This window comes from Rhipicephalus microplus, unplaced genomic scaffold, assembly GCF_043290135.1.
Source record: "Rhipicephalus microplus isolate Deutch F79 unplaced genomic scaffold, USDA_Rmic scaffold_28, whole genome shotgun sequence".
NCBI lineage: Eukaryota > Metazoa > Arthropoda > Arachnida > Ixodida > Ixodidae > Rhipicephalus > Rhipicephalus microplus.
The window spans coordinates 4,545,124-4,689,302 of NW_027464601.1; the positions used below are offsets into that span (position 1 = coordinate 4,545,124).

At 44.8% G+C, this 144,179-nt stretch overlaps 1 protein-coding gene across 4 annotated transcripts; it reads left to right on the forward strand.

Annotated features, from left to right (window-relative positions):
- The first annotated feature begins 49,495 nt into the window (after positions 1-49,495).
- Positions 49,496-110,308, forward strand: LOC142786711 (uncharacterized). Of its 4 annotated transcripts, none has more exons than XM_075884346.1 (5): positions 49,519-49,606; positions 50,825-50,886; positions 76,367-76,450; positions 77,167-77,268; positions 109,288-110,308. In XM_075884346.1, the coding sequence occupies exons 1-5, from the start codon at positions 49,561-49,563 to the stop codon at positions 110,086-110,088; spliced, it is 1,095 nt and encodes a 364-aa protein (XP_075740461.1). In that variant the 5' UTR covers positions 49,519-49,560; the 3' UTR covers positions 110,089-110,308. The 4 variants fall into 4 exon arrangements, with proteins under 4 accessions (XP_075740464.1, XP_075740461.1, XP_075740463.1 ...); XM_075884348.1 differs by lacking the exon at positions 109,288-110,308 and adding an exon at positions 77,801-78,045; XM_075884349.1 differs by lacking the exons at positions 76,367-76,450; positions 109,288-110,308 and adding an exon at positions 77,801-78,045 and having other exon boundaries at positions 49,496-49,606.
- Positions 110,309-144,179: the final 33,871 nt, after the last annotated feature.

A 144,179-nucleotide genomic window follows, 5' to 3' on the forward strand; every position in this document is an offset into this window, starting at 1 on the left:
ATGTTTTACTAGGCAATTAAACGTAATTATAATAAATGCTTTTTCACACGCACACGATATTACGATAAATGAAGCATACATTCCAGCTGCGTGTTAATACTGATCACGCCAAATTACGAAATATTACCAGTTCCACTAATTCCAATACATTCGAGGCTCCACAACAGGGAGTCTGTAAATTCAATGCTATGACGGTCAATCAACAGTTACAACTAATTATCCAGAATTAAGCAATTGGATACAAAATGACAATGACGTGTAACTTTTTTGTTGTCAAAGTTATTTTGAGAATCGCTATGAGGGGCTATATAGCTTTTTTTTGGCGATGGCACGTCTGTTTCTTCAGATACGCCTGCATGATACGTTACCATAGATTTATCATGCGTGAATGTGTGTAGCGCGGCAAAAGGTGCACTATTTGACGTATTCGTGAGCAGTTTACGCACCTGATTTATAAAAAGTTGTGAAGATATTGAAACCATCGAACTGTCGCAAAATTCACCCCTTTGCCTGTTGAGGCAGCATGCCGAAGAGAGTGCCAATCCACGAGCGGAGAAGGGTAGTTGAGAAGGTGTTTTTCAACGCGAGATATGCCGCCTCACATGGAGGTCTAGGAGTGCCGTGAACAGAATTATTCAGGCCTACAGGTCTGAAAATGGCCGACCGAACGATGCTGGTCGACCACAACGCAGCCGATGCACATTGGAAGAGTCCGACCACCTCATTGTTGCTTCAGCAGTTGCGGCCCCCTTTCAGAGCGCCTAGCAAATTAAGACTGCTCTCAAGCTTCAAATTGGTGTAGAAACAACAAAAAGGTGCCAGCGAGAAGCCGGACTTCACGGGTTTATCACCACCCAAACCCACACCTGACGGAGCAGCAAAAACTTCAGCGCCTTGAATTTGCTAGAGCACATGAGCATTGGACGTTGGAAGATTGGGAGGAGGTGATCTTCTGAGATGAGAGCGCATTTTGTTCAAGGTGGGACCAGGAGCTCCACGTTTGGCGGCCATACAATTGCAGGTGTGTGTCTTTTGATTGTGTGACCATATTTCTTCCAGACGTTTCCTACGTAACGGTACGCATTTTTTTCCTTTTATTTGTGCATATACGACCCTGGATATATTTCCGAGGTCCACAGCGGCGGTCGGTGTGTTGCAAACGTCTGGAGAGTAGTAAGCAAAGATGGCCTCGGCTCGCTAGTGCGGCTGTCCCGATATTTCACAGCTGGGGCTTACTGCGAAATCCTTGACAGTTATCTGCTTCCGTATGCCATACATGGGCCATTTAAAGACGGATGCTTCTGGTTTCAGCAAGGCCTCAGCCCAGTGCACACCGCCAGAGCTGTTCGGAATCTCCTTGAGGAACGTGCTGTTCTAACTTTTCCGTGGTCTCCAAAAGGCGTTGACTTAAACACCATCCAGAACGTGTGGGGACAACTGAAGCGAACCATGTCTCGCATGAATCTAGGAGACGCCACTGCTGACGAACTGTGCTTTGCCATAGCTGGCGAGTGGAGGCGCCTCGGCGAGAAAAAAGACTTTATAGAGTCACTCTACGAGTCAATTTCACGCCGTATGCAAGCTGTGATTCACGTGGATGGTGCATGCACGTGATATTAGTGTTGTTACCTGATGTGCCTATATTTGTCCATGGTGCACGCATGGTATTAAACTGCATAGGTAGGCCACCATATTGCCACCCGGAGTGCTTTTTGGTTTGTTCATTATGTATTTACTTGCCAACGTCCGACAGTGCCCATTTGCTTAATCAACGTTCAAAGCAAAGTCCGTGTTTTCAACTCTCCTAATAGCGGCGCCAGCAATCTTATTTAATAGAGAGAGTGCTTCGAACTTTCTTCACTAGAAAATGTTATTCGCACAATTATATGGCGTCAAAAAGAGTGGCGCTGAGGCATAAAAGCCCACCAGAAAAGCTCCGTGGCTGTCTTCTTCCCGCCGACGCTCACCTACGCACGCTGCTCTGTCACCTTCTTCACCGCCTATTTTTGTCATTTTAGCCAATTTCTGAGCACAAGTTTGTTTAAAGGGCACCTCACCAGCCCACGTTCAATGAAGAGACAGTCTCCTTCTCACCTCCGCTACACCTTTAATACGTGAAATATCCCCTCGCCACACTTTCGTTCAGTAGCACGAGAAACTTTTCAGCCCTAAGCGGTCGATCTGCGTTCTTTTGCTGGGATAAATATGTAAAAGGGGATGACGCGAGAACACAGAAGTGCGCACTTTTGTGATCTCGTGTCGTCCCGTGTAACATTTTCAGCAGAGCAAAAGAACGATGCCATACCAACCAGCCCCCATTGAATCATTATTCAGTCGATATTATCAGGATTCTGCGCTGCTCGCAACATGCTGTTATCGCAGATTGCGTAATCAAAAGCCCAAAATTTGAAGTAAAATAAGTTGATCGCACACCATAGTCATACGAGACAAGAAAGAACGAATGAACGGCTGCATGGAATGTGTTGCGGCAGCGCTAAAAGGGAAACACGATATGTTTTTAACGCAAGGCAACGCCAATAGACATAAACTAGGGAACGAATCTTGCTTGCTAGGGACGCCACGCATGCGCAGACCATGGCTGTATATTTCCGCGCTTGTGCTCCGCCGACGAGCGGCCACCGCTCCAGCGCTCCAAAATATTTTGGGAGCACCTGTACATACATACCGCAGACAGAGTGCACATATGCCGCCAGAAAAAAAGTGATGCCGCAGCCACTACTTATTCGTTGTTTTTTTTACTACAGAAGTGCGCAGTATAGTATCGCCGCCACACGGGCAAATAAGCCGGTACTACCATTGCACAAAATCCCAACCAGAAAATGATCACGAGGGAGTTGCCATCACCGGACAACACTTTCTCTTCATGCCTTATGTATAGATGCAGTCTGCCTTGCAGAGTTTCTCTCCGTTTTAGAGTGCCATTTGTTTGAGAGTAGCCTTCAGGCAGTTTTTTTTAAAACACAGTGCAGTATTACTGACGCAATGGCTTTTAGAGCTGTTCGTTCCAAATTGAAGCACGGCAGCACTACAAGTGCGTGCTTTCCTGCAGTCGGTCGTCTGGGCGCGAATGGCTGAGTTGTGTCGCGACTCTCTGCCAAGTGCTGTTTTTCGGTGAGCCACGTATCCAGTTCTTGTCTCCTATGAAACCAAGACTTCGAATCAATGCAAATTTCAAAAAAGCACGTGAAATTTCGGGGGTTTTTAATGTGAAAATAACAACACGGGAAACCACATCAGCACATCTTTCATAGCATTTGGAGATACCACTTTCAAATTAATACAGGAGCCTTGCAATAATGCACAAGTGTCAGTGCTGAAATTGGGTTTGCATAGATTCTTTCATCTTGTCTTGTCCATCTGGTGGTCAGTCAGCCTCTTGTGCAGTATTAGCTTATGTGTGCACAAGAATAATCCAGAGTTGAAAGTTCATGCCGTCGTGTGTCTTGTTGTCCTGTTATAAATTTATACAGCCATAGGTTATAGCTCCAGACTAGTTCAACTGGCTTGCGACCTTGTAAATTATGTTTAGAAGTCATGAAAGACCTTGTGTTTACTCGTAAATTAGACAAACAAGCTCGTTTTAATGAACTTTAATTGAAACCTATTCCTAAATATTTTGGTCTGTGGCAGATTTTTTTGCACAATGACCGTTGAAGTATTTGTTCTTTTCTTTTTATAATGGCCACATGGCATTTGATCTGAATAGTTCATTATAACATCTGCTGTCATTGTTTTTTGTTGTTTTTCATTGTTTTAGCTTGTATATATGTTATACTGCAGTGCTTAACTTATTTTGAGGTGTTTATTTCAATTCACGTATGCAGGTGTTTGAAAAAGCTCAGCGTTTCATCAAGACGTGGCTGTTGAAGTTTGTTAGCCTTGATGCAGGTTAGGAAAGGCACTTCACACATGTGTTCATAGCTTTGCAGCCCGATCGCTGCTGCCCCTTAGAGTAGGGATCTGCGACAGCCTGTGATGGTTGTTTTCTTGCCAAATCGCAGCTTGCAGGGCCCTGGGCAGCTCACTGTCCTTGCCTCATCTCCTGCTGCAGCCTCTAAATCATCGCACTACCTCTGTTGCCCTGGCCAGCCCTATGCCCATAGAGCCTTGCTTAACTCGTCTTTTAGTTTGGACTGCATTTCTGAACAGCAGCAACTTGAAAAGCTGAACTGAAGAATAAACGGTTTGACTCGGTACATTTAAATATAAAGTTACAAAAATTGTGTTCTGGCATTCTTATTTATCTATTGCTTGTGTGCGGAATATTTGCGCCAAGCAGTTATTTTAGTTAATGTTTTTTGCTAATACTTGATGAAAATTGTAACAGCCTATGTTACAAATCTCACAAAACTGAGGAGGAATGTGTGGAGAAAACTAGACAGTAACTAGACTCGTGCAGTTTTATGCTCTACATGTCGGGAGGGTAATAGGCAATGAAAGAAAACAGGCAAAAATGAACGATTGAGTGGAGTCGTGTAGTGTTTGTACATAGTCATCCAGTGGTCAGTCGCCTTGAAGTATGCTACACCGTGAAGCTCGTATGGGGCTGCTATAAGCTGCTAGGGGAAGTTCTGGGGGCATGATGTAAAGTTTACCTGTAAGGAATGCCAGTATAAAAAGCTTATATTATAACGGTGAAATATTGGCAAGCCAATGGTAGCCGATATTCGTCGTAAAGCAAATACTGGCGTAATAACGACATTTGAATGGCAACAAAGTGGCCCGAGAATGGTCCTATGCCGGATGTATGTTGGCAACTACGTCGGTGAAAGGACGGGCCTTCATTGGCATGTGTACGGTGGGCCGGCGTCGGCTGGATTTTGGCAAATGCAATGGCAGAACGTCGGCCTCAGGTTAGCTTGAACATCGGTCCTATATCGGAAGAAGTTGCACTTGGCCGAGATGCCGTACTTGGGCCAATACTGCGGCCGACGTTAGCTGATACGAGTCCAAGATTGGTCCAACGCCGGTGTGGTGCATGGGTATAATTAAGAGTGAAAAAGAGGAGGCTTACTAACACTGTAGTTGGTTGCTACCTATCGCCATCAACTCGGTCCGATCACAAAAGACAGCTAGACATTATATATTTAACTTTGACTCGTGTTTTACCATTGGCAATTTTACCGCTCATTTTAAATTATAAGAGAGCCCGAAGACTAACATGTGGGGCCGAAATTCGGTTTCTCTTGCCTCAGAAAATAAACATTGGTTCCTGAAGGATGGCCGTCCTACATTTATATGTGGCTCTACAAAGAGCACTATCTCGACTTGAATTTTGTTTCGCGAAACCTGTTGAAGCATGTTGAGTGGTTCACAGGTATAAAATCGCATTGAGTCATCACATTCCCGCACAGATCAAAATCAGATCATTGCCTCTCCGGATCATCGCGACATAGTTAAAGCAGTATGAGCTTTGGGACAGGAGAACGCGAAGCACGAGAGACGGGGGCAGGAAAGAAGAGAAGGATGAAGTGAGGAATAAAGTAGATTAAGATGGACGCCAATTCCTTACTGAAGCTATAATGCTGTTCCGTTCTTTTAAGTAGGACCACTACGTTATTTTGGCGCAGCCGGCCATCGAATCCAGCATGTGGGTGACGTTCTTCGATGACGAGACCTCCGCGGACAAGATAATCTTGTCGAAGTACCAAGTTCAAGATGAAGCAGTGGTAGACCTACCCCGTGAGCTCTGCTCGGAAGAACTCGTGAATCTGGTTGTGGGAAAGGCAGCCATGGGCACTACTGAACTAAGACGAAAAGGTGCTGTTAAGGTGAACGTGCGCGTGGTGACCTTCTACAACGTAGTTCTTGAACCAGCGCATCGAAGAGACTCCGGATCAAGGTCTTTAAAGGAAGAGGTGAGCCTAATTTTGAAAACTGTTCAGCTGCAACATGAACAGATTGTGCAACAGAACCAAATAATGACAAGCCTTATAAGCTCTCTAAATGCTGAAAAATCGGTGCCTAAATTTGTAGAGCCTGATGCTTTCGACAATATGTCTTCAAGTCCAGAAACTTGGCTTGAGTTCTACGACTATGGCGCTGAAAAAAACAGGTGGCTCTCTAATGAGGATAAAATCGCTAAAACGTGTTTACTTGAGAGGTGTTGCGCTCAAATGGTATGGAATATGCATTCGGGAAGACAGTGGTGACTCTTGGAGTCAGTAGAAGAAGTAACGGTAGACCGCATTTGGAAGCAATCTAGTACAGAGATGGAGTAAAGCACTTAATTTCAAGTCCAAGCAAAGCTCCCTTGTCGAGTATTTCTTCAAGAAACGCCGCCTTTTAGAGCTAGCTCAGCCTTTGCTTCCATCTACGGCCATAGTAGCCTTAGTATTGCATGGTTTACACACTTAAGTCTGAAGCAAGCGCGAATACGTTCACCAAAAACTCTAGATGACCTGCTGGAGTGTCTTCAGAACATACCATCAACATCGGAAACAAACATAACCGATAATTTAAGCAGCTTTTTCAGTCGGAGTAAAGCGGACTGGTCATGTTGCGATCAGCGAGAACTGAGCCACTTCACAAGTAGCACGAATAACTTGACCTGACTCGCTCAAAGAGGTCGAGTTAATAATATCGACACTGAAGCTCAGGATGATTCGAAGGAAAAAAACTAATAAATGAGGGTGATCAATCCCACCTGGTGACTCCAAATGAGACTGTATATTTAAGTTGCTCTAGCCTACTTCACATTCCTTTTAAAGTAGGAAACAAGCCGATGATGTTTGTCATAGACAGCAGTGCACTTGTGTCTATTATAAATGACAAGATGGTGAATGCACGTCAAATGCATAGTGGGAGAGTCCTACGGGTACAAGGCTATAGTGGAAAAGTAACGCTACATGGTCAGTGGGGCTTTATAAACATCGAGCTTTAGGATCAGAAAATAGAGAGCGAAGTGTTCGTGGTAGAGGGCATGAAGTACGACTTTTGCTATTAAGACCAGATATAAAGAAATTAAAGATAAACGTATACTGGGATAATGTGGTCCTAGTCGAGGCCGTAGCAAGGAACGAGACATATGCAGATGCTCTATCAAGGTTGATGACACGAAGCAACCCGTAACAATCTGAAGAAATGAATGAAGTGAGGCTGTGGGAATGCTCCGAACAACTGGTTTTACTGACGGTTGGTATCAACTCCCACCAACACTTGTTTCCAGAGTCCTTTATTTGTACCATGATAGACCAGAGTCTGGAGGACACGACAGGTTTTGGTGCAACTACCACAAATTGGCCAAGAGATTTCCGTGGCCAGCATGAAGAAACACGTCAGTCAGAACGTTCGTTCCTGCAAGGTATGTCAAGTACACAAAGTATAAACTGCCGGTGGATGCTATTCCTTTCGAAGTAGTTTACCTGGATTTCACTGAACTAAATAAGAAACGGGAAAAAGTCAAGAAAACGCAAGCTTTTCTTCGGGCCATAGATTAATGCACGAGGATGGTCGCGGCCCGAGAAGGAAAAGAAGATGCAATTAGCGTCATTACCCTCCCGGAAAGAGACATGTTTAAAAATAAGCACTCAGTCGTATGCGATAACAGCCTTGCGTTCAAGAGCGAGAAGCTAGTAACATGGGCTCGGGATCACAATATATCGATCAAGTTCTGTGCCTCATACCATCTCGCAGTGAACGGGCTGACAGAACGTGCAATACGGGAAAATTATCGTACGTCAAGATGTCGTACATCAAGATGTACGATATTTTTCCTTGTGGATGGAAATCTTCTTTGGAAACTGCCGTGAAACATCATAATCGATCGTATACAAGTGACTTGGGGTGCAGTCCACAGTATGCTTCTTCAGGAGAAACCCCTGTTCTGCAGGCAGACCGTGAGTTGGGACTCTTGGAAAACATCGAGGTCGTCGAGGAGAGGCAAGAAAAATCACATGAGGAGAGAAACCGAAAACGAAAGAAAAAGAATTTCGACAAGAGGCACCGAGCAGACATGCCGGATATTCAAGTCACCGACCTTGTACTAGTAATGAAATAAAAAGAGATGACAGTGCCCAATTTTACGGTTCTTACTCAGTGACTAAGACAGACACCCAAAAACGAAATTTTGAAGACTGTCTGGTACACTGGTGAACGTGGATCAGTTGAATGTGCTTCAATTGGAAATGTTTTTAAATATTACCTCAGGAGGGGTAATTAAAAGAAGCCGGGAAGGGTGAAGCTGTATGAACTTTGGGACAGGAGAACAAGAAGTACGAGAGCTGGGGGCAGGATAGAATAGAAGGATTAAGTGAGGAATAAAGCAGATTAAGGTGGACGCCAGTTCCATACTAAAGCTATAATGCTGTTCCGTTATATTAAGTAGGACCACTACAATGATTAAAAGAGTGATCTTGATAAGTTTTCAGTCACGTATGAGATAATAATGTAAAGAACACTTATAAGACATACAAGAGATCATCCATACCACTGCAAAAAAACTGTGTATTATACCATGCTCAGCAAAAGTAAAAACACCGACACTGAGCTGGAGTGGCTTCAAACCGTACGACGACGTGCTGAAGAAAGGACATAGATGGTTTACGGAAGGCTAGAGCTATGCAGAAAAACATCATGCGTTGGCTGTACAAGCTGAAATATAACGCTGGATCACTTTCTGAGAGTCCCTTGGCCCTCGCAAGCCTTTATCACAGTTATGTTGGGTGGTACGGGGGTGGCGGTCATCCTTCATTCAGAGGTCGCCATTCAAAATGATGACTCTTTACGACAATAGACCAGATGTTGAAGTTGCTGAAGAACTCTGCGCCGGAACAATAGGGCAAAATACTGCACCTAACAATTTAGCACTTTTGGGCAGTTGCCCGCCACCACGTCATGCCCGTATGGACGTTCCATTCACCATGAAGGAAAATAAAGCAGCAGTCATTTGTGCAATTGTACATCAGCATCAGGACCTGACGGAAGAGCCATTTGTCATATGCGTAAGCATGCGAGATTGGCTCTGCTTCAGCTGTATAACCATTATCACCTAGAGGGCACTCTCCCTTTCGGTTGGAAAACTAGTTGTATAGTACAACAGCTAAAAGCTAGAAAGTCACCATTGGAAGTCTCCTGAGATCGCCTGATTGCAATGGCTAGTTGCGTGAGTAAAGTGACGCAGAAAATTATCCCGATTGCTTGGAGTGATACTTGGAATATAATGGTATATATCCAGATTCCATAGCGGGCTCACCTGAGCGTCGCTGACCTAATCACTTGCATGAGCGAAATAAAGGCCGTCAGCATTAGCGCCAACTTGTTCCTCTATGCTAGAGGAGACTATGATAACGTTACTCATGAAGCCGTCCCTGCCGCACTAGAAAAGGTTGAAGTGGGCGACTGAATGTTTAAATGGACACGCAACTATATCCCCTTGCACTCCTTTTCTGTGAGCACCGAGACCAGGTGCACCCCTCCACTTTTAAGTTTTCGTGACGTTTAGCAGTGTCACATAATTAGCTCTGTGCTCTTCAGTCTAACGCTGAGTGCTCTCCATACGCACCTACAGAACAATAATTGTCTATCAACATGCGTAGATGACATCTGCATCTGAATCTCTGTGGTAACTCTTCTGCGGTTACGAGCGAGGATCCAGAGATCTGCTTGTGGAACGGCTTTATACCTCCGCAATCGAGCCCTTGAATTTTTCCCAAGAAAGCGCGCGTTTTCGCTGAAATTTACACACAAACCCATGACAAAATATAATGTGTCAATTATTGATCAAAATATAACACACTGTCGATCATAAACTTCTAGGGGCCATAATTGACAGATACATATTGTGGAGCTCTCACTTGTACCTGAAAAAAGCAGTCGAATGCCGTATGTCACCTCTACACGTTTTTTGCCGGAAAGACTTGGGGTATGCACTGTGCACCCCTGTACTTTGCATATTGCTATGTTAGTTTATAGGGTGCTGTTTCTTGGCTTTTCATGAAACAGCCTGCCCGCATAATCTAACGCAAGCAAAACAAGTCGACGCTTGAAACAAAAATTCAAACTCAGGTGCAAATTTCTCTAGGCCTGCCTCAGAGGGTCTCAACAGTTGCGATTCTATCCTTTGCCAAAGTTCTTCTCATGAAGAGCCATATTGAAATCTAAGCACTCAAGACACACGCAAGACACGTTGCCATGACTCTCCACCACCACTCAGGCCTTCTACCGGCGGGCAAGCCTCTCACTTCCTTGTGTCGAACAATAGCTGCATGTGGTGAGCCTCTACCGACAGGCTTCATGCCTGCGGTGACACCTTCGGTTCCTCCATAGTGCTTAAGACAGCCAGTCATCAACCTTCACATACTAGGCATCCAGAAAAAAAAGCAAGATTTGTCAACGCACGTGCCTAAAAAGTTTGCCTGACTTCTGATGTACGAGAAGCACCAACACTGCACCCACCTCTGCAGGTCAACAGCAGCGGTCGTGATTCCAACGCTTGCCATAGTCATCAAAATCAGGGCCGCTCATGCAACAACATCAATGGTAGCAGAGGTTGAAGTGCTGCACGCTGCGCTTCACTTCATTTGCTACCGAGTGATGCAATAGTGGACGTTCTTCTGCGACTGTAAGATGGCATTCAGTCAATTCTGGAAAGTATACGCCACCATCTGCAGGAACAGCTGCTTTTGAGACGGCAGGGATAATTTACCACGTAACAGAGAAAAGGCACGACAATATATTTCTGTCGCTGCCATATCACTCTGGAATAATCGGTAACGAACGAATTAAACAAGCTCCTGTTCTGCGCGTACACAAGACTACGACCTGTAGTTATCTCTCTCTAGAGCCTACGCTGCTACGAAGCTCCGCATGCTTGCTCGCCAATGCCTCATGTTAGATAGGAATGAGTCTCATTTTACCCACCCAATATTACGCTGTCTTGATCCTACGTGGAGCTTACGGCTTCGAACAAGACTACAAGGAGGTTAAGCGACTGTTCTGTGCAGACTAAAGCCCCTAAAACTTCGCAAAGTAGTGACGTATGTGGTTATTCACGTGCCTCCTTTATTTTCCCTCTCCTCCGACCTTTCCAAGGCTGGTGCCACGTAGTTATTGGCCAGATGCAGTCACGTGAGACCGCTCGCAGTGCTTCGTTGCTTACAGTCGCTCGCGACTACCATCTTTGCTCTCGAGGTGCCGACTCCTTGGAAGACAGCGCTGCTGTTATGACTGACACAAATTCGTCCTTCCGTGCGCCCTGTGCTGTTAAATACTTTCACGGAAGAATGATGTCGTTCGTTGCCGTGAGTCGCTGTTGCGACTTCTGATGCTAGAACAAGTTTAATGACGGCCGAAAGCTCTTTGTGACAGCAAGTTCTGACAAATGCATGGTTACATGGAATCGGAAAGGAGAACTACAGGCCGACATTTCCGAATCGAAGTAATTTGCGCACGTCTTTGATTATGAGTGTGGTTAGATTTTCACTCCATTCAACGCCTGCTCTGACGCCGTAGACAATTCGCATTTAGTTATGCGGACGTCACCATCTCTCACTCACGTTTTACTGACGCTTCTGCAGAGGGATTTTTTTGTCAAAAATAGATGCTTACGTGTACTGCTTGTTAGGCGCTGACTGGTTTGAGTTCGCGGTACTGGTTTGCGCGCTTATCACGTGCGTGGCAAGAGCTCGAAGTTGTGACTGAAAACTTCAGACATATTGCGCTGCTGTTTTGAATAAACGAAACTGGAGTGCGGCAACTCATATTGAGAATGGTACGCACCCTTCGTTTGTGCTGCGTTCTCATATATTTCAGAATTTTAAGTCCACGGATAGGCCGGGAGACTCGCGATACGACGGCAGCTAAGCAAAGCATGCATGTCTTCTATCTATCTATCTATCTATCTATCTATCTATCTATCTATCTATCTATCTATCTATCTATCTATCTATCTATCTATCTATCTATCTATCTATCTATCTATCTATTTATTTATCTATCTATCTATCTATCTATCTATCTATCTATCTATCTATCTATCTATCTATCTATCTGCCAATGACTTCTAGCTCTCCTGGCCGTTTCGACAATGGTATCGATACTAAATTTGGTATGTCATAACATGATTGTATGAGGAACACATTTTACTGGTCATAACATAAAAATCATGACATGTTTCTCAGAATGCCATGATTTACAATTCGTGGTCCGGCAGCTCTGGCGGTGGTTTCGTTCACATGGCATGTTGTGAAACTGGTGTGGTATGTTACGATTGCAAGGCGAACAAAAGCGACCGACTTTAAGAAGACAATCATGACATGTGTGTCATGTAACAACATGAATACATACCACGCTCATGATGCACTCGCGGTCGTTTCCCTAGCGCCACATATACAGGATTTGGCATTACAGTACGTGAATAGATATTGAAGGTATGTGACTTGTGCAAACATGATGATCATGTGGTCCGCGTCATGTAACAACATGCATACATGCCATGCTCATGATGCGCTGGTGGCCGTTTCGCTAGCTTCACTTATACCAAATTTGGTGTTACGGGATGAGAATGGATTACGAAGTTATGATACTGGTGAAAGCATGATAAACAAGCGATGCGTGTCATGTAATAACAAGACTACGTGCTACGCTCATGATGCGCTCGCGGCCGTTTCGCTAGCTTCACGCGTACCAAACTCGGTATTATGTGACATGAACGCATGACATAGGTAAATGACACATCCAAACATAATAATCGCGCCATGCGTGTCACATAACTTGATTACGTGCCACACTGATGATGCGCTAATGACCGTTTCGCTAGCTTCACATATGTTAAATTTGGTATTAAGTGACTCGAATGGAAGGAAGGTATCGGACTGGTGCAAAGATAATAATTATGAGATGCACGTCATGTTGAAAACATGACTACATGCCACAGTCAACGCGCCAATACATTTCGACGTGACGCGGTGCAGTGCTCGCCGGCGTTCATTTCATTGCGTCACGCCGGCGTTGCCCCGCCTGGAGGCGGTCCTGCCATATACTCGCAGGTACACTCCACACTGCGTTACTTTTACGCATGCGCGTTTCAGCGCCTCTAGCGTCCTTCCGTTACGAAAAGAGGGAGACGCAGTGTTGTCCGGGTGACGCATTGGCGTGAAATGCAGCATGTCGAATTTCACGCTGGTTGTCGTCGGGCCACGCCGATGGACCCTGGTCGTGCCTGGCGTCAGACAACAGAGTGCTCGCGTGAGACAATAGAGTGCTTTTTCCAACGTAGCGTCGCGGTGCCAAAAGTTCGCGCACGTCAACACTACATGGGAGTATATTGCGCCCTTTATGATGCGCTCGCGGCCATTTCGCTTGCTCCACATATACCAAATTTGGTGTTACGTGACGTCAACAGTTGATGCAGTGTATGGCTGGAGGAAACATGATTAACCTTAGATGCGTGTTATGAAAAACATGACAACATACCACGCTCATAGTGTGCTCGCACTCGTTTCACTAGCTCCAGATATACTAAATTTGGTATCACCTGACGTTAATAGATGACGAAGGTAAACGACAAATCCAAACATGATAATCATGGCACGGAAGTCTTGTACGGTATCATTTATCTCCACCTCGTAACACTGAGCTGATTTTAAAGTGGCATATCAAATTTCTCATTCGCGCTTCGCATGTCATCGATTCCCACTGTACGTGGGACCTGCCATTTTTTTTCGTGGCAAGGTTTATATCCACGAGTGGACGTCTCACGAAGTTTTCGCGTATGCAGGTGCGCTAGTTCCTTCATACTCTAGCTCAATTTTTCAGCAATATGGTTGATATGTGATATCAATTCACAAGACGCACGTCCGAAGTGTGACTGTGTCTAGCCACCTCACTGTTCTTATGTATCAACTATGAATGATGTGTGCCTTCTGAAACATTATTGAGACCTTGTTGCCTCACCAACCTTTGAAATTGGCCATCGGTGACATCGCCATCCCGCGTCGACAGCGTCTACGCAAGTTGTTGGTTCCACTGCATCACAGTCACTGTGACTGCTGTCTGCAAATATTGTGCACCCCACATACTGCGAATAGATGCCTCTCTGCATCGATTCTTTGATACTGTTTGTAGTGGTATGTGTCGCGAAGCTGTTGTAAGTGTATACTCTGGTTCCATCATCATTTCCAAATAAATGATGTAACAAACACCATAGAAGAACGGATTTGGAAATTTCAACCACCCGGGGCTGGCTCTTCAATGTTGACAAATATATAGGCTCAAAGGTCGGTAGCATTTCGCCTTTGTCGAATGCAGCCGCCTCGCCTGAGAGGCAACCGTTGTACCGTAGTTATGAATTGCTGTGTTTACTTTAAGCTTCGAGAAGCACGTAGTTTTCATTCGCGCCTTTTTCTTGTATGTGTATACGATGAAACGCATAACTAGCATGCGCGAGGTTTGTCATTCCTGGGCGCCAACGCCATATGATGGATGCGAGTTACAAACAAGGCAATGCTAAGCGCACGTCTACGAAGTCCTTAGCTAGGCCCATAGTATAATGGGCTGTTCCTACTTAAGGACGTAACCCAATCTCAATGTGTATTAGCTGCACCCTATTCGGAGTTGTATCTGGTGAGGAGAGCGTGCGGCTTATCATTGCATATCATTTCCTGAACTGATGGTGGGAGCCTCCATCTTCGGAACATAAAGTGCGAGTAAAAAGATTCACCCACTCAAGCTGTAATTCCCTCTGAAGTACGCAAGTATGTGGTGTCATCTTGGAAAAGGACGATTGTAGCGGGCGAAAGGCTCAGTTGAGCGTGCTTTGTGCGCACGCGCCTACAGTCGCCTTATTTAGGAACTGGCCATCTCGTATGGCACATACGCTCAGAAATGTTCCCGCTCGCGCAAGTTAACTAATAAAATTTTTGAGCAGCTCAACGTGGTTGCGCCCTTTTATCACCGCCTCTTCTCACAGCCTTTTTTAGGCTAGCAGTAATTGGCGGGAAAATATGCCCTTGAGCATCAGTGGCTACGTTTGTTTACGCTATTTTATTATGCAATAGTTGGGTCAACTTGCGGTTTCAGGAGAACAAAATAAATGCGTCATATGAATTTAGGCTTCTGCATGCTTAATAAGTTCTCACTTAAACTCAGTGTGGCGTTAGGACTATGAACGGGCGTGAAATAGCGTACAAGAACCGGTCACGTTTGACCGGTTATTGTACTTGTCGCGCCTTCTAAAACAACGTGTAAAGTAACGAATGGATGGAGGGATGCTTCGCCCCACTCTTCACTATTCACCCCGTGAATATGCTGCCATTTTTAAGCTATTGGCAATTATAGAAACGCAAACAGAATAGATTTTTTTGCAATGTGACACAGAGTTTATTGTCATACTTAATTGAAATGTCATACTGAGCACCGAACGCGTCATTCTAAGTTTCCAGGCTCGGTGCGTGCCCACTCACGGCAACTTCTTTTTTCGACAACTTTTCTTTCTTCAAATTTACATTACAAACACTTCAATTACATCCTATACACTCTTTTTGTGTTCAATATACTCTGTTTGTTGTCAGTATTATTCTGCATTACAAAGAAAATGGTAAATAAGAAACTCCTTTTCTTTATTAGTACCGAGGGTCTCGTTCTGACTGGCTGGATGCCTTCAGGGCTGTGCGAGGGATAATTGTTCAGCTACCATTTTGTAATATGGTCACGTACTACATGTGCGCCAAACAGGCAAGAAGAACATATCACACTTGCCACCATGGCAACAGGTAACGCTAACTGACGCTCGCATGCATAGTTACTAAATAAGCTACTTTTTCGTTGCAGAGTTGCGTCAAAGTACGTCATCTTGGGTTCAGATATCTTGCGCCAAAGCCACTCACCACCCGCGTAGGAGCAGTGCTCACGCTACAAAGTACTAGCGTCGTTTTATTTCTTTATTTTTTGCTTTTTTATTAAGGTATGAGAGAAACTTGGTTGCTCCAGTCACGCCAAGAAGCCTTGAATTGCTGCGTACGGTTTTGGTATGTAACAATGAAACAAAGTACGTCAGCTAGCTGAACCCGTGACTTATATCATTATAGAGGGTCACACATAGGTTTCGTCTTCATTTTCGCCGTGTTTCTGATTTACGCATATGAAGTTATTTTTGCACTTTTGATCGCAATCGAACCAGTTAGGGATGATTTTTTTTCTCGTGTTCTACTCATTGATTACCTGTGTGAGGAAGCCAGCTATAGTTTTATCGTCTTCAACTGAATCGAGATAGCGCATCGCCGGACACAACGCTGAATAGCCTATCATAATTCTTGCTTGAAGCTGACATGAACGTGTAAATTTAATATTTTAAGCGGTAGGTATCAAATGTTGTGTTGCTTCATAGAATAATCATTTTGCGTTGTATACTGCTATGCTGGAACATTGCCTTCTACAAGTATTGACACCGGCAATATCTACCACTCATTTCTTTTGCTGATGCGAACCTGAATATTTTTAGCGCTCAAGTTTATTGTTGAGTTGACCGCAGCACGATGAAACTTTAGGAAGCAGTAAAGGCACCTCTAAGAACTCAACGCGCGGCAGCTGACTGACAGCAGGACGAAAAATATAGCCCCGCTAACGTACACAGCCAGCTTCAAGAAAGGGATCACTGAGCATCCAGCTCGTGACGTCAGTTAGGCGTTGTTCGCATTTATATGAGCAGTGTTGCGTGCATCCGCCTTTCAGGTAAACGTACCGCTGCCTTTGATGTTTTATGTGGCTGTACTATGATGTGATCACATCGCCTAAGTCACTGTGGAGTTTATTTCATGGATGTGATTTGAGGCTATTTGAAACAGATAGGTCACATCCTCAAGCGCAATGTGTGCGAGAATAATTATTAAATGTGAAATATTTCTTAGCGAATTTCGGCGACTTCAAGCATATCTATCTATCTATCTATCTATCTATCTATCTATCTATCTATCTATCTATCTATCTATCTATAGATAGATATCTGTCTAGCCGCTTCTGTTTTTGGTGCTATCGTGGTCACCCTCTTTACTTGGCGGGAACCAAAATTAGCATGCGAGGGTAAGATGGTTTGACAAATATGCCGCGCTGCTCAAGAAATGAATCATTTCACAATCCCGTAGCCTACGTCATGAAACACTTTCCGCCAGAAGGTAGCACATACTGAAAGGGGGGTATGTGCCATGGGTATGCGGGAGTGTACCAAACCTGATTGACACTTAGTATCTACTCATGAACGACGAGAACACACATGGGCAATTTTAATGAGCGAGCGTTAAAAAATTCTCGACATCGGTAGCATCGTTTCCGAATGCAAAGAATAAATATCAGGGTATCAGCTGGAATTGAACCCGAGCATTCTGCGTGGCAAAGAAGCATTTTACCGCAGAGCTACCGCAGGTCTCGGAACTACTTTTCTACTATACGCTAATATTCGTGAAAAGTTAGTAGTAGTTGCAGTGATGGCTACACGATTTTATAAACATTACATATAGACTCCTTTGATACAGCCATCATGTCAGGTTAACGTCAATCGTGGTTAGTCGCCGTACGGTGGGGTTGATTTATGTAGCAGTGTCCAGCGCCAGTATTCTCGCAAGCATCAGCGCTTGATATAAGCTTCTCGTGTTGCTAATACGCATGTTCCTGTTGGCATCATTGCGCAAGTGCCAACAGCTCGTTATATAAATATCTTTAACTCTTCAATATATGCATGTGCGCGCAACACTTGTAGATATATTTAGCGTGAGTTAATGACGTGTTGCCTACATATAACTGCAATATGGTAACCTTCCCTCCGCATGCTTCGCATAACGGCGATTCCTGGGTACGTAGGGTCTGCCGTATTTTTTCACGGTGCCTTTCGTCAGCCTGATATGGCGCTTGCCGAGATGATATGGCGCTCCCTGCAAGATTCGCTATGGAGGAGATGGTGGTGGAGCTGCCTACCGGCATGAGTAGACCTGCCACTGCAAGGAAGTGGCTCAGCTCTTCAGAGACATCAGAAGCTGCCGATTCCGTGTCTGATGCTATGTCGGATGACTCGGATGCATTTTTACCTGATAAGCATCGACGGCCAAGACAGAAGTCCGCGGCATCGTCCTCAAGTGAATAGACCATTATATACAACAGCATCGTGACTACGACAGTTGCTCATGTGCCCGTCGACGTCACGGTAAGCCTGAATGCTATCTCGAAACAGAAGCTTCGGGACTTTTTCTTCAAACTTGCCCCTGGTCTGATTCGAGCAGTTCGAGTGAATCCCAGGAAAAATATCATTGGCGCAGACACAACAGATGAGAAGATGGTGCAAACCCTGCTAGGTCTATCTCAGCAACGCAACGTCAACGTGTGGGCTTTCGTTCCACAGGGCGCTAATGTAACAGCAGGGGCTATATCGCATGTAGACCTAGAACTTTCAGACGACGTTTTGAAAGCTATGATAGTTTGCATGCCACCATGCAGAGTCACCAGCGATCGAAGGCTTGGCTCCTCGAAAGGTGTAAAGATTCTTTTTGGGTGAGAAAAGCTACCTGGTGACATAAAGGCCGGACTAGTGCGGCACCCGGACCGACCTTTCTTACCAAAGCCTCTACAATGCGGCGAATGTCTCAAGCTTGAACATGTACAGGGTTTCTGCACAAGTGTTGTGGTCAGTGCTAAAAGTGGCGCAAGTCACAACGTAAAACTTTGCAACAGTGCTAATCTTGCTGCCCTAACTGTAATGACAAACACTTGGCAACGGGCAAAGAATGTCCCATGCTAAAGAAAAAAATGAATGGTTCTAATAGAGAAAGCTAGAAAGATAGCATCAAGAGAAAATATGCCTGGCAATAGCACCCGTCAAGTAGCTGGCAACGGCACAACTGAAGATGCACCTGTACGTCCAAAAAATAGTACAGTCAGAAAGAATCGAAGCGACGAAGGGAGGCGCAATTTCAGCATTTCGGCAAGTTCATGGCCGGTGCTACCATCAAAGCCGTCGGAGTCAACCTCCTCAAAGGTCACGCCTAATAAATTTTTGGAACCGCCAAGACTATGTCTGCAGTCGAAAATACTGTAAATCGGGCGCCAGAAACGGCTCCCGCCAACAATAATGCTCAACTTGTAACCATGCTTGAGATGCTTGTTAACGTCGTCAGAACTCTCATAGCGGGTAGTCAAACGCCAGCAGCATTAGCCGCACAACAGCTCTTGGAGGCTCTCGTTCCAGTTCTCGACAGTCTTCACTAGAAACAACATGAACACCTGTCACAAGCCCCGTCCCTATGTGCTGCAATGAAACGTCAGGTCTCCGCGACCGCGTCATTCTGATCTCGTTCTTAAGCTCCTTGCAATGAAGAATCCGCCGGATGTTATAGCTCATTAAGAAACCAATGTGAGAAATTATGAGCTCAGACTTTCAGGTTACGTGGGCGTTCACAGCAATACCCGATGCACGGTAATGGCGTGTGCATTTTTCCAGTGTACAGACACCACGATCCACTAAATGCTTCGAAAGCGCCGTTTTACATACGATCTGATGTTCCTTTTGCAGTGATCGGCGCAAGTGACCTCTGCGACGCCGACTTTGAATGTGTAGCAGCTGCTATTAATCTAAGGAACACAACTACGACTCTGGCAAGCATATATTTTCGGCCAACGCGATCTTCGGATATCACATTGCTGGAGTGCCTGCTGTCTCAATGTGGCTCATCATTTCTGCTGTTAGGAGATATCAATGCCCATCATCTTCGTTGGTGTTGTCGCCCACAAGACAACCGTGGAGTGGAAATCAATGAGCTTATTGTTAAACATGATCTGCAGACCCTTAGTGATGGCTCATCCACATTTGACGGCCGAGGAAAGGAACAATCCACCATTGATCTTGTCATATCAACGAGAGATGTGCGTCTTGCTTGGTCAAGTGAGGCTGACCCATGGCGTTCAAATCATCTGCCCATTTGGCTGGTTCCAGAGAATTCTCCTAGCAGCAAGAGTGCTGCCTAGACAGTGACAAATTGGGACAAGTTCCGTCAGCTGATTACGAGGGCGCCATCACACTATAACTTGTTCGAACTAGTGGGTGAATGTCTGCAGCAAGCAACAGTACGACGGCTTCGAAGCATAGACAAGCCAAACCCTGACCTAAAGCTCTTGAGACTACGTTCTTCTCGACGACGTTCTTACAGGAGGGCACATCATTCCAAAAGAAGCTCTGACTGGACACTTTATAACTGCCTTGATGCAGCCATTAGGCGGCACACAAAACAACTTCTTCGAAGAAGCTGGGCCGCTTTGTGAAGCTCATTGCATATCGCGAGTAGTTTTGGGAGTGTATGGCGCATATTGAAAACTCTCCGAACACTTGAGGTCTGCAAGAACCCAGCTACAGCATTGTACATCACGACTGGACGGTCTCCGAAAATTCGTGCGGAAGATTTTGCTAATATTTTCACCTCTCGTATGTCGAAGTACAACGCAACTCATCGTTCGGTACCAATTTTTTACGGACGTCCATGTGAGATGGATGAGGCAGAATTTACCCTGGTGGCAGAGCTACGTCATTCACTTAGCTTCTGTTACCGTCGCACCACCCCAGGCGAAGATGATGGTAGGTACCAAGCCTTGCGAAACATTGATGAAGTCTTTCATCAAAGTGTCCTGGTCGAATAAACAAAGTGTGGCAAACGAGTCTGACCCCTGCTGATTGAAAATCGTCTGTGGTGAAGCCTGTTTTAAAGACTGGTCGCCCAGCACAACTCCTGAAGTCATACCGGCCAATATCACTAACTTCTAAAGTTGTGAAGCTGATGGAACGTATGGTGCTGTTTCGTCTGAACGCCAGATTACAGGAGCTCACTTTCTTGCCTGATGTCATGAGCGGATTTTATCACCACCGTTCAGCCCTAGACAGCATAGCAGATCTTGTATTATCGTTCGAATCTGCTTGAGCAAACAGACGTTCAGCGTATGTTCTATTTCTTGACATACAACAAGCGTTTGACTCGGTGCCACATAAGGCGATTATTTGTGCACTGATGAATGGAGCAATTTCATGTCTTCTGTTACACTTTCTTCGTGATTTTTCATCTGAGCTCAGAATGAAAGTGCGCCTTGGAGAAGTACAGAGTCAACCTCGCGCCGTTAAATGTGGCGGCCCGCAAGGCAGCGTCTTGTCACCGCTTCTCTTTAGCAGCGTACTTGCTGGACTTCCAGGCCGATTACTGCAAAAATGTGACCTTCTTATAGGCATAGCGATTTATGCTGATGACATCGCACTCTTTGTCAGTGGTCCGTCACACCATGGTCCAAGTCTTCGTGGTATATTGCAGCGAGCTCTGAATGCAACTTCAGAATACTTTGTGGAAGTGGGCCTGCAGATTTCACCAGCGAAGTCAGCTGCCATCGCGTATCATCCTAAGCAACGCACTTGTCGAAGCCTTAGCAGGTTTTACCTCGGAGACACACTGATACAGTGGGTACACTAACATCGCTAACTGCGTGTAATAATCGATGATCGCCTATCTTGGCGCCCTGCTGTTAAAACTGTGAGGCGAAAAGCGCTGTCTCTGTTCAAGTCTGTAGCCGCCTTGACTGCTAGGGGTGAGGGCATTGAGCAGAAGACGGCACTACAGGTTTACCAGTACCTGTACTCTCTTGCATGATGTGTGCTTTGCCACTCTTGAATGCGCCGCCTGCTTTAATGTCCCAGCTGGAACGGGATCATCGTGTTGCTCTCCGAGCACTCTTTGGCTTACCTCCTGAAGCACAATCAATCTCACTACTGATTGCAGCACACCAGTTGCCGCTAAAACTGCAAGCTGACCAGAAAGTGCTACATCATATTGAGCGTCTGAACCGAGTCCCACATGGCAAGACACTCCTTCACAGGCTGTTACAGCGCCCGATTTCTCTAATGGGTAAAATGGCGGCTTTGTTCAGTAACATTACTGGATATTCTTTCGAAACAATTCAGTTGCCCATATCGACAGGGCAAGACCATGTACCTTCCCTACCCATCTGTAAATTCGAGGAATACGCCAAAAGTGTGACCAACCTGTTTCGAAACTGTACCACTTAGCCCATTCACACTTATTTGACAAGTTTGAAGACTATGTAAAAGTATTTACGGATGCTCTGTACGCAGCGATGGCCTAAGCGCATCTGCAGCTTTCTTGTGACCTTCAACCGATATCAGGCGGCTGTTTAAAATACCACACCCCTCATCGTTGGTGACAGCCGAGCTAGCAGCAATTGATGTCTCCCTTAAGTACGTAAAAGAAGGGTTATTAGATTCGAAGGTTGTCAACCTCACCAACTCTCGTGGTACCCTTAGCAGACTCACCAGCAAGCAGACCGACAGCCCTATTCTGAGCAGCATCATGGAATCCATTAACAATATTCTGTCACGTGGGGTATGCCTAGCTGCACACTGGGTACCTTCGCACGCGGGTATCGCGGGCAATGCAGAAGCGGATCGCCTTGCTTCGTCATGCAACCATGATGACAGTGACTGTCCGGGAATTCCATGTAGATGAACAACCCTCGTCTGCTTATACGCCGACTCCTCCTAAAGCAGCACCCCGACCAGTGTGTGGCGAATGGATCGTTACCTCCCCGTGTTCGTGGCCATGGCTTGCCTCATAGTTTCCGAGCGCTGTTGTACAAACTAAGAAAGGGATCTGTGCTGGTGCGTGAACGATTACACCGTCAAGGGCGTGTGGACAGCCCAATGCGCGCAGCTTGTGGCTCCTGCGAAACACTTGAGCATCTTGTAGTGCACTGTTCCACATTTTCTACGCAGCGGTCTTTGCTGATTAAGGAATATGAATTCCTAGGACTCAACTGCGTGACCCTAGACGACATCCTCTTTCCGAGTGGTAGTGCTTTCCGACGCGACCAGGCCCACCGAGCTCTCCTTACATTTATGAACCAAACAGACCTGGCCACTAGTTTAGAGACGGTCTTTTTTTCTTATTTTTTCCTTTTTATTAGCTTTCTTCTTTTTATTTTTTTATTGATTTTTTACTGATACTTGTTGAAGTCTACGTCATTTTTTTTCTCTTTTTATCAGCATCTTTCCGCTTTCTCCCATGTAATCTTTGTTTCCTTCATTTCTCTCGGCCCCCAAAAGAGTGAGCAGGCGTTGTGCCCCTCCAGGTGGCAGTTGCCAGCTTGCTCTCTCCCTCTTTCCTCTGTGTTCTTGTCTATGCAAATCAAATGAATAATGAATTTTTTACAAAACCATCCCGTCGTTCATTTGACCTTTGTGCGTAAAGCCTTGTTCCATTTTATGGTTTATTTCTTGTTATCTGCTCTGATATAAACTTCTAATTGGGCCATTATAGAAGATAAAGTGCCCTGTGGTACGTGACATGGTCTGGAGGAGAGAACAACACAAGCGCTTGTGTTGTCGTTCTTTCCTCTACTCCAGGTAACGTACCTTGCCCTACTCTTTCTTCTATAGTGAACTGCTGATCGTCGTAATGAACCGAGATCGTCTATGCTATAAAAGCAGCCAATACAATGGAAAATCCGCGGAAAATGATAGTGAATATTGGTAGGGAAGCTATGAACATTTTTTAGAGGAATTGTTTACTCTCATGTAAAAAACAAAAAAAAACAATTTTACGCACCCCTATCAAAACCAGATAACCATGCTCTGTTATAATATCATGCTAAGGTTATGAGGCTTTTCAGGTTACAGCGGCGCTGCAACGCATTTTTAACATGTTCATAAAACGCTCCCCTATTGTGGTCGAGGCTCTTGAGAACACGCGAGCTGAACGCCGTGGCGCAGCTGTGGCCTAGAAATAACAAATGTATCTCAAACTTCACAAAATATTGTTCCTTTTTTTCTTTTACAGATAATGCGACACAACCAAATTGCACTGTCATTGGCAGTTGAGCATCCAGGGTGGTGTAACAACTGCAGTCGTCACGTCCGTACCCACGCCCTCTCGCCATCAAAAAGAAAGTAGGCCGCGCATTCAAAGAAAAGAGGGTGCTTAAGGTCATGATGTGATCGTGGCGCAAATTCATTACCCGGTGCCACTCTGCCTGTTTAGCGACCAGTACGCTCGTCGGGACGAAAGGAAAGAGAAAGCAGTTACACCGCGATGTAATTATCTGTACTTCCCATTGTATGGCTGATTCAGGAGGAAATGAATTGTTTTCATGAAGCCAATCAGGGTTTATCAGACAAAGTGTGTCAGTGCCCTTTCCCAATCCCTTTATTTATGGAGGATGTGGGTACTTGATTTGATAAAATAGGACGTCAAAGCCCAAGAATACAGTAAAAGCGCACATTCGCAGAGCACATATATGTAGCTCTGTGCCCATGAAAACAGCGGTCATTCCTAGCCAAAGTAGGGCACGCCAACGCATATACACGCATCGTATTGTTCTTCTATTTCACTGACAAAACACGCAGAGAATAGGTGGGTACAAGAATACATGCACTGCATGCAAGCGCACTGGTAGTTCCTGAGCGCTATTGTTCATATTAAGCCATTGGTTTGAACACAGGATCGGTATTTCAGTGCGCCTTTCCGTGAGTAGAGTTGGGGCATGAGAGCTCAATCCTTCAAAAGCACAGCTGCTTTGTCACAGTCTAAGGTATTTGTGCCTACACGTGTGTTTTGGCAATCAGCTGAGCTGCTTGCAGCTCCTTCGAAGTCTTTCTCACTTGAAAAATAAACCAATACGTCCCGCTTTTCATTCGATTAGGTGTTATTTGTTGTGCGGCTACGCTTCAGATTTGACTGACAAACTTGCTCTAAAGAACTCTAATTAAATGAATTCGTGTTCTGCAGCAAACGAGAGAAATAGATAAGATGGCAAGTGTAGGTCTTGGAGCTTGTTTTCTGGAGACTACACGCAAATAAAGAGCTCCGCTTACATATTGTTTGAATGACGCCATTTCCTTTGGTTTAGTTTTGGTGAGACTGCACCGGACAATAATTGATGTTTGTTTATCCATACTTTAATACAATAGGATTAGGCAGAAGACGAAGATGTTCTGAAGCAGTGCCTGCGTTAGACCAATCCATTATTTCTTGCTATTTTCCCAAGCTTGACACATATTTTTTTTTCATTTGTGCTTCGTACTGACTCCGTGACCACATGGAGGTTTCCACCACTCCGGAAAAGCATGTTAAAAAAACTTTAGATGGCCCCTGTCCATAGTACGGAAGATCGCCGCTAGATGCACTCGATGCCGCACCTAGTACAGCGGTGGCAAAAACTACTCCTAGAGCCTTTGTCGAAGCAACAACAGACCATGACCCTGCAAAAAGAGAGAACAAGACGAACAAAACAGCTTCAATCCTTCAGAATGTATTACAGAGTGCGTAGGCTAGACAACCTTCACGGTTGTGTCTTACAAGAAGAAAAAGAGAACGAAGAAGACCTTGAACGCCCACACTGGTTCTTGCTTCTTGTTCGTGCTCGTCTTGGTTCTGGTCTTGGAATCGAGATCTAGCAGTGCTTCTTTTTACACTCTTTGCGGTTTTTCTGCAAATATTTGAACCCTTCCGCTAACGCAAATGTCTAAGAACTTCCCTTTCACAGAATTTTCCCCTTGGTCAGCATCTATCACATCCAATGACCTACCTTTGGATTTTTTTCTTACGCAGCGGAGTCACAAGTATCCCGGTAGTCTTGGTTCCTTCTAGCGGAGGCTCCATTCGTCTGAACAACCCTCAGGCCTCCCAGGATTCCCTTCATCCTGCCACTCCGTTATGCAAGACGATAACGGACGTTGTACAGTTCGGTCGAGGAAGTCGCTAGACCAGGCCTGTGTTGCTGATTTACTCAGATGCACTACGTTCACCGAAAATCTGGTGAGTGCATTCATTTCTGCTCACCTCACCTGCACCAAGAGAGTCGTAAGAAGTGCCGATGCAAGTCTAACTCCGCAACAGACACTAGAGAACTTTTTGACAGCTGGCGTCATTGCAGTTTACCGCTGTAGTGGAGTAATGGACAAGACACGGATGCTTACTGAGTCAATCATTGCCACTCTTGCGGGTACAACATGTCCTTCAGAGATTAAGGTATGGCCACTGTTATCTAGAGTGGATAAATTAGCACCGCGTCCACTTCAGTGTCAAAGTTGCTGGTGGTTTGGTAACAGTGTAGGCGGATGTAAATCAGCCCCACCCTTCTGGAAATGTGGGAAAGACCATGCCCAAAATGATTGCACATCTCAAGATGAGCGTTGTTGTCTGTTTGGTGGGGATCACGCCACTGATTATTTATTCCAACTGTTTAGCTCGGGCCCAAGAAATACAAATTCTGGGAATAATAGATAAACAGCGATGTTCCAGGAGAGGAGCGACAATTGCTGTAAAAGAATGGGCCTTTGGATATGCAGGACTTGCTGCTAAATATCATGTCATCTCAGATTTATTCCTCATAGCAATCACTGAAGCAGCTGTGCAAAAGCAGTAGCGAAGGTAATGAGCCAGCTCTTAGCAAACCTAGGAGAAAGTATTTTATTTATTTATATATTTATTTAACCATTCTGTAGGTCTTCTGCAGACCCATATAGGAAGTGGGCATACATCATCACAGGTAACCAATTAAATACAAATTTCAGGAAATACAATATTTCCAGGGATGATACGAACAACAGCGAAATACTTACAATAGCGGGTACAACAATACTACGTTGGTGCTCTTCCCATACACGAGAAGAGAAAAAAAATAATAAAACCCACGTACTATGCATGAAAAACAATATATATGTACAAAAGAATACAATGCACCACTGCCAAACACGTTTTTCGTTATCGCAACAACAAGAACAGCAAAATGTAACTATACTGGCTCTGTTAACTGCTCCACAAAAGAACTAAATTCATGGATATTTGTAATATTAACAGCTTCATCTGGTAGCGCTATTTCACAGGCTATTTTGAAAAAAAATGAATTCCGTTATTCGGTCTGTTGGTCAGGGTGTTGTATCCTTGAATTCGATACCAACACGGTGTATTAATGAGGAAACACGTCAGATGCCGATCCTCGAGGGTGAAATTGCGGCAATGAGCGCATCTTCTGCTCCTAGTTTTGAAAAGAAGCCCATTCACGATATGGAAGTGACAGGCGCCGAACATACTGCTAGGGCTCAAAAGAGAGCAATGACATCCGCTAGCAAGGACCTACCCTCTCTTTGTCAATGTAAATCAAATAAAAGTCAGTCAAATACAATTTTAAAAGTAAGTATACTAGAGAAGCCAATTTCGACGGCTGCAATCTCCTCACCATAGAAAGTACTTCAGTGGAACTGCCGTTCCATTTTTGTAGCTTCCATAGACCTATTTTGTATTCTAAATCAATTCAATTCAGATACATTATTACTACAAGAAACTTTGTTAACGAAGAAACCCTATTTCATTTAAAATCTTACAGGTGCTTTTAATTGGACCAGCCTACTCACGTGAAGGTCTACTCACGTTTATTTCGCAGAAAATTTGCCCATAAGGCGAAATAATGTTTCGATTTATGGATCCAGACTGTGTAATTTCAACCGTAGAGCTAGTCCTTACCGAATATTTTCTTCTCTCTCTGTCTTTCTATATATATATATATATATATATATATATATATATATATATATATATATATATATATATATATATATATATATATATATATATATATATGTATATATATATATATATATATATATATATATATATATATAACTTAAAACTTACTTTCCTAATGGTGTTCAGTGTACAAGTGATCTTGACAGGGCTCTAAATATTTTTAGGCGTGATATACTGATTTCTCGGGACTTCGACTCGCATCAAAATTCTTGGTGTTCTAAGACAGATTCCCTATGCAACCGCCAATGAAGCGGGGGCCGAATTCGCGGAGCTTTCTCTTGGCTACGCATTTTCTTATTTAAGAATTCTCTTATCGGGAAGGATTACTATAGCATGGGTACGAATTTATTTTTTAGGCGCTTAAGAGGGCGAGGGAGTCACTAGGTAGTCGATGAAGCGACAAGGAAAGAAACTAGTGTGTGTTGATAATATCAAGGTAGCACGCACAGTGTCCAGCATCGACATTATAGGATGACAGCCAATGATTTGCTGAATCTAAGTTTCAGTTCCGCTAGCGTCGGCTACAGCGCTTACGGCATGCCGCGCACGTTGTAATAGATATCTTGCTGTGTTGTGTAAAGCCAAGCACTCGCCTTTCATCAATGGCTGTTGCTAAAAAAGAAATCGCTCGATTGCCTTAAGGAATAATTCATGCACTATCTCGACAAGTACAAGTAAACAACACTCCAGGAGCACCACATTCATGAAACCACGCATAAATTGGTGCATGCAATGTTTGAAAATGTGCCTCAAATGTCTTCCCCTACTTAACGCGAGCAGTTACATTACAGTTTAATGAAGCTGCGCTGCTACTCAACTAATCCTGTGTAATCTAGCACAGTATAGTGGTGAACGTAAGGGTGTTTTGTACCTAGACGTAAATGTTTGCCTTTTTTACAATATTCCTATTACAAAACACAGGAGCAACTTTTGCGCCTACGGACGAATTGTGCAGAAATAGAGAACAGCAGTAAGCAAATGAAATTGTGAGCAGTATTTCGCTGGTTTCATGCACCGCAGCATTTTTATAAAGAAAGCAGGAATGCGAGAACGTGCATTCGCTTAAACTTATATATGTGTCTACGTAAAACGAGGGAGACTCGTCGGAAGGTGTTTCAGTGCTAAGGCTTTTCACAAAACACGGCGCAAATATTTCGTCCAGCATCGTGTGAGTGAGCAAATGAAGCGAGAGACGTGTATACGAGTCTTGAAGTCAAGACACGTTATCACACGTGCGAAAAGAAACTCTTGTTTAGTCTCCGCAAAAGCTTGAAATCGATAGATATTGAAGACAATTTTCTTGACTAGCAGAATTCAGGAAACGTTTCCGCAAAGCAGCGTCGGATGCTTGGAGAGAATAAAAAAGTGGAGTACGCGTTTTATTGGAGCGACAGCCACACAGAAAGCGACATGAAGCGTGACTGCCTTTAGAAGTGAGAATCCATGCTAATTAGGAATGTTCTGAGTTATTAAGCCGCATTTTCTTAAATAAATATAGTAGAAACAAACTGAGTATTCATTTAGTGAAAGTGCCACTAGTGACAGTGAATTGATACTAGTGCATTAGCGTTGTCACAGGCCGATATACATATATATATATATATATATATATATATATATATATATATATATATATATATATATATATATATATATTTGGCAAACTATCAGAAGGTAGCGTACGTTAGAGCTGTCTATTCCAACATCATGACAGTAACGTACAAGATAAATAGCGCGCGGTTATACAGCCACACGTTGTGGTTTTTATATTCTAGTAACGTTGGGAAAACGCATTACCGTTATTTTTCTATTTTTGACCCAGTTTCACCAGACTTTTTTGCATTTTGCGTCTGTCGAAGCAGTGACAATATATCAGCAAAGAGTGAATGCAAGCACTGCTGCAGTGGACGAGTAGTTGCAGCGCTCAGCTACAATCTAGGAGGTATTGGGTTCGGTTCGCAGTGTCACCCAGCACTTTTTTCAAGTGGTTGACCAGCATGAGACTATGTGTTGCGGTGGGTACTAATTTCTTGAGAAGGTGGCTGTCACGCTCCCTTCTTTCACTCCCCTTTTGACGCAAAAGCGCTTTGTCGTGCGCCCTTCATAAATTACATAAATGAGGATTCTTAATTTCCTCATTCTTTCTTATCACAAAAGTGCCCAGTACTGAAATACCAGTATCATACCTGGTATATTACTTTTCCCGTGTTCGGATATTTGCCCAGCGGTCAGGCAGCACAGTGTTTTGAAGAAAATATAGACATGCAGCGAGTTATTTACTTGCGTCCAAGTTGACTGCCTTTGTCGGGACACGTTTTCGTGGTAATTTCGGGGGCATCACTACATGCAGCAAGGCGAAAGATCACGGACAGATACAGAAGAAACAAACAGAGTGATTAGTTTGTGTCTTCTTTCCCGCTATCTGTCATGCTTTGCGCTTCAGTGTAATGACGCTGTCAACGATTAAAATGAGCTATATGAGCTAATCAAGTTCTGCTGAGAGGGTCCCCGAATGTCCAGAGCGGAACAGAACAATGGCAACTTGATTTGTGTCATAAAGCGATACTCTGCTTTCAGTTACTGTAATGAATTTTTAAACCGAAGTTTATTTTTTATTAACAACAGTTCCAGTACAGATGGAAGGTTCATGGACAAAACTCGTGTATTCAGCTTGTTTAGGTTTGTGACCTTAATAGTAATTGCCAACCGGTATTAAAATATGCATAAATATCACACATATGCAATCACGGCTGAGAACTTGTTTATTCTGAATAAAATTGATATGTCGAAATCATATTCGACCAACGCGATGTGTACAAGATGTTCCATGTACAGTAGCTATGCTGTAAACTAATTTTCGGTGGATAGTTTTATTTTACGCAATTAATTGATCATGACTGTACCTTGGAAAATGAAGCAACTTATTTGAATGCACATATTTTTTGTAAGAAATAATTAATTTTTATGCAGTAAAACAAATTGAAATGTATAGTGGCTTAGAAAAAAAAGGACTAGACATGAATTCAGCCAAGATATTACCAAACTTACTCATCTTTAATAAACGGATTCTCGTTCAAAAGATACATACATACATGCGTACATACTGAGGTGTAAATATCAAGATGAATGGCTATAAAACAACAATTCTAATACACTCATACTGAATGTACAGAAAGTAATTTACGGGAGAAATCGACCAGCACTGTTATGTCTGAACTAGGTGTTTCTCGAACCATCTCGGAAAAGCTTGATGCATAACTTCTCCTGCTGCCGAGTGACAAGCAGTTTTCATAACACAAAAATAAAGCCTCTGACAATGTCATGCTAAAGAAAAGAGCTGTGTATCAACATTTTGTACATGTCTGCAGATTACTCTGTTTACTTGAATAGCTTGCCTCATCCCCAACACACTAACAAAGCATGTTAGGATACTTCAGCTGAAAATTATGCACAGCACAAAGACTATATAGACAATACATAAATAATACAATTCTAAGCTACTAAGCTCCTCGGTGCAAACAGTGCTTATAGTGACAGCTACAGATCCCATTTCGTTTCCCGAAAAGACTCCTCAAAAAGGCTTCAAAGTTTGCACATAAACACAGTTCCCATACAGCTGTCTGTTAGTCCGCTCGAAAAAAAAATTCAGTTCACTAGTGGGCAAAGACTGTGCACTAGTTATTGGAGGTGATGCTCCTGTGAACTGCACGTATGTGTTGCTCCTGGCCTAAACCGCGATGTTGCTCAGCACATATTTGAGAAATCACAACTAATACTAAGCCACTACAAAGTAAGTCTGTGTCATTAGCATAAAACAGGCACCACAATAAAAGATCATACGGGTGATTCCACGAGAGATCGACACGGGTCCAAAAGTTGATATTTTAGATTTCATTGAGTATTTTAAATTTCGTGCACCTCTCACCAGGTAGCCCGAAAATCAACTTTGTTTTATGATTAACGCCATAACTTACGAGAAAAAAAAATATTAAACTTCACCAACACGGAGGCACCGATTTCGTCACCTGTCATTTTTGAAAATTGTAGATGCTATAAAAAGACAAATAATTTTGTTTCACACAAGATATTTTTTACCTCAATTGCATGTATAATGAAGAATGAATTCGTATGGTTTCAAGTTTGTTGACCTTAAGAAAATAGTTTTTAAAAATGTTTATTTTGCGACAGTTTAAAATAGGTTACGTATTCCCCATTTTTTTTCTCCGAAAGTAATGCAAGCAGCGTTTTCAAACTTGACACGTTTTCTCAATTTCTCATATTGACAAAAATTAATTTCAGTGTCCACTGAAATTTGAATAATAAAAAAACGCGTCTTCGATTTTTCTTAAAATCTCGTAAATAAACATCTGAAGGCCATCACACTGTAATATAGAAAAACATGATCTATTATTTTGTTTTTAGGGACAATATTCGTGGTACAAATCAGAGCTTTTCGAGAATGCGCTGATAAGTTGAGAAATATAGAAATCAGAACGGAAAATCGGCAATGAGCTTCAAACGCGAGTAAACGTGACCGCATTTGGTGTAGAAAGGCTGTTTTAGCAGATAGGAGTAACTATTTTGAACACGGTATTCTACAGTATCTGAAGTCACTCTTATACGTAGAGCACTGAGACTTCTAATATGTGGTGCCTCTCCATTACTGACACACAGATGGAGCTGCTGTGACGGCCATGTGTTTGCAACACGTTGGGTAAAAGAACTGAATGTTGAATGAGTTCTTAAACGATTCCTAACAAATTTTTATCATTTGGGGCGCGAAGACTGCCGAATTAGACTGAAGAACAGGCTTTAGTGCAAGTTGTCATCCGTCGTCTGCTCTACAGATGAATGGCTGTGCGCCGCATCTCGGAGGCAATGCTTTAGATCATATGGTTGAAAATAGAGAGAAAGATTACGCCTCCCGTAAATTTATCGACAAAAACATTGCGAAATTCATTTTAACGTTCTATACATCACTTTTGCCTTCGCACTGTAGATACTTGTGCGCAAGTATCGCATACGAATCGTTTCAGTAGGGATGGCAAGCAGTCAGGAAAATTGTCCCTAGTAACTTTTAATGACACCTCAATTGTGCAAACTCTCATAATTCTGGAGCCAACCGTGGCTGAATTCGTACCTGCGACAATTACCAGCTGTTTAACTTGGCGCATGAATATCATTCAAAGGTAGAGCGAGCCACTGACATGTATTTTGTGCGACGCAGTGACCACTTGACCTGGGAATAATTGCGTTGCGAAGGCGAATCCCTCGTCGCATGCTCTGATTGAATCGTCGCATGCTCTGATCGAGCAGATGGCGGCTTGGCTGACAGGCACAGCTTGTGATTGCTTGTGAAGCAATACCCTCCACATCAGCTGAAACCATGACGTTGCCAAAACACTTCTTTCATATGGCACGCCTGTCCTGTTTGTCATATCATCTCCCTCGCACATAAGAGAAAATTTAGTCACGCCGGGAAAACTGCCAAGTACTTTATGAGACCTATTATACAGGTTTTCCTCACTCCATGTACTCTTACGTGCTGTACAGGTGTCGAAAACAACATGGCGTCGTGAACGGTGTATTGGTCGGTGCGAATTTGCCAAGGCTCTGTTTGGCGTTGCATAAGTTGTGGCCAGACTTGAATAGTTAGTGTTGACTGACTGTCGCCAAATTTGGCGGAAACATTTGCTTCTGTAGTTGTGGCTTCTCCGTGAGAGTTTGGTGTGATCCGCGGTGCATTTCGTGAGTGCAAGAGCGACGCTGGCCGTTTTAAGTAACGGAATGAACCGCGCCTTGCAGACGTTGGGACGCGTTATCTTGCTGTGTGTGAGGCTGTGCAATTAAGAGGCCGTTTTGATTAACGAAATGAACCACGCCTTGCAAAAGCCGGGGCGCGTTCTCGTGCTGTGTGCGCAGCTTTGCAATTAAGAGATCGCGTCTCAGTATTAGGGACGACGGAGAAAACTGAATAGAGTCGCCGCAGCTGGTGCACTGCCCCTCCCCCCTTCATTTTCTTTTTCATAGCGGATCGTGCCGCGTTGACCGCGTGCCATGACGGGCACGCTACGTTTTCTCTAGCTAGGGAAATCGCTCCCATGTTTTTAAGCCCGATGACTATGTAAGCTTTTACAACGCTGTATCATGGCAATATTTCATGCTGTATTGTGAAGCATTTATACGCGACGCGTGTGTTTGCAAAGTACACGTGGCTTTCACTGCATTTAAAAATAGTGTAAGTTACTTTCACTGTATTTACAAGCAGAGGAGTGGATGTCTGATAGAATGCCCGCTTGCCAGGCATTGATTGATTGATTGATTTGTGGGGTTTAACGTCCCAAAACCACTACATGACTATGAGAGACGCCGTAGTGGAGGGCTCCGGAAATTTCGACCACCTGGGGTTCTTTAACGTGCACCCAAATCTGAGTACACGGGCCTACAACATTTCCGCCTCCATCGGAACTGCAGCCGCCACAGCCGGGATTTGATCCCGCGACCTGCGGGTTAGCAGCCGAGTACCTTAGCCACTAGACCACCGTGGCGGGGCTCGCTTGCCAGGCAAACAGCCCGGGTTCAATCCTCACTCACACTGTAAATTTTCATTATTTGATTTATTTAATTCTTTCTTGATTTTTAGGTGATGCAAAAATGATAATTTTTGGCTCATAACCAACGATGCTGACGCTCATGCCAACGCCGAAATTTCCGCGAAATGCGCTTTTTAAGGCGATCGCCTTAAAATCACTGATTGCTGTTCAGGATAGACAACCTCTATTCATGCTGAATCGACATTTTTCTGTGATCGCAAGGGTGCTATGGAAGGGCGCATGAAAACACATAGGGAGGATATTCAAGTTAAACCATTCACAAGCACATCTTGGGAATGAGTTGTAAAGACGCTTCTTCAATACTTTTAATAAAAACAAGCGCTAGAAGATAGGAATCTAGCTCAGAATTTTGATTTCATTGTCCCAAAAAGCCTGGGTGACGAATTTAAAAGCCATGAGTCACCTGAGCAGTATCAACCTCCAAACAAGAGATGGTCGTACAGTACCCAGGGTAGACACCATCAAGGTCCTCGGCATAATCATCGAGTCCCGCGGAACAACACCCAAAGAGTACACAAGCTCAGAACAAAGACTGAGAATGCAATACGACTAGTACGAGAAGTAGCTAACAGGCACCATGGCCTCAAAGAAGACAACCTGCTACGTCTTGTACACGCATTTGTTTTGTGTCATTTCACCTACGTTGCCGCTATACACAAATGGCTACGTGCTGAGCATGATCAACTCAATGCGCTTATTCACAAGGTGGTCAAACGAGCCCTTCGGCTCCCTATCACCCCTACAACGCATAAACTCCTCGAGCTTGACGTAAATATCACGCTAGAAGAGATCGACGAAGCTCAGGAACGCACACGATTGGCCCGACTCACCACCACCAAGGCGGGCTGCCATAATGTGCGCGAGCTCGGCTTCTTTCCTTGATGGCAAGGACCTGCCACAGTTGATTCTACTTACCCGTGCGATCGGCGACCTTATGAAAATCGCTCCAATGCCGCGAAATGTACACCTCAAATACAACAGAGGCCGGTGCCTTGCGCGCGCGACGGCCATTCTCAAGCGCGTAGACATGAAAGCAGACAACGTCTCGTTCGTGGACGCCGCTGCCTATCACAACAACCGAGCCTTCGGCGTGGTCGCGGTATCATCTGCGCAGCAGATTCTTAACTCTGCCACAATCATCACCCGAAACCACGAAGTTCGGAGCAAGTAGCAACAGCTACTTCAAAAGCATTAGAACGCCATGAAAGCCTTCGAACGCGGAGTCATCTCCGACCAGGCGTTGCGCATCCTGCGCAGAGCGGACCCGAGTGCCCTGAAGCACCACACTGTCATCTGGTTCCCCACCCATCTCGGCTAGGTGCCAAGCGCCCTATCCAACCTCAACTATATCGTCCATGATGCAGTGCGCGCACTTGCTGAGCGCACCGCCACAGGGCGACCCCGTCTTGCTGAGTTCGAGACCAATCGGGATGCACCCATTACGTACAATGACATAACCAACCACTTTTACCTTAAGCGGTGCATTTTCCACCCCCCCCCCCCCCATCCTAAACCTAACAGACCGCAGGCATTAGCTCTACGCCTTTTACAGACACAAACGTATCGAATCCTTGACACGCGTCACGTTTATTATTCTGGTGCATACCCCAGCGACACATACCCATCATGTGGACACATGGCGACACTCGCACACATGCTATGGGAGTGTAGAACAACTCCTCCCAACTCTACCGCAAACAAGTTCGAGAGGTCCCTCAGGAGCTCTCTCCTCCCCGACCAGCAATGGGCCGTCCAGCAGGCCCACAAAGCGTCCGCCAGGTACTCCCTGTAGGTCCCTACGTGGGAGAAGCCCGCTACAAGCTAAGCGCGTTCTGCAGGACTGGAAAAATGTTTTCTCATTCCATTCCATTCGCCTGAGCAGTTCTGCATTAAAACGGCAAAAATAGGCGAAGAAGATACATCAGGACATACCTAGCATTAAATTGTTCAAATATACAATGAGGTGCAACTATTCAACAAGAGACAACCACAGCGCAAAAAAAGACTGGTCGTGTTAGATTTGTAAGAAGTTCCAGAGCAATAACGTACCATGCTACAATGTAAGTCGCAAAGGAGCAAAAAGAGAGCGAAATGAGAGTAAGTGCTGCATTTCGCCCCTGAAACCAACAGTTAGCCCGTGGAGTGACGAACCGCAAGACGAGAGTGCCTTGTGCAAACAGAGGGAGGAACTGTGATACCATGTGGAGTAACGCCTCCTCCCATTGAACCTGCCGGCGCAGAAGTGGCCTCGAAGGAATGGTCAGTATGCGCGTAAGTAAATAGTTCCCTGAAGAAATGAGCTGCACCTTGATGCATTTACGCAACATTCCAATGAACGGTGTTGCAAACAGAAGCAAAGTCCGTTTGGAGGTACCTCGGCACGTTGTTGCATTTTCGAAACACTGGTTTCCATAATGACCTGCCTTGTGCTGCAATCTGTGGACATCACTCGCACTTACTACCAAAAGAAAACATGGCGAAAGCGGCGCGCGCTCACGAGCAGGGATACCGGTAAGTTTTGCCTATTGTACATTTACTTCTCCATAAAACGAAGCGTAAAAAGATTTCTTGCGGTAAGCTACACATCCTTCTGGCTGTGTGGATTAAAAAAACACTGTTATCTCGGGATAGTTTGTTACTGGCGAGGGACCATTGCTATGTGGCGCAAACGCAACATCGTGTACGTGGCTTTCTCTTTTTCTGTTCAGAAGTGAAACGAAGCCCAAACACTTCAATATCAGAAATTCCTTCTGATAGTGGAGACAGTGACCTTTCCGGTGGTGACAACGACCCTTAGTGTGAGTCCGTTTTGATTAAATATATGTGTAACATATCTTTTGGATGAATTCTTTTTTTTTCAGAAAAATTTTGTGCCTCCGCACGCTACCGTGTCTCGCCATTACAGGCGTACCCTTGTGTCTGTGGTTTTACGTTCTAAATTATCACCATAACGTAAAACTCAGTATGTGGTTACATGTTTTCTCGTTGAATTTTATTTCAAAAGATGTGGTGCATCTGTACGCTGCTGTGTCCCGCCGTCACGGACGTACCGTTACAACTGTGCTCCTATAATCTAAATTTTGACCATAACGTGAGAACAAATCATTGTAGTTATGCCTGCCATCAAATTATAGAGGCTTCTTGTTTAGTAAGTGGCTGCGTTTAGCTGTTTTACCACTAATTTTATTCATGGTGTGACTCTTCCTTTCCTTATTCAGATGTTCAACTTGATGTGAGAAAGCTAAGTGACAGCACAAGCGGGTCGAGCGTATGCTCCAACGATGACGAGTGTACAACAAATGGCACAAAACCTGATCACATTTCAGCACAAACCAAGCGAAGAGAAATTTTGAAGAAGGGAAATCTAACAAGACATCCACAGACAGTTCAGGTCACTGGACTAAAGAACTCACAAAGGATATCTAAGTGCTATCGACACCATTACAGTACTTCACGTTTCTCTTCCCCAGATCACTGATTTCGCTAAATGCAGATCAAAGTAACTTGTTCGCACTGCTGAAAGATGCAAGTCAGCCCCTTTGTACAACCACAGAAGAGATCAAAACCTTTATTGGTACTTGCATGTGGATGTCGATAATTCAACTGCGGAACACGAGGTGGTACTGGAGTGCAGCGACCAGGGCAAGCCAAGTGGCTGACAACTTTCCGGTGGCTCACTTCAAAAAACTGAACCATAACATCCACTTCATTGACAATAGCGCTCTCGGCCCAAAGGACGATCCAGTAAGGGATCGGCTTCCAAAGGTACAACCTCTGATAGAAATCATCAATGAGAGGTTGTCGTTGGTACATCTTGAAGAGCACTTGTATATTGATGAGCAGATCATCCTTTTCAAGGGTAAAATCTCCCTGAAACAACACTGTCCCAAGAAGCCTAAGAAATGGAGTTACAATATTTTTGTACCCTCAGGCATAAGTGGTTTCTCCAACAAGTTAGAGGTGTATACAGGAAAAAAAAACTACGAACCAAGACTTCCAGGACAGCCTGATTGTGGAGCAAGCGGAAATGTTGTTGTTTGGTTGTGTACAATGATTTTGAGAGGAGCACACCACAAGGTATGCTTCGACAACTACTTGAACTGCCCAAGTTGCAGGTGCACTTGAAAAAAAAAACACTGTACACTGCATTGGTACGGTGCAGATTAGTCGGGTCCCTGGAGTATACATGCCTTCTGAGCAATAAATGAAAAAAAAGGAAAAGGGCATTTTGAAGAGAAGGTTGTGACTGTATTTGGCATCGAACTGTCATGCACAAGATGGCAAGGTAACAAAGCTGTGAGCTTGCTTTTATCCTTCGTTGGAACACAGCCTGTTGGAAATGCGTCAAGATATCAACGACAGAAAAAGGAGCGAAGCGAACTACCATGCCCGTCGGTCATCACAGTCTACAATAAACACAAGGGGCGCGTCGATTTGTTGGACTCTCCTATCTCCCTGTATAGTTCCTACCTGAGGTTAAAGGGATATTACTTTCGTGTTTTTCTCCTTATGCTTGACTTGACAGCCGTCAATGCTTGGTTTCATACAAGAGGAATGCGATGACCTAACCTGATGAACACATAGAACGGCTGCTTCTCTAGGCTATATCACTGCCTCGCTATATCACTGCACAAAGCTGGTAAGATGCAGCTGAAAAAGCAAGGAAGACATAGCAGTGGGTCAGTCATACAGGTCATCAAAATGCAGAAAAAAGGGGACCATTAGCATCTACTCCTACTCAGGACGTCAGGGTAAATGAGGTTATGCTATTGAGCTATCGAGATCTGCCCGAGTGCATATTTTCAATTCGTTTTTCAGGTTGGTCACTCGGAACTTTGGAGCCAGAAGTGGCAGCGCTGCATATTTTCTGGCTGCTCTAGAATCTGCATGACGTACTGCTCAGAGTGTGAGATCCACCTTTGCTTCACAATAAAGAACAACTTCTTTTTTGTTCCACACTAAAAGATGAGCACCATTGATCGTCACGTGCAAATAAACAAGTTCTCAGTATGAATCGCAGGAAGTTAATCTTTCACTTTCAACTTGTATTATATATGCATGCTGTTGCAAATATGCAACGTACCAGTTTTGTGCGAAATAAAACCACAGACATCCACTCAAGTTAGTTTCCATTAGAGTACAGCTACTGTTATGCTTCCCTGCGACTCCACGAATAATATTATGAGGAAACAAAAAATGTTGTAGTAACGGGTAAACAGTTTGAGTTATTGTAAATGGTCTTGATAACTACGGCAACTACGTCAGAAGGAAAGAATTATTGTTTGTATAGCATAAATATAAGCAATTATGTAAACTCCTGTCCTCAAAAAAAAACAACAGCTCGCGCCGAACATGTAACAATGTGTGGCGTGGTGTTCTAGTCAGGATAACCCTGGTTGGTGTAGCGGTATGTTGTGGACATGTTATCGTTAAGTGGTTGTGATTGGTGTATCTTGTCGTGCACTGAACCATGTCTGCGCTGAAGGAAACGTGATCCGATGCTGGAATAAAGTGCTACGCTATTGAAATGCTACGCGCCAACTGAAATATCACCTGAAAAGTGAGTGTAAACATGACTGTCATCAATCCGCAAAGTTTACCTTTGTGCTGTTGATATGTAACGAGTACCATTTGTTTGACACTCGCGTTCTTCGCAAAGAATACCCGCATGCTTAGTGAGCTCGCGCTACACACCGTTGCGAGTGCTGCATGGTCTGCTATAGAATTACAAATGTGCATAATCCTTTGAAACTTCGTCATGAGCTGGAGCAAATACAGCTGTTCATAAATTGTTTTGCTTTCAGTGCAGCACAAATAAGCATTTTTCTTCAGAAATTTACACACTTTTTTTAAATTCACTTAAACTCCACCTAATGTCATTTTTTTTCAAAGTAAACAACTAATTTACGAAGTTCAGCTATTAACATTTCATGTCTAGCTTGGCTTGACACCACTAACACAGGGAGTAGGTGACCACGTCGGCGAGTTCGCTCGGTTGTATTGATGCTTGACATGTTTCAGTTTTATGACTTTCAAATGAAGTGCAAGCTTCATTGATAAATAGGTGGACCCACGTGCGTATCTCAGTGAAAGCTTGAAGCGTTAAACTAGGGCATAAGCTTCTTAATATTCATAACACGTTTTCAAGTGTTCGAATGCATCATGGCGGGTTCTGCGAAAAAAGACTTTCCGTCTATATTTCACGCAATTAGACGTAACTTTTGTGCGAGCACTTCTGTCAGAAATAATGAATGCTTCCCTATCGGAAAAATTGCCATGGTGGATACTGGAAAACATGGTGGGCGTAGTGGAAATAATAGTGGGCATGGTGGAAATTGTGATGGCTATGGTGGGACGTAGTGGAAAATATGGTGGTTATGCCGGGACATACTAGGTGGTATGGTGTACAGATGATGGGTAAAGTGAAAATGATGGTGGAAAGCAGAGGCTAGATAGTGGGCAATAATGGGACACTCTGCCCACCATTGCGATTTATCTGGGAAGCCCTAAGCATATGGTGGGTGGTGCTTATTATAGTGGGCTACATGGTGTACCAAGCTGAGAAACTCTTCCCACCATTGCGATAATGCTGGGAAGCTCTAAGCAGATTATCGGTGCTGCTTGTTATGGTGGGCCACATGGTGTACCAAGCTGAGAAGCTCTGCCCACTATTGCATTAATGCTGGGAAGCAGTAAGCAGATGATGGGTGGGTTTATAATGGCGGGCAATTTATATAGTGTACCAACCTGGGATCTGTACACTACATGTTCTACCACCATGATTTCCACCAAAGGTTAGGCCTACTGACCGAGCCTGTACAATTGTGTTATCCGTGCTTCCGGGTTTCAGAATACATGATTACGACGATTAAGTATGACAATACAGCGCAGCCATATGGCATCAATTAACCTAAATGAAGCATTTTTCATTGTGTATGGTGTCCGCTCAAGAAGCAACAAACATCGATGCGACGTGATTAAAGCACTCCCAGAGAACGTAATTAAGTTTCTTCTCACCGACAGCTGCCGGTCGCACTCGCCGGTACTTCTCTAGCTCTTGTACGAGAACTCAGACGTGGCAATTCGTGTGCTTGGTGAACCAATATGATAGCGTAATGTTTCCGGCACACTGCATTCGTTTTGGCCAAGCCGCTATGTAGTTGTTGCTTTAGCGAAAGAGCTACAGCATTGCGCTGGCGCGACCGCCCTCTACATTGCGCGAAAAGTATCCCAATACTCAATCAAATAAATTAGGTGGGCGTATCTATGGAATGAGCCTAGGAGCGTCATAAAGCGTGAGCAGATGTCGCCCTTCAGAACGAGCGCGAAACGGATATTAAACTTGGCAGACCCCGCCGGTAAACTGTTGCTGCTCCCCAGTCCACTTGGTTTTTTTTTCTTGAAGTTGTGAATTGTAAAAAAATAGCACTAGTGCCATTAACATAGTGGCAATCGTTACAGGCCGCAGTTGTTTGTGTTTAATAAATATGCAATTTTTAGTAGCAGGTGTAGATCTTGTCTATGTTGTGTACACGACAAACATAACTTAAGTTGAGCCTTAAGTTTGTATGCCAACTAACTGTTTAACACGCAATCAACGTCATGTTGGTGTGGCGCAGTGGTTAGCGTCTTCGAATGGGAATCCGCAGGCTGCACGTTCGATCCTCCGTGGCGCCTTGTTTTTTTTTTACAGGACGGGTGTTTTTTTATACCGTTTTGATAGAATTCTTTTTTATTTTTTGTGGCAGCTCGTCACGGTGATTCTGACGTCATTTCGCGCTCAAGTGTTGCCGGCACTGCAGCACCCACCATACCCACCATGCGCCATGGTGGGCATTTCCCACCATTCACCCACCTACATTAATCCACTATAATGGTGGGTGGTGGTTTCCACTATGCCCACCATTCGTTTTTTTCCGATAGGGTTCTGCAATCGTTTTTCTGAGAATAAATTAATGAAAGCGTTGCGCTTTACTACAAAAGTCAATATCTTGCCGCTATGAACACGCTCTCAAGCTGTCCACGGGGTGGTGGCACTTCGTGAAGTCGGCTGGACAGCCTTCATTCCAATGAATCATTGTCTATTTTATTGTCTCTCTTCGATTGTATATTTTGTACTAATAAAAGGTGCTGAATTGATGTGTGTGCACGATGGTGCAGAATTTACACAAGTCACTGGCCCCGTCGCGGTGATCTAGTGGCTAAGGTACTCGGCTGCTTACCCGCAGGTCACGGGATTGAATCTCAGCTGCGGCGCTTGCATTTCCGATGGAGGCGGAAATGCTGCAGGCCCGTGTGCTCAGATTTTGGTACAAGTTAAAGAACCCCAGGTCGTCGAAATTTCAGGATTTCTCCACTACGGCGTCTCTCATAATTATATGGTTGTTTTGGGACGTTAAACCTCACATATCAATAACTCAACGAGTCGCTGAATAAACTTGGCTGTTTATTTAAATGATCTTGTTTCTTTTTTTTATTAAACAGACATTTTCGCTGAACGACATTACCAACCACACTCTGTACCCTATGAAGTTAGCAAGCTTAGCACAGTGGCGGCAATATATGCAGGAACATTTATATATACGTATACGCTCATCAAGTACACAAATGCGCCCGAACCACGTGCGCGAAATAGCTTTTCAACGCATTTGACACTTTCACGAACGTGATCACCGAATGGTTGCTTGCAAAATACTGAAGGCTTAAGACCAATAGGAAATCTTTTATAGTTGGAGCAACAGTGCAGAACGTGCAGCGTCCAGACGGTGTCAACATATCCCCAGGGAATTTTCACTTATGTGACTGGAGTGTGGTATATTGGTTAGCGTACGCGACGGCTGATCTAATGGGCACGAAATCGAATCTTGTGTATTTGTCGTTAATTTTCTGTTGTTTATTTCTGAATATACATCTTGTGTATTGATATTATATGTCGTCTAATGCATTATTCAACCTCCAAGTTCTCGGTAATTAGGCCAGAAGGTGTAATAAATCAATTTCTTTCTAAAAGGAGAAACTGACGGGACTAACAGTCCCTCTATACGCAGTCAGTTCCTTCCATTCAGGAACACTTTTACTCCTTGATATTTCGTCCCTCAAAACTACTGAGGACTAAACAGTCACTCCCGAAATGACGAATCATTCATCCTTTATAGAGTAATGGCTGTGGCGATGCAGTTACCCCTCGAAAGGACGAACCACAGATTCCTTTTCATCCTTTGCGGCTTAGAAAGCATGTCTTAATTCAATGCGTCGAGTGCAAAGCCTGGGCTCTTGAGAGTGCATAAGGGCTCAGGGTATAAATTTTAAGGCTTTCTACTGTAAAAAAAACGGAAGGTATGCATTCTTTACACATTGTCGTTTTGTCCCACACTGCAGAATGTTTTGCCCCACAGACTCGAGTAAAATGAGACATCTGGAGCGTTTTTACAGTGAAAGCTGTTAAAAGATCAGAAGGTCACGCGCGGCGCCGTAGTTATCTGCCGCTGCCGTGTGTTGACGGCCAGTACCGCGAAATAAGAAAAAAAATCACTAGTCATTAGAAAACATTAAGGGCACAATGGAATTCAAACCCGGGTTACCTGCGTGCCAGTGCAGCATCCGACCACTGAGCCACGACAGTGCTTGGAACTCGTTCCTAAACAGGCCTTAGGCAGGTTTATGTCGGGAAAGCAATCACGTTAATAAGAGTTACAAATCGTATTAAAGCATCCAAGGAACAGCTGAGGCGCATTCCCACTTCAGGCATAATTCTCCATCGTCGTAAGTCAATGCATAAAAAAGCGCACAAAATTCTTAGCAAGTGTGTAACCAATATTACGAATCTCCGAAGAATTATGAAGGATATCATAATGAATACTGGCCTGCTACAGAAAAAATATTATTTTTTATGACGTTGTGGGTACCCAGAAAGTGTGCTTCTAACAGTTACCCAGAGTGTTTAGAAAAAGCTCTAAAAGTTGGTTGTTCTCGCTTTCCTGTGATTTTGCTGCGCGTTTTGCGCAGGCCTAGCGTTTTTTTTTCTATCTTTAAAATCATCTTTTGAATGGTGGCAACAAGGTAATGTTCATGTAGCAGATACCTTGTACTGAACTGAAAGTTTCTGCATTTACGTTTGATGGTATGGTGAAAAATCAAAAATAAATATTCACTATTTTAACACTTCTCTCTTTGCGCTACCACTCTTTATAAAAACGTCATTTTTATTCACTGAAAAAAACTTTGACAAATATGCAGTAACTGCAGCACTTATCTGTCTGGAATAATACAGCATACGCCTTCTAGCCGGTTATTTCGAAGCTGGGTAGTTGTAGCTTCCAGCTTGAATGCCTACACACATCTTAACTACGTTCCACTGTAGCTTAACAAAGTTAAATTGTTTTGGCAGTGGTCTGGCTACTCATCTTAATGATTTGCTTCAAGTAGCGGTCCTATTAAAGCTCATGAATTTTGTAACATGAACAAGTTAGTGAGAACCAAGTGAAGGTGCCATTGCAGCAATAACTTTGCTGCACCAAAATTTTGCAGCACACGTTTGCCTATTCTAAACGAATCTGCATGCCTGTAACTTTTTCAAGAAACCAAGTGAGAGCAGGCTGTATTGGGCCTTTTCAAAGGGAAATTGAGCCCAAGTTCATAAGTAGAGACATTGACTGGACTCTTAAGAAAGCTACAGCTTACCCGCAGAGTAAATTATGTCGAATGGGGCAAACTGTACACCCATCCGTCCTTCCGTCTATCCGTCCCTCAGCTAGCACAAAATTGACGCAAAACTGTTTCGAAGCAGATATGGCGGTTCGAATCGAATGTCTTCTAAGGTTCGTTTTCGAATGTTTTAATTATATTCCTTCGACTGAAGTGATTGTATATTTTTAATAATATACAGCCTAGATATAATAGGAAGATGTTCTACAATCCATCCTTTAAAAGTTCACAAAAATATGTTCTTCTAAGGAGCTATTTGACGATCATCATACTCCTTAAATATATGTGGGGATAAAAGGCTTCAACAACCGGAATTAAAGGTTTGTTGTGCTCATAGTCACCCGTTGTTTCTGTGTTTCTGGGTATTATTGCGTAAACCTTGATGTCGCTATTTTCTTTTACTTTTCGCTCGTTCCAATGTCGCGGGTTAGACCAAGAGTATGGTTTGCGGTGGTATCCTACTAGAGTGTCACACCCCCTCTGCTGTGCGAGCGTCAGCTTCCTCCCCACGATGGGGCTTTTTCTCATTTAGGGGGACGCCGGCGGCTCTTCACGGCAACAGACGTTTTCGGGTTGTGCTGTACGGTGGAGGCCTAACGGACAACGATGTAATTTCCTGTGTGGGTTTAGTTTAGATCATTATTTTTTGGTTGAAAGCAGTCCTAGAGGTGAAACTCTGTGGAAACGACTCGCGCTTGGATGCACAAGTTTGAATTCGTGGCACCCAATTGGGCGTCGACATCGAAGAATTCTGAGTGCCCCTTTTCTGTTTGGTCACTGGACGGGCTCTCGGGTTGTTTCCAGGGAAGCCGAGAATAAGTCGTTCAGTGGAGGCCGCGAGAGCAGGTTGCAGCGAGTGCCACGCAGAGTTGTCCAGTCATGTCGTGTATAAGTGTGTACAGCGTGAATTGGGAGTACTTTAGCCCAATAAATCAGTTTAGGATAAAGTCTATGGATCTGCCGTGTGTATGCGTTCTCTCTGCGGCGGCGACCAAATAGCGACCAGAGCACTATGCTCTAAGGCAAAATTACCCGGAAAAGAAGTAACGGAGCCCAATAGGCGCGCGCGATGAACGAATAGACCATTGAGGAGCCACCACAGAAGGAAGCGTGCCGTGCGAAACCACTTAGTTTCCAAACACGCTCCACTAGGGATGAACCGCCCGGGGATTGCAGGCAGCGCGAACAGCGTTGCCAAGGTGACCAACCCTCCTTCTCCACAGAACACATGTCCTTCTCCTCTTCTGCTGGCTCAGTCTTTCACGGTATTTTGCCGGCGATGGTTCGCGTTTTGTTGCACTCGGAGTGCTCGGCCACGGCCACTTGGATTCAACGATCTAAAAATTACGACGTTGTGTTTGTGTGTACGCTTGGATGAGCGTGGGCTGCTGCTTTTGCGCTTCGCTGCACCCATGAATTCTGGAGCAAGCCTCGACACGTCACCATGCCATGCTGTATATCTCTGGCTTCAGGATAGTCACGACCAACACATGACAGACGGTTGGGAAGGCCAATATGACGGCCGAGAAGACAACAAGCCTATCGGATATATACTTCAGTCAGACTCACGGCAGAAAACAGCGTTGGATTCTAAGGCAAGTAGGTTATCATTTTTTGTTGTACTCTACTTGTCGCTTGTGCAATACGGAACGCACTTGCCGGCAACGCGCTTGGTCGTGTTGTATATCGCACGCACGAAATGCATCGCGAAGGTCAGTTTCGGCGTCTGCAGTTCACCTCTGCTTTGCGACCACCTGGAAATTGGCCGCCATTGCCGTCGGCCTCCCGTACGCTCGCTCATCGAGTGCTCGCCTGTCTTCGCCATGGCGACGAGCTCCGGGCTGACGATATTGGGCTGAGACCTCGTCGCTGTGTTGTGAGTTGTCGAAAACACGTTGCGGGTTCTCGTAAAGGGCTTGGTTGTAGTATGTCGCGCGCTGTCAGTGTACCAGCACGGGCTGGCGGCGCTTTCGCTAGCGTCGGAACTCACTTAAAAATGGCAGCCATTACAGTTGGCTTTCCCGTAAGTTGGTCGCAAGACGCTCGGCGCCATCCGTTGGCCGCGGTGGCGGACTCGCGTTTGCTCGCTGCACTCGCTCGTGTTTGTGGAAAAGGGCCGCATTACCGTCGATTTCTTCGGCGCAAGCTTCAAACCAGCTCGGCACTGTTCGTGGCGGCGGCCAAGCGTACACTCACTCTCCTGTTGGAAGTTCGCTGGCGGCAGACACTCAACGTGCCGCGCCATGTTTGGTCTCGCGTTCGTTTGCTCGAGCTGAACGACGTCGCTTAGGACTCGCTGACTTGTTAGCGGCACGGTGGTTCGCAGAGCTGTGGCTGGACCGCCGCTCTTTAACTGTTGCGCTACGGTGATCGAAATGAATCTTTGACGATGTGTGACAACACGCTGAAATTATTAGCATGTCACATGTCACGTATGTTTTCATTTCACCTTGCACGTATTTCTCATATGCATTTGTATTAATCCTCTGTCACGTGTGACTCACTACTCTACATTCTTATTGTGCAGCCATGCGCACACACCGTGCTGAAGACTGTGTGCACTGGCGTCTGCGATGCCTGTCATCCATCTCTTTCGTCAGAGCAGCATCAGAAGGACAGTGCGAGATGTGAAGGCAAAGTTATTTGAGTGTCATATTTTAACGCTTGTTTTTATATTAACGTGCATGTACTTGTCATATGCGTGAATCTTCATCTTCTGCCAGGTGTGTCTAACTATTTTTATTATATTTTTGTACGTGAATCCGTGGGAACACAACAGGCAGAAGGCTGCGTGCGCTGGCGTCTGCAATGCCTGTCATTCATCGCTTACGTCGGAGGAGCTCTCCAAGGAGTGAACAAGATTTGACAACGAGATTGTATTGGTACACTTCACCATGAATTTACCTACAGGAATGAAGAAACTTCATGTGTATGTAGAAAAATAAACGATTTTTATGTCTCACTTTTGTCGTTCATTGTAGCCGTTATAGCGAAAGCATTTACACATAGGTGGCCTACTACTTTTTAGCGTGTTCTTTTCTGCGTAATTTGTTGCTCACTGCGCAGAAAAACAGGCGAAAAAAGTATTAGGCCTGACGGAAAATAAACAAAAAAGAATGTATGAACTGGGGACAAAAGTTCATCCGATTGGAGTACTTGAGTGGATCAACGGGTCGTCATGCCAGATGCAACTGTGAGGACTAACAGCTGCCCGGTAAGGTATAAATGTTGAGATTAACCGTTGCTCTAAAAGATGCAAATGTGAGGACTAAGTGGTAGTCCTTCGAGGTAAATTGTAGGACTAACGGTTACTCACTAAAGTGTAAATGTGAGGACTAAATGTTAGTCCGTGGAGCTCATCTGTGGGGACTAACTGTTTGGCCCGGTGCTATTAGTTCTTGAAGATAATAATGGTTGTGGCAGCATCATTGGTCCCCAAAAGGATGAACCACACACCCTTCTAACTCCATTTTGCCTTAGAGTGTACGCTACAGTATACATCGGTAGCTCATAACAAACGCACGTATTCTTAGCGCAGGTGTTTATTGTGTACTTAAAAATTTATGAAGACCCATCTTCACGTCTAACACTGAGTTTTGTGTTTCAGTAAAGCAGTACTTAAATTAATATTGAAGGTCCTGTTAGACAAAGTGCAAGCCTCCATGCATCGTTAAGAAGAGTGGTAAATTCAATAATTAAAATTCTGGGGGCATAAAACTGCCGCAATCTTGAAAACAACAGTCTTTCTTTGGATACTTCAATGCAAAAAACTGGGTCTCTGTCTTTCTTCGTCTGTCTGTCTGTCAAACAAAACAGCTCAAGTACCACCCCCGCAACAGCACCCACCAATATTGCTCAGGTTGTGGCTTTCATACTTGTGCAATTGCCCAATGAAAAACAAATATCTCGCACATCTGAGGCACAATAATAATAAATCAATACATCAATATATCAGCTAGAAAAGGCTTGCATAAGGAATTCCAAGAACTGTAGCGTTTATTATGCAGCACAGATATTGCAACGCAATGCACAAAAAGACGTTTTTTTAATGTTTTGCTAGGATGATACGGCGCTGCCACCTACCTTGAATTCTACAAAATTTGTTCTCCGAGAATATGCGCGCACAGTGCGCGATCGCTTTAACAGAGGCCATCCTTCCGTTTTCTCTGATCACCCCCAGATGTCGCTTATGGTTCACACAGCACCTCCTAAATTTGATTCACCAGTTTTCTCACGCAAAAAACAAAACAAAAAGTGTTTTTTTTTTATTCACCATCTCCGGACGGAAGGCTGTCGTCTTTCGACAACGTTTGGAGTCAAACATGAAGATACAGGGCAGTATTTTTTCTCTTAAATATGTTTATGTACAACTGCAAAGCTATTGTGACATTATTTTGGCACAGACGCGCAGCATGCCAGTGAATACTTCTTTTCTTTAAGATAATACGAAGTATCCTGTGTTCTGTGGGTGCCTTTGTGAGTTATTTGAAACGGAAGCATCTGCGTGTGCTCAGCGTTCTTTTGAATTGATGCATAGCGAAATAACAACGGAATGTGTCCCCGTTAGTAATGAACAGTGGCCTATCAATCATTTTCTGGCCCAGTGCCGAATTATCCGAGCATGTTTTAGTCTCGTCTCTTTCATACCAAGGACTATCTTAAGCGTAGGCATGGACGTTTTTTTACGACTTAGCGGGGTTTTGCTTATTGCTGGGGGTGAGTGCTAATTCATAGTCATATTTCCCCGCCGCGCAGGAATAGTTGCAAAGGTACTCGGCTGCAGATGCGCAGGTCGAGTGGTGGAAATTCGGCTGCGGTGGCTGCATTTTTGATGAAGGCAAAAATGCTGTATGCCCGCGTTTTTATATTTGGGTGCACGTTAAAAAACTCCAGGTGGTCGTAGTTTGCGGAGCCCACCAATACGGCATCTTTCATAATCATTTGATGGTCTTTAGACGTTCAACCCCACATATAAGTCCAATAATTCATAGTTGATCATATTAGGCTTTCGGGAAGTTGGGAACGCGCTCGAAGTTTGCAGCAGTGTATTTGTGAAAACATGTTTACTAAGCAAGTCCTATTGCTTATATTTAATTAGCCGGGAACTAGAATCATTCTATGCTTCAGTAGTTTCATTTTTATGTAGTATTGAGACTTTGATCTGCTCGATTTGCTTCAGATCAATAGACAGGCGCAGTGTGTTATATACAAGGAACGTGCAGCACATGGCACCTCATACACACACTGCAAAGCACTCGTCAGTGGTGTTTTTCTTCTTTTCTCATATTAACGCAGTGCTTTCTTATTGATATTCTTGTTTTTGCTAAGATATGTACATTGTCGCACACAGGCAGAATATATGCCATGCAGCCAACACAATACCAGCAACAATATTGGCTCTTGCGTGAGGCGTTACGAAAAGTTGCACACCGATTAGCTTGAATAACACTGCACTTTCTTTTATTCTCGTATCGGCGCAGCATAGCACCGCCGCGGTTTTGGCGTTCAGGTCCAGATAACTGAAGATATATGACAACTTTTGTTTGTAATTTTAGACAGTAGCAAAAAACTTCAGAAGAGTATTCGCATATACCACAGTAGGTGAGCTTCGGAGACAATATGCGCGTAAAATTGTGAAGACTACCGATGGCAAGTAACACACACAGATGAAAAAGAAGATACTTTTTCATTTGAACGTAATAATATTTTGTGCGAAAATGTACGAGCCAAGGCAACGATATCATAAAAGGCACGCCATACTTGAGAGCGTCGGAAATTTAAACCATATGATGTTCCTTGACGTGCAATCACATCCCTGTGTACACAGGCTTGTATCGTTTTCTGTCACCCCAGCCGGCACACGTGAGGTGAGGTGGCAAACGAAGGGGTTATAACCTCGCAAAGTTGTCGTCACTGCTTCCTTTCTATTTGCAGGAGGCCTTTCACAGTTTTATCAAAGCCAGTTGTATTGTCATCGGCTGATGCCACCAGCGTTGGTGAATATAATTATTACATTCTGTTTATTACACGCGATAAAGTCAGCAATTTGCTAACACTTCATTGGTCCTCTGAAGGTCCCCTATGTAGTTTACAAGGCGACACCGAAGGCGGAACTCTTCGATGGAGTTATTTAGCCGTGCACTTTGTCTGACGTGAACGCCACTTGATTTTATTTTTGTCTCGGAAATTCCGTGAGGCTTATTTAAATGAACAAATGGTCGGCCACGTAAACTTTGCTCGGGGATTGCCAAAAAGGTTAAGAAGGCTTCGAGGTTCTTACGCGAAGACTCAGTTGGCAGAAAAAACTTCGTGGTTCCATGCGAGCTGCCGGGCGTGGTTACTCTGTCTTGACACGAATCAGCAACGGCTGGTATTTGTGCTAATGCAATCATTCACCTCTCAATTAGTGTTGACACAATCAATAGCAGGAAGAATGCTAAAAAAGCTGCAACAGCCACGTTTATCTACGCAACAGCGTCGCTGCGCTACGACACGTTAAATGCAAAAGATGTTAGTTGCAGGCACTGTTTGGTATAACCCGTGAACTCGATACATATCCACAAATTGCATCAACCTTGCAGAAAACTTGTGTAGTTATGATCACGCGACACATGACTTGAGTACGGAATAACTCCTGTCTCAGTGTAGGTCATTGAAGTTCTAACCTCTCTGCTTGTGCCCCGAGCTTTACTTCTTGCAGAAGTAATTAAGCAGCAGCGATCCGACCAACCAAGAAAATTAGACTCCCAAATCAGGCGACCTACTTGGGTTTAAAAGTGTACCCCATCCGACACACGTGGGGAGAGCCCCTTCTAAGCAAAGAAACACAAATCACCTAATGCACATTTTTCTTCGGAATGCCGTAAATAGTTCATGCCTTTGCCGACAAACGACACCTTCAATTCGCAAATGCTAAATTTGTAGAGGCCGATTGCTCGGCACACTTCATTTTATCTGGGTAGAAGGCATGGAGGAAAAGGGCGAGATGGGCCAACAGTGCCGAGTTGAATACCATGCCTATAAAAACAAGATAGAAGAAAATAACCTTTCATAGCAAATGCTACTCGCATGATAAAGCCAACGACTGCGCCTACGAAATGCGTAGAGAAGAGAGCACACGTGAAGATTCACGCGGAAATATTTGACTCTTCGCAAGTTACTGCCAAATTAGGTTCACGCAATCGTAAGTGCCATAAACGACGTCAAGAATTTAGTCTTTTTTACTAACAGTCGTTGCTATTTTCCCAAAAATACGAAATATTGTACAGGTAATAATATGTGTACCTTTAGCAACACTACGCGAACACAAGCATGGATCAATAGCAAAATAATAAATTCTGAGTTTCATGCACACTAAAAGTACTATGTTGTTGACCGAACTGCTCGAATGAATATGTTGGTGGCGTCCTGCTTGCTAGTAAAGAATCAGTTTGTTGTTCTGTCATAATATGGCGTAAGGGTTTAGAGCTCAATCTTTGTTACCTATACCAATTATTCTTCAAAACATTTGAGGTGCTTGCTACGGATCCGCTTCAAGTGACTCAATTTTTTGCAATGACTTCCAGAATAGTGATAGTATGATAACTATGCACTTCTGCAACTAGGGAGATCAGTCAGATCACTGTAATTTGTTTCAAATTCACGGTATCACAAATGGTCGAACTTTAAACACGTGTAACACAAAGGTCATCGTCACTACCGGATCCACTTTAACGCCATCGACATATCACATATCTGCAATGTAACAGAACCCTAGCTGAGTGATCTCGATACTTTACTTTTACGCTTACGCAGCAACAAAAATGAAGCATTAGCGGTAACTTTTCGAGTTGTGAGAAAGTAAACAGCAATGAACTTTGTATGTCTGTGACTTTGGTACCAATTGACTTGAAATGCTTTCTCGAAAAGAACTGTTTCCTTATTAAAAAGAATAGGCGACCTAATCTCCAAACTTACCCCACTTCGAAGTGTCTACAACAAACAACTATTCCTGATATAGCATATATTTGGGTATGTTTTTGAAGAAAAATTCTATTTCTTTCCGTACGGGACAACTCTCTTCAAAACCGACGGATATGCTGACATGCATATATTGTAAAAATTAGGCTGGGCGCAGACGACTGCGTACTATGCTTCGTTAATAACTCTAATAATGATCAACTGCAACTGAACAAGAAACTTCATCAGCTTTTTCAATGATGCAAAGCATGACAAATGTCAGTAAACCGTAAGGAAGTGTTGTCATGTCTACTACAAATCGACCACATATGTGGTCGTTTGAATACGCACGTCATGGTAATATTAGTATCTCGCAATATCTCACGTCGAGTGCTATGAATACTTTGGTCTTCACATACGCATTGACCTGTGCTGGAATGATCCTATAACAGAGATCACTAGCAAAATATGTCGTAACTTCAATACCCAATAGGCTTTTAGCGTTTAAAACTTTTAGCATTTAAAGCACTTTTCTTACGTACTCGTCTTAGTACGCTAATACTGTTTGGAATTCTCTTACTCACCGTAGTATTAAGCTATAAAGGATGCAAAGTCCAAAACAAACCCGTGAAATATATTTTACAGCGAAATCTGTTATGAGATCACTTTTTCGGTCATGCGCAGTTAATTTCCACCGCCGCCGCTGGCGCTACCGTTCTCCATAACCACATGACGCGAAATGTTATGATAAAAACCTCACACTAATAACACACTGGGGATTGAGGCCGTTACTCTGTGTGCCGACCCATTATTCCACCACTGACCCTAATGCAAAAACAGCGTGTACGTTTTTTGACACTGGTACACGCTGTAGACCCAGGTACACGCTTGTAATCACTGGCACTTCGCTGGGCGCACTGCAGTAAAAATTATTACACCCAGAAGGATGTAAATGAGCTTGTCCCATGGACGACATCCTAAGGGGTGTTAATTCATCACCTTCCAAAAAGGGTGCTTTTCCAGGCACCCTTAGAAGAGGGTGTAAATGTAAAAAAAGTGTAGGGTGTTACAAAAACACCCTTAAAGAAGGGTGCCTTCAATGTCTTTCACTTTTTTAGCACTCACTGAGGAGGGTGCGAGAAGGGTGCACAAGGGTGTTGAGTGCCCATGGCAGGGGTGCCAGTATTCTTTTAAACTGCACTAATAAATATCAGCATGCACTGATTACACACTACCTAAAGAAAGTGGTCCTGATTATCAATGGTGCGCCACCTGTCGAGCTTTACTCATTGCGTGCAGGCAAAAATATAAACACGTACAATCGTGTATGAACTTCTGCTGGATCTATATGAACTTCACAGTATGTGCATACTGCGCGTTACAGAAAACTAAGCCTCGCTGCCCGTGCCTATTGCATTTATTTATTAGGCAAATAAAACTTATAAACTTTTCTTCAGCCACACAACTTTGTCGCCAGATGTGTAACATGTTCACGTATACGTACACTACACACACAACACCTTAAATGTTTACTATATTTTTTCACTTTCACTTTATTGACAATTCTTCGAAACACGATTACACTGGTTTCAGTTTAGTATACTGCTTCAAGTACATAAAGACTACAAATGAAATACATGCTAATATATCCCTATGCAAGGGGGTTTAATAGCGACGCCAGGTAATAGGCAGACAGCCGGTACGGAAACAGATGCTCGGGCAGTCCAGCGTCTACAGCTCGTGCACCCGCTCGCGCTTCGCACTCAGTGATAGTCCCACTAGTCATTGCCTTGCGAATTCCCCACTACAATGCCCCGACGATGAAGACGAGCCATCCTGGCGACTCAATGTGATGAGAGAACAGGAGGGTCGTAACAGGGCTTGAGGCGACTGACGTGGACCGTCTCACGACCAAGGCGGCGCTTGTCCGTGGACGGCTTGAGCAGTTCAATCACATAGGTGACATAATAAGGGTGCTGTATGACGCAGTAAGGGCCCGTATACTTCGGTGCAAACTTGGGAGTCAGTCTAAGAGAGTGGAAAGGCAGTCGGAGCCACACGAGAGAACCGACGGGGAAGGTATTGTGAACAAGATCATGATCGTGGTGATCTTTTTGGAGGGCTTGGTTATCGGCTGTGAAGGACCGTGCAAGCTGACGACACTCTTCGGCATGTTTGGCCATTTCAGAAACTGGGCTGAACTCGGAGGCATCAGGATTGTATGGCAGAATTGTGTCGAGTGTGTTGCATGCGTAACGACCATATAAAAAAATGGAGAAAAGCCTGTTGTTGATTGAATGGCCGTATTGTAGGCGTGCGTCACGAAAGGAAGTACAACGTCCCAGTTGTACGGCATGGATGTAGGAGCTGCTGCAGAACTTCGGACAAAAATACGCGACCTCTGTCACTCAGGAGCTCCCATGGTGCACCATGACGAAGAACAAACCGGTGCAAGTTGAAGGTTGCAACGTCACGAGGGCCAGCCAAAGGTAGCGCTACAGTTTCGGCGTACCTTGTCAGATGGTCGGTAGCCACAATCACCCATCGATTACCACCAACAGAGCACGGTAGCTGGCCGTATAGGTCAATCCCAACACGGTCAAATGGGCGTGCAGGACATGGCAAAGGCTGCAGTTGACCGGGTGAATGAGAAAATGTCTTGCGCTGCTGACACTGGGAACATGAACGAATTGGTTTGCGTACAAACGTGTACATAACCCGCCAGTAGTAACGTTGGCAGATCCGCTCATACGTCTTTAGCGCACCGGCGTGTGCGTGTTGCGGTTCAGCACGAAAGTATTTGCATATATCAGACCGCATATTGCTGCGTATGACTAGCAGCCATTTACGACCCGCCTCTTGATGTTGCGACGGCATGACAGGCCATCCCGTATGGCGAAATGCGTTGCTTGGCGGTGAAGAGCACCCGGGTAACCGGAACTTGATGCGTCAGAAAGCATATTCAAGAGCGAGGCAATCCAAGGGTCCTTCCGCTGTTCGGATGGCATGTCTGTGACGCTGAGGGCAGAGAGGGGAAGGTCAAGGGCTGATATATCCGTATCGTCAGATTTCACGGGTGATCGTGAAAGCGCATCTGCGTCAGAGTGCTTTCGCCCCGATCGGTAGACGACGCGTATGTCGAATTTCTGGAGGCGTAGTGCCCAACGTTCGAGGTGGCCAGAAGGATCTTTCAGTGAAGCGATCGAACAGAGTGCGTGATGGTCAGTTACCACATCAAAAGTTTGGCCGTACAAATAGGGGCGAAACTTGTTTAACGCCCACACAATCGCGATGCACTCGTTTTCCGTAACAGAATAGTTGGCTTCTGCCTTAGTGAGGGCGTGGCTGGCATAGGCGACCACATACTCCGTAAAACATGGTTTGCGTTGCGCGAGTACTGCACCAAGGCCGACGCCACTTACATCCATGTGTACTTCGGTTGGCGCAGTAGGGTCGTAATGGCGCAGTACGGGTGGTGAGGTAAGGAGTTGGCGCATTGTTGCGAAGGATTCGTCACAGGCTGCTGTCCAATTCGAAAGATCTGCAGGGCCAGCAAGGAGTTTGGTGAGTGGAGCGATGATGGAGGCAAAGTTCCGAACAGACCGACGAAAATAGGAGCACAGGCCCACAAAGCTCCGTAGTTCTTTGACTGTAGTCGTCTTAGGATATTCGGCAACAGCACGAAGCTTGCCAGGGTCGGGAAGGATGCCGGCTTTCGAGACGACATGACCAAGTATGGTGAGTTATTTAGCCCCGAAGTGACATTTCTTCAGCTTAAGCTGAAGCCTGGCGTTTGTAAGGCACTGTAGAATCTTACGCAGACAAGTGAGATGCGAAGTGAAATTGGATGAAAAACCACAACGTCATCAAGATAGCACAAGCATATGTTCCGTTTGAGGCCGTGTAAAATGCTGTCCATCATTCGCTCGAATGTGGCAGGCGCATTGCAGAGTCCGAATGGCATTACGGTAAATTCATAGAGGCCATCCGGTGAGACAAAGGCCCTTTTTGGACGATCAGACTCAGCCATTGGGACCTACCAAAATACCTTAGCGAATGTCAAGCGAGGAAAAGAATTCTGCACCTTGGAAACAATCGAGAGCGTCGTCTATGCGGTAAAGAGCGTAAACATCTTTCCTCGTAATGTTGTTTGGGTGCCTATAGTCTACGCAGAATTGTATCGAACCGTCCTTTTTTTGACGAGTAGAACTGGTGAAGACCAAGGACTGCAAGAAGGATTGATGACTCCACGCTGTAGCATGTCATCTACTTGTTCTGCAATTACGCGACGCTCCGCCGGTGACACACGATAAGGGCGCTGGCGCAAAGGAGTACTCTTTCCTGTGTCAATTGTGTGCACAATGGTGTTCGTTCTTCCTAGAACCGCTTGGGGAAAGTCAAACGAACGCTTTAACTCGTGCAACAGGGTAACAAGCTGCTCTTGTTGAGCCGGGGCGAGATGACTGTCAATAAGCGGTGAAATGCATCGGTATACACGCTGTTCGAGGCAAAGTGAGGAACCAACGCGTTCAGCTCCATATTCGGCTTCGTGTCAAAGAAATCAGCAGGCACGATAGTACCTTCATCGATAAGCTGAATGTGGCCGAGCGTCTCGTTGCGGCGCAAACTGAGGGGGCACGAGTTGGGATTGGAAATAAATATCCCGGTAGTGTCGTGACAAAGCTCAAGAATGGCGAATGGCAGCGATGTGTGGTGGCGGCTACCAAAGATGTCAGATGGCGTGAATAGGACGATAGCGTCAGAAAGTAAAGCACAATAGGCAGGGACAAACTGGGCGCTGAAAGGAGGAAGATCTATGTCTGTCGCGACGACAAGGTTAGCCACACTAGATACGGCCGCATCAACAGAAGGCGCATCACGAAACGGTAACAGCTCCACTTCGGACCGAGCGCAGTCCACGACGGCTATATGACGTGTTAAGAAATCCCATCCTAGGATGACATCGTGGGAACACGAAGCCAACACGTGAAATTCAATGGTGTACAACACGTCTCGAATAACCACGTTTGCTGTACATGCCACGACGAGCTCAATTTGTTGGGCGCTCGCAGTACTAAGAGAAACCACGGGAGAAGGCATCGTCACTTTACGAAGAGAGCGGCAGAGTCTTTGACTAATCACATTGCGGCACCGACATCAATGAGTGCGAGTGTTCGTACACCTTCGACGATTACATCGATAAGATTGGCGGGAGACAATCGAGGACTTAAACGATTAGACGATGACGCAGCTCGCGCCTCCGGAGCTTAGGCAGTTAGTTTTCCGTCTCAATGGAGGTGGGTCGTCGACGCGTAGGCGATAGAGAACGACGACTTGTTGAAGGTGAAGGCGAGCGGCAAGTAGAACGTCGAGAAGCGAATGTTCGGGCGCTGGAAACAGTTTGCGCATCGCGTTCGTGAACTTCAGGTGGTACGTGAGGCGCGTGGTATGGAAGCCGAAACGAATAGTCAGGATATCTTGGTGCGTTAACTGTGAAGCGCCGACGACATAGACGTGCAACGTGACCTGGAATTCCGCAAAAGTAACATATGGGCCGGTTGTCAGCAGTGCGCCAAGGATTTCCGGCGTGCTGCTGTGTAGCTGGAAACGGCGCGGTGGACGGTCGCACAGGGTGTGGCGTATACATTGGCAGACGAGGTGGAGGCATTGCCGCGACGGCCGCATAGGTCAGTGGCGCGGGAACGGGTGTTGGTGGAGAGACAGGCGTAGGTAATGGCAACGCCTCGGAGACCTGCTCCTGAATAGCCTGTCTGATTGTCGGCGTTAGGCAGTTCGTTGGTGCTTCGGTGGTCGGCAGATACGAAAGACACGAAAGCTGTCGGGCGACCTCTTCACGTACATAGTCTTTTATCTGCACCAGCAGGGAGCTGTCACCACCAACGGCCAGGGCAGCGAGAGAGTCGTCTGCTGTCGTCGACCTCCGAACTGCTGCACGTTGTTTCCGAATCTCTGCCAAGCTCTGGCACAAGGTCACAAGTTCCGATACAGTACTTGGGCCCTTTGCCAGCAACATTTGAAAGGCATCATCGTCTATGCCTTTCAAGATATGCCTGATCTTGTCATGTTCAGTCATCTCAGAGTTAAAGCGCTGGCATAAATCGATTACATCTTCAATATAGCTAGGGAAGTTTTCGCCCTTTATGCACGTCCGCGTAGGCGCTGCTCAGCACGCAGCTTGCGCACTGCGGGGCGATCGAACACAGCTGCGAGGGTGGCCTTGAAAGCGGCCCAAGTGGTAAATTCAGTACGGTGGTTTGTGAAGCACAGGCTGGCGACGTCTTTGAGATAAAATGGGACATACTCCAATTTCGAGGGGTCGTCCCACTTGTTGGCGGCGCTCACCTTTTCAAACAGCTGCAACCAGTCCTCCACATCTTGGTCCTCGGTGCCACTGAAGAAGGGGGGATCTCGTTGGCGCAGGATGGTAGGCACGATGACCAGTTGAGATTGGGCCGTCTTTTGCTGGGTGGTGCTTTGCTTGGTCGTCTGATCAGGCATTGCTGATGCAGTGGGCAGCTTCTGGCTTCGAAGTTCCAGGTTTGCGTACCCAGCACACTTCCACCACTTTGCAAGTGGGTTTAATAGCGACGCCAGGTAATAGGCAGACAGCCGGTACGGAAACAAATGCTCGGGCAGTCCAGCGTCTACAGCTCGTGCACCCGCTCGCGCTTCGCACTCAGCGATGGCGGCACTAGTCATTTCTTTGCGAATTCCCCACTACACCTATAATTCTTTCAAGTATCAACAATCCCAGTGATTTCCAGTTTAATACTACTTCATGTACACATTCGGTTAACAGGAGTGAAATACAGGCAAATATATACTTATAATTTTTTCAAATATATACAATGACCATGATTTCAGTAGATACGCTTTCATGTACACAATCGTTCCCAAGAAGTGATGCGCACAAAAATACATACCGATAGTGTTTTCAAATGTATACAATCACAGTGGTTTAAGCTTTGTATTCCTGGATTTATAACAATTGGTTATGAGAAATGATGTACATGCAAACATATATGGGTTTGGCACATATAACTTTAGCGAATACTTAAAAAACCAATACAATGATCAGAAACAGATTAAGCTAAAATGAACGCAAAACTGAGTCAGCAAACACAAAAAGCAAAAGAGGTAATGCATAATTATGGCTAATGACACAGCTGGGTCAATTTATGCCAAATGTCCCAGCCGTTTTGGCAACCATCTAAAATATATTCGAAAAACTCTTGCTGCATTGAAAATAGTGAATTTCTGAAATATTTAGAAGAGGAAAAATATTTGGTCACGTGGCTGCCTTCTGAACTCCCTGGAATGCCGTCTAGGTGTTGTATGTGAAAAATTTTATTTTAAAACCACCGCTCCTTCTTTCTATACTAAACTCGGTCTACGTGTTAAGTAACAAGAGATTAATTTGGTCAAGTTGGTTCATCGTGGTTGTGTGCTAGTCACAGCACGACAACTTCAGGAAGAGACAGAATGGACAGGAAAGAGCACCGACTGTCAACTGAATTTAATGAATGTGCTACGAGCGCTTTTATACCGTGTACAAGAACAGTGCCCATGCGCGGCGACACGTGTGACCACTACAAAAAAATCTTAACTGAGAAAAGAATACTCCCTCTCGGAAAGAATAAGTGAACGTGTAGTGATGCACTGATCATTGGTGTTCCTGATAAAAAATACTTCTACAAACTTTAAACTGGCAATAAGTAAACCTATTCTCGTGACGAATGGTGCAAGATTTACTATTTCTGTTGCCGTTTAGTACACACACATTTGAAAGCTTGCAAGGGGTGGAAAACAACAAGTTAATATCATATCTGCTGGCTAATTTAATTGTGAGACACGTTATGTGGTATAACATGCAAAGGTTTTGGTCAGTGTTTTTTTGTTGATCCTGTCTTCTTTAATTTTACTTTCTGCAGGAGGGTTTCACGAACGGGTGTGATGATTCTGTTAGAATATCCGGCATGTTTTAGTCCTTTTCTCTGGTTTTCAAGCCTGACCTCACCCTCGTTGTAACATGACTTCTGAAGGGTGGCCTGAATACATGTGGTGTCAATTCCACTTTTTTACTAATTTTGAATGCCAACTATCAAAAGGCAGAACATTCTTAGCACTCCTGGGTTTATAGCACCAGCGAATACCCCAACAGCATCATCACACTTGTCTGCGAAACCCTCCTGCAGAAAGTAAAGTTAAAGGAAACAGGACCAAAAGAAAAGCATAATGACGAATGACCTTTGCATGTTACACGGTAACACAGGTGTCTCACAATTTTAAGGGAAGAGCCAGCAGATATGACATTGTTGATTTCCACCCCTTGCAAGCTTTCAGAAGTGCATGTACTTACAGCAACAGGAATAGTCAATCTTGCGCCAGTCATCACTAGGTTTACTGAATGCCAATCTAATGTGTATGATATACCGCTAACACGTGGAAAAGTAAACATAGGACAAACTGGGCAATGCTTCTATGATCGAGCTAGACAGCATTAGACAGCATGCTTAAAATGTTAAGAAGGGCTATAGTAGTCTCATGGCCGGACACCGTAAAGAATGTAGGTGCAGTCCTAGGTTTCATAAAACACTGTTTATGAAAAAAAGCAAGCAAAAAAAAGGATTTTAGAACTTTTTAATAGAAAGGCCAAGGATCAATGCATCAGTACACCTTCACTTAACTTTTCCTCAAAAGAGTATTCTTTTCTTGGTTAACATTATATTGTCATGGTCACACATGTGTTGTTGCAGATGAGCCCTGTTCTTGTGCTCAGTATAAAAACCCTCGTAGCACCTTCAATTAAATTCAGTTAACAGCGTTCTTTCCTGTACTTTTTGTGATAAGATTTTGGTATAGATAGAATTTTATTTTCCTAAAATTTAGGTATAATGATGAGTTTTCATTGTATCACAACAAGGAGCAAATTGCATCTCAATACGGACAAAAGTCACAATTTTGAGAAATTCGTGATATTTTCTCGAATATTTCAGCAGCTTGAGAGGTCTAAAATATTTTTCCTCAAAATATACTTTTTGTGGAGAAAGTATTCACTGCTCAGATATTCATACAAAGTGCAATATTGCAATACAAATGCAAACATAGCACATTTTGGCTTGAGTCTTGGAAGCGAATGTGGCGAAAAAACTGCACTAATATCATTGAGCTTCAAATACCTTACACAAGCGCATTTACTTAACATGTAGACCGAATTTGCTTTAGAAAAAATAAGCTGTAGTTTTAAAACGAAATTTTCCACAAACAGCACACAGACGGCATTATGCCAGGAAGTTCAGAAGCCAGCCACATGAACAAAACTTTTTTCTCGCTTAAATATTCTAGCAGTTCACTGTTTTCAACGCTGTAAGTCAGCACTTTTTTCTAAAAAAATTTCAGATCTCCGCCAAAGTGGCTGGGACGTTTGACATGGAATGGTCCAGCTATATTGAAGCAAAATAACTTACACAATTAACAATAATTGTTTATCTACATGACAACACTAGAAAAAGTTGTTCAGGCATTATGACACAAACATTTTTAGCGTTGTACTGCCTGAACAACTTTTTTGATAAACTCCAAACTCACGCCGAGAAAAAGCCGCTCTATCAAGGTGGTTGTCAAAGGCTTTACGGCCGTGGACAATGTTGAAAATAAAAAAAAATTAACTCGTCAGTGCTGTCACTTCTTCTTCGTCATTACTGACACGGAAGATGTTTCGATCATCCACGTGGAGGTTCAGGAACTAGGCTTGCTCTAGGCTGGGGCTGGGGTAGACTACGCAGGGCGTCAGCGGCACCCTTTCTTCCTGTAGTAAGAGTAAATATGACTTCTCATAAAATGATGTTCGTGCTGTTTCGGCAGCACCATATATGAAGAATGTGTACTGTGTATCTTTTGAAATGGCGTGTAATTGACATTACACTGAACTCGAAGCATACAATTCATACATTCCAATAATTGCGCATGATAAAGATAAGATAGTTTCCAGCATAGAGCATATTCCCGAATTGAGGTGAAGTGTCAGACTACAGCTCAAAAATGGCACTTACGAAAGCCTGAACTCACCTAAGAATCGAATTCCTTATAGGGTAGTGAGCCAGTGTGAAAAGCAATTCCTAAAGTACAACGTTCAGAACATGTAGCATTAATCAAAACACACAAGAAAGTTACCTCGTCATGTACAAACAGTGAAGGCAGCTCTGCTTTCTCTTTTACATGAGAACAAATGTTATTGGGCGTGGCACTAGCGAAGAGGTCTGCAAAAAAAGTAAAAGATTTTCTGACTTTAATCACGCCTCTAACAATTTGAGAAATTTTGACAATTCAGCAATCAGCGCAATTCTGACTGCCTCTGTAAGTTCATCAAAAATGAACAATTTTCTCGTTCTTTCTACCGTCACAAGAAGCTCTGTCCTTGGCACCCAATCCAAATTTGACGCTATGCTTCCTATTTGCCTACTTTCTAGACGTAGGGCTTGCAACATGTATTTTGTGCACCTATTCTGGCACAGAAATTCGTCATCTATAATTCAATCATCTTAATTCATATTAATTTGATAAAAAATGTGATAGCTCGTCCAGTTTTTAAAGAGTTGCGGGCCTGCAATAGGCACCGCCTGGCACGTATGAAAGTATTTCTTTTTTAAAAATTTCTTCGAAGCTTGCTTTCAGAAAAAGCGTATGGCATATTTCGACAACCAAGTCCATCCTATGATGGCAATCACTGGCACGCTATTAGCGATAATTGACCACGGGATTTACAAACGTAACCCGTGCCTAAGTACTCAGTTAAACACAATCAAGCAAGTAGGAGCACTCGAACGACACCAACGCACGCGGACGCCGTCTACGTTGCAGCAGCCATGGCTTATGCTAGAGCTACCGCACATAGCTCCCACAGTCACGTATACTCTCTCGATTGTGTTATAACGCCGAACGTTATCGCAGATTAAAGCAAAGCACGAAAGCAGCAAACAGAAACGAGGAAAAACAACGCACGGCGATGGCCACCACAACGCGCATTTGGAAGTCTACTAGATCTTTCCCTGTTGCTGGTGACACGTGTCCTAAATATTTTAATATTTGATATTTTACCGCACGTGCTTGGATCATCGCGGCATATTAGCACCTCAAGCTATACCGTCTTTAAGCAAAAAAAAGCCATTTCGTACAGTGCGCCTCTGTACATAATTTTTTCTTTTTTTTACGGTTACACCTACAGAAGCACGTTGCACATTTGAGCATTAATAGAAATGTTATTACGACGTAGCCTGAAGAGCATCTTGAAACAATATCAACCACTTTGAGCAGTGTAGAGACAATGTGCGATCAGCAACTAGTCGCGCCCTTGGTAAGTGATCACATCACTCACTATATGAGTGATGCAGGCACTTACAGAACATCGCGCATAGCAGTGTGAACTCGTTAAGTCACACGTTTAATCGGGCATTTGTAACAGGCCCGCGAAAGCATGCTGTTGTAAATGGCTGGCAGCCTACTTCGGCAGAGCTGCTGCAGGCACGCAGATAGCACTGTATGATTACTACCAACGAAAACAGTACACTCACCGTTAACAGGCCCACGTTGTCCGTGTCCGCCGCTCTATGAATATTCCTTGACACGAGTGTCACTTCGAACACGGTGTCATGCGTGACCACCATTGAAGATGTGCCTGTTCGCTAGAACTCACACAGCGACCAAGACCCCAGACAAATGCAACGCATTTGAAAGACGGATGAGACAGAGAGAGCAACGTTGAGAGAGAGAAGGAGGAGGCACTGGCGGCGGCGCCGCAGCTGTCGACGCAGGTGTTCTGTGACGCAACTATTCGCTTATCTACACCGCCGTTGCGCGGGCAAGGCTGGCGCGGGTGAGCGGGGTGAGCGGGAAACCCGCCAAGAGGGCGCCGAAAGGCAAACGCTATGGCGCATACGGCGGGTGGTGGTTAGACGCGGAAGGCAATCGAATTGCACTTCAAGAATGACTCCTTGTAAATGGCAACTCTCCTTCCACCCAGCCACACAGCGGCTCAGGTTATTTACGAGCCTCGGGTTCTTTGAGTATTTTCACAGAATGCGACTGCAGTGGGCAAAAATTAGTGAAGCAAAACTTGCGGAAAACGACTGCACCCTGGAATGGCCAGAAGCAATAATTATTTCGTCCTCGGTGGCATTAGTGGGAGAGCATCGCTACACCTTTTTTCAGAAGAATTTCTTTTCGCACTGTCCGAGTCTGGCAATTCCGCGTATGGTGCCGCAAACACTGAAGGCGTAGTCGAAGCTGGAACAAAATAATCCACAGTCGCGGATGTTTAGAACGCTTGTCACGCACCACGAAACGTGCCGAGGTTGTTATAACAAACTTTTTGCTGACTACATGATCAGCACATAATTTCATATGGTTGCCCAATGAGCTAGCTAAGCACCTGTAGCAAAGGCAGGGCCCGTTTTTGTTAAATGTTGTTAATATAAACGATGGTTGTGCATAAGTGCAGTGACAGCTTTCCGTGTGAATTGGTCAAAACCCGCATTTTAGAGCGTAGAAGAGCCTCAGCGTACCTAATCAGCTACCACAGCAAGTTCTTAGGCAACGATGAGGTACGAGAATGTGCAGCTGTTTTCCATGTAATGAATAGTCCGTGTACATTGCGTTGACCACCGCCAATCCTTAAGCCACCTCCCATATAGACCCCCAGTCTGAACAGGTGTGGGACCTTAAACACTAAGAAGCAAAGCCCTCCCCCCTCCCCCACACACACACACGAAATTCGAGGGCGCACGGGCTGATATACACGCATGCTCATTCACAGGCGCACACACATACACGTATACACACATACGGCCACACACACACGCGACCGTAAACGCACGCATGCATGGGCGTACACATGTGCCCAGTCACGCTTAACACAAGCACAGACTCGCACACACACGCACACGCACGGAGGCACGGGTGTACACCCAATAGCGCTTACACACGAACACATGCGCAGGCTCACGCACACACACCCATACTTGGGCGAACATTATGTTCCGGTATATAATCCTTAGCAAACATGTAGCTTATAACCAACGCTAAAGAAAGCTTTCGTAACATGAATTGCAGTTAATTGCCATTACAGATGAAACGCGATTTGCTTCAGCGGGCATTCTGCTGTATTCGGAGAGCACCTTCACACATTCGTAGTCAATTAGGCTATCATTTAACGCAAGGTCCACATATTTATTCAGTAGCTACACTGCTCGACTGCCAACCAGAAGGTCGCGGGTTCGATGCCGGCGGTGGCCGTAGAATTAAGACGGAGGCAAAAAGGTAGAAGCCTGTGCACTGTGCGATATCAGCACTCATTAAAGAACACCAAATGGTCAAAATCTCTGGAGCTTTCCACTACGACGACCTTCATAATCATATGGAGGTTCTTGAGACGTAAAATCCCAAATATTATAATTTTGTGTTCTTCTTTTGCTGCATATTTCATCTGATAAATCGTCACCTACACCCTTCTCAGGCACAAAAGCACCCTTAGAGCCTATTTTAAGGTGCTATCAAGGCAAGCGCCCAAACAAAGGGTTGCTTCTTTTTTAATCGAACATTTAAGGGTGTTGAAGGGTGTTGCAAAGGGTGCTTTCTCGTAAAAGCACCATTTTTACACTCTTTGGGTTGTAAAATTTTTTACTGTGTAAGAAAAAGCTGTGTCGCACTGGTAAGGGCACTGGCTCAACCGCTGTGATGCTGGTGCGCACTGCGAAGCGCTGGAAGCACTGGAATTTTCACTGGCAAGCGCTGGTAAATATTGGAGCACGCACTGTTTCTACCAGCGCAGCGTGCACGTTATTGTAGCGTGTGCCGCGGTATGTTTCGGTGTTGTTGAATACAAAACGCTTGATTCGACGGCACGGCTAGACGATATGCTACCCTAACAAATACCGAGCATACGTAATTTTTGCGGCGGAGGTACGTATCGCAGCAATTATAATGCACCTTTTTCTCATATACACCCGCGTATACAGGTCATACTCGCATCATACGTGTATCGCTGTAATGATTCCCAATTGCAGTGTTTGTAGGCCTGAATCTGCACGCCACTCCTAGCAGACAGGAACTTGTTTTTGCTGCAAAGTTGACGAAACGCAAATGAGCTCTCTCGATCGCTTCGCATGGTTCCCTGCGAAGGCGAGAAAAAAAGCTGTCGTTCGATTCTGCCACACCGCATAAATGTATTTCTGGCCATGCTTATTATTCTGCTTACTTCAGGTAAAAGTTAGAAATGTTCCGAAGCTCAAATGCAGAATATTCAACCATCCGAACTCACCGCGTCGAGAGCAGTCTTACCCAGTGCCCGGCCAAGCGAGCATTATACCTGTCGTGCCGGCCGCGTTGATGTATATGTTACCAGCACATTTTGCTTCATTTACACACAACTGTAAAGTGTGAGAATAACTGTAAAGTATAGTTTAGACATCCATGAACCTAAATCAAGTATTTTGTCTTGTTTGGATGTTTGCACAAGGAGTGCTGACTATCGAACGTGGCGCTTTCAGCTACGCAGGCAGTCACCAAAGCTGCCGGCCGCACTTAGCCGGTACTTCTCTGAGTGATATGCAACAACACGCAATTTTCAGCTGGTAATTTGCTACGCCTTCGTGAACTGACTCCCTGGCATACGTTTTAGGTGGATCGCATTGGTATTTCTATGGGTGTTTTTTTTTTATTTTTGGTTTTCATATTACTGCATATATCTGTGCATTGGCATGCCCCGCTGTATACTGCCAGCGGAGGCCAGAAAAATGGCTGTTGATCGGCATCGCCACTCCGAAAGGGCATTTATGGCACTGATTGACCTTCCACTTACTTCAGGTACAGTTTAAGTATCAGAAATGTTGCAAAACACAAATGTAGAGACTTCAAGCATCGCAACTCTTCTGCTTCGAGAGCAGCCTTACCCAGTGCCCCATCCCAGCGAAGCCTATTCTGCTAGCCACGTCGTCCGGCGCTTTTTACTTTAAGTAGACGCATCTCTAAAGTGTTAAAATGACTGCAAAGTACAGTTTAGACATCCCTGAGTTTAAATCGACTAGTTATCCGCGTGTTTGGTGCCCGCACAAGGAGCGGCAACGATCGATGTGTCGTGCTTTCAACAACCTATAGGCTGACACCGAAAGCTTCCTTCTGAGCGCAGGTCCCGGTAGTTCTCTGACTCGTATGTAAGAACACGCAATTTTGAGTTGATAACTTGGTACGCGTTAGTGAACTAACATACTGGCATACTTTTTCAGCGGACTACATAAGTAATTTTTTTGGTGGTTTCTTAGTTGCAAGTATGTTTATAACAGCAAATATGTAACCTGGAACGTCGGATGTGTACATCTACATCGTCGCGCTTCTGCGAAAAAAAAAACAACTCAGTATTCACTCGTGTGCACGGATATCTCCCAAACAAAGCATTCAAATCATCTGTAGAAGTTGACCAGTAGCAAGTGCGAGAACCGACTATCAAAGGAAAAAAACTGTCGGCAGCAACAGCTGACAATCTGTCGCTGCTCCTCCAGCCAATTTGTGATTTTTCAGAGTTAACATATCTAGATGCTTCAAAAAACTTTGCGCTCTTGCTGGTGTCCGCACATCATTCGGTGCCCCGAAGCCGTTCGTCACTGTCGAATCAAGACACAATTGTTATTTGGAAAAGAATATCGTGTCAGTCTTGACTGTGCGACTTGTAAACATTAAGTTAAACGGCGCGTTCTTCGGATAAATAGTCATTTTACACCTCATGTGCGTGTTCTAGGGTGGCGTAGTCATTCCACTTCTGGTGCTCGACTAGACCAGACGCGGGATGGCTCGCTCCTTGCGAGGTGAACAAACGGCCGACGCTGGCCGGGATGAAGGTGTTTCGTGCCATCCACTGGGCTACCGCTTTTAAATGCGTAGCTTTTCTAAGCGAATTTCGGCGACTTTGAGGGTATCTATCTATATAGCTATCTAGCCAGCTACGACATTTAGCTCTCCTGGCCGTTTCGATAACGGTATTAATACCACACTAAATGTGGTATAATATGACTGTATGAAGAAATTATTACACTAATCACAACATAAATTCGTGACATATATGTCATGAATGTCATGATTTACTTGTCATAGTCCTGCAGCTCTTGCGGTGGTTTAATTCACATCGCATCTTGCAAAACTTGTATGATATGACAGGATTGCATGGCGAACACAACCGACAGACCCTAACATAAAAATCATGACATGCGTGTCATGTAACAACATGACTACATGTCACGCTCATGATGCGCTCGCGGCCGTTTCGCTAGCTTCACAAATACCAAATTTGGTATTACGGTACCTGAATGGATAACAAAGGTATGATACTGGTGCAAACATGATGAACACGAGATGCGTGTCATGTAACAACATGACTACAATTCACACTCATCATGCGCTCGCGGCCATTTCGCGGGCTTCTCATGTACCGTTCTCAGCATTACACGACGTGAACGCACGGCATAGTTAAATAAAATATCCAAACATGATAATTACGACATGCGTGTCATGTAACAACATGACTACATGCCACTTTTATGATGCTTTGGCGGCCGTTTCGCTGGCCTCACATATGCCAAATTTGGTATAACGTGACTCCAATGAATGACAAAGTTATGTGACTGGTGCAAACATGATAATCATGAGATGCGTGTCATGTGAGAACATGACTACATGCCACAGTCAAGTTGCCAATACATTTCGACGTCACGCGGTGCGCGTGCTTGCCGGCGTTCACTTCGCGTCATACCAGCGCTGACATGCCAGGCGCCCGTCCTGCCACATACTCGCAGGCGCATGCCGTGCTGCGGTGCTTTGACGCATGCGCATTTCAGCGCGTCCGGCGTCCCTCCATCACGAAAAGAGAGAGACGCAGTGGTGTCTGGGTAACGCATCGGTGCGAAATACAGCATGCCGCATTTCGCGCTTGTTGTCAACGGGCCGCACCGACGGATGCTGGTCGCGTCTCGCGTCAGACTATAGAGTGCTCGCGTTTTGCTGACGTAGCGCTGCTGTGCCCAACGTGCGCGCGTGTCAACGCTACGTTGGAGTATATTGGCCCCTTCATGAGGCACTCGACGCCATTTTGCTAGTTCCGCATATACCAATTTTTGTGTTACGTGACGTCAATGGATGACGAAATATATGACTGGCGCAAACATGATAATCCTGACACGCGTGTCATGGAAGAACGTGACAACATACCACGTTCATAGCATGCTCGCGGCCGTTTCGCTAGCTTCACATACACTAATTTTGGTACCACGTGACGTGAATACATGACGAAGGTAAACGACACATCCAAATGTGATAATCATGATCATAAGTTAAGTAAGGCATCATTTAACTCCCCCTCGTAACGTTGTTCTGATCTTAAAGTGACATATCAACATTTCTCATTCATGCTTCGCATATCATCGATTCCCACTGTTCATGGCATCTGCCAATTTTTACTGGTGACTTTGCCAACTGGTGAAGTTGGAACTTTGTGTTTCAGGGGCGAAGCTCTTTATACCGGCACCCGTTCATCCCTCGTAGTCATAGTCGTAGTGTGTAACGAGTGTTACATTTTGACCTCCAAGGTGGTGCCGGTGGGAGATTTCTCCTGTTCGTTGTTGAACTATGAAAAAAATTCACAGCATGCGGGTTAACTAAAAACCGAATGTTCCTGACTCTCATTCCCCATTAGCAGCAATTGGCATGTACATTGAGCACTATCTGACAAGAAACGGTTGCTACGTTATACTCGCTGGGTGTGACCTCCTGAGTTTTATAAAGGTTTAGTGAGCGTTGAGCCGCAGTGCCATGAATACAATAAACTAGTATATACCATGAATTCGAGGTGGTTAAACGTGGGAAGTAGACCCGAGGCGCAAGACGTAAGGAAGTGTGCGTGTGCCATCTCTCGTTTAGTCCTTGGAATGTCAGCTGGATGGTGGTGCCTCTATATGGGGAATATATGATGAAAAGATGCGAGATGATGGTACTAGGAGTGTTGAATAGATGGACGAACGGACACACAGACAGATGCATGGATGGACGCATCAACGGGTGCAGGGGCGGATGCATGGATGAACGCAGGGACGGACGCATGAAGAGACGCACGCACGGACGGGCAGACGGATGCATGGACGGCCACACAGATGGACGCATGGACGGACGGAAGCAAGAACGAATGGATGGACGAACGTTTCGCCCTACTCTCCATCATTCACTCCGTGGATATGCTTTCATTTTTTTCTTACGGAGACCCTTCGAAGAGGCCCTATCCAATCGAAGATTTCCGGGAACCCCTTGAATAAACCGGCATGCTCAAGGCTGTCAGTGGTATAAGTGCGTTCCAGATGAGCCATGTCTGGCTTGTAAAGTTTCGCACGCGACAGGCAAAGCACACTGGTTGGCCAAGGTGGCTAACATGTGGAAGGTGGATATTGTGAAATTATTGATCCTTGTAAGCAGGAGATTACGCTGAAGATTCACTGGGTGCCTTTCCACATCCCAGGAGAGGCTCTTCAAAAAGCTCCGAGTGAGTTTGGTGAAGTGAAGAACGTGCGTCTTGACGAGTGGCGTGTTCCTGTATTTCAGTTCGCAGAATCGACAACGCGAGTGTTACGGATGGTCCTCAATGAAGGCGTGTCAGTCGGGGAACTACCACATCTGCTCATGTTCTACAACGGTTCTGTACTTGTCGTTGTGCCTGGACGAGTGCCAGTTTACCTTGGGTGCCGAAGGCATGGGCATATTAGACGTGATTGTTAGACGCCATGCTGCACGGGGTGTCGTGCCTTTGGGCTTGTCAGGAAGGACTGTCCTAGAACGTATGGCAGCGTTATCGGCGTGTCTCCTGCTGTAGACGACAGCCATGAGAATATTATGGATTCCGACGAGGCAGAGACTGCGGCGCCAATAACGGAAGACGGTTCTGCGCAACGCGGACCAAGCGGACAACATGAGTGCTCTGGTAGTTCGCTGACAAAGCCTGAGGTCTCCGACGAGGAGATGACTAAAGACCAGAACACAGTGTAGCAACAAGAATGCGGTGACTACCATGGCTGTGACCTGTCCAAGGATAGCGCAGCGCCGACAAAGCGTCCGAGGACGGACACTACCTTGCCAAGCGAGAGGGCATCCGACTGCAAAGAGCAACGCCGCGAGCTTCCGTCGCCCAAGGCCGGTGGTCAAAATGGCAATACATCAGCAATGTCTCGATCAGCGTCTTCGTCGCAATTCCTCACTACGAAAAAGAAGTATGCGCGTGCTAAAGACATCACAGAAATCGATTATAATGATGAGTTAACGACTAAACCCGCATTGACTGAATATTATCTCGAATTATTTTCCAATTGTATACGTAAAGAAGCCACTTGTGAAAAAGCATTTCTAAGCATTTGCCGATGCTAGATCACCAAGATACAGAATGTTTAACGGTTGATATAACTGCGGGAGAGATAGTAGTAGTTATAGACCAATTGCATAACGGGAAATCTCCTAGCCCAGACGGGATAACGGCAGTATTCTAAAAGACTTTCAAGGCAGACCTAGCTACGGCTTTACAATAGGTTTTAACAGAGTCTTTTAACAAGGGTAGCCTACCACCTCCATTCAAGAAAGCACACGCTGTTCTTATCCCGAAAGTAAAGAGCCTGTAAAACAGAAATGTGTGTCTGGCTATAGGCTGATAACACTGACGAATGTTGACTACAAAGCACTAATGAAGGTTCTGGCGAAGCGGTTGCAAAGAGTAATATGTACACTGTTTGGCCCACATCAAACCTGTTGAATAAGAAGAAGATGAATTTTTATGAACATACATGTAACACGAAGCATATTGGATTTCTGTGACGCTGACTTCAGAAGAGTTGCAATGTTTCAAATTGATCTAGCGAAGGGTTTTTATCTAGTTTGTCATAGCATTTGTTTAAATTGTTAGAACATGTCGGCGTTGGCTCTGTGATACTGAAGGGTGTTGAGATGGCTTACGACTATTGTTCAACCAAGTAGATTGTGAAGCGCGAGCTAACTAGAAAAAACATAGTATGTTGATCTGTAAGGCAAAGATGCCCATTTTCGCCTTTATTATTTGCTTTGTACTTGGAACCTCTGTGTGTGGCCATTACAAAAATTCAAATATACAGGGTTTTTATTTAGCTGCGTGTAAGGTGAAGAATCGGCATATGCCGATGATGTTGCAATATTTCGTACCAATAAGGATAGCATACTCTCCTCCATGAGCAATGTACAAAGGTTCTGCGAGGCTACTAGTAGCATTGTAAACATAGACAAGTGTGTTGGGGCTGTGGCATGGAAATCGGGAAACGTACTAAACGGTGTATGAACAGATGCAATGGTTATGCAAGCCTAACAAATACCTCGGTGTTCCGCTTGGCCAGTATAAGGACAACGATAATATGTGGGCCAAAAAAACCAAAGGGCTATCTGTTCTGACACAGAGACGAGGAGGCCGTGATCTGTCCGTCTCGCTCGCGCGACAATATGCAACGTCCTCTTAGTATCGCGGCTGGCTTACTTGCTGCAAGTATTGTAGGGCTCCAGGATCAATACTAAGAGGATTCATAGGCTTCTTGCTGTTTGCGTGTGGCAATCCCAGTACGAACAGACAAGCCGCAACAACCTTTTCTTAAGACTAAAAAGAGGTAATTTAGCCTTGCCACACTTACTTTTGAGGCAGATTGTATCAAGGTTTCTGTTTCTACGAGATCAATACGATCCGTTTTTACGTACATTCCTTCAAATCAGGCTAGCATCGACATTGCTGAACTTTATAGTTACCTCGAATAATGAATTCCGTTATGGTCTGAGTAGCTTTCTTCGAGAAGTTGTTGCGGCTTTTTGATTTCTTAGTGCTAGATTTATTTTGGAGTACTTATTGAATGTCACTCGAAAGTGTTTGTCGAGAGATTACAATGAAACTGTTTTTCCTGTTTCTTCGTATCGTACCATGTATAATGAAAGCCAAGGAGAAGATGTTTTGAAAAAAGTTACAAAGATAATCGTACCGGCTGGAGTTAAAGCGCTCTTTTATAAGCTGCACACGAGTATGCTGCTGGTTAAAACGTGGCTTGAACAAAGAGGCAATTTTTTATCGTAGGCATCCGACTGCTTATTGTGCCGAAAGCCTGAGTCGGTAGAGCATGTTTTATTGATTGCTGGGACGCACTTTTGTTTCGGGGTGTTCTACAGAGAACACTTAAAAAATATTTACCTCTCACCTCACAAGAGATTTGATTTTAAGCAATGAAACCTGGCCTAATAAAATACGATATGTTCTTTCCCCTTGGCGCACACAGCATATGCCTAAGTCGCATAGCAGTCAGACATTGTGATTCAGACGCGCGGCCAGTACGTATTTATTTTGTTGAACTTATTTGCAAGTTGCGAGAAGTTTTTCCAAAATTTTGCTACAATGATGAACTGCTAAATGTTATAGATGAATATAGGAGGCGTTTTATTTTTATTTTTTATTTTTAGTGTGATTGCGCACTATTTTACTTACATATTTATTTATATATGGCGAATAGGCGCCGCCGTTTTAACCCTGTGAGGCCATTTTGCGCCGAGTATTGGGACGCTGCCGCTACAGCGTCTCAGTACTTGCGCTGGGAGGCGCTGGTACCAGTGCCATACTGGGCACATATTCAGGAATGGCGCTGGGCGCTCGTACAATGTGGCGCTGGTTTTTGCAATAGGCGAGTGGCGCCGGCGCTTGTAACTTGACCTACTTACCTTAGGCAGGCATAACCTAGCACCGATGGCACAGCGGGGCTTGAAGCCGGGACCGCTGGGCGCCAGCCCAGTATTCAACCACTGAGCTACAACGGCGCTTGTTACTGGTTTTCAAACTTGCCTTGGGCCGGCTTGATGTCCAGAAAGCAGTCGCGTTAATGCGACTTATAAAGCGTTTTACAACAGCGAAAGAACTACCATGCAGTCGTCGTACAATGCAAATAGTGTAACGAGTGCGCCGTCCAATGCTACAAACCATCACAAAAGCTTCTTTTTGTTCTCTCATTAACTGTGGCGCATGCCCACTCCAGTCCCAATTCCTCATCCTCATCAGCCACTGCATGGACAATTGGCACAAAATTCCTTTCAAGTATTTAGCAGATACCACGCTACTCAAAAATGATGAAAATAGCATAGCGAATACCAGCCTACTACCTATAGGTTCATTATGAATGCCCTATTGTGTACCAAGCAAGTGTCCTTGCAGTAGTTACCCAGTGAGTGTTTTCAAAAAGCTCTGAAACGCCGCTCTTCAATAGCTTTCGCTGTGACGGTGCTGTGCCTACCGTGCATGGCTGGCGTTTTCAATCTCTACGATAGGCTGTTGGTCCCATGCTTAGTGGCGAAGATTAACCTAAAGCATACCTTTGAGCAGAATATAATTGCACGATTAAGTTTTATGTTTAAAATAGTTAAATTGTTGAAATGGCACAAATAAATGATGTCATGTATGTGCTTTCGTCAAAAATCAATAAAATTGTTAAAATATCCCAAGTACCGTGCTAACGTGACCTCGCTTAGTTAGACACAACGCCATTCAAGTATAATGTGTAATATCATACACGTTCTCGAAAGTTCATATTACTAGTCACCAGCAACCTATCATGCAAAACTCATATAGACCACATACCCCCCGAGGCCCCTCACACGCAGAATAGTTTCACCAGAAGTTTTCGCAAGCGCCACTATATCTAACATACTAGGATGAAAACCAGCTCGGCTTCGGGGACACTGAATAAGTAGCGAAGCGGTTGTCGTTTCCTTCGTCGAGATAACGCACGTCCATGTTTCGCAAATCTTTCAGACACTATACCGCTGCTCTTCATTGAACACTCTTGGTAAAACTTCCTGGTGGCAGTACAGTCACCATCTTTCATAACCGCAAAGTATCACGTGGCAGCACTGTGACTATAGTTTTTCTGTTGTATTTTTTCTTCTTAGTGGAAGTTGTTTGTAGTAGAATGTACACTATTTACGTGACACGTACCCATTTATGATCGTGAAAATCTTCTTACAGGACACACAAAGCTTTCTGGCATACATATGCCTTCTTTTTTGATGGGGCAGTGGTCAGTAGTGAGATATACCTATGTCTGACGCATATCCATTTAGGTTTACAGCAAGTTTTACCGCAGATCACAGAAACGAAACGCTCATCTAAAAGCAGCTTCATAGTAAAAGAATCCTTAATCAATACACCTTTATTAGGCCACCTCAGTATGGGAATGCACATATGAATACCAAATAAAGTTGCTGGAAAAATTCAATATTGCTTTGTCGGTTTCATAATAAAAAACCAACGACGAACAGTCAGTGGTAGAAACATGAAAGCTATCCTACACCTTCCGTCGCTAATATACCGCAAAACCATGTCTTCTTGGTCTCTTCCACCAAATGTGTGGCCAGATATCATACTAGTAACCTTTATGTCTTTTGCAACCTCCATAGATTGCATCTGGAATCGGCCATCACGAAAAAGTAAACATTCTGCTTAGAGACGCTGTCGCTTCTTCAAAACGATTCGTCTCCCAAGTAAGCAAAAATTGAAACCATTTCGCACTACTTATAAATACTAAAATTCATTTATTGAATACCGGACTTCACAAGTTTATTTTTAAGAATTTTGATTCAGATTTTTTGTTGCATCTAATTTATTGCCTCATTTATAAGTTATGCCATCTATTATCGCTTTTTTATTTCTAAAGCAAGCCTCGTATGCTAAGGCATGCATCTTTTGATTATGCTGATCGTGTTTTCGTTTTGTGACCTGTTACTTTTTTGCGCATTGTGTTTTTATGCTATATGTCTTCTCACAGTTTATTGATCGAGCTGGTTTTAAAAACACTTTCCGAAGTATTCACTATTTTTTTTGCTCCATTCCAGCAGTTTAGCCTTCTGCAATGTGCTCAAATGTTTGAAATGCATCATTGTTTTACACCGCACTGCACTGCACTGAAAGACTACAAATGATGTACCTTCAAACCAAAGTGGACATCTGGGCAGGTTGCTACTCCATGGTTAACAATGGTAATGGCGCGATAAAAACGAGGAAAGAAAGAAGACACACACAAATACTTAGCGCTTCGTTTTTTATGTCCTATTACCGTTCGTAATCTCTTCATACCTTTTTTGGTTTGACTGTCGAGGGTTCACTCCAATAGAGTGAACAAAGTGCCTACAAGCACACATTTTGTTTTAAATAAAACAACCTTTACAAAAACACCGCTCACTTTTCTTGTGTTTTTCAGACCTCCATTGTCACTCCCTGTCGTTTTCCATGTATGTTAAAATATGACGAATATTCTGACAGCATTATGATAAGATATGATCCAGATGGAACACTTTGCGGCGTAAGTACAAAGATCCACTGTGTTTTTAAATTAATGGTATTTATTTTGCGGCTTCAGAAAATAAAGGACTGCTTGTTTACTCACATGGGCAGCAAGAATATTGGGATTTTGGTTCAAAGCACACGTTTGTACAACGTTGAAGCAGCTAGAAGCTTCCTTAAACTTTATGGCTTTATCATGAACTCTTGAAACACCTTTTAATAGTCTATGCATCTCCGGTGCACAATGTTCTATTCAAGATACAGAGTAATTGTACATAATTTTCAATTGAGATTATCTCACCTTGCATTCGGATGTACTCTCTATTTGGTAAGTTTAACATTGATGCATAATAATCACCCTATTTTCTCCGTAACATTTGCAAAAACCAAGAAACAAATAATGAGGCACGCCTTTGTGGAGAACTCCGGAAATTTTCAGTATATTGTGTTTCTTATCGTTCTCTGCCACCCACAGTATATGTAGCTGTAGCATTTCAGCTGGAAACGTCAAGCTTTGAGTGGTTGTTGATGATGAAAACATTTATTTACAGAATGGAGTACTGACGCTTTGGCTCTCAATTAGGGGAGTCAATTCGCATCAGCTGAGGCCCGGGCATGCTCACACAAGGCCTGTTGGGCCATCACATCCATGCAGTCAAGCAACGCCACCTCCCACTTTTCTAGGAAGAGTTGTAAAAAAGGCATGGTTTGGAGGTTTTTTGCAGACCCACCCCATGTAGGAAGTGCCACAGCAGTTTTTACAATAAAGCGGGGTCGCAGTGCTCCAGGATTGCCACGCACAGTATCATTTTGTTGTAGAGGCGAAGAAGGAATCACTCCCTCGCCTATGTGAGGCCCTTAGAAGGCTTTGGATAGAAGGAGTGGCCAGATTGGTAATATTGAAAGATCTCCTCAAAGGTGTAGGCAGGATTGAGTTCCAAGTCCGGATCGGTAAGAAATTAGGAGAGTTCCCGCAGAGTTAGCGTGCGTGCACTGAAATCCGCCACCTCATTGCCGTCTAGACCTGTGTGAGCCGTAGGCCATCAGATACTTCGGCACGCGGAGGCTGTTTGGTAGCCGCTGTTTGGCAGAATTTTGTAGGCCAAGTTGAGAACGTAGCTCTGTTCAACATTCTGGCAGGCACCCCTTGAGTCGGTGATACTCTCGAGTCCTTGTCGGTGGGACCATGTGCGATGGCTAACTCCATCACGTGCGTGACGTAATCTGCATAAAAATCTAGTTCAGTTAGTGCGGTGCTCTGGTGGACGACCATGGCCATATAGGAATCCCTGTGGTGTGAACCAGAGGCATCCGCAAAAAAAAAAAAAAAAAAAAAAAACTCCGAGCCTGTGAACGTACTGCCGAGCCAAGGTTTCTACTCTTCTCAGGTGTAAGCACCCGAGAGCCGTAGACACACTACCACAGCACCCGATGCTCGACACTACCAATGCGCTGAACAACTATCAAAGTTTTCGATTTCGTGCTATAAACTAAAAGGTAATTTCGTGTAGTACCCATTCCAATTCGTTACACTGTTGAGAAAATGGGCTTTTGCACTTACACCCATCATTTATTTGTCCGACCCACGATGCAGACCAGAAATGATCACCATCATGCTGGCGCTCACTGTTATTTTCATTGTCTCCGCCGCTCCCCGAGTACGTGCGCCAGGCACGTGCTCTCAAGCTGAACGAGTTTCTCAGGCGCAGCGTACATTAGTATTCAGTAACTCGTACACGATTTCAGTTGCGTAACTCGTACAGCCGAGAGAACATTCAGATGGAAAGGGAAACAAAAAAGAAAGACATAAAGAAATATAGAGGTGAAAGAAAAATTATTCACCATAAGCAAAAGATAGGAAGACTTATACCCCTGTCACACGGGAGGTGTTGATTTCATTAGGTTTAAATATCATTTGACGCAGTGAGTGCCATTCGATCCGTAGTAGTGCTACACAAAAAAAAGTAATCTCGTTCTTTTTTTATATCATTTCATTATTGAGTAAAATAGAGCCGGAGAAATTTCGGAAAAAAAACTGCAGCACAGATTCAAATTTGACTTCAGAGACGCGCTTTGGTAACGCAAATGGCAAAATTTGTTGTGTTTTGAGGTGGCTTGTAAAGCGACATTTGAGGGGGGCATTCAAGTCATCAATGTACCGAATGAACAAGGCTTTTCTGTAGTACTGTTCCGCTGAACTACAATTGTATATTTTGCCCGGTATCTCTCAGTTCCTACCACCCGTGGAATTTCGCACTTCACTCCGAAATCCGCCGCTGTGTCTTTACGTACAAAAATATTTTGTAGAATTCTGCCTCTGCGCTAGTTCTCATATCTTCCAGCTTAGTCAGCATCACGACAACCTGCTCTAATGCAATGTCAGTAGATGTCAATAGATGGGCATGCAGATTCACAGAGAAGTGTATGGGGCCTAGGAACATCTCACTGATAGGGAGGCATATAAGAAGGTTGGGCGAACAGATTCGCTGATGGAGGCAATAAGTGGTGGACACTGTTGCTCTGTCAGAGAAGGTGCCCACGAACTCTTCAAGTGAGCAAACGATCTCGGAACGCACTTTTCCAACGAGTGCAACTGAATCGTGACGTTCTACCGACCTTGTTTCACAATATCAGCGCAGCCGGCCGAATGACTTTGTAAATGCTTCTAGATGATTTTTTTTTCAAAACTGCTGTCCTTTCGGTTGACACCCGAAAAAAAGTGCACACTTCAATAATTGTAGCAAGTGCCTGACGAATGACTTGTACAACTGAGGCGTCACTCTAAAAAGGGTTAAGGAAGTGTGACAAGCATTGTGATGTGTACAAAGCCATAGGAAGTCATTCCGGATGAGCGCCTGCACATCGTTCAATGCCCCACTCATCGTCACTGCTCCATCATACCCTTGGCTTCTCATTGTGTTCAAGGGAAGGCCTAGATTCAGCAGCTTCTTTTTTCAGTGTGTCAGCTAGGCTATACGCATTGATGTCGTCAACAGCTACAAAGCAGAGGGAATCTTCCTGGTAGCTGCAGTGAAATGCAGTGAAAGTAGCTTTCGTGCTTCACTAACACATGCGTCCTGTATATATTCCTCAATGTGTAACATAAAATATAGCAGTAATTATGGTGGTCAAGCGTCCATTATCAACAAGTGTCAGAATATATTATTATTGTAATGAATCTATGGTTGAAAGCTGGTACCCCCCTACAAGAGGCACGCACGCTACCGCGCCTGTTCTGTCTTAAGGCCGCGTATAAATAGTGGGTGCGTAGCTCATTCGAAATGGTTTCATGCACTAAGTACATAAAGTAACATATTACTCTATGGTAAGTGTTTGAAGCACGCACTACGAACGGATGTCGCTATCGGGTTCAACTCCTAAAAGGGAATAGGTGCAGTAGCGTGTGTGCTTCTTGTAGTGGGTTACCGGCTATCAACCACGGAGCCTTTATGATAGTCACATATTCTGACGCCCGCTGGCAATGAACGTTTGACCACGCATTAATACTGCTATATCTTATGTTGCATTGTGAAGAATACATACAAGGCACGTGTGTTTGAAAAGATCAAAATGTCGGGTGGCTGCGATAACTCACAAAATTTTCTTTTTTTTTCTGGCCGACCTGATTCATTGCTTCTTTAACACAGTCGAAAAACTGCTATGATAAATTTTCTCTTCGGCATATAAAAGCCACACAAAACATCAAACACCTGTCCTTGCTAAATTTGAATGCATGAAGTATAAAATCAAAAAATTTGTGCGCCTTTTTTTTTTGATGCTCTCGAACATAATTTTGACAATTTAGCTTTCACCGAAACCTGGTTTTTGAGATAACGCTGATGTACAATTCGCTGAATACCAGTGTATTCAAATATCACGAAAGAACAGAAGGAGATGTGGGCTGGGGATTTGTATTAAAAACTTCCAATATAAAAATGTTTTGGAATATTCTCACATTGATCTTGACTATGAATGTTTAATGATCAAGTGCATGGGCACAATTATTGTCTTGATGCATACACTACCTTGAAGTTCTGTTCATGTGTTTCTTAATTATCTTGGAAGTGTTCTGGAATATTGTTGTTAATCTGGACTTCCTGCGATTTTCCGTGGTGACTTTAGCATCGAAATATTGGCAACATCAAACACGCAAAACCTCATTGAAGTTTTCTGTTCTTCTTGGTATAGAAATGTAAATAACATGCCAGCAAGAAATACAGACATATCTGAAATACTACTCGACTTATGTTGTACAAGCTATCAGCCACATGAGTGCGACGCAGGTGTACTGACAGCCGACTTAGTGATCACTTACCTATCTTTATTTTCCTCACGCCTTATTTGTCCAGACATAACCAAACAATCAATAATACAACAATGAAATACGAAATATTGTCTCCAGATAAGATTTTGATTTTTTAACACTTAGTAGAAAGCACAAATTAGAATTCTGTGACAGAGATTTCAAAGCTTGTGAGAGAAGGTGAATCATGCGCAAGTTCGCCACCTGCTAATATGTTCAATGAAGTTCAAAAGGTTCAAAAAAGGTTCAAGAAGCTGAACACTCATACACATGTAACTAGCAACATTTCATCCTCTACTTCAATGTTTCCCATATCCAGTTCTGAAATATACGAATTGTTGCACAAATTAAAAAAAATATTTCTGCATGTGGCGTAGATAATATAAAACACCATTCTATTATAGCAGTTGCAGGAATCACTGGGCGTGAACTTCCTAGCGATGCTGTTTTTTCGCCAATTTTTTAAGTTTTTATACTCATCTTCTGCATCTCACTTACAAGATTCGGCCAGCACTTTTGCGGTGCACCAGGCGCCACATCTCCAAGGCGCCAAAGCCTTATGTTAGGCTGCTACGGCGTTCAAAAGCTTCGGCTACTGGTGGCGGCCACTCTTCTCGGCGCCCATCAGATGACGATGAATCTGATCAGCGCGTTCTAACAGCAAGATAACCTGTGTTTCGCGCGACCGAGGAGAACTGTGACGGCCCCTCGACGACTTCTAACGCCAATTATAAGTGCGTTACACCGAAAAAGGCGCCAACTGATAATCAAGAAAATTACAGCGATGCAACGATCATCGACTCCGCGGAAATTAACTTTGACATCGAAACAGAAGACAGGCCTTTCACAACAGTCACGTACAAGAAAGCCCAACCAGCGGAGACACCCGTAATTTTCAAGCCGACAGACCCTAGCGCCTCGTTCTGGAAAGTCAATCCGAACAAACTGGCCAGTGAAGTAGTATCGGCCGCTAATGAGAAAGTGAAGTCGTTCCGTGTGAACAGAGATGGCAACTTCTCTGCAAGTATCTCTACAGTTACTGCATCCTCCAGACTTCTAGAGTTAACACATGTTGCTCGTCTTGAAGGGGCACCGTATATATCGCAGTCGTATGTGAGGAACCTAGGAAAGATTAGACAAGTACCAGTGCAATACAGTGAATATCAACTGCTTGAATATTTAGGAGACAGCGGTATAATCTCAGTCAGGAGACAGACTAAATGGCTCCGTCGTGAAGATGGTTCCGCAGAGCCACATTTACTCGACAGTGTAATTCTTGAGTTCTCTCCCGACAAGCCACTGCCTCCTCGTATTCCCCAAGGTTGCAGAAGTCGTCCGGTGGAAGAGTACCTACAGCCCGCTACACGACGTTACAACTGTCAACAATATGGACATGTTGCCAAATCGTGCAATGGACAACTTCGCTGCAAATTCTGTGCAGGAGCACAAGATTACAAAGAATGTACATCGAGGAATCATCCCAAATGCACCAATTGCAATTGAGACCACGTAGCGTCATATGCTGGTTGTCCGAAACACCAGGCAGCTACTCGACTAAAGCGACAAGAAATTTTGCTTGAAAGAGCTCCAAAAAAGGGATCGCCTTGTTCAAATTCTGAAACTGTACATCCACTCCCTGTGAATTCAAAATCACGAAGGAATACATAACCACTATCGTATGCGATGGTAGCCAAGCGATCTTCAGCTCAGAAAAACAAAAGTACAGCCAAAGTGGACAGCAGAGGATGATCACCAAGCTTTCAAAGGCAGGCGAGTGACAGCAGAACACCGAAATCGTTAGCAACTCAGGATAACCAACCGTCTATACCTTTCACCTCGCAAAAGCCAAAGGCACAAGGGCAACGTGCACCGAGAACAAATTATGTGATTATGGTCATTTCGATGCTCTTCTTTGCTTTGAAGGCAATCCTGCGTGTATTTCGACGGGCCATTGACCTTCCAGAGGAGAGCGCAGTCATTTCATTAGAGTCTCTAGCAGAACAACAAAAAATGTTGTATAGCAAAATGGCTCTCCAAATGAACAACTGTTTCCGCAACACCGCAGTGTTTCAGTGGAATGTCAATGACTTTAGGTCCAAGAGCACAGACTTTAGGAAGCTGGTTGCTCATTATAGCTTACCCGTTCTGTGTCTAAATGAAACCAACGTTGGCCCTGACTTTAGGATTTCTAAATATGTCACATGTGCATCAAGAAGAAATCCAGGCTTGAGTAGGGCACTGTTATGCATATGACGCGACTTACCTTCTTTCGTTTTATACTCGTCGGACTCGGACGTGTGAAAATTGAAGGGTGCGAAATTCAATTCCAGAAACTTACCATCACCGTAATTTGTGTTTATTTGCAACCATCGACACGCATCTCCGAATTATCTCTGGTTCAATTATTGGCTAAAGCCCAAGGACCTGACCTTATCGGTGGAGATTTTAATGCGCACAATACCACGCGGAGCAGTACTCATACCGATTCACGTGGGAGAACACTTGTGAAAGCAATAAATGATGTGGTTTTATTGTACTGAATGATGGATCAGTAACGTTTTTAAGAGGTAATAATTATTTCATTGACGATTGATATGTGGAGTTTAACGTCCCAAAACCACCATATGATTATGAGATACGCCGTAGTGGAGGGCTCCGGAAATTTCGTCCACCTGGCGTTCTTTAACGTTCGCCCAAATCTGAGCACACGCGCCTACAACATTTCGGCCTCCATTGGAAATGCAGCCGCTGCAGCCGGGATGTGAACCCGCGACCTGTGAGTCAGCAGCCGAGTACCTTATCGACTAGACCACCGCAGCGGGGCCAGGTAATAATTATGCCAGCTGTCTAGATTTGGCTATAGCTTGCCCTGACATTGCAAAAGATATGAACTGGTGTACAGACCTCGAAACATGAGGGAGTGACCATTACCCAGTTGTTATGAAACACCCAAGAATGCAAGTGCAAGTGACCACATTGATTTCAAAGCTAACTGACTGGAAAGTATTTCGTGAACGTACTGGATGTGACTTGATGGGAGGTAATAAATCGGATACATTTATTTCCTGCATCAAAAGCAGTTACTCCCGTGCGACAAGGTTTATAGCTGTACCAGCTGGCCACCCCAGTGCAGATGCAGACTATGAGCGCCTACGAGCTATTAGAAGGCGAGCAGAACGTCGCTATCGCCGCAATCCGAGGTTTGAAGATTATAAGAAGAGTCAGGCCACTCACATCCAATCTAACCGACACATGCAAAAGTTAGGTCAGAAAAAATGGCATGATTTCTGCAAGTAATTGACCACATTTACCCCACTTCCGAAATTCTTGCAAACATTCACTGCTCTAAGTCATCCAGTCGGCTGTGGCGGCTGCATTTCCGATGGAGGCGGAAATGTTGTAGGCCCGTGTGCTCAGATTTGGGTGCACGTTAAAGAACCCCAGGTGGTCAAAATTTCCGGAGCCCTCCACTACGGCGTCTCTCATAATCAAATGGTGGTTTTGGGACGTTAAACCCCACAAATCAATCAATCAATCTAAGTCATCCAGTATCCCAGCGAAAGCCATTCAGACCATTGGCCATATCTCTTGAATTATCCGAACGTGATGTATCTGATAAGTTTTGCACAATGCTGACTGGAACTGGGCAATCGGTTCACAACACTACTGCACTGCCTACTTCTCTTGAACAGCAAATCCAAGATGCATACGCCTTATCACATGCTTAACTGGATAACACGTACTCTCTACTAGAGTTGCGTACTGCTCTATCACTAATCCGCGTAAGAACGGCAACTGGTTGCGACAACGTATCGTACAGTGTTCCGAAAAATCTCGGACCCAACGGCGTGCCAGTTCTGCATATATATATATATATATATATATATATATATTGCCACGTTCTATTTCCCAAGTTTTTGTTATCGTCCCAAAACACCACACCATTGTCAGCGCGAACCGCGCCTGCAGTTTTCGAGAAGGTTCCGGACTGTAGTAGATCATTTCGATAAGATCACGCCCACTGTGCGAACGGTACAGATTGTTCTGGAACCTACGCCGCCGCCAGCGATAACGCTAGAACTTTCGACGGCAAGAGTATAAATGCCGACGCGCTTCGCCGCTTGTCAGTTGTTGATCGAAGGCCGACGCTCCGTTCAACGCTATCAGTCCGAGACTGCTATCTGTGCGAGACTGCTGCTGTAATTAGACTTTCCGTTTACCGGGCACACGTTCGCCCAAATAAACCGGTAAATCCCAACACGAAGTCTCCTGTCTTCGGCCACGTCACGACCCCGTGACATCTGGTGGAGGTGCTGCTTCGTTCATGTACCGGACGCCCCCGTCAAGCCGTGAACCCAACCCACGTCGCGGAGAAGACACCGACGCCAACCAGGAGCAGCGAACAAGCCGCCGACAGCAAGGGCTACCACCGGAGTACGGGATTGTAGAAGACAAGGTGCGGAAGACTAAGGCCATGACCACGACTGCAGCGACAATGACAACCGCCGCATCCCAGCCCACGATGGTCATGCATCAACCCAGGGAACCACCAATTTTCCATGGGTCATCGTTCGAAGACCCGGAGTCCTGGCTAAAAACATACGACCGTGTGGCCGCCCTCAACCACTGGAACAACGACGAAAAGCTCCGTCGTGTGTACTTCTACCTGGAAGACACCGCAAGGACCTGGCTAGAGCATCGTGAGTCCACGCTCCGAACGTGGGATGTCTTCTGCGGCGCATTTCTGCAAACTTTCGCGAGCGTCGCTCGCAAAGAAAGGGTCGCTGCTCAACTAGAGACCCGGGTTCAGCTACCAAATGAGAAGGTTGGAATTTTCACAGAGCAGATGACCCGCCTATTTCGTCACGCTGACCCAGACATGCCTGAGGAGAAGAAAGTTCGTTTCCTCATGCGAGGGGTCAAACAGAAGCTCTTCGCGGGACTAATGAGGAATCAACCGAACACCGTCCAAGAATTTGTATCCGAGGCGACCACCATCGAAAAAACCCTTGACATGCGCACCAGACAGTATAATTGTCGCCTGACTCCAGAATGCGCTGCTGCTCAAACCAGTGACTCCGAAAACCTGCGTGAAACGATCCGAGCGATCGTGCGGGAAGAGCTGCGCAAACTGTTGCCTTCGGCGCACCCTCAAGTAGATTCGATCGCTGACATTGTGCGAGAAGAAGTTCGGCAATCACTTCGAATTCCCCAAACACCGCTGCCCGAGCCAGAAACTATGAGCTACGCCGCTGCAGTGCGCCACAACGCTTCTCCCCGTCCACGCCAAAACGCCGCCCCGTCGCACTTCCGTCGCCAGACACCACCGCCGCCACCACCCCCACCGACGACCTACCGTTCACCAGCGGGCCAGCGCAGTGCGCCGAGGAAAACCGACGTTTGGCGCACCCCTGACCACCGCCCACTGTGCTACCACTGCGGCGAGGCCGGGCACACTTACCGCCGTTGCCAGTACCGACAGATGGGACTGCGTGGCTTCGCCGTTGATGCACCACGTCCGCAGCCAGGGGAACGGCCACGTGACATCGCCGACTACCTGACAGGAACTCAATAGACACCCCGAAGTCCTTCCCGTTCACCGTCGCCCAGCCGCCGCATGTCACCGCACCCCCGGCAGTACTCCGGCCCAACGCGGGGCCGGTCTCCTAGCCCGTATCCGGGAAACTAAGGGCCGCAACCGGTGGAGGTGCGGTTGCTGTGCGACGAACTACCGAAGATCCTCCGACGACGACGACGCCGCGACGGAGCTTTCCGAACACAATGCCAACCAGGCAAAGCCCTGACGGCGAAAGCTCACTTACCGGAGGTGGCCTGACGACGCAACATGGAAGCAGCGGATCAAGCCGACGCAGCCGTGACCCGACGCCACGCCCTAACTGTAATGCGAGACGGCGAACTAGCGACATCGACGTTCTTATTGACGGCCACAGTGTGACCGCTCTCGTCGATACTGGAGCCGACTATTCTGTTATCAGTGGGTCGTTCGCCGCGAAGTTAAAGAAAGTTAGGACAGCTTGGAAAGGCCCTGAAATCCGCACAGCCGGAGGTCATCTTGTAACGCCTGCAGGAATCTGCACAGCGAGAGTCACCATTAACGGCCGTATTTATCGTACAGACTTCGTAGTCTTACAGTGTTGCTCGAGAGATATCATCCTTGGCATGGACTTCTTATGCCTCCATGGTGCTGTCATCAACCTAAAAACAAAGTCGATAACGTTATCCACAGAAGAAGCACTACCACCGCGCACGCCGTCAGGACACCATGCCTTGAATGTGCTGGAAGAACAAGTTACCATTCCGCCTCGCTCAAGCGTCATTATTTCAGTCGGCGCTCCTAAATCACCTGACTTGGAAGGCGTCATTGAAGGCAGTCAGCATCTGTTGGTCACCCGAAATATTTGCGTCGCAAGAGGAATAGCAGAGCTGCGGGGAGGCAAAGCAATGGTTATGCTCACGAATTTCAGCAATGAGTACAAACATGTGAACAAAGGAACAACGGTCGCATACATCGAAGAAATTGTCGAAGCCACCAGTGCTTTCGCCCTCGCCGATTCTGCGGAACCTGCTCAGAGGAACCAAGCCCCTCCCATAGCTTTCGACGTCAATCCCAGACTACCGAACGATAAGCAAGAACAGCTCAAGGCCCTGCTCCTGCCATACGAAGATTGCTTTTCGTCGTCATCGAAAATTCGGCAGACCCCAATCACGAAACATCGCATCATAACCGAAGAAAATGCCAGACCACTCCGTGAGAGTCCCTACAGGGTTTCGACGCGAGAACGTGAGGCCATGAACAGACAAGTTGATGAAATGCTGCGGGATGACATTATCCAGCCATCCAAGAGTCCACGGGCATCCCCCGTGGTGTTAGTGAAGAAAAAGGATGGGACCCTACGTTTCTGCATCGATTATCGCCGCCTGAACAAAATCACAAGAAAGGACGTGTATCCTCTCCCACGAATAGACGACGCACTTGATCGGCTCCATAACGCCAAGTACTTTTCATCAATGGACCTCAAGACTGGCTATTGGCAAATCAATGTCGACGAAAGAGACCGAGAGAAGACGGCGTTTATAATACCGGACGGCCTCTTCGAGTTTAAGGTGATGCCCTTCGGCCTTTGCTCAGCGCCTGCAACTTTTCAACGCGTTATGGATACAGTACTGGCAGGATTGAAGTGGCAAACTTGCCTTTTGTACTTGGACGACGTCGTCGTGTTTTCTTCGAGTTTCTACGAGCATCTTCGGTGCCTTGAAGCTGTACTTCAAGCCATCAAGACGTCCGGACTCACACTGAAGCCAGAAAATTGCAGATTTGCGTATGAGGAGCTCTTGTTTCTGGGACACGTTCTCAGCAAGTCTGGAGTTCGTCCCGATCCACGGAAAACAGCCGCCATCGCCGACTTCCCGCCGCCCACTGACAAGAAGGCCGTGCGCCGATTTCCGGGCCTGTGCGCCTATTATAGGCGGTTCGTGAAAAACTTCGCCCGCATCGCCGATCCTCTCACTAACCTTACCAAGGCCGACGTGAAGTTCAAGTGGAAAACGCCACAGGAACACGCTTTCCAGGAGCTTAAACATCGCCTCCAGACGCCTCCGTTACTTGCCCATTTCGACGAATTCGCCGAGACAGAAATACATACTGACGCAAGCAGCGTAGGTCTTGGCGCCGTTCTTGTGCAAAGGGCTGACGGACTTGAAAGGGTTATTAGTTACGCCAGCCGATCGCTATCCAAAGCAGAAGCAAATTATTCCACAACAGAAAAGGATCGAGTGCCTCGCCATCATCTGGGCTACGTCGAAATTTCGCCCCTACCTCTACGGCAGGCCCTTCAAAGTTGTGAGCGACCACCACGCCTTGTGTTGGCTAGCCACTTTGAAGGACCCTTCAGGTTGCCTCGCACGATGGAGCCTGAGACTTCAAGAGTATGACATTACTGTCATTTACAAGTCCGGCGAAAATTACTCTGACGCCGACTGTCTCTCTCGTGCGCCTGTCGACCAACCGCTACCCGATGACCCGGATGACGAGTACTTCTTGGGAACGATAACTACCGACGACTTCGCTGAACGACAGCGGGCCGACCTGGAACTTAAGGCCCTAATAGAATACCTCGAAGGCAGGACCGCCGAAGTCCCGAAGGTATTCAAGCGCGCACTTGCGTCGTTCTTTCTACGAAACGGTCTTCTACAAAAAAAACTTTTCAACGCTTCGAGCTAAGTACCTCCTTGTGGTGCCTTCAGCTCTGCGACCAGAACTCCTGCAGGCCCTGCACGACGATCCGACGGCAGGGCACCTCGGTGTTTCTCATACGCTCGCGAGGATACAAGAAAGGTACTACTGGCCACGTCTTACCACCGACGTCACTCGTTATGTGAGGACATGCCGGGACTGTCAGCGACGCAAGACACCGCCGACAAGGCCAGCGGGACTTCTGCAGCCAATTGATCCACCTTGCCGACCTTTCCAGCAGATTGGTATGGACCTACTGGGGCCGTTCCCGACGTCGACTTTCGGAAACAAGTGGATCGTGGTAGCTATCGACTACCTCACCCGCTACGCCGAGACAAAAGCCCTGCCAAAAGGCAGTGCATCCGAGGTAGCTAAGTTCTTCGTCGAAAATATCGTCCTACGTCACGGCGCCCCGGAGGTCCTTATCACCGACAGAGGAACGGCATTCACTGCCGACTTATCTCAAGCGATCTTGGCATACAGCCAAACAAACCACCGCCGGACGACAGCGTACCACCCACAGACGAACGGCCTCACCGAGCGGCTTAACAAGACGATCGCCGACATGCTGTGAATGTACGTCGATGTCGAACGCAAGACGTGGGACGCCATTCTTCCGTATGTGACCTTCGCATACAACACGGCGGTGCAGGAGACGACGCAGATATCTCCATACAAATTGGTCTACGGAAGGAGCCCGGCAACGACGCTCGATGCCATGTTACCCAACGTCACCGACGAAGAAAACCTCGATGTGAGCGAGTAGCTTCAACGCGCCAAAGAAGCCCGACAACTTGCGCGTCTCCGTATGAAGAATCAACAGACGACCGACAGCCACCGTTACAACCTTCGACGACGCTTCGTGGAATACCAGCCCGGGGAACGTGTTTGGGTGTGGACGCCGATACGCCGACGTGGACTAAGTGAAAAGCTTCTGCGACGGTACTTCGGACCGTACAGGGTGGTTCGACGTCTCGGCCCACTTGATTACGAGGTTGTCCCCGACGGCATCACGAACTCTCAACGACGCCGATCGCGACCTGGAGTCGTACATGTCGCGCGCCTCCAGCCGTTTCATGCGCGTTAACAAACTGAAACAGTGTTTTTTTGTATTATAGTTGTATCGTAATTTATTCATTGTACTTTCTAGCATTATTATTGTACCTTCATCTTTAGTTAAAGCATCGGGACGATGCCTTTTTTTTCAGAGGGGGGCAATGCCACGTTCCATTTCCCAAGTTTTTGTTATCGCCCCAAAACACCACACCATTCTCAGCGCGAACCGCGCCTGCAGTTTTCGAGAAGGTTCCGGACTGTAGTAGATCATTTCGATAAGAACACGCCCACTGTGCGAACGGTACAGATTGTTCTGGAACCTACGCCGCCGCCAGCGATAACGCTAGAACATTCGACGGCAAGAGTATAAATGCCGACGCGCTTCGCCGCTTGTCAGTTGTTGATCGAAGGCCGACGCTCCGTTCGACGCTATCAGTCCAAGACTGCTATCTGTGCGAGACTGCTGCTGTAATTGGACTTTCCGTTTACCGGGCACAGGTTCGCCCAAATAAACAGTTAAATCCCAACACGAAGTCTCCTGTCTTCGGCCACGTCACGACCCCGTGACAATATATATATATATATATATATATATATATATATATATATATATATATATATATATATATATATATATATATTGTGTAGGCCTGTGCGAATAGTGAATTTTTGGTTTGAAGCGAATTCGAAGCGAATAGTGATTTCGATCAAATAATTTTGAATCGAATTTGAATGGTTTCTAATACATATAAAAAAGGAAATATTTATTATGACGAAACTAACCTGCACAATATTTTTTTAAATTGAAACTGGGGCTCTGTGCAAATGCCATTTATTTTTTCGTTCAAAGGAAGTCAAAACAAACCTTCAGTAGTAGTTTCGGTAAAATGCGAGTGATAACCTGTGAGAGACGTGATGTTTTAAAGTTTATTATACTAGTATTACATAAACTGTCAAAATGAGCTTAATAAAATGAATTGATTTGAGGGTTACATGCTCCTTTAAAGGGGCCCTGCAACACTTTTTCATGTAGCCATGGAACCAGTAAACATGCTTGTTGTCTCACAAATTTACTGCAGCAAAGTTTCTAGAATCAGTCCACCATGAGCAGAGTTCCGAAATCGGCGCGTGTTGCAATGGGATTCTGTCTTCTCGTCTTGACGAAATAGCTAGAAGCTAAGCAGGGAGGAATGGCACGGCGAAAGAAAATACTCCGCACCCAGCTCATGACCTTGAGCATCTCTTTTTGTTTCTTCGAATACGCGGCTTTTCAGTGCGATCGCACACATACTCGTGAACAAGCAGCGGCCCCGGTAACGACAAGCGCCTCATGTTCAAATCAGCCATTGGCTGGGACCAGAGCCGTATATTTCTTCTTTTCTGTGACAAGTGATTTTTGAGCCTGTAGTGTCAATTCTCGAGGAAAGAAAGCCGTTTTAAGCTTTAAAAAATTATTGTATATTACAGGCCACGTGCTTCGCTACAATATTTATGGCGTGTTTTCGGTAGCCTCGACTACCGATCGGCAGTGTTTTCTGCCAACGTCCAGTTAATGTTGCAACGCCCCTTTAAATTTGAAGGTGGGCGTCATGGCAAAAAAAAAAACGTTCTTTAAGTAGGCGTTTTCACTGTTTAACAGTTGTATGAAGCAGTGAAACCATCTCTACAAGCGGTGACCTGCAGATTAATATAAAGCTATTCCTCATTGCGAATACTTCGAAAATATTCCATAATTTATATTCAAGTCGAGCTAATTCGAATACTCAACTATTCGATCGAATATTCGAAGCATTCAAATATTCGCACAACCTTAATATAATGAAATGTGGACGAAGGCGTTCGTTCCAATCTGTTGGAAGGTCGTGAGAATCGTCCCACTACTGAAGCCCGTAAATCACCGCTTTCACTTAGTTCATTCCGACCAGTCAGCCTCAATAGTTGTGTATCTAAAGTAATAAAAAGTGGTTGACAGAAGACTACAGTGGTAGATTAAAGCTAACAACTCACTTCCAGAACAGATTGCTAGCTTCAGACGATGGCGATGCACCATGGACTGCGTCTTTGACATCGTTACATTTGTAGAACATCAGATGAGCTGTGGAAACATGACTGTTGCGGCGTTCATAGAAAATAAGAAGGCGTTCTACTCTGTGTGTCGCCTTTCTGTGCTACATGGGCTTACCTCACTAGGGATTCACAGTCATATCCTTCAATGGATCGCCAACTTCATACGTAACAGACAAATGTACATTTCAACTAATAACGGAGACAGCGATCACTTCAACATGAGCAGTGGTGTACTTCAAGGAAGCGTTCTAAGTCCGCTTCTTTTCAATGCTGCAATGGCAGGTCTTCCAGAGGTACTGCCCGAAGCCTTGAACATATCCATGTATGCAGATGACAAATGTATATGGACGTCTCACAAATCACTGGAAGTGATCGAACATCGGCTTCAACAAGGACTAGATGCAATAAGTGATTACCTCAAAGAGCGAGGCATGTAGATTTCTCACGCTGAATCTGTAGTTCTGCCATTCACGAGAAAAACAGTGAAAAACTTGAAGCTTTCTAAGAATGGCCAGAGAATCGAATTCGCACGAAAGCGTCGCTTCCTTGGCGTTACCTTAAATAGCCAACTCAGATAGATTCAGAATAATGCTGATCTAGAAAGTCAAGTGAACCGCACCATAAATTTTATTCGTCGCATCGCGGGAACAACATGGGGTGGTACATCAGCGTCTTTATTCCACGTCCATCGAACACGAATTTGACAGAAAATTGCCTACTCTGCGCTGCGCCAGTTCTCCACAACACCTCTCAGACATCGCTACACCGACTTCAGCTGTTACAAGCACGAAGCTTACGCATATGTCTGGGGCTTCCACAGGCAACACCAAGTTTTCTGACACTGGCAAAGGCAAGAGAACCGAACTTCATAGTAATTAGAAATGTGGAGACATGTTGGCACCTCTTTCGTCTAGTCACGCAACAACCTTCCCATATGCTCATATCTAACATCGTCAACCGAGGTGGAGCGAAAATACACCATGTGTACTTACAGTACATTTCCCGGCTTCCTGTGTCGATGCATTGGCCACTGGACCAAAACTACCCTTCATGGCTGCTTGAGTTACCAACTATTTAACGTCAATAGAAGGACTTCCAAAAAACATACAGTGCCAACCGTTGCCGCATAGTAGTTGGCATCACATCATCTGTTTGACAGGTACCAAGGATATACTCACGTGTACACTGATGGCTCCATCACCAAAGAGGCATTGGCATCAGCATTCATAATTCCGGAATGGCACGAAGAATATGCATGTCGGTTCGGCCACCTCTCCTCTTCAACAACGTCGGAGCTCGTAGCGATTTTGCTAGCCATAAGCTTCATTAAACTGTCAACGACACTAAGAAAATGGGTGGTAATTACAAATTATCTGGCAGCACTGGCATGTGTGGAAAATGCCTCTTCAATACACATTGATGTGCGTATAGTATACGCCATACTAAAAGAGCTCTCAGAAGCTACAAAATCGAATCATCAAGTGGAATTTCAGCGGGTTCCCAGTCACTGCGGAATTAAGGAAAATGAAATCCGAATGAGTTGGTGAAACCCGATCAATTCTACGCAAACGTGTCTCATTCCGGTATCTCAGTATGATGTGTATTGAATTTTAAGAAAAACAAAACGTGAATTATGCCTGTGTACTTGGTTCACAGAGAAAACAAAAGAATCGACCCTATAATCTGTTGATCCTAATCTTGAATACCAATTAGACCATGACCTCCGAAGACGTATCGACACACTCATTCATCGCCTACGACTCGAAACTGCTTACACAAAGCACTTCCTACTTCATATTCAGCGTGCAACATTGTCAACATGTTCATGTGGCCACGACGACGAGAATATCTGTCACCTCTTGCTCGGCTGTCCGAAACACGAAACACGCCGAAGGCGACTAGAACAGAAACTGCATAGGTCAGATCTTGAGTGGCCATTCCGGTTGAATAAAATACTAGGTCCATGGTCATCCAAAACAAAAAACAAAGCAATGAAGGTGCTGCAACAGTTCTTCGAAGAACCGAAGATTTGTGACGAATACTGAGGGACAAAAGTTAAAAGTGAGCATGACGTCTACGTGTTTGTTCTGCCCATAGGAGAACTTTTGCTCTCACCCATGTAAGCCTGTATATATGCACATGTGCTATTGTTTTTTTTTCATATTTTTATTTGTACCGAATGAGGGAAAAGGAGTAGCTTTCGCCAAGTAACGGTGACAAAAACTCCTGTATTTATTTTCTATTTCAATAAAGAAAAGCTGTTGCACATAACAAAAGTAAGCCGCTTTCACATATTGCTAGCCCACATCTTAGTTCAGGTATTTTTCCTGATGAACTAAAGTTTGCGAGAGTACTTGTCACCCTTAAAGGTGGTAATAAAAATGGCCCTAACAATAGGCCTATCTCAATATTATCTATATTCTCTAAAGTATTTGAGACAGTTATCAACCTACGACTTTCAAATCTCTTATTGCAAGAAAATATGATAATACAACAGTATAGCTTCCCGAAAAAATCTACTAAAACAGTGCAACTAGACTACAAAAATTTTTTGACAATTTCGAACATAAGTTACCTACTATAGGTACTTTTTTCGACTTTAGAAAAGCGTTTGTTCCGGTTAAGCACTATATTTTTTTACGGAAACTCCCTTCATATGGAGTCAGAAACTCCCTTCATATGGAAAGGCTCTAGAACTTATAAAAAAGTTTTCCAAGTCGTCGGCAACAGTACGCCGGTCTTGGCAACACCAAATATAACGTATAAGCAAAGTCCCTTAATACCGTTCTGGTCACGAAACTTCTCCGTCACTCTATGGGAGAGCTTGATATGGTGCCAAGAGCGGCCGCTACGCGGCGCAAGTCGTCCTAGGGGGGCCATCGCCCCGCTGCGCCCGGCGGAACGTACTGGCCGCGGCGGCATCCCGAAGGCGTTGTGTGGTGGCAACTCGCGGTTTCTGCATCAGCGAAACGCGAACTTCATGTGCCAGTGCACCGTGCTCAAGATGGACGGCATGAAAATTTGAATGAACAATGCCTAAGACGGGCTGTGTGACGGGTTGCAGCTCCGGATACCGAAGCAACAAAGAAAAGGCGTCGCTCTTCTGTTTCCCAAGTAGCGCCGAACTCCGAGAGAAATGAAGCGAGCTATACCGCGGTTGGAAGCTGGCGGTTTCAGCTTCGAAAGTAAGAATGTTTGTGTCTGCGAAAAGCATTTTGATGCTAGCGACGTTGTGAGAACCGACGAGCACATCGTGAACGGGGTGGTCGTGTCGCTTCCTTTCGGCCCCCTTTTGACCAAAGACTCCATTTTGGATTACCTCGGCGGATATGTGGCCAAGAAGTTTTCTACTTTGGATTGCTTAGGCTGCATCGAAACGATGTCGAGCACAACACGTCAGCCATCTGCCTTGATCCAAACAAAATCGAGGGGCTATTTGAAAGTACCTAGCAGCCGTCTTCTTGCTCTCCTGAAAATTGTTGCAGAACATGTAGAGACGTACACGGTGCAAAACATTGCATGCGGTGACGTGTACGCGAGGATTGTTGAGGGCATTTTGCTCGACAGCCGCACAGCGTCAGCAAGTGTAGGTTGTCTGTTGCACTTTTTAGGGACAACATCTGAGGTTGTACACTTTTTTTTTGAGATGTAGATTACATTTCTTCACTCGAGAAAAAAAAAACAAAGCCTCGCGGGCAACTGTGCGCAGTTCATGCCCTGGAAGTGGTGGGCGGAAGCCACAGTGTTAAGCATAATGGCTGTGTATGTGAGCACGCCTTCCCATTTGTATATAGTGTTGTATATCTTATATACATTACACTGTAATATTTTCGTACTATTCATATTTATCTGCATATAGTGTAAATAGTGTATATTCAAATACAGTTTATTTTAGGCAGTGAGCTAAGGCAGAGTGCAGCTGTTAATGAAACGAAATACAGATTGTACAGTAGAGTCACAGATTGTGTAACATTGCTCAGAACAGTTGCAATAGTTTCTAGTGCTTTTCTTCTCCAAAGTGTTGTTCTCAGTGTATTTTGTGTAAATAAATGTTTTCCAACTTTCTCCCCATTACATGCACCATATGTGAATCTCCCATTCATAAGTACACACCTGTCTACTAGGCGGCGTATCATTAGCACCAAATTTAAGATTTATTGCACGCCTTAAATCATAACCGCCCTCCCCTCCCACCCAAAAAATAAAAACAAATGTGTGATGAGGTACCTCGGTAGTGGCAGAGGCGGCCAAGCGGCTAGCACTGGCATCAAAAGGAACTTCCAGATTAGGCTGCTGTACTTTAGTTCCCAGAGAAATCATGGGTTGTCGGCCGGTAAATAATAATGCCCTAAACAGTAAACACAAGGAAACGTCAAGCGGCGGGTGTCCCGTGTAAACTGCGTGGAAAGAAGTGATCAATCAAATGTTGGGCACGTTTAGAGCGGTCGCGAAAGCCCTCGGCATCGAAAGTCCCCGCGTCAAAAAAGCGATCGGCGCTCACAAACGTGTGTCCAAAACAACTGCGCATTTGGGTATAAACTCAATTGAAAGGTCTGGAATAAAACTTCTGTCTGAACCATTCAGTTCATTTGAATACTTGGGTAGTAGCGCGCGAGAGGCGAGCCGGATATAAACCAATGTGATTGCTCCTGTACTACCCAGTCGTGTTTCGTTTCGTTCACCTTCCTCCCCCTATTAGCGGCCCTACCAGAATATAAAGCTCACCTACCGCATAAACATAATCGCCCTTTGGCCGGGCGCAAATACAAACATGTTGTCGAGCAGATCAAGCAGTAGCTGCTCGCATCAAGAGCATGGAGCATAAGCATCGTCTTTCAACACTTGCGAGCTATAGCTCGCAAGTACCGCTTCGAGGCATCGTAAGTATGCATATAATTGGGCTATGAGGCAATTATTTACACAATGCGTTATCGCGCGGTGTGAGAACACTTTTAATGTGCTGCTGTTTATAAGGTGGGCCTGCACTTCCAAGTAAACTACGCGTGCGTTCCAAAGTAAACAGCTCTCATTCGTCGTCGACACTGGATCCCGTTTCAACTTATTTATCTGTTGGCATTGATGCATTCAGAGACGTTTAAACAAAGGTAACAGGAAGAACAGCACGCACATAATTGCGTCGAAACGTCGGCCGCAGTGCGCATACAAGCCCAGCAGTGGCGGCGGCTTGTGGCCCCCATACGACGGGTGGCGCCTCTAGCGACAGATTTTGTCCCTATATCAACCTTCGGGCGGAGTTTCGTGACCAGAAAAGCATTGACGGACTCTGGTATAAGTAATATGATCAGTGACGTTACGCAGATATCAATCTTAGCACCTTTGGTTTTCTTAATTCACATCTATGATATACCTAAGATACAAATAACACCCTAGGTTGTTTTCTATGCGCACGTCACGACGATATAATTTGCTGGTAATTCCATTATACACCTTCAACCAAACCTATCTATGGCTCACACATTTTTCTGTTTGGCTTAAGTGTAAGAGATTATAACTAAATACCCAAAAAGCTGAATATGCTTTATTTCACCCACGCAATCAAGCTATTGCAAGCAAGCCTACAACAACAATTGAAGGGTGGGAAATTGAACGTGTCACAGAGCAGATTTTTCTTGGGATACTTTTTCAAGAACACTTAGACTGGCCCTTACACACAAACTGCGTTCGTAACAGATATAAAGATCCACGTGTATGCTCTGCGAATTGCGAAAACTCCTTCCTTTTTGGTAAAAAAAACAGCTATATCATTTGATTGTTAACTAATATCTGCATTCATGTCTTCTGGTATGAAGAAATACGACTAAAACAAACATTGATAAAATTCACATATTGCGAAAGAGAGCCATACGACTAATATTAGGGGTTTATTTCAGGCATCAAACCGTGCCTCTATTTAAGGGACATAAGAAACTTACGGTAACCAACCTCATAAAACAAAACTTCGCAATGCCTATTTATAAACAGGTACCAACTGATTGCTCATGGTTTTATCAGAGACACCTCCCGAGTTGTCACAGTCACAACGTACGGCATAGGGTGTTCACATATGAGAAACCACGTACGAATTACGGCACATAAAATCTGTTCTATCAAATCGCGGATTTTCTCAACGAACAACCAATTTTAGCTTCTTTAATTGATAATAAAGTCTCATATAGTATTTTTGAAAAGAAGATACAGGAAGAATTCGTACCTATGTGCAAACATAATCACCTTCATTGTTTTTGTTTCACACTCCTTGAAATATTTTTCGTTTGTAATTCACACTAACGTTTCGTTATATTATCTAAACTGTATTTATTCTATTATCAAACGTATCGCTTATTGATGCTGTTACTTTTGGTGTTTGAGACCTTGTGTAACAAAAGTTCAAGTTTCTTCTTGTATTTTACCTATTTTACTTTAGCGTTTCTTCATATCCTCTGCATTTTCTTTAATTTGTGTGATGCATATATTTTTTATTTATTTCATTGCTTGGCCAATTTTGCTGATATATGATTTTTCGTACGCGCAAGTTTTGCGTGTAGAAACTCATCTGCGCTTACTTCTTATTATCTTTTTACTTCACAGTAATCACTGTGTCATTTTGGTGGGTACTTGGTTCACAGGGGGCAGGCTCCTTGTTAGGCTTTTATGCCTTTTCGCCGCTCCCCAAGGCAAATCGTACCTTTTGTAAAGGATGAGACTCAGAGACAATGCCCGTTCACTGGACCGGTTGTTCTTTATTTGATCTTTCTCTTCTTCTACCTTCTCTTAGCTGACCACGTGCCATAACCAACTTATTGTTTCGAGCCAACTTAGTCATTAACTTATGACCAGGTACGACAACGTATTTACAGATGTTCCTCGCAAAACGCACCTCATACAGTGCAAGCTAAGATTGACCATGGATAAACCCGTAAGCACACGGTCATACCCTAAGCCATTTGCTACAAAAAAAGTGGTACAGAAAGAAATAGCAGACATGCTAAGACAAGGCATCATAGAACCATTGGAGTCTGCTTGCAAATCACTTATAGTATTTGTGAAGAAGAAGGACGGAATGATGCGTTGGAGCATCGATTTCAGACTACTTAACAATAATATAGTCAATGATAACGAGCCTATACCCCGTGTAGATAAAGTATTTCGTCTGCTTGCACAAGCAAAATACTTTTCAAAGTTTGACTTCGCTAAGGGCTTCTGGAAGGTTCCCATAGAACAAGGCTCTAAACCAAAGACTGCTTTTTTTACAGCATCAGGACTGTACCAATTTAGATTCATGCCGTTTGGTATTAAAACCGCTCCAGCCGTGTTTAACCACTTCATAAGGAAAGTGGTAGCAGACATACCGCACGTTTATTACTACTTTGACGATGTGCTCATTGCTACTGAAACCTGGGCTGAACATGTAGCTATACTTGAGTCGTTTCTCGAGCGAGTTTGCGAGGCTGGTTTGACCATACAGCCAAAAAAGAGTAAGATTGGCTAAGAGTAAGTCGAATATCTCGGTCATCTCGTTGGGTAGGGCGTTATTCGACCGCCGGTCAAAACACTCGACAAAATACAGGCTGCGAATGCCCATAAACTAAAAAGTATGCTTGTTCTTGGGCCTTACAGGTTATTACAGAGATTTCGTGCACAACTACACTGAAGTTTATTTTGCCTTGACCGAATTGATCAAGAAGAGGGCGCCTAACAAAGTCCTCTGGGGAGAACGGGAACAGACGTCCTTTGATGAACTGAAGGTTTTGCTATCTGCGCCTTCCAATTTAAAAGCGCCTAATTTTTCAAAACCGTTTGTACTCCGCACCGATGCATCATCGAGAAGTGTATGTGCCATACTCATACAGCCTCACGAAAGAATACTGCATCCAGTGTCATACGCAAGCCGTAGACTACAACCACGTGAAGCGGCATACGCTACAGTAGAGCGAGAGGTCCTGGCTCTTACGTGGGTGGTCGGTCCGGAAATATCAGATTTTCTTATTCGGACGCACATTCATTCTACAGAGGGACCACAAACCACTTGTGTACATCAAGGCAGTCAAGCATGTGAACAGCCGCGTGTTACGGTGGAGCCTCATTCTTATAAAGTACGACTTATCGGTCAAATATGCAACAGGCAGTGACAATATATGCGCAGGTTACATGAGCCGTTTGCCAACTTCGTGAGAAACGTCTCCATAAAGAATCGATGCCCAGTGGTATTATAGCTTGTGATGTGAACCTTACAGCACCATACAAGTGTCATAACGCTTTACTTCTGTGACTTGTTTCTAGTTTTTTCTGGTGTGTACTTTTGTGACCGAATGTGCCGAGTGTGCGGGGCTCAGAACTGCTATAGTGTGCTGTGGTGCTTACGCGTTTGTTTCCGTCTGCGAATGAACGTGTCCCCAGTGCCCTCAACTTCTTGTACCGGAATAACTTTCTTAAGTGGGGGGTAACGTGATGTCTTCGCATGTGAAAAGCTGGCATAGCAGACGACAGCGCCACATCACCTGGAAGGTGACAAAAATGAAAGGGCATTGAAGCGTGCCCAGTAAAAAAAGCGAAGGCGCTCGGGCAGATTAAAGCTGTTCGGACGCCGACAAGATGACGCAAGGGAGCCTAGGGCGAACCGGAAACTACGCACGAGGTTCGAAAGGCTGGGTTCCTGTCCTCGAGCCGTTGACGTCCTCGGGGCTCGGGGTGTGGGTGTGGCCAGGCACGAGTTCTGTGTGGATGGTCCAGCGGACATCTCCGGTACGGCGAGTCGGCTCAGCAGCCCCTCCTGTTTACCCCAGCACGAGACCCGGGTTGTGATATCATAACAACGAAAGCTGTTATGAAATGACAACACACAGAACACACACACACACACATCACACACACACACACACACACACACACACACACACACATATATATATATATATATATATATATATATATATATATATATATATATATATATATATATATATATATATATATATATATATGAGATATAACAGACAATAATGCCAAGGAAGGTGTAGGAGAAGATATGAGGCCAATTGTAATGTAAATGAGAAGAATGAAAAGTGGGTGAAAAGATAACTTGCCGAGGGCAGGATCCTGCCCTCGGATCCTGCCCACGGCAAGTTAATTTACATTACAATTGGCCTAATAACTTCCCCTATACCTTCCTTGGCGTTATTGTCTGTTATATCTCATTAATATTGTAAAAACATTACAATACAAGCATTTGATTGAATTTGATTACAAGCAATTGATTCTGTCCCGCGCTCGTTGCGGCTCCATAAGTTGTCTTTTCTTGGCCTACATCATGATGTTGTCCAGTGGATAACAGGTTATTTGCATAATCGTACCCAATGTGTCCTGATAAACGGCTGTAAATCAGGTGCTGTGAATGTTAGTTCTGGTGTTCCGCAGGGGTCTGTTTTAGGGCCCCTGCTTTTCCTTGTATATATTAACAATATTGTAATTTGTCCTGCAAAGTACGCCTTTACGCAGACGACTGCGTTGTTTATCGCAGTATCAAAAGCCCACTTGACATGGACTATCTTCAAAGCGATCTCGACCATATCCAAACGTGGTGTGCAAAATGGAAAATGACTTTGAATATTGCGAAATGTAAGCACGTCTCCTTCACACGCAGTCTCAGCCCTGTTTTATCAAAATACACTTTGGGAAGTACGCATCTTGATACAGTGCTAGATTATAAATACCTCGGCGTCTATTTTTCATCTAACCTAACCTGTAAACGTCAGATTGAACACGTGTCCTTTTCTGCTTCCCGCATGCTCAACTTTCTAAAACGCAACTTCAGTGATGCTCCTCCAAAAGTTAAAGAACTTTTATATTTCACCAACGTAAGATGCATTACGGAGTACGCCTGCGCCGTGTGGGACCCACAATTTGAAAATTTATGTACACTGCTAGAACGCGTCCAGAACCGCACCGCCCGATTTGTAACTAAAAATTATAGTTTTCGCACTAGCATTACATTATTTAAATCAGATTTGGGCTGGGAAACACTAAGTAAACGTCGGTTGCATCAAAAACTTGAACTACTATATCGTATTTATTTCAATAAGACTGGTCTTGATCCTAAAATTTTCTTACTAACCCCGCACTTTGTATCTAAGCGACGCGACCATGAATGGAAAATTTGTGAAATTGATTGCCGTACTGATGTGTACAAGGGTTCTTTCTTTCCCCATTCCATTGAGGCTTGGAATAAACTACCAGGTAATATTGTTAATTGTACATCTGATGCTCTGTTTCACACGTTTTTGTCGCACATGTAAATTTTTCATTGTGGCACTGCTTGTACATTTGACGCGCTATTGTGCAGATTTGTACCACTTATTCTCATGTCAGTTCTCTTTTTCCTTTTCTTTTTTTTCCCATATGATGAATCGTATTCATGTATTTGCATATACCCCCCTGCTGTAATGCCTTGTTGGCGCTGCAGGTAAAATGAATAAATAAATAAATAAATGTATATATATATATATATATATATATATATATATATATATATATATATTGTTTAGTAGATCCTCCGTGAGTGGTCACGACGTGGTTTATTTCGACGTTTCGGCCTAGAGTCTGGCCTTCATCAGGATTCTGATGAAGGCCAGACTCTAGGCCGAAACGTCGAAATAAACCACATTGTCACCATTCACGGAGGATTTCCTGGACTATATGCAACGATACGGCCACTCAACCACCATGCTGATATATATATATATATATATATATATATATATATATATATATATATATATATATATATATATATATACCGACGAGTCTCGCAGTATTCTGCGCAAACATGCCGGTGTTTTTGATGTCGCACAGCTACAGGCTCCGCCATAATTTACTTCGTCTCTTGTTAAGCCCCGCATGTACGTTTTGTCTTTCCGCAGACCTCGCAGAGAGAAATCATACCTTGTGTCACCTTGGGAACGTGCATTGATAAATGAACAGGTTTGCGAGATGCTAAAGAAACAAGTTATTCAGGAATCATGTAATCCACGGGCTGCTCACATAGTTCTAGTCCAAAAGAAAGATGAAACATGGCGATTTGCGCTGAATACCATTGCATCAACGCCAACACGAAAAAAAATCGTATACTTGCTACCACGGATTGATGACGTAATAGGGTGTCTTTCGTAAGCTTCTTACTTTTCGTATCTTTATTTGCGGCCAGGGTGTTGGCAGATTTTATTGCACGAGGAAGACAAAGAGACAACGGCATTTGTTACACCAGACGTACCTTTTGAACTTAAGGTGATGGCATTCGGGCTGTGCAATGCCCCTGCAATTTGGCGGGCTTCATGGACAGCATTCTGCGTGGTTTGAATTGGGAAGTTTACATGTGTTATTTCGGCGATGTTTGATTTTCGGACGCACTCTCACTGAGCAGAACGCGCGCCTCGGTGTCGTGCTGGGTAGCCTTGCAAAGCACGCTTGATGCTAAACTCAAAGAATTGTCGTTTTCGATAGTGCCAAACACTCGTCAATAGGTAATGTCGTTTTCGAGAGTGTAACACTCACCATGGCTACTCGAGAAGTCGGGAAAAAAGAGATCACGAACGTTAAGCCCCTGCAATGGACTGCTTATTTTGGATGTTCACTGAGGAGAGCACTGGATAGGCAGACACGTCAGGGTCATATTTCTTAAGTGGTTATTCGGTTTCTCTTGTCCTTGTTTGTTTCTGTGTTTCAGTGAATTTTAATGCAAGCTGGTCGTCTTGAATAGTTCACTCACTTTGTCAGGCGTCTCTTATCAGGCATGGGCTATGAACGCGAGCTAATTGTACATTATGGTTTTTTGAGAATAAATATAATAACGCGCAATGGCGAGCCTTGATAACGAGAAGTGATAGGTACTGCATGCCAAGTGCATCCTCCGTTCAGTGTGTGTTTATGTCTGTGTGCGTGGGTGTGTGTGTGTGTTTGTGTGGTGTGCGCATGTGAGCACGTGTGTGTGTGTTTGTGTGCGAGCATGCGTGCGCGTGTGTGACCAGATGGCGGTGAGTGTAACCCAAGCCACCATGTCTACATGTGACGCTGACTGACACTCCCACGTTTAAATTCACATACAAACCCAATAATTTGCCTGGGGGGATAGCCGCCTTGGTAGCTTAGTGGTACAGCATCGAACGCGTTATCGAAAGTCGCAGGTTCAGTCCCTGCCCACTGCAAGTTATCTTTTCACCCACTTTTCTTTCTTCACATTTACCTTACAATTGCGTCTAATAACATCCCTTATACATTCCTTGGCATGATTGTCTGTTAGATCTTATTATTATGGTGTCCAAAAACACGAAAAAACAAGCCTTTTAGTATACACTTCTTTCCTTTGTATATATATATATATATATATATACATGTACTCATACAAAGGAGTGGTGTGGTAGTGAAAGTGGCCGCAGTCAAATATTAAAGCACATCCGCGTGAGAACCGGAACAACAGAAGCGTTTATTTTGACAGTTTTGGACAGAGTTTGGCGTTAGTCAACAATCAGGTTACACAATGTTTGCTGTCATATTTATGTTGTTCTGTGCGAAAAAATGAGAGAGAACAATAACAAAGCCGTAAAAACTTATATATAATCAAAATGGAAAAAACTTCCAGGGGTCACTGTGCTATGCGAGTGGTGTCGTGAGTGCTTATTTTCTTAGAAGCATTGCATTCGGTGTGCGTGGGTGGCCGTCCCTCAAGTGTAGACGATGGCCGGCTAAGTTGGAAGCTCCTTTTTTCACAGCGAAAGCTGTTAGGACATCACAACTCAGGTTACGCGCAGGTGTCCGCCACCGCCGCCGCCGCGGCCGGTGTCCGTAACCAAAATGAGAAAAAAAAAACTCGCACCAAAGGCACGGTAAAGCTCAAACCCGGGTCCGCAGGGTGCTCGCCCAGTATTCTACCACTGAACGACACTGGTGCTTGTGACTTGTTGGGAAACTTGCCATAGGCAGGCTTGATGTCTGGAAAGCAGTCGCGTTAATTAAACGTTTTAAAACAGCGAAAGAACAGCCAGTGGTCGCACAATGCGAATAGCGTAAGGAGTGGGCCATCCAATGCTCCAGGAAAACACGAGAGATTGTTCTTGTTCCTCTAATAACTGTGGCGCATACCCACTTGTGCTATCATTCATCATCGTCGTTTGCCACTGCATGAAAATTGCACGAAATTCCTCACTAGTGTGTAGAGGATACTACACTTCTCAGAAGAATGACGAAAATTACCACAGCGAATGCCGGGCTAAAACCCAAAAAATTATTAATAATGTCTTAGTGGGCATCAAGCAACTGTGCTTGCTGTAGTTACTGAATGGGTGTTTTGGAAAGACTCTGAAAGGCCACTCTTCTAGCTTTCGCTGTGTCTGTGCTGCACCATCCGTGCAGGCCTGGTGTTTTTTGACCAATCGTCACTAATCAGGCGTCGATCACCTGGGCTCAGTGGGACTGTCGGCTGGCGTCTTTCTTCTACCGCGTAAGACGGCGTCCCGAGACCCCAGCGAGGCGACGCGGGCAGAAAATTTTCTTGAATTTCAGGGGGTTCCACGCATTATCGCCTCAAGAAGGGAATGGGCATTTAACGCGAATACTATTTTGTTCTGACAAGCCACGTTCGGGGGCTCTTAGTTCTGTATGCGGTAGCTGTTAGACATGTCGAGCTTATAACCATTGATCGGTTAGTAATAGAGATCAAAATGGACGGCAGTATGTACTACATTAGAAAGGCTGTAGTTCCACTGAAATACAAAAAGATACGTCCAATTCTGCAGTCCCGGTCGCAGTTACAGTGCCGCGAAATGTAGAAATCTCATATATATATATATATATATTCATCATCATCCTCAGCCTGACTACGTCCACTGCAGGACAAAGGCCTCTCCTATGTTCCGCCAGTTAACCCGGTCCTGTGCTTGCTGCTGCCAATTTATACCCGCAAACTTCTTAATCTCATTTGCCCACCTAACCTTCTGTCTCCTCCTAACCCGCTTGCCTTCTCTGGGAATCCAGTCAGTTACCCTTAATGACCAGCGGTTATGCTGTCTACGCGCTACATGCCCGGCCCATGTCCATTTCCTCTTCTTGATTTCAACTATGATATCCTCAACCCCCATTTGTTCCCTAATCCACTCTGCTCTCTTCTTGTCTCTTAAGGTTACACCTACCATTTTTCTTTCCATTGCTCGCTGCGTCGTCCTCAATTCAAGCTGAGCCCTCTTTGTAAGTCTCCAGGTTTCTGCTCTGTAGCTAAGTACCGGCCAGATACAGCTGTTATATACCTTTCTCTTGAGGAATAGTGGCAATCTACCTGTCAGAATTTGAGAGTGCTTGCCAAATGTGCTCCACCCCAATTTTATTCTTTTAGTTACTTCAATCTCGTGGTTCGGCTCCGCGGTTATTACCTGCCCTAAGTAGACATAGTCTTTTACAACTTGAAGTGCACTAGTACCAGTCTCCAATATATATATATATATATATATATATATATATATATATATATATATTTATATGCCTCTTTTCATGGTGGTAAATTGGTTGAGGGTGTTAAAATGAATGGCCAGTAAAGTTTAGGTGCTTTGATTGAGGTACATTTTGGGCTGATTTTCTGTGGGCTCTGTGATAATTGAAACGAATCAACGAATCCTAAAAGATGTTTTTGTCTCTCTGATGTATTGCATGCTACCGACATTGTATTGAAGTAGATATATCCTTTCGATGTCTTGTACGTAAAGTGATGCGAGAAACAAGCAATGCAACCAGCACATAATCCAAGTATCTCTCGTATTAACGCCCGAGGGAATCTAACATGCGATTCCTTTCTAGTGGTGTATCTTGTTAAACAGTGATAAAGTAGGACTGACCTTGCAAACTGTCGAGAAGTACACTGCACCATATTACCTAAATAACCCTCAAAAAAGCTTATGAAACACGCGTCACTGGTAAGCAGACATGGATACGATTCCTTCCTTGAAAAAAATTGTTGAATAGCATGAATGCTGTTTTAAGGATATTGAGGGAGCTCTTGGTTTTACTACGTGAATATGCAGAGCACTCGGCAGCCAACAAGTGTAAGTGTAGACATAGTTTTGATGCAAAGCATACTAATTGATTCCGATGTTATTTTCGTCAATACATTATACATACACCTTGTCCATTCGGCAAAGCCTTTCTTGTCTCTTGCAATGAAGTCTACGTGGTACGGTGTTCTGTAGTAAATTTAAACTTGTCGTACATTAATTCTTGAAATTAAGTTTATAAGACAGGTTCTAGACTGGAGAAGTCTGAGACGCGATTGAGACAAAAATAAATTGCAAACCACAGAGCGATTTCGTACGTTGAAAAGCGCCAGAAGCTTTAACTTGATGACAAGGATTGCTTTTTTTTTACGTTTCTTACTTTACATTTCAATGAGTGTTGTCGAAAGACTTATTTGTGTTTTGAGACAATGAATACCGAGGATACGGGTATAAGGCTACCGCTCATGTTCGCTAAATGCATGTACGCCCTTATATTCTCATATAGATGCCTGTGAATCATCTCGAGTGTAAAAAAGTGATTTCGGAGCCTTTCTTATGGCGTGCTTAGTGTTTACACGTTGTTTTTACCTTGCAAAACCTAGAAAAAATCACTGTAGGAATGTTTCACTTTCTGCTAAAATCTGATTAAAATGTGCCTTACACAACAAACAATATTTAGGAAGGTCTTCGTGGCTTTAACTTGGCATTAGCATAAGCTCCATGAATAAAAACAAACGAGAACCCTAAAAAATATATTATTTAGACCACAGCCATGCCTACTAATGGAGAGGGGGGGTGACCGCTCTTTCTGGTCACCTCAGAGGCGAGAGCTTAAATGCATCCCTATACACTAACATGACAAAGAGGGAGCAGACCTTTGACCTCGTAGTTTACATACGATGCAGAGAGGGCACTACGACAAACTCGCAGTCTCCCCCTCCTCCACCCCTTCCTCCCTGAAAGGGAACCCTGGGCATGCCTATAGTTGTGACGCGTATGATACACTCATCCACCTCTCTAATCAGGCCAGTAACCACACTTTTTCGCGTGAAATACTGCTCTTCATGAAATAATGTATAACAAACAAGTTAGCTAACGTTAGATCAAACACCACATCATTTGCGGCTATTTATCTTGTATTGCGATCACCCGAATTGGGCCACAGAGTTTTCAATGTAGATTTGTATTTTCGTTTGGTGCCAGCATTTTAGGTATTAAAAAAATGTTTCACTAGTTAAGAGCATGTGTTGAGACTACAGTTCAATCCATGATCACCCGATCAAAGCCACCTAGGTTGGAACTTCAGTTTTCGTTCTTCTTTTTATGCAGATGGGCAGATGCAGAGGAGGAGTCTGCCTCGAGCTTCAGCATTACATGCGGCTGGAAAGCTTCAGGCGAAGTCTTTCCCCCGGATCAAAAGTGTCCAGTCACGAAAAAACTGAAATAGATGAGGATGTCTGGAACCCTCTTATCAAGACCAGTGGACATTATTCAACAAAAAATATTCTGCGCAAAGAAAGTAGCGATCGGCATGCCGTCCAAGTTTTCAGTGAAACCGCAAATCTCAGCAGTGGCGCCGGAATTCGTACCTGTGACTCAGTAGCTCTATCTGACACACAGAGACTTTGGCGCGAAAAACGGGCTGCGCCACGTATGAGCATTATCGCAAAACATAAGCCTGATGGGAGTTTCAATAAAAAGAACACACACGTAAACACAGGATATGGTGTTCTGCGCCATCGTTATAATAAGGGCAGGAGCAATTTCGATAAGGTAAAGCATCATCTAGTGCAACACAAGAGGAAATATGTGTTAGCTGCGTTAGCCACTGCCGTTAGCACAACTGCCATCAGCTTGAAGGTCGCTAAAATTACTATGAAGCCAGAGTGCCGCAATGGCCGGCGTAAGTGCAAAGGATCTGAAGAGGATGAAACTGAAGAAGACGATGTGAAGCCTCCCACTAACTCAAGGAAAAAACACCGTATAAAGAGCAGCGCTGGCAGCTATAGAGAGACAGGGAAAGAAAGCAAGCGCAAAGACTCGAAAAGCAAAATTGACAAGACAGAAACTCCTGATAAAAAGGAGAATAGTAAGAATAATACGCAGCTTGACGACGAAAAACGACAGTGAAAGCAGCACTCTTGTCTTCGAATTCGCGACACCAAGAAGGCGTATCATGTCATACCCACTTCTGTGCATGAACGACGCGTAACTCAAGAATGCATGCCAAAAATGCCAAAATAACTGTAAAAATTTTTAGGTCTGACCAGTGTTCCATTTACTTCTAGTGAAATAGTTAAGCGTGAGAATGAGAATAAATTGAAAAACGATTATGTTCGCGAGGTCATTAGCACTTGTGGTTTCACTTCCATCTCCACAGACAAAGAATATAAACATTCTCAACAACATGCAAAAAGTTTTTCGTCACTTCTCAGAAACTATTGGGTCTATAAAATGTCACTTAATTTCTGGCATTTACTGATGGACTTCAAAGCATTTAACATGATTCTGATAATTAAAAAGAAGAACTGTAGCTGTCTTCAGCTGCACTTAAGGGGTCAAACACATTCTTATATACATTTCGAGGTATGGTCGAAGACGTTCCCTGACACTGCCCTCTTTGGAGGATGTTCAGTACAATTCCTAACTCATCTGCTACTTTCAACAAACACAGTTCGCGTATCTTGCCTCATAATTCATTGTGTGTCAGCTTAGGCCTTTCGAAGAACGCGCAAAAGGAAGAATAGTCGTCACTGGTACGGCTGTGTTGGAGCACGTTGGCAGCCACTGGTTAGTTTAAGCGCAATACGTTTTGTAATAAAAGGTTTTTAATGGCGCTATCCAAGACCCTTTAGCGGAGATTCAGTTAAATTTGGTAGGCCTTCAGTTATCTTTCGCACATTGACTTGTGCAGCTTTACTGTAAACACAAAATACACTAGGGCCGGCTCGCATGGCATATGATGTTTACGGAGCCGGCTCGCATAGATCCGTCTGCTAAGACATCCGCAAAAGCTATGAAGTGGCGGCCAGTGTTGCGTAGTTGCCACTTCCGAAATTGAATGATTCTGTAATCAATCCACTTTTTCACCACTTCGGAATGAAATGGGTACTATGCTTGTAGAAATGAATTGCGAATGGAATTACAATTCCATTTACTCTGGGAAGGCACCGTGTTAAGGCGACGATGTGGTGAAATACGGGAATATACACTTGCACAACTGCCTTTAATTTTAACTGCCAAAAAAAACTCAGATCTCTCTACTTTCTGCAGATGCCTGTACCGACGGCCTGTTTGAGGCCGGTATACGTCACTATACAATCTTGCATGGGTGTCCTTAAATTAGAAATCACGCCAGTGCACAATTATAGTGTTATTGAGGGCCACCGCAATATCTAATGGACAAATGGAAAAAAATAGGCCATCCCTAAGTGCAAGTGTCTTTTTTACTCTCTCTTTCACTTCCTCTCTGGTTAACCTTTCACGGGATTTCCGAACACTCGACCACGCTACATCTTTTCTAGCAGTGTGGTTGCTGAGAACACCTCAGATTTGGGTGCGCTAGAGAAGCAGGCTTCGATAAAATGCGAAGTGCTGCCGAATTGTCCATGGATGGTCACAGACCCTCTATTCGTGGAATAACTCAAAGACGACCATTCTCCTTGTTCACTAGGCCAAAGGTAGAATTTCACGAAGGCGCAAAAGTGCACATGTATCTGATATAGTTTGGTCAAGATTGAACACAGATGATGCTTTTCAAACAATGAGACACTATATTGAAATCCTCCATTCAAAAATGTCGAGTAATTGATGAATCGGTCAAAACATTACATTCAATGTAATCATTCGATTGAAAGCGAAATAAGGAACAAATAACAATTATTCGATAAAAATGTTAATCAACCATCTCTGGTTCGATTCGATGCGCCAGATGTTTTCCTGAAATATCTATGTTTTTTGCGTTTTCATATATGGATACGAACATATATAGGGTGACTGACTTCGACGCCGACGCCAGCGAAAAAACCGAGGCGAGAGCGTTCAAACCATTCATATCTCAATAAAATGTGGAAATTTGCAAGACAAAAAGCACCGGTACATGTTTTCTCTGCCTTTGCTATAGCTTCTTTTCTAAGAACAGAGATAACAAAATAAAGCATAGGAACACTTTGTGAACATTATATACTCGGGGCGAGGTTTTTTTGTGGAACGTCGCTCATGTCATGTTGCTGTTCGATGTTTTTTTATATACCATGAACGCCTTGAAGAACTCGGGCAAAATGAGTGATGGTAGAAACAACGTTCTTTCATAAACAAAGAAAAAAGTATATTCGCAAAACAAGGTACATTCTGTTCATTGTTTTATGTTTAGATGAGAACAATGGATGAAAACAATGAAAAGAAATTGCAATACACCCGAAAAAAAGGCTTTCATGGCTTCGAGAAATGTGTGTGCAATATTCTGATAGGCACTGCTGGGCAATATACAGACACGGTCTTTGTGATGATTTGTGAAAGAAACTCTATGCAGCTAGAATAATGAAAGCTAGTTACTGCATTGGTATTGCATTGGTCATCATTTCGGGTGAGTCCAAAAATATTGAAATCAGTGAATAAATAACAAAATGTCCTATGCAAAGGTGCGAACCTCGGGAATCGATGGACGAATGAATTGGTTATTTTGTGTTCTTAGGGCCTAAGTGATGAAGCTAGTATTTGCAGTACAAGACTTGAGTGGAAACTTTGTTTTCATATGCATGACCTTCAGGTTAAACCACATCTTTTTGGCTCCTTAATAAAGACACTGACAGCAGCGCATTCCCAAGATTTCAGATGGTAGGTGATATTCGGGAGCGTTTATTCATGTATAATATGGAAATCTCAATAAACAAAACGCGCCTATGAAAAATGTCGGCGCAATAACATATTGCTGCCTCATTAGACGTTATGATCGCTAAAAGTCCGAAAATAAATCGTTGAGGCGTCAATTGATAAGAATCAGTGGTAGAGTTATGTAGCGAAGCGGGCTAGTTCGAATACACCCAAGATGGTGAGCGCAAATAGGACACATAAAGAACAAAGTTCATGGCACGAGTGCTGTCTAACAACTGAAAGTTTATTGAGAAAAACGTCATCGTTCATGTACCGCCTTGACATGACACAAAAGTGTTACCGCAAGAATCGGTGGTCGGGTAGGGAGGAAGCGGTGTAGAATTCATTGCCTGCCGGCACGTGGTCGCGATGAGGCCCTGCCTTTCAAACCTCATTGCATCAAGATGCTAGAGAAGCGTGGTGTATGGGTGACTGCGTTTTATTCGCACTTTGTTTTATTACTAATCATGCTGTTCACAAACGAACACCACTCATGTCATTTTTTCAGTTAAAAAAAAACATGGTGGAACGTTTCAAATTGAACACGAGCCTCTCTTATTATGATGAAGGAAATAGCACAGAAAGCAATGAGATTGTGAGGTGCTGCATTGTGTCAACAACTTCGAAGAGTTCAAAAGTAGTAAACCAGAAAACATTAGAGAACTAATCGGTGTGATAACAGGCTACCCACCTACCGAGCTTCGCAGCAGTTTTGACAACCGCAGCGCGAATGGCGATCCGCGTAGTCGCCTGTGTCGCATATGAGCTGGAGGGATAGACAGGTTAACCTTGTTGTGTTGTTATCATTATTTGGATATGTGAATTTTATTGAACTACTTGTGTTCACTGTCCTCGAAGGTAAGTTAAGTTTTCTTCAAAGGTCACTAAAGAGAAACAGTGACTTCGTTTAGATTCACAAAATGCAATATGAGAACCCGAATTTTATGTGTTTCACTATTACAAGTTCAGTATTAGTGGGGAAAATCAAGGTTGAGGTTTTATTTTTAAATTTTCCTCTGAAATATTCGTGATGTAAAAAGTACTGTATTGTATTTTTCGTAATTTCATGGCGTTGGCTCGACGAAGTTATCTGAAACACTGTATGCTAAATTTATAGCACCACAAATTACAATGTACTTCAATAATATCGATTGCTAAATATGCAGGACTCTGTGGGCGCCTTTATAATTTTTTACGTAACTTTGTTTAGTGTAGGAATCTGCAGGTGGTTTCGCCACCCAAATTTTTTTCGGGCCTTTGTTCGCTTACTAAGCGTCTTTTCACGGAAACATTGGAATCCTATGTGTTATAAAATTGCACCTAACTAACACGAAAGAAATCGTTCGCGCTTTAGTGTCCCTTTAAAGTGTGCACCCCTTGCTTCTTATTTAAAGAACAAAACAAAACGCGTGTACTGTTGCTACACAGGCTTCATGAGTGACATGTTTCAGAAGTACTTGGCTGCGTCAGTGTTGTGTCATCATCTCAAAACTGTCCTTATATAAATTTATGTCAGGATTTTTTTACAGTTCAAAACTTAACGACTTCATGGCGCTACGATTTGAGCGTGCTTCAAGGTATGGAATAAAGCTTACGTTGCCGCGAATGCTGTACTTTTTCATGCGTGTAAGACTGCTTTATGCTCAGTAATTATGACCCACGAAATTGCGGCATGCGTCGTGTGCTTCGTTTTATTTCTTCATGTTCGCCGATAAAAATGTTTGCACGAGCACCGTCGTGGTTTTTAGCGTCCTGATATTTCCACGTAGCGGTAGCGTGGTTGCGCTACTCTAGAAAAGTTTAAAATATGCGAGGGTTAGTGTTTATTCGCGTTTCAGCACAAGAACTTACACAACCTTCTTAGTGCCACGAGGTTAGTTTGCTTGAAGTGCTTCGACGTGCCTTAGAAGTTGTGGTTTAGCATTTTTCTTCCATGTTTAGCTCTAGCTCTGTGAAGCTTCCACTTCGCGAGAAGTGCAGAAAAAAAAACGTTAAGTTGCGCGTCGCTTCAGCACAGGTAATTGAAGCGTACTTCAAGTGGCTTTGAAAAGAGGGAAAGGGAAGAAAAAAGCGCAGTCCCGTTACTGCCTCTCTTAATCGAGGGCACCGCAGCAGTTATGCGCAGGGAAGGGGGGAATTGAAATTAAAGTAACAGAAGAGAAGAGGTAAGAGAAGGGTAGTGAAAAGAATTCGCACCGCATCACATATTGCGCGTCCGAAACTGCTGCGATATCCGCAACCACCAGGAAAAGCCGCCGGAAAGGCCGGGGAAATAAATCACCGAAAAAGAAGAGGATGAGCCTAAGAGGCGCATCAAATGATGGGGGAACGTACTCGCGTGACCACAAAACGCAAGCACGAGAGAGGGGGAAAAAAAAAGGCCGAATGATTCTGGTTCAACAAGAAGGGAAAAAAATCAGTTGAACGCACTGATGGGAGCTACGCTCGTGGGCACGTAGCTGAGGGACGAAAGAGGAAAAAAAACATTGTTCCAGTTCAACGAGAAGGGGGAAAAATTGTAGAATCTACAGATTAGTATCCTGTTGACCTTGGTGAAATAATCCAGTGAGGGCACATAACACTGGCAAGGACGCATAGCCCGAACACGAGAGAGAAGGGAGAAAAAAAAAGTTCAGTTCAGCCAAAGAAAAGGAGGAAAAAAAGAAAAGAAGAAAAAGGAAATGATGTTTAGCTGAACACACAGATGAGAGCTCCGAGGAACTCGGTGTGTCAATCTCGTCGCCCTAGTTCGCCGGAACGATCGCTTCATGCGCAGCGACAGCCGCCACACACAGGCCACGAACCGGAGAATTAGGGGGCAGGAACACCATCACTGCGCGGATAGCCGCAACAAGTGCAGAGATCACCGCGTCCCTCGGGTCTGCCTCGGAGTTGGGGAAATCCAGAAAAGAGGGTGAAGGGGCACTAGAGCTTGCAGCAGGCGCACTGGTAGGAGGGCGAGGAGCAGGCACCGATGCCGATGGACCATCGCAGGCGACTGCGTCCCGAAAGGAGCGGCACGGGACCACTTCCACGCTGCCTCGCTTGTCGATGGTGTTGACAGTGGTTCTGGCTTTCTCCCGTGCTTGGCGGCGCGTCACGGGGCCATCAGAAGAGGCGATGATGACGGTGGCCTTGCGCTGAATTCGCCAGGAAGGGCAGCGTGGTTCGTTAGCCAGATGCGTGCCACTGCAGTTAATGCAGCAAGGGCGCTCCGCAGGACCGGGCGCTTTGGCGTGGCTTCCGCTGCAGCGGAGGCAGCGTTGGTCCCACGAACAGGTCGCCGTGGCGTGGCCGAAACGGCCGCAACTGGCGCACTGGAGGGGCCGCGGCAGTCGAGGGGGACCGGCCTCTGTAGCTTGAAAAGGAACACCTCCGGTGGTTTGGCGGTCCCCTCAAACGTGACGGTGACGCACCCGCCTTGACGTGTACACGAGAGGACCGGAACGGCCGAATCGATGTTGACCACAATGTCAGCGGGATCCAGGTCCTGGTCAATGCCATAGATGAGTGTAACACACGTGTTGTCGGTGAGGAACTTGAACTTGACGTTTACGGAGCAGATCCGCCGAACATCGAGGAGCTCCGTGGGATCTGCTGCCGGTGGAATGTCGACGGCAACGATGTTGCGTCGGAAGTTGACGCGGACGCGCCGAGTCGCAGTGAAACCAAAAAGGAACGCTGCTTATGAGTCACGAGTCAAGGCGAGGAAGTTGGCTTGCTTCCCCACGGGTCTGTAAATGATGGTGCCGCCGCGATTTGCCGCAGATGTGGAAGAGAGGGGGGGGGGCGACACGCTCGGGCACCTCCGTCGTATTCACTTCGGCGTTGAAGCATATTCGCGCCCATGTAGCCATTCGATAGAATGGAGTTTTTGCCTTCTTCAATATATATCACAATTTTCTTTTTTTTCACATCTTTCTGTTGGTGGGACTAAACCTTTATATACATATTGAAACGAACGTTACACACATTATAGCACTCTTTTCTGTCTGTGCGGTCATTTGCAGTTTGTCACCTAAATAAAAGTTTATCCAATCCAATCCACACATCTGCGTATTTATGTTACGGTATTTCTTAAAAGAAAACAAAAAATACCGTACTTATGAAAAATTCGACTTCTCTGACTGACAGCGCACGAGTCATTTAGGATACTTTAGTGGCCATTTCCAGATTTTTTATTTCTCGCCTTGTTTACCTGTTTTGAAGATTACACGCACTTTGCAAAAAATTAAGAGCTACAGCAGACGTCCATAAGTTGTTTTGTGTGTGTGTATGTGTGTTTGTTTGTGTGTGATAAAACGCGAACTCATCAAGCCAGTATGTAGAGGCAGCCGTGCGCTCATATAAATCCCTCGAAACTGCACCAAGCAGCTTTTGTTGAAGGTGCAAAAAGTTCATATGAACCATCAGTAGACAAGGGTTATTCGCAATATATTTGCCAGAACGTGCCTCAGCCGGCATCGTTCAAGAGGTTGGATGTGTGTCCGTTTAAGCAATCTGGGTAGCATTTGGCCCGCAATTTCAGATCAGGACTGACAATTCATCCTTATTCTTCACAAAAAAACTTATATATGTTCCATCTGAACTGCACTTAGCTACTGGCAGAAACCCAGATGCTTACAAGTAAATTGTGCTTAAACTAAAGACCCTGAAAAGACAATTTCACGCGACAATGATAATTGTAACAATAATGCCGAATAAGCGAAAATAGTGGGTAAAGAAACAAAATGCCTGCTATGTAAGTAGAGCCTGAAAAAATTCGTATGTGCAGGACATAGACAAGACATGTATTATAAAACAAGGATAACCGTTTGTTTTTAAGAGTAACAGTCATCATTCCAAAAAAGAAAGACGAACGCGTCAAATAAATATAATGTATTAATGTTATTATTCTCTACACGGTTGATAGTTCAAGATGATGGCCAAGAAAAAACTCAAAATTATGCATGAAGATGTGAATGAAGAACGTGCACTGATGACGAGGCCGCAGTAAGAAGGACCGGCTTAACTTGTGCAACGTAACTGCAGTAATGATAGACCTTTGTCGGCAGTGGGCGTTATTAAAGCGATTATAAGTAAATTATTGATTCGCACATTGTTTTAGCTTTCTGTTCAAAAGTAAACCTTTGCATCATGGTGTGGGAATAACGCTAATGTGAAGTGTACCAAATACATTGCGTTGATTTTACAAGTTGGTCCAATCATCCATCATAGATATCAGCACAGGTTTGATAAAAATGCAATTCTTCTAATGAGACAGCAAACAAGTGCTTTGAAACTTATGTGATGACTATGATTGTAGTAAAAAATGAATTATGAGTATCACTACAGTGGTTGTCATATTTTCTTCCCTAGGTTCTGTACCCAAGACGCATGCATCAATTGTGAACAATTTGGAATGCCACCGGTTCGTGCCGCCTACAGTTGTGAGTGCATTAGTCACTGCACAATCGTTGTTTAGAGTGAAACTCGGAAGTTCATTGTTGGACGCTAGTTCATGGACGAATGTTAGTGGCAATGTTCGCTATTCTAAAATCTATCTAAATAAAAGAACAGTGGAGTATATTCACAAAATTTTTCATGCGACCTCTTAGCCAATAAATGTATCTAGTGCGTTCACGATTAAAATGATCATTATGACAACAGATGTTCAAATAGCGAATTTGAAAACCGAATCGAATATGAACCAATATTTGATGATACTGAACCCAATATGAATTGTTATTCTATACTGTTCCAGTAGTTTTAATTAATCAAATAGATTCAAATAGTACGGCAACTTTATTGTAGAAGCCCTAGACTGCCAGGATAAAAATGTTGAAAAGAACGCAAAAAATATTGGCAGATCCCAGGTACAGTGGGAATCGATGATATGCGAAGCACGAATGAGAAAGGTTAATATGTCACTCTAAAATCAGCACAAATGTTACGAGATAGAGGTAAATGATTCCGTCAATGACTTCCGTGTCATGGCTATAATGTTTGGGCGTGTAGTTTACCTACATCATCTATTAACGTCCCGTGATGCCTAATTTAGTATAAGTGGAGTTTGCGAAACGGCCGCGAGCACGCCATCAGCGTAGTATGTTGTGATGATCCTAAATGAGACGCGTGTCAGGATTATCATGTTTGCTCCAGTCATATATTGCGTAATCCATTGAAGTCACGTAACATCAAAGTTGGTATATGTGGAGCTAGGCAAATGGCCACGAGCACATCATGAAGAGCCCAATATACTTCAATGTAGCGTTGACGCGCGTGCACGCTGGACATATCGACACGACGTTAGCTAAACGCGAGCACTCCATAGCCTGACGCCAGGAGCGACCGGCTCGACCAGCGTCCGTCAGCGCGGCCTGACGGCAACCAGCGCGAAATGCGACATGCTGTATTTCGCACCGATGAGTTACCCGGACCATACAGTTTTCTAAAATTAACTAGAGGGGACTCTGCAACTGCAAGCATTGAGCGACCATGGGAATGAAGGGTAGTACACACAGTTGACTGGTCTTCGTACTTGCGGCTTCGTTTATTGATGTGTTTCGGTATTGTTTTGAAAGAAACATTCAACCCTTTTGAACTTCGCGACCCAATTTGGAAAGGCAAGTCTAAAGAATATGGTGGTGAAGCGGAACCGCTGAACATTTGCTGATTTTTCTTTCGTGAGAAAACAGCTCCAAGCCACACGAACACACACTGAGCCAGAAGCAGGCCAGAAGTACGAAAATGAGACAAATGTGTGTACTACCCAGCATTCCCATGCTCGCTGAAGCGCCGTGCTTTGCAGCTTCCATAGACACTAGCGCAAGAGTTACTTCCAGTGTATATTAGGAAACTCTATGACACAGACAACACTGCGTCTCCCTCTTTTCGTGACGGAGGGGCCCTGGACGCGCTTAAACGCGCATCGTCAAAGCAGTGCAGCGCAGCGCGTGCCTGCGAGTATATGGCAGGACCGGTGCGTGGCGTGGCAACGCCGGTGTGACGCAACAAATTGAACGCCGGCGACCACGCAACGCACACCGCGTCAAGTCGAAATGTATTGTCACCTTGACCGTGGCATGTAGTAAAGTTCTCACATGACACACATCTCATGAATATGTTTGCAAGAGTCAGACACCTTCGCAATCCATTAACCTCTCGTAAAACCCAATTTGGTATAAGTGAAGCTGGCGAAACGGCCGTCAGTGCATCATGAGCGTAGCATGTAGTCATGTTGTTACAAGACACGCATCTCATGTTTATTATGTTTGAACCAGCATCATACCTTCGTCATTCATTTACGTTCCGTTATACCAAATATGGTATAAGTGAAGCTAGCGAAACTGCCACCAGCGCATCATGAGCGTGACATGTAGTCATTTTGTTACATGGCACGCATTTCATGATTATCATGTTTGCACCAGTCAAATACCTTCGTTACCCATTCACGTACCATAATACCAAATTTGGTATAATCGAATCTAGCGAAATGGCCACGAGCGAATCATGAGCGTGGCATGTGGTCATGTTGTTACATGACATGCATGCCATGATTTTCATGTTAGGGTCTGTCGCTTGTGTTCGCCACGCAATCATGTTTGGCATACCAGTTTTGTAACGTGTTGAGTGAATCAAACCATCGCAAGTGCTCTAGGACACTCAATTGTATATCTTGACATTCATGACATACACGGCATGATTTTCATGTTATGACTAGTCGAATATGTTTTTCATACCGTCATAACTCGCCATACCAAGTTTGGTATCGATACCAATATCAAAACGGGCAGAAGAGCTGAAAGTCGTAGGCGAGTAGATAGATAGAAAGATAGATAGATAGATAGATAGATAGATAGATAGATAGATAGATAGATAGATAGATAGATAGATAGATAGATAGATATATAGATAGATAGATAGATGGATACGCTCAAGGTTGTTGAGGTTAGATAAGAAATGCTTCGCATTTAAAACTCTAGATATTATTAGCAACAAACATTCGCAAGCTTCAACAGATGATCATTACGACTAAGCCAAACCAACAGAAATACACCAATATTTCAACTGAGGCAAGCTCGTACAGAGCAGCAATGGAGCCCTTGATAATATTTGTAACTGTATGCTGAAACATTGCTGCATTATTACGGCAAAGTCATTTATCATTGCATACTCGTAGTGACCAGCCTCAGTCGGTGCCCTGGATATGTTCCAGCTGTGGCCTTTCCTCCTCACACTGTCTCAACGATCACGTGATTGCACAGCGGCTACAAAAAAAAACAGACAACTAGAACAAGAAACAGAAAAATCAAATAGGACATGGCAGTCAGTAAAAGACACCATAGGTTATCGCTAAAGACAGTTTAGAATTTAAAAAGATTTGTTCAACTTTTTCATGATGGTACTTCGTCAACAGCTTTCAAGTAACAATGACACAAAAGATGAAAGATATCTTTAAATGTTTACATTGTCATCGATGTATATAGCAAAGTGTAAGCACTCTAAACATGGCTCAAGCGAACCACGGCAGTAATTTTTTTTTCACGAATTCTAGCGGCGAATAACAAAAATAATGATTTCTTCTACCTTCCGATTATATACATATTATTTGGATATGCAGCCCATGCATTTGCAGGAATACTGACGATATATTGGTTAGAATACTAAAGCGCGTTCATTTAATAATGTTATCTCGGGTGTCACTTCACAAAATGAAGCTATGATAATGAGGAATACCGTAGCGGAGCGCTCTAGAATTTCCGACTATCTGGTGTTATTTTTTGCGCACTAACGCCAGGCAAGTTCAGCGCTACAGAAATGTGGCCGCAGCGGCCGGGATCAAACCGCAACAAAGGCGTCCTTTTCTAAATGTTTGGGGCTGCCGAAGCAATATTCGTCATCTTCTATCTGATATATTCAGCATGACCTGGCCCAGTCATGTAATACTATACAAATCCAATTATGAGCTTTGTTGACGAACACAAAATATTCGTTCACATGTTCCTGCTTTTTCTTTTGTTGCCATTAAAATGACTCCAACGGGACCAAGCACTCATCCACAAGCTGGTATATAGCAAAGTGTAAGCACTCTAAACATGGCTCAAGCGAACCACGGCAGTAATTTTTTTTCACGAATTCTAGCGGCGAATAACAAAAATAATGATTTCTTCTACCTTCCGATTATATAATGGGAACTGCAATTAAAACGCACTGCCAGTATTACGCCCCGTATTGGGCTTTGTATGCCTGAATAAAACTGACCGGCACATGAATTAAAATCATTGTCAATTAGAATAAACACGGTGGCACCTAAATTAAATTCACTGACACGCGGCCTGATTGAGTTGGCGCTTAGATTAAATATGCTGGCGCTTGAAATAAACGTGTGGCACATAGATGAAAGATCTTGAGGCTCATATTTTATAAATGGCATGAAGATTACTTGAGCTGGCATTTGAAATAAAATGAGCGAGAAAACCAGTAATTCAAATACGTGATACTTTAAGCTAAACTTTGATTGAAGACACTTCCAAGTGGCCGGCCACCCCCCAGCCCCACTCACCGCCCTAACACAGGGGGGGGGGGGCGACCCCCCTTGAAACCACGTGATTCCCGCCAGTGAAAACGACAAACGTAACCCCTCGATGTTTTTGCATCTTGTTCTTTCGAGCATTTTGACCTCATGGTTGAATGCTCGACAAATCTTTGAAAGATAGTGCGGTATTTCGAATATTCAATACTTGATTTGTAGCGCCAGCGGCACCAGCGTCACAAAGACCATCGCCGGGCCGGAGAAGCGACACGCGCGCACTCTGAGAGTGCCCGCGTGCCGCTCCTCTAGCCAGGCCGTGCAGGTGCCTGCGCATGCTGACGTTTCATTCTGTTATTGAAATACTTCTGATCGCAGCTATCCTGTCGGGCTCTCTGTCTGGGAAGGCGGAGATTCCAGCGTTCTGTGAGGTCACATAACAGATCCTCTACTTTGTTTATGGCCGTGGACGAGAGTTCTGCAATAGGTAGTGTAAGTTCGTAGCTTGAGAGCGGATACCAGCAACTTGAAATTGTCATTCTGCCAGAAGGAAGCGCACCGACGAATGCTGGTACCAGTACTAAGCAAGGCTGACAGCGATGGCTGAGCAGGAGCGCTCACGGCGTTGCTTGGAAAGATTCTGGTCTCAAGAACACCTACTGTCGGTCTGTTCCTTAGTCAAATGTGCAACGGAAATGTATGGGATAAATAACTTCAAGGTCACCAAATTGTAGCGACGTGCAACTCATTGGAAGAGCCTATTGCCTCACGCATTGAACGCCGCAATAATTTTAAGAATCCTTCAAATACGAGCAGAGTTAGAAAAAATTTTCACACGCTGCAATCGCAATCTGTCTCCTGTCATCCCTACGAAAGCGATGGAAGCTAAGCAAGGAGAAAGACAGGGCCACAGAGAAACATAACGCATGCCCCGCGACCTTGAGCACTTTTTTGCTTTGTTTTTTTACCGAATGCGCCGCTTTTCTAGTGTGATCGCGCGCGCACGCGTGGGCAAGTAGCGACCTTCCGCGGCGATCTCTGTCACGAGCGAATGCGTCATGTCCAAATCAGCCAATGGCTGATAGATGGGCTTGTCACTTGTGATTTTCGGGCATATTGCGTGATTTGTCGAGAGAAGAGGAAGCAATTTTTAGCTGACATTGATAATTTATTATTATATCTAGGCCGCGTGCTATGCTGTTATATTTGGCTCGCGTGTTGTCGGGAGCCCCTACTACTAATCGGCAGTGTTTTCTGACCATGCTCAGAAAGTGTTGCTGGGTACCTTTAATAACTGAATTGAACATCATCACGCACAGGCCCGTGGAAGCGGCACCTTCCTCCTGCAAGAGCAAGCACCTTGTCTTCTCCTCCTCTGTTATCAATTCAGCTGCCAGTACATAATTCGTTGAGGAATCGAATAAAACATCATTCGATTCACTGTCCAAAATTTTTGTATGTTAGCACCCTTTTAGTTGTAACGCTTGCAACAATGTAGTGAGCATAAACAATATGCATAGAGTTTGAAGAGAGGCGGTGAAAAAATACTAAAAACTGTCTGTAATTATATGTTCGAACAAGCACTACTCGTAGAAATAAATACAAAATGTTAAAATAACATACGAGATTACGAGTAACTACCTGGCGAATGCGATATGTACGTGACCTAATTTCTGATATGTAAAAAGGCTACATGGCCCTTGCTATGAGATACTCAACACTGAGGCACCACTCCTTCTGTGAAAAGCTTCCTTCAAACTATATGGCTAGAAAATGATGACTTAACAAATGCATCGAAAAGGCAATAGAATGTTTACGTTTTGAAAGTTTTACATCAAAACTGGCCACCACTTGCAATATAAAAATTTGTTGCCGTCTACACTTTGTACAAGACAATAATTATTAGGATTATCACCAAGAGCAAAAGTTGTATGGGTCAGTATTGATGCCATTGTGAGGAAGAAGATAGAAACATGCGGAAGCTCATTGCAATGGCCTCGCTCGCTTGGCTGGTAGCTTCCTGGCTACGCTTTGCCTGCTGTTGCTGCTATCTTCCCGGTCACTGTGTACCTCAATAAACCACCGTAACAAGGGGTGGAGGGGCTGGGTAGCGACAACCTGAAACTTCAAAGCCGGAAACTTAAGCCAGCCTCTGCAATGCCGGATGAAGTACCAAATCAACCGCAGCAACAAACTGCTGTCCTAGTGCCCACAATTGTCTGCCCTGGCCCATCGAGTCAACGCGGCCCACCAATCTCGAGCGGTACAGAAGAGGAGACTGTTGAAGAATCGCTCACCGAATACGAACAGGTAAGCGTGATCAACTGCTTGTACGAAGGGGCGAAGCTCAACTACGTGTCACTTTATTTGAGCGGTGTCGCCAGCGTGTGGCATCGAAACCGCCTACGTTACTTCCCGACGTAGGCTGCTTTCAAAACACACGGTGTGGAAGTATTCGGGTGCCTCGCTTTTCTCAAGCTTAGAGACGAGCAACGATTGCGTGGCCACGCGCAGCAGCATGGTGAAACATTCATCAGCTACATTGAAGACGTTGTCGACCTGTATAACCGCGTTGATGTCACAATAGAAGATGCCGATAACATCAGGCATATCTTGAAAGGGATTGAAGACGACGCCTTTCAGATGCTGCTGGCAAAGAACCCGTCCACAAGTGTCTGAACTTGTCAGTCTTTGCCAAAGTTTTGATGAGCTGCGCAAACAACGCACAGCCACGCGCCACTCTCATCCACAGGCGACTGCAATGTCGATATTGGCTGTTGCTCCTGACAGCTCATCTCTGCAACTACATATTGTCACGGCTAAAGGCCGGGCAAGCGGACGACGAAGTGATGAGCGTGGACAGCACCCACGGTTGCTCCGAGAAAGACGACTTCGAAGCGGCTGCTCCTTTTTTATCATGTCGCCGATACAAATCGCTCAGGAAAACATTTTTAGTCCTCCCATTCGCTAGCCTGCGGCTGATTTTCACTATATAAAACATACTTTCCTTCGGTGCTTACGATCTGGGCTTCAGCCACGAGAACGTGTTCTACGCAGTTTGCAAGTACATTATTGAAAGTAAAAGAATTAGGCTTTTAATTGCGTGATCATTATTCGTGCAAAAAAAATTTCAACGAACACAAGAGCATTGTTTAATCATGCTTACTCTTAATCAAGGTAATGAATAATTGTCTTATCTGCATGAGTGACAAGCAACGATTGCACTCTTTTCATTCTGCCTAGGGTGTCTTTTCTTTTTTCTTTTTTTTTTCTGGTGGGTGGTTTCGATATTGAAAAAAAATCTTACTTAATTAAGTCATCGATTCTTGGCCGATCCCCCTGAGTGGGTACGAGCCATGTCTGTGGAATCATCATCATCATCACCATCTGCTTCTTTGTTCTATTAATACAGACCTTGTTTTTCCTGATCGCGCATGCGTCCTGTGTCCTGTTATTTTCACGTCGTGACATTGGTGGAGTTGCTGGACTTCTCCAACTTATGCTTGGGACACCTCTGCGCCCTGGAATTTTGTGTCTGCCACCGCAACCCATTTCTGCAGTGAATATTTCTGTCCACCGCTACAGTCACCGACAGCGAGGCCTTAGTCCCGAGGCAATCCACCTCGAACTTCTCCAGCAACACACCGGGCCTGGAGATATGACTACTGCAGGGCCTTCACAGGTTACTGTTGAGCAGCCTCAAATTCCTGAGACCTTTCACGGTGAGCTCTATGAAGACGTTGAGGACTGGTTAGCTCAGTATGAGCGAGTCGCCAAGGCCGACCGCTGGCCCCCTGAACAAAAGCTATCGCGCGTCTACTTTGCTTTGGCAGACAAGGCTCGTACGTGGTACGAGAACCATGAGTCAACGCTGTCTTCGTGGGATGAATTTCGGCAGCGAATTTTCGGGGCACTCGCAAACACTCACCGCCGGGATTCGGCTCTGCAGCTCATCGAGGCACGCATGCAAAAACCAAACGATAGCGTCACCATGTTTGCGGAGGACATGACCTGCTATTTTGGTAGGCTGACCCCGAGATGCCTGAAGGTACAAAACTCCGACATCTGATGAGGGGCGTCAAAGAAGAGCTGTTTGCCGGTCTTCTACGCAGCTCGCCAACAAGCGTAGCGGAATTTATCAAAGAGACTACGACAATCGAATGAGTACCTCAGAAACGGCGCCGATACCACAACCAACCAAACAACACTTCTCCCAGCATCTATGCTTTGACCACCAGCAGTGAGTGTTTTCTGCGGGAGCTCATTCGTAAGGTCGTTCGTGAGGAGATCCGAAACCTCCTTGTTAATACGCAAGAGAATACCGTAGCTTGCGTTGCAGAATTTGTGCGGCAAGAACTCCACCAGGCACTTTCGCTTCCCGAACCACTTTCAGACCAGCGGTCTGTGAGCTACGCACCGGCCGGCCATAAACCCCCTCCAGTGACGTACAACTCGACACCACTGGCTTATTACAACGTCAGTCAAGGGCCTTACAATAAGCCGTAGGCCCCAGTTTCCAATCTGCCGCTGCCGTTTCCACAGCCTAACGTATATCTAAGCAAACTTCGCCGATGTACACTCCGACAACATCTGCATCTTGGTCGCAAAGAATGCCCACCAGTCGACCATTTATTCGTAAGACAGACTTGTGGCGCACCATCGACCGTCGACCACACTCCATTGCTTCCATTGTGGAGAAGCCGGCCACGTTTTCCGCATTTGCCCATACCGTGACCATAGACGTCAGAACTTTCTACAAACCTCCCCTCGTGCTTATTTTGAAAACCATCATAACAGCAGTGCAGGTCTACAAACACAGCAACCTGATGTGCCGTATCGTTGACCCCGCTCTCCTTCTCCTGCACCTTACTCGCCGCAGCAGCGCAGTTACGCCGAGGTGGCTCGGGGCAGATCCCCTAGCCCTCGTTGGAGAAACTAACAGCAGCGACCCTTGGGAGGAAGGTTGCCGCCCGTCGAGATGCTATCACACCCCCAACATCTTAACTACAAAGCGATACTACGGGTGATACCATGGTTAGTATGACGGATGATACCGTGGACGATACGACGCCACCAACATCAACGGAAATCGTAAGCGCCAATCCAGACATTTGTATAGATGGACGCTCAGTAACAGCGCTGGTAGATACTGGCACGGACTTCTCTATTATCAGCCGTAAACTTGCTGACTGCCTAAAGAAAGTCAGAACAATATAGACAGGCCCGAACATAAGAACCCAAGGGGATCAATTAGTAACGCCGACGGGCAAATGTACCACTCGAATTATTATCTGCAGTTCAGATTTCGTCGCAACTTTCGTAATTTTATCGGAGTGCTGCAAAGACCTGATTTCGGGCAAGGACTTTCTGCGTGAGTATGGCGCCGTTATCAACAATCCTAAGAGATCGATTACGTTTTGAATGGCCCCAGGTCAAGTTTCGGATGGACCTTGTACAGATCAGTGACGTAAAACTCGGCGCAATTTGACGACAACGTGACCATCCCGCCGCGGTCGAGAGCACTCGTGGCTGTGACATGTGACACGTCGATCTATTCTGAAAACATCGCCGAGCAAATTCCAACACTGCTATTCACTCATGGTTTTTTTGTCGCAAGAGGCGTCGTGAGCATAAAATGCGGACACACGCACGTCCTTGTTACAAACTTCAGTTCTGAACGCTGGCATCTAACGAGGGGCATGGCAGTCGCGTACATGGAAGAGCTCGCCGAGATGACAGACTGTCTAACTCTTGAGAATGATAATTGAACTTATCTGCCCCCCGTACCTCTATCTGTTGATATTGGCCCACGTTTGCTGCCGGCGCAGAAGCAAAGTATCCTGCAGCTCATTAACCAGTTTGAAGATTGTTTCTCTTTGACGTCCAGGGTCCATCAAACGCCACTGACGAAACATCGAATTATAATGGACGACATGACCTTACCCATCTGGCAAAACCCATACCAGGTATCTCCGCGAGAACGTGAAGCCATCGAAAACCAGGTGCGACAGATGCTTGAAGATGGCGTTGTTCAGCCGTCGAAAAGCCCTTAGGCATCGCCGGTTGTATTCGTGAAGAAAAAAGACGGCACCTTACGTTTATGCGTGGATTACCGCAAGCTGAATCAGGTAACAAAAAGACGTCTACCCACTTCCGCGTATCGACGATTCACTCGATCGACTACGGCATGCGCGTTATTTCTCGTCGATGGATCTAAGGAGTGGGTATTTGCAGATAGAAGTCGATGAAAGAGACAGGGAGAAAACAGCTTTAGTCCCACCTGGTGGCCTTCTTGAACTTAAAATACTTCCACTTGGCCTTTGCTCAGCACCGGCAACGTTTCAGCGGCTAATGGATACCGTACTATCAAGCCTCAAGTGGAAGACGTGCTTAGTGTATTTAGATGACGTCATCGTACTTTCTGCCACATTCGACGGACACGTCAGGTGACTGCACTCAGTATTTCAAGCTATCCATTCCGCCGGACTAAAACTTAAGCCAGAAAAATGTCACTTCGGCTTCGAAGAGCTTCTGTTTCTGAGGCATCTTCTCAGCAGTGAAGCTGTGTGGCTTGGCCCTAAAAAAATAGCTGCCGTTACTAATTTTCCAGCGCCAAGTGACAAAAAGGTGGTCAGGCGGTTTTTAGGACTGTGTGCGTACTACCGACGCTTCATTGAGAACTTCTCGCGCAATGCCTCGCCGTTGACCCGCCTTACAAGAGAAGACGTCGCATTCATATGGAATGAAGAGCAGCAAAAATCCTTCGACGAGCTGAGGCAGCACCTTCAGAAGCCACCTGTCCTCGCACACTTTGATGATGGCGCCCCGAAAACAGTGCACACCGACGCTACCAATGTCAGCTTAGGAGCTGTACTCGTGCAGTGGCAGGATGGCGCTGAACTAGTAATTGCTTACGTGAGCAGAACTCTTTCACGTCCGGAACAAAATTATTCCACCACGGAAAAAGAGTGCCTTGCTGTAGTGTGGGCCGTTATGAAATTCCGCCCATATCTGTATGGTCGTCCTTTTAATGTTGTCAGCGACCATCCCTCCCTCTGCTGGCTGACAAATTTTAAAAATGACCCTTTAGGATGGTTGGCGCGCTAGAGCCTGAAGTTTCAAGAATTTGACATGGTGGTCTTCAGATTGGGGAAGCGACATTCAGACGCCGATTGCCTTTCTCGTGCGCCATACAAACCTGCAACGACAGAAGATGACGATACAGACTTTGTCGGAGTTGTAAACGCGGCTACTGTCGCACAGCTGCAACGAGACTACCCGTAACTAGAACCCATATATCGTTTTTTGGAGGGTCACACTTCAGCTGTACCTAGACTGTTTGCGAGAGGGCTTTCGTCATTTTGCTTGCGCAACAGCGTCCTTTATAAGATGGACTTCACTTCACACGAAAACGACTACTTGTCGTGCCAACATCTCTAAGGAGTGAAGTATTACAGGCATGCCACGATGAACCAACATCCGGCCATTTGGGTTACACGGGTACGCTGTGCAGTGAGGCAGAAATTCGGCTGACCAACACTGGCGGCAACCGTTCAACACTATGTTCGGACATGCGTTGCTTGCCAGCACAGAAAAGTCCCACCCGTTGAACCTGCAGGCCTCCTCCGTCCTAATGACGTACTTGTTACTCCATTAGCTCAAGTCGGACTGGATCATTTGGACCCATTTCCCACCTCCTCGGCAGGTCGCAGATGGATTATAGTAGCCACCGACTACCTCACTCGCTACGCCGAAACCAAGGCTCTGGAGAGGGGCAAGGCAAGTGAAAGAGCCGGATTTTTTGTGGAGAAGGTGGTGCTGAAACATGGCGTTCCATCAGAGGTAATAACTGACAGGGTAACTGCATTCGCAGCCGAACTATTACAGATGGTTTTAAGACTTATTTGCACATCCCACCGGCGAACAACGGCGTATCATTCTCAAGCGAGTGGTCTTACGGAGCGTCTCAACAAGACATTTGCGGATATGCCCTGCATGTACGTCGATGTGGATCACAAAAACTGGGACGAAATCTTGCCTTATGTCACGTTCACCTATAACACGGCTCATCAAGAAACAACAAGAACAACCCCATTCCGCCTGCTTTATGGTCGTGAAGTCAACACTATTCTGGATGCTATGCTGCCACAAGAGGGCGAAAGGCTCCAGACGGATGCTGATTATATCACCCAGCTTGCCGAAGAAGCCCGATAACTTGCACGCTTACGTGTTAGTCGCCAGCAGGACTACGATTCAAGATGGTACAACCTTCGTCACCGACCAGTCTCATACGAATTAGGAGAGAAAGTTATAATATGGACTCTTATTCGGTGCCCTGGCCTCACAGAAAAACTCCTAAGACGGTACTTCAGACCCTATAAAGTTCTACGACTTCTCAGTGACATTTATTATGAGGTTGTTCCTGAGACTGCGCTCACAATAGGGTGTCGAAGGTGTGCTCCAGAAGTTGTGCACGTTGTTCGGGTGAAACCTTATTACTCTGAGTGAACTCATGCGTTTCTAGCGAGTACGAACCACTTTGACTATGAAGCATCGGGACGATGCTTTCTTGAATGGGAGGCTAATGTCACGGCTCAAGACCGGCAAGGAAACGACGAAGTGATGAGCGTAGACAGCACCCATGGTTGCTCCGAGAAAGACGATGTCGAAGCGGCTGCTCCTTTGTTCTGTTAATACAGACCTTGTGTTTCGTGGTCGCACCCACGTCCTGTGTCCTGTTATTTTCACATCGCGACAATAATAAGGATTTCGCTCATGAAGAGGTCGCTCGCCAGCTTTTGCTGATGCCACTTGTTCATGACTAGTCCAGCTTCCCGTTGGCGCCCGCTCTCCAAAACTTCATCAGGGACCAGGTCGCCGAAGAAGTTTCACCTTCACTCTATCAGGCTCCGACTGCTGCTCCCCTGACGTTTGCCAAAGTCACTTCCACGCCTGTGACGCAATGTTTAAGCCCATGTAGACCACCAATTCGCCTTCCAGTACGCCGCCCGCCCGCCCAGTCGTGCAGTATAAGCACGAGGCGACGACCCTTGGCGAACAGAAAACAACCGTCCAATTTGTTTTCATTGTGGCTTTATTGCACATGTGGCCGTTACTGACGTTTACGTGCACCACCTATCTCCAACAGTGTGCGTCCACCATGGGTCACGTATGCACCACATCAACCCCACCGCAGTTACTCAGATGACTACGAACCTGATCCTACCTCCCGGACCCTTTTCTCCTCTTGCCACTCGCCTTTTTCTCACCGCCACTCCCTTTCACGCATGCACCGATGGCGGAGCTCTGTGCGCATGGAAAACTAAGTAGCGCAGTTCACGAGGCGAGAACTGTGGTTCCGGCGAAATGCATAGGGCCTCAAATTTCTCCCCAAAACGTTATTGAAGTCGCTATAAAAGGAACATGCACGCTAGCTCCTGTAGACGCCGGCGCTGCCTTTTCAGCGAATGATGCCCGCATTTGCTGCATATCGGAGAAGTCACGACACCTCTTTCTGGACACCCTTCATACAGCCAACGCGCAGCACGTCGAGCCATCCAGTACCTCCACAGCCCGTGTCGTCATCCAGGGTGTTCTTTGTGTGTTTGAATTCATTGTGTTACCATCTTGTTCTCACGACGTCATATTAGGGTGCGATTTCATCTCTAGACATCTAGTGATCGTCAACTGCGCCCGCACTGATCTCGAGTTGTTCCCATTTTCAACAGACGTCATCAATGACAAGGACACATGTCCAAAAAATCACAGTTTGGACGACATAATTGTGCCTGCCAAGTCTACTGTTCTTGTCTCCATCTCTTGTGACTGTGGCGACAGTGGCTCGGTGCTTTTCGCTCCGTCTGCACTTCTAGTTTGCCGCCGATCACTGCCATTTCCATATGCCGTTCTCGATTTCTCATCAGGCACCTTCGTGATGTACATCATTAATTCATCACACGAGCCAATCACTTTGCGCTGCCGGGAAACCCTCGGCAAAGCCGTGCCGCTGGCGTCATCTTTGATATTCGACACCAAGGACGACCCTACTGATATGGCCACCGTCGAGACATCAACTCCTCGACCACTACCACAATCTTTATAACACCAGCTGCAGCCAGCAACCTTACGACGACACGACGAGGCCAACGAGGCCAAGCAAGGGCCCTCGGCCCAACAATGACTGCTTTGCATACTATTGACACCGGAGGCCCTGCACCCATTCGACAGCGTCTCGACCGAGTATCGGTGAGTGAAAGGCGCTTTATCGACGACCAGGTGAATGACATGCTTAAACGCGGTGTCATTCATCCTTCCAACAGTCCCTCGGCGTCACCGGTCGTCCTTATTCAAAAGAAAGATGACACAACACGATTTGGCATCGATTATCGCTGGCCTAACAGGATTACCTGCAAGGATGTGTACACGTGGCCACATATTGATGAGGCACTCGACTGCTTGCAAGGAGCGGTGTTCTTTTCTTCCTTAGATCTCCGTTCTGGCTACTTGCAAGTGCCCATGACTTAGACTGACAGCTCGAAAACCGCCTTTGTATGACCAGATAGATTGTATAAAGTCACTGTAATGCCTTTTGGTCTCTGTAACGCACACACCACCTTTGAACGCACGATGGGCGGCATTTTACGTGGCCTGAAGTGGCACACTTGTTTCTGCTATTTAGATGATATTGTCTTCTTTGTGCCAGATTTCCTGACCCTTCTACAATGGTTGCATCAAATTTTGACCCGTGTCCAAAATATCGGTCTCCATCTTAGCTTGAAAAAGTGCCTATTCGCAGCCAAAAACCTAACTATACTAGGCCACGCCGTCTCCAAAGAAGGCATTTTTCCCGATCCTGCTAAACTTCGCAGTGTATCCAAGTTCCCGAAGCCTACTAACCGGAAAGCACCGCGCAAATTCATTGACTTATGCTCTAATTTTCGGCGCTTCGTTCGAATACTGTCATTGCACCTCTCAATGCACTCCTCTAAGGTGACAACGAACTATCTACCTGCTCAGAAGCTTGTGATGATGCGTTTACGACACTTCGACCCCTGCTTACATCTCCATCAATTTTGCGTCACTTCACTTCGAGTGCACGCACGGAAATTAACAGTAATGCTAATGGTGTAGGCTTTGGTGCTGTGCTCGCACAACGTGACAATGAAAATGCCGAATACGTGGTTGCATATGCCAGTTGTGCACTCCCAAAACCAGAGACCAATTATACAGTGACTAAAAAAGAGTGACTCGCCATCATATGGGCTCTAGAGAAGTTTCGCCCCTATCTTTACGGTCATTCCTTCGACGTCGTAAAAGATCACCGCGCTCTGTGTTGGTTGTGAAACCTCAAGAACCCGTCAGGTCGCCTCGCTCAGTGGGCCCTCTGATTCCAGGAATACGACGTCTGTGTCGTACATCATCCTGGCCAACAAAGCTCTGATGCTGATGCCCTGTCACGCTTCCCATTCATTTCAGACGCCAACGCATCTAGTCACAATCACGATATTTCGCCACTTGACATCTTGGACATGGCCTAGGAGCAACGAAGTGACCCATATGGATCGCCACAATTCTGAACTTTTTGTCAAGCCCCCTGACCACTCCGGCTCCACAAGCGTTACGCCGCCAGGTGCAGTACTACGCTAACCGTGATGGTCTTTTATACTGCCGTAACTACCACAACGATAGCCGCACATGGTTATTCGCCGTGCCCCGCCATCTTCGTCACGGTCTATGCTCCGCTTTCGACAATGACCCTCAGTGTGGCCACGGAAGCTTGTTCAAGACGTACACGCGCTTTCGCCTACGCTATTATTAGCGCGGAAAGTACAGCTTCATCTGCAAATACGTCCGCTCATGCCTTGCCTGCCAACAACGCGAAGCAGTCTCGCACCTCTCCACCCACTTCCCTGCCCAGCCCACCCATTTGATCGCGTCGGCTTTGAATTGTACGGGCCTCTCCCATGCATTGGCGCTGGCATGTGCTGAATTGTCGTCGCTCTGACACTTGACAATTTAAGCCGTAAACACTGCAATAACTGCCGCAACAGTCAAAGACGTTTTCTCGTTTATTCTAGGCAGCCTTGTTCTCCACCATATGGCGCCCCTCGTGAACTGCTCAGTGATTGGGGCCTTGTATTTCTCTCAGACGTGCTGCAATCACTCTTATCCGAATGCAGAACTATGCACCGCACCACTATCGCACATCACCAACAGACAATCGAATTAACTAAACAATTTAACCGAACTCTGAGTGACATGTTGTCGATGTACGTTGTGTCAGACCACAGCAATTGGGATCTTGTTCTTCCGTTTGTCACATTCGCCTACAACACCGCCTCCCAAGCGACCACCGGACTCTCACCATTCTTTTTGCTATACGGCCGTGAACCCACTAGCACAGTTCATACGATTCTACCATACTATCCAGACATTGACGACTACCAGCCGGTGTCTGCAGTGGCTCCCCACGCGGAGAAATCTTGACAACTGGCCCTTTCTTTCACCAACGACGAACAGTGCCGCCAAAAACAGCTTCACGACTCCGACATCTCTTCTGACCCTTTCACCGTGAACTCTTTCGTCTGGCTTTGGGTCCCGCCAGTTGCTGCTCCCGACCTTTCGTCTAAGCTTCTTCTGAAGTACCACGAACCCCACTGCGTCGTTGTGCAGACCTCTCCTTTTTAGACGGCTCGAAGAGGTTTCCGTGTGTTTTATATACAAGAGCGGCAGTTATAAACATGACGTCGCATGGCATGTGAAACGCTTCACTCAGAGCACTCGTGCGGTTGTGCCACATTTCTCCCTATGCATGTCCCCGTTTGGGCGAGACGCTTTGATAACGTTTGCGCATACTTATACATCTCCAGTGTAGTAGTAATAATACTAATGATCACCTCATTTCTTGCTTGTTGTAGCTGTAACTAGAAACATCCCTCTGTCACATCTCATGACAATCTTGGCAATATTCAGGTGCACATGTTTATTTAGATTTCTCTCAATGTGATCGCTAATATCTGTATATTTTCGCTATACAAGTTCACTTTCACATTGTGGCCTAATTTGAAGAGGTAATCTTTTCTACTGTTCTGGATTTGAAATAAAAAATAATACTGCTCTTTTTAAGATGATTTCGGCGTGTTACTTGACGATATCTTTTTGTTCGAATTCATCTGCAAACTTATCTCCTCATAAAAACTGTGATCGGAACCATGCTGCGTTCTAAGCCATCTTTCGCACAAATACCATGGGTGTCCGATCCACAGTCGCGAGCATACAAATTTCTTAACTACTGACGTTAACGAAAATCCATGTTTGAAATAAAAATTCTTACGGAAGGTGCCTGAATAGCGTGTCCTTATCTTAGAAAAAGTATGTCTGACATAGATACCACGTTGTACGGCTACTCACCATGTTCTGCACTTCCGTAACTATTAAATAGTTGAGGAACTCTTGTGTTTGTTATAGTTTGAGCAGATGTACACCGCTACTCTTTCACTGATGACATTGCATTCCTGAGTAATTCAGGGGACGAATTGCAACTCATAAGTACGGAGTAAGACAAGGAGAGCAGAAAGGTGGGTCTTAAAATTAATCTGCAGAAAACAAAAGTACTGTACAACAACCTCGAAAGAGACCAGCGCTTCGAGATACGTAGCAGTGCACTTCAAGTTGTAAAAGACTATGTCTACTTAGGACAGGTAGTAACCACGGAGCCGAACCACAAGATTGAAGTAACTAGAAGAATAGGAATTGGGTGGAGCGCATTTGGCAAGCACTCTTAAAATATGACAGATTACCGCTATCCCTCAAGAGGAAGGTATATAATAGCTGTGTCTTGCCGGTACTTAGCTACGGAGCAGAAACCTGGAGACTTACAAAGAGGGTTCAGCCTAAATTGAGGACGACGCAGCGAACAATGGAAAGAAAAATTGTAGGTGTAAGCTTAAAAGACAAGAAGAGAGCAGAGTGGATTAGGAAACAAACGGTGGTTAAGGATATCATAATTGACAGCAAGAAGAGAAAATGGACATGGGCCGGGCGTGTAGCGCGAAGACAGGATAACCGCTCGTCATTAAGGGTAACTAACTGGATTCTCAAAGAAGGGAAGCGATTTAGGGGGGGGACAGAAGGTTAGGTGGGCAGATTAGATTAGGATGTTTGCGGGTATAAATTGAAAGCAGCAGGCACAGGACCGGGTTAACTGCCGGAACTTGGGAGAGGCCTTTGTCATGCAGTGGAAGTAGTCAGGCTGATGATGATGATGATGATGAGGACTCTTTCACTGTTTATTTGAATTTTTTTGCAAATTCAGAACGCCTTTTTAAGCGCTGACTCTAGAGAAGACTTTTTGCTTTCATAGAGTACACATTTTGCATAATTAGGCAGTTCTTTTGAAAGAAAACAAGAAGCACTGAGTGTGGCGATAATAACAACGCACGCGTAGCGTGCTAGCTATGTTTCTTAAATTCTCGTTTTTAGATCCTCTCAAAGCGCGAATAGAGCACAACGTAGGGTAAACGATCTCATGTGCTGTGTAACGTCGGCATAAACAGACTACAGTTCGACGTATTGCAAAGGCAAACATACAACTGGGCACAATTCTCCTGGTGTCCACATGTCGACTTGGGTGGAGTGCGTTCTGTTACTAAAAAAATGGCGATTTGTGACATCCTGGAGCTCTCAAGCACATTGACGCAGTGAACCCGCCAGCAATATTTCAGCGTAAAGAGAAAGTGCTCAGTATTTACAGTAACAATGCTCTTTAAAAACTACACACAGGTCTAAACTTGCGCACAAACTAGTTCACATGTTTGCAGAAAGATGCGGAGAAAGAGTACCAATATTCCAAGTGCGTCAGGTGGGCGGCCGCTTTAAGCCTAACTCAAGGGCGACCAGGAGTACAGTTTATTCACAAAGTGGACCTCTGGAGGCACCTTTTATTGGTGTTAAACGCATTCGGCCTTTCTCATTTGTGTCGAGGGTTGTGGAAGCTGCGTTGCGCGAAATTGACGCTGCGGAAGAAAGACCGGAAGCAGGTGGCACGGTGCTAGCAGCGCTTCAGCCAATCACTGGAGCCCCAAGTTTGCGTGTTCACTAATCGTTCACCAAGAGATAGCTTCCCTGGACTGGGCTGAAGCGCACCGACGCTTGAGTCACTCGTTAATGCGCCTATGACGTAAAACTATGAATGCCCTTGGTGGGAGTGGGACAAGAGTGTACCCTAGCAAAGAAGAGCGAGGCGAGCCTAGTGCTGGTGCACCCCCGAAAAGATCTCCGTCATTGGTTCATGAGTAGTGCAACTCGCTAGAAGCTTGTGTGATGCTAGAGTGTACTCAAGCAAGCAAAAGCTAAGTTGGTTCAATAGTGCAACTTGGCAGGAACTTGTGTGAGTCTAAGTGTACTCAAGCAAGCAAAAGCTAAGCTAGGCTATCGCTGCAACTTGCAGTTAGTTTTGTGATCATGATAGTTCACGGCGTCGATATAACGTCCGAAATCCCGATATGATTTTCTGAGACGCTGTTGTGAAAGTCTCCCTGCACCAGAATCTAAAAACACAGGCCTCAAGCATTTTCGCGTCCCTCAAAGATGCTGCCGCCATGGTCAATATTCGATCCCGGAACCAATGGGCCACCAGCCAAATGGGTCACTCACTAGATCACTGAGGCGTGCCGTGAGTTAAGTTTGAATTTATGTTTTTCATAACAATAGCTAGCTGTTGGAAAGTCTCTGCCGAGCATGGCCGAAGAAAAAAGACATCGAGAAGTGTCCTCGTCAGGCTGTGTACCAGTGGATTGATTGATATGTGGGGTTTAACGTCCCAAAACCACCATATGATTATGAGAGACGCCGTAGTGGAGGGCTCCGGAAATTTCGACCACCTGGGGTTCTTTAACGGGCACCCAAATCTGAGCACACGGGCCTACAACATTTCCGCCTCCATTGGAAATGCAGCCGCCGCAGCCGGGATTTGAACCCGCGACCTGCGGGTCAGCAGCCGAGTACCTTAGCCACTAGACCACCGCGGTGGGGCTGTTTACCAGTGGACACCCAGTGCTATTTCATCAGTGAAGAAACAGTATTTTCGATCCTTTTGGGCAGTGAGTTAGAAGACATTAGAAGGGTGAACAATATTTTGTGTCTGACATTCATTCTGAAACACTCATAGTCATAAATGGCTCAACATTGCTTACGGAACTGCCAATTTGCGTAACCCCTGAACTTGCTATATGTTACCATTCATTTTTTGGTCATATCACAGGAACTAATCGGAGTTTTGATGTTTCCATATCCGCATCTGTCAAATATCAAGCAAATAAAATGTGCAATGTGTTCTCGGTCGGATACAGCTATAAGCACTTTGACTTTAAAATGCACACTTGGGCTCGTGCTATCTAACTTCACCATACTTCGCCATTTCTTTAGCGTTTGTCAACAGCCACCAGGTAAACACGTATAGGTGCAACAGCACTAGAGGAGTTTAGGGTATGAAGCCAAGGTAGCTGTGTAGTAAAATTTGCCCTTTTTTTCTCGCAGATACCGTTTGAAGAAAAGTGTCATCTGTAGCAGCTTGAAAAACAAAACAATGTTGCATCAAGGCAACGCTCTGCGCAACCAAGCTTCGTCATCAAGGATAGTCAATCTTGTCTAAAGGTTTCGCTAAACCAATAAACCAATGAGAATTGAATTTAGCGCAAACTTACACAAAGAAGTGGTCACTCCTAACATCCCTTGAGCGAACGTACGTTTTTTTTTTTCAAATGTGCCAGAAACAAAATATACGATAGAGCCCACTCCTCACTAGCAGTACTTACGGCCACTGTTGTGAAATACAGACGAGAACTGGGTAAATCATGCATATGAATATCAGATGGGACCGGACGATTATTTGGACATTTAGTAGTTGCGAAGCTGAATGCGAAACACTAAACATTTTCTTGGTATGATAAAAACAACTGAAAAAAACTCAGCAGTAATACGATGCCCTAATTTGTGAACTTTTCCTTGAGGGTACTGTACCTATCCGAGCTGCTTCATACGAATAAAGCCGCTTATATGCCCAATGCTTCTGTACTTGTCACGGTATTTTATCCAGAGTCATTGCATGTCTGTAGTCTTTCCCATGGAATTCATCGTATCCGTGGAAAGCTTAAAAAGCGGTTTGTTTCTGTTAACAAAATAATAGCTGCAGCCAAGACAGCGTTCCTGAAGGTGCCTTCGTACTTTCGTGCTTTTAAAGAGCAGTTGCCGGTAGTGCTTATTCCACCAGAGCCAATTGATACCCAATGGGGAACTTGACTGAAGACAGTGACTTGGACAAATACTTTGTTACTGTTGAGGCTCTTAATAACATCGTTGCAGTGGATAAAAACACCATCGTGAGAAGAGCCCAAACTGTTCTACACTACTATACACTTGAGTATTACTTGGTATATTTGTTGGGTTAGCTTTTCTTGCTGTTGAAACTTTCAAGTTCGGGCACCACTCTGACTCAGAGTGCTGCGAGAATTTTGGACGTACCGGAAAGGAACTGCCACCATTCCCAATCGGCCTGTCACTGGCGGCGTCACCTCGGTGCTTACACCTGTCTTGAACACATATCCTGGAAGTTATGTTTGGGGCACGCGAAGGATGGCCAGTTGGTAGACGGCGCCCGGCGAAAAGGGAAGTAAAAAGAGGCTGCTTAGACGCGGATTAAGCCGTTCGCCTCTGAACACGCCTTTGTCACCAAACCACTTTGTTCACCCGCACCTTGCGCTGGTGAGTCACCCACACGGCAGTAGCATTCTCACGGTGATACAGACTGATAAATAAGTGGTCCCTGTTGTGACACTGCTCCCTACCATATAATGTGGCACTGTGCTGTCACAATACGTGTGGATTGACGGCAGCATCGTGTGTACTAAATCTAGACAGTTGACCAGCTGTCTAGACAGGCTCGTTGTCACACGAAAGTATATTTTAAGCTGTACGTTGACAAAATGACTGAGTTGTTTTTTACCCGATTCTTGGAGGATGAGGTTAGCAAAGTGTGGGAACGTAGAGGCGGAGAGATGTCTCTGTGGAAAGGAGAGTTGTTTGCTGCGTTGATGGAGCATTGAGAAGAGGTTCGTCCCACGAGGCAGTCTAAGATGAAAAAGGAGGTATTTGATAGAAAGAAAGTGGAAAAGAGAAGCTTGGCGCTCGAGAATGAGATTAGGAAGCGGGGACAGAAGTCGTGCCTAATGCTGACTCTGATCGAAGGTTTATACTACATCAAGAAGTTGTTGTCGATGTGTGAAGTATACGAAGGGCTTGGTGAGTAATGCCGATGCTAATAGTGCCCAGTGCCTACTGTGCGGTCAGTTTAGTGACTGCCCCAGCCTTTGTTAATAAATGTCAGTGTGTAAAAAAAGGAAAGTGTGCGAGGAAGTGAGCAACCGGGCCTGTCCAGTCCTTCAACGTATTGCTGTGACCACCTGAACCATCGGGATTTCATCCATCATCCCAATCGTAACTGGCGCAGTTGACTCTGGATATCCTCAGATTAAAGTACTGAGTGGTGTATATTCGCAGATTTCAGGTGCAATTAGAGCATTGAAAGTGTCGGACTTAACTATACGTTCTACTAACTTTAGTGGGCTTTGAGCGCACTTATTTTCGCGTGCAAAAATTGTGACTCAATGAAGGCAAAACTTACAGCCCAAAAGCGTTCAGATGGTAGTGTTTTAATGGCTCTCATAGCCTTTTTCATAGTGTCCCATTATACCAGCTTTCACGTAAATGGGCTCGAGTGCTTTTTTTCTTATTTTTTTTTCACTAAAATGATATCATATCCACAGAGTGAATGATGAGTGCGGCGAAGTGTTTGTCAGTCCGTCCGTTCTCCCGTTCGTCCGTGCGTCCGTTCTCGCGTCCATCATACAACTGGCTACCACGACGACGACTACGCAAGATGCACAGCCCATGGTGTAAGGTGCTTCGCCCCTAAAATTTTCATAGCACGGGATTAGCCTCTTGTGTTTGTAGAAACCGAAGATTTGTCTTGTAACACGCTGCTGAAGTAATTATGAATTTGGTTCCTATATGTCTATACAATAGTCTTTAACGCCTATTTATGCCTAAATGACAGTTTTAAAGCGTATTATACGCGCCTAAATCTTTTTTTTTTCGCCTGAACTTCCGGTCTGCACTGATAACGCCTATTTGTATAATGATTTCTGAAACGGCTAGCTATTAAATTTTTTTTATTATATTACTGCAAGGTACACAAAACATTCGCAGAACAACGCCAAGTGCCACATCGCAATTTGCTTCGCACGCCGATCTCAACTTCAAAAAAAAGAAAGAATCTTAATTTCGTCTCAAGGGCGAATCAATGAATGCCCTAGGTAGAAATCAGAGCGCTATGCGATAGCTACTCACTGCTTCAGGAAACGAAATCGCTGCAGTGAGCCAAACACCACTGAATGTTTTTAAGCCTTGAAGACGTTAAGTGCCGTCCACTGTTAGAGTGAACACGATTCAGCGTGGCCATGCTTCGCGCAGCGCTAGTGTGCCAGCGCGGCCGCACATCGGAGCGTATAGCGGCGCATGCGCACACGCATGCATGGTTAATGCTTTACGTGTCTTCTACATCGCTTGAGTGCACCATTCCGCAGCAGAGAAGTGATGAACTCGATTTCCTGTTGTAAATACCGCAAGAACAACACGCTCTTGTGCGCCTGCGCTGCTTCGATGCTATGCCTGGCCGCGTCGGCTTCACTGGCGCTCTGGAGAGCGCTGCCACGCTAAATTGTGTGCACCCTAATGATAGATGTCACTGTACAATTCATTGAAAGCGCTACACCTACCGAAGTTTGAGACACCTGCTGATCTGTAAGGCAAAGCACTCACGGGCGCAGGCACCAGAGCGTTGTCGATCAAAGTGGACGTTTCCTGTCAGACTCGGTAGCACTCCCCTCCCTTTTCCGAATACTACCGAAACGTGCTTATGGCCCTGCGAAGAAGTGAAGGCCAAGATGTACATGTCCCGCTGAGCCATTAGAGTGTTCAGAAAAGTAGGAAAGCTCTGTCCCATTAACTCATGGGGACACCATCTTGCCAATCATATCGCCAGATATTTGTGATTGAACTGCCGAAGCAAGTGACCCACGGGAGTACTTCACCAGTTCTTTGAAAGAACGTGTGCGCACTTCATTTGCAAGAATAGAGCAACTGCAGGCGTGCCTCATGTGAGCATTCCTTAGTGCATCGTCTATTCCTGTAAAGCTCACTCAATAAATCGACCTAGTATTTTTTGCCCGGTTCCTCCCCCCCCTCTGTCATTCGCTCTTTAAATGGCTGAGTACTGCTCTAGTGCCTAAATGCCATTTCATTTTGGAAGCGCTTACGATATATAAAAATGACAATGGTAACATATAAGCATGCGTCAGTCATCGCAATTACGCTTAACGAAAAACATGGCAGTTTAGTGGAGGATTGTTTCAATGCATATGTTGCTAGAACTACTGCACAAGTTTAACAAAGATATGGCTGGGAGATATTAGCTAACTTCTAAAAAGCCAGAAAACGATAATACTCTGTGGTGTTTAAAATAAAGCAAATCTCAAAAGGCTTTCTGCAAATTTGAACAAACCTCAGCGTCATCGGGCCCTTCCACCAATTTAGCTTGCTTTAATTGTGACTGGTGAGGGGAGGAGAGTAGATATTTTGCAGAACGAGAATGGAGACGTATGTGTCCCACTGGCGCACGAAATATGAAAGAATCTTTATCGACACTGCTCACGATATTCCACCTGCACAAAGAACACAGGATGCGTGCAGAGTTTTGTTAGTTTCAACTTTATTCAAAGAACACGTGAGGCAGACATAGATGGAACAAATTTGTCAAATAGATCATGGAGTCGATATATCAATACACAAGTATCTTTGGAAGCTTGCAAGACTACCACGACACATTTTCACGGCTAACTCTCATGACCCTGACTTTACTTCCTTTAAAACGTGTTCCTTGCCAGAGGGTACCAAAATAAAGATAATTGAAGGTGACACGAGTCAAAATTATGACGAATCAAATTTGTTGAATGAATAAACGTAATCGACATCTCAATACACAAATATCAATGGCAGTTTGCAAAAATACCACGCCACATGATAACGGCTTAGTGCCTTAATCCTTACTTTTCTTCCTATATAAACTTGTTGCATAATCATCTGCAGAGGGCACCAAATTACAAATTATTGAATATGACAGAATCAAAAATACGACGACTTGGAATGGAGGCAGCAAGTACTTTAGCAGGTGTACACGGTGCAATTGTTCTTGTTGACCGATGGTGTCAAAGCAATTTATGAGAATCCATGAGGTATACTAGAGTGGCAGCTGCGCTCTGCTCTGACTTTTAGTAGAACAAAATTGTGTCGCGAAGAACGCGACACATGCCTTCTTGATCAAGTGCGAGGACTGTGCTGTGTGTTAGAGTTTATGCACATAGGTAACCGTGGATGACACTATCAACCAAGCCAGTGACGAGAACGTGGTTTCACAGAATAGCAAAAACTGGCACACTTTTAAAGCTGAGAGCCTTTCGTTTCACAAGAAAACCGGCAGCACTTTGATGACTACATGGAAATTACAGGAATAACAGAATAACAGAAGTACTCCCACACCTAAGACGCCTTTATGCTTCGTCATAAAAGCCATTCACACGAAATTAGGAGACTGGCATTGGTTGCTTTGTCGTGACAACTCTCTATACACAGGTTTATGTATCTTTTATGGTGAACATTATTCACCAGTGTGGAAGGGGGTAGAAACTTTTATAGTCGTCTTGCTCTGAGAAACACGTAATTGTCT

Bases quoted from the DNA above. Each gene is read 5' to 3' on its own strand.
- LOC142786711 (XM_075884346.1), top strand. From the start codon at position 49,561: ATGGACGTTTTTTTACGACTTAGCGGGGTTTTGCTTATTGCTGGGG. The intron at 49,607-50,824 runs GTGAGTGCTAAT...TTCTATTTGCAG, and splicing joins GGTTTTGCTTATTGCTGGGG to GAGGCCTTTCACAGTTTTAT. The intron at 77,269-109,287 runs GTAAGTACAAAG...CTTTTTATGCAG, and splicing joins CAGATGGAACACTTTGCGGC to ATGGGCAGATGCAGAGGAGG.